General features: G+C 34.7%; 10 protein-coding genes across 24 annotated transcripts; 4 read left to right on the forward strand and 6 right to left on the reverse strand.

The window, feature by feature from the left end:
- Positions 1 to 32,064: 32,064 nt before the first annotated feature.
- LOC132295720 (uncharacterized) lies at positions 32,065 to 33,256 on the forward strand. The gene is made up of 2 exons (XM_059794012.1): positions 32,065 to 32,193; positions 32,357 to 33,256. The coding sequence occupies exons 1-2, from the start codon at positions 32,065 to 32,067 to the stop codon at positions 33,254 to 33,256; spliced, it is 1,029 nt and encodes a 342-aa protein (XP_059649995.1).
- A 491-nt stretch (positions 33,257 to 33,747) lies between these two features.
- Positions 33,748 to 41,868, forward strand: LOC132293936 (uncharacterized). 10 transcript variants are annotated; one of them, XR_009477932.1, is made up of 7 exons: positions 33,748 to 34,100; positions 34,345 to 34,406; positions 37,784 to 37,858; positions 39,921 to 40,034; positions 40,477 to 40,508; positions 40,622 to 40,743; positions 40,856 to 41,366. XR_009477932.1 is itself a non-coding variant. In XM_059791605.1 (7 exons), exons 3-7 carry the CDS (start codon positions 37,830 to 37,832, stop codon positions 41,790 to 41,792), a joined length of 621 nt encoding a protein of 206 aa, XP_059647588.1. In that variant the 5' UTR covers positions 33,762 to 34,100; positions 34,381 to 34,406; positions 37,784 to 37,829; the 3' UTR covers positions 41,793 to 41,868. The 10 variants fall into 10 exon arrangements, 9 of the variants coding, with proteins under 9 accessions (XP_059647588.1, XP_059647587.1, XP_059647589.1 ...); XM_059791605.1 differs by lacking the exon at positions 39,921 to 40,034 and adding an exon at positions 41,486 to 41,868 and having other exon boundaries at positions 33,762 to 34,100; positions 34,381 to 34,406; positions 40,872 to 41,002; XM_059791604.1 differs by lacking the exon at positions 39,921 to 40,034 and adding an exon at positions 41,486 to 41,867 and having other exon boundaries at positions 33,762 to 34,100; positions 40,872 to 41,002.
- A 22,029-nt stretch (positions 41,869 to 63,897) lies between these two features.
- On the reverse strand, positions 63,898 to 72,337 carry LOC132293935 (epimerase family protein SDR39U1 homolog, chloroplastic). The gene is made up of 13 exons (XM_059791600.1): positions 72,177 to 72,337; positions 71,988 to 72,056; positions 71,351 to 71,426; positions 69,491 to 69,550; positions 68,882 to 69,000; positions 67,994 to 68,038; positions 67,626 to 67,704; positions 66,205 to 66,266; positions 65,924 to 66,026; positions 65,769 to 65,829; positions 65,410 to 65,480; positions 64,384 to 64,523; positions 63,898 to 64,272 (listed from the first exon to the last, which is right to left on the reverse strand). The coding sequence occupies exons 1-13, from the start codon at positions 72,252 to 72,254 to the stop codon at positions 64,171 to 64,173; spliced, it is 1,065 nt and encodes a 354-aa protein (XP_059647583.1). The 5' UTR covers positions 72,255 to 72,337; the 3' UTR covers positions 63,898 to 64,170.
- Positions 72,338 to 78,058: 5,721 nt separating this feature from the next.
- Positions 78,059 to 86,099, reverse strand: LOC132293937 (NADH dehydrogenase [ubiquinone] 1 beta subcomplex subunit 9). Its single transcript, XM_059791611.1, has 6 exons — positions 85,908 to 86,099; positions 85,729 to 85,770; positions 83,851 to 83,932; positions 82,517 to 82,572; positions 79,703 to 79,776; positions 78,059 to 78,278 (listed from the first exon to the last, which is right to left on the reverse strand). Exons 1-5 carry the CDS (start codon positions 86,031 to 86,033, stop codon positions 79,735 to 79,737), a joined length of 348 nt encoding a protein of 115 aa, XP_059647594.1. The 5' UTR covers positions 86,034 to 86,099; the 3' UTR covers positions 78,059 to 78,278; positions 79,703 to 79,734.
- An 871-nt stretch (positions 86,100 to 86,970) lies between these two features.
- On the reverse strand, positions 86,971 to 95,865 carry LOC132293938 (kinesin-like protein KIN-7F). Of its 3 annotated transcripts, none has more exons than XM_059791612.1 (15): positions 95,657 to 95,865; positions 95,371 to 95,462; positions 94,588 to 95,019; positions 93,883 to 93,972; positions 93,692 to 93,792; positions 93,477 to 93,590; positions 93,322 to 93,403; positions 93,182 to 93,249; positions 93,013 to 93,078; positions 92,740 to 92,864; positions 91,800 to 92,133; positions 89,922 to 90,026; positions 88,872 to 89,843; positions 88,149 to 88,465; positions 86,971 to 87,744 (listed from the first exon to the last, which is right to left on the reverse strand). In XM_059791612.1, exons 3-15 carry the CDS (start codon positions 94,808 to 94,810, stop codon positions 87,423 to 87,425), a joined length of 2,919 nt encoding a protein of 972 aa, XP_059647595.1. In that variant the 5' UTR covers positions 94,811 to 95,019; positions 95,371 to 95,462; positions 95,657 to 95,865; the 3' UTR covers positions 86,971 to 87,422. The 3 variants fall into 3 exon arrangements, with proteins under 3 accessions (XP_059647595.1, XP_059647596.1, XP_059647597.1); XM_059791613.1 differs by having other exon boundaries at positions 94,588 to 95,025; XM_059791614.1 differs by lacking the exon at positions 95,657 to 95,865 and having other exon boundaries at positions 95,371 to 95,636.
- Positions 95,866 to 107,617: 11,752 nt separating this feature from the next.
- LOC132293942 (B-box zinc finger protein 19) lies at positions 107,618 to 111,367 on the forward strand. 2 transcript variants are annotated; one of them, XM_059791620.1, is made up of 6 exons: positions 107,618 to 108,028; positions 108,913 to 109,009; positions 109,133 to 109,248; positions 109,343 to 109,582; positions 109,703 to 109,838; positions 111,081 to 111,367. In XM_059791620.1, exons 1-5 carry the CDS (start codon positions 107,936 to 107,938, stop codon positions 109,763 to 109,765), a joined length of 609 nt encoding a protein of 202 aa, XP_059647603.1. In that variant the 5' UTR covers positions 107,618 to 107,935; the 3' UTR covers positions 109,766 to 109,838; positions 111,081 to 111,367. The 2 variants fall into 2 exon arrangements, with proteins under 2 accessions (XP_059647603.1, XP_059647602.1); XM_059791619.1 differs by having other exon boundaries at positions 107,639 to 108,028; positions 109,744 to 109,838.
- A 1,319-nt stretch (positions 111,368 to 112,686) lies between these two features.
- LOC132293940 (fructose-bisphosphate aldolase 1, chloroplastic) lies at positions 112,687 to 115,458 on the reverse strand. The gene is made up of 6 exons (XM_059791615.1): positions 115,148 to 115,458; positions 114,334 to 114,603; positions 113,942 to 114,051; positions 113,736 to 113,826; positions 113,298 to 113,567; positions 112,687 to 113,195 (listed from the first exon to the last, which is right to left on the reverse strand). The coding sequence occupies exons 1-6, from the start codon at positions 115,313 to 115,315 to the stop codon at positions 112,917 to 112,919; spliced, it is 1,188 nt and encodes a 395-aa protein (XP_059647598.1). The 5' UTR covers positions 115,316 to 115,458; the 3' UTR covers positions 112,687 to 112,916.
- Positions 115,369 to 119,968, reverse strand: LOC132293941 (uncharacterized). 3 transcript variants are annotated; one of them, XM_059791617.1, is made up of 3 exons: positions 119,872 to 119,968; positions 119,708 to 119,769; positions 115,369 to 117,252 (listed from the first exon to the last, which is right to left on the reverse strand). In XM_059791617.1, exon 3 carries the CDS (start codon positions 117,221 to 117,223, stop codon positions 116,315 to 116,317), a length of 909 nt encoding a protein of 302 aa, XP_059647600.1. In that variant the 5' UTR covers positions 117,224 to 117,252; positions 119,708 to 119,769; positions 119,872 to 119,968; the 3' UTR covers positions 115,369 to 116,314. The 3 variants fall into 3 exon arrangements, with proteins under 3 accessions (XP_059647600.1, XP_059647601.1, XP_059647599.1); XM_059791618.1 differs by having other exon boundaries at positions 119,708 to 119,744; positions 119,872 to 119,964; XM_059791616.1 differs by lacking the exon at positions 119,872 to 119,968 and having other exon boundaries at positions 119,708 to 119,859.
- A 9,482-nt stretch (positions 119,969 to 129,450) lies between these two features.
- On the forward strand, positions 129,451 to 139,659 carry LOC132293943 (zinc finger protein GIS2-like). The gene is made up of 4 exons (XM_059791621.1): positions 129,451 to 129,636; positions 136,745 to 136,938; positions 137,831 to 137,923; positions 138,913 to 139,659. The coding sequence occupies exons 2-4, from the start codon at positions 136,826 to 136,828 to the stop codon at positions 139,478 to 139,480; spliced, it is 774 nt and encodes a 257-aa protein (XP_059647604.1). The 5' UTR covers positions 129,451 to 129,636; positions 136,745 to 136,825; the 3' UTR covers positions 139,481 to 139,659.
- Positions 134,810 to 135,337, reverse strand: LOC132295721 (uncharacterized). The gene has a single exon (XM_059794013.1). The coding sequence runs from the start codon at positions 135,335 to 135,337 to the stop codon at positions 134,810 to 134,812; it is 528 nt and encodes a 175-aa protein (XP_059649996.1).
- Positions 139,660 to 141,157: the final 1,498 nt, after the last annotated feature.

Genomic DNA, 141,157 nt, shown 5'->3' on the forward strand with positions numbered 1-141,157 from the left:
GAGCCTGAGACGCAAGGCGAGGCGCGCACCCGACTGAAGCAAGGCGCACATTGAAAAAAAAAACAAACAAAACCCACCCAATAAAGTATTAAAGATGCAATAGTATATATAAAGATGCAAAAGTCAACTAAATGAATTACTTAAGTTAAATATTCAACATAAAGATGCCAAAACCAAGTAAATCAAGTACTTGAGTTAAACAGTGAATAATCAAACATATTAACATAAAGATACAAAAGTCAACTAAGAAGAATTATGAGATAAAACTAAAACAAACATAAACATCATTTGTTCCTAAGAAGACAACAACAACGAATCTAAATATCATCCTCATCATCAATAAGCATAACATCATTTTGATCGTCACTAAATGATTCATAATTCTCAGGATCCTCTTCTATCTCATCTGAATCATCCTCATCCTCATCCACAAGTCAAACTGAAGAACTTCCTGCTCCCTTTGTTGGTAACCGTGAACTAGAACTAGATTTTGATCTAGTAAACCGGTGCGGCCTGCTATCCTCTCCAATACCAGCAAAACTAGCAACATCACCCCATGTCAAGGAATCATCTTCAAAGACTAGATCATGTTCTGCATCAGAATCATCCATCCTCCCCGTCAACCACTCGTTGTTCTCATCAATGTCATCGAGTAAAATGGGATCAAGAGTGTTACGCATATTATATCGACGCCTCAATGCTCTATTATATTTGATGAACACTAAATCATTCAGAGTTGTTTGAGCGAGCCTATTTCTTTTCTTGTTATGAAGCTGTAATAAATTCAACTTTAACTAGTAAGTATAAAAAATTAAAATTTTGATTTTCAACAATTAAATTACAAACCTAGTTAGTAAATAGTATATACTTACATGCTCAAACATGCTCCAATTTCGTTCGCAACCATATGAACTGCAAGTAAGGCTTAAAACCTTTATAGCAAACTTTTGGAGAAGTTTTGTTGACTTGCCATAAGCTTCCCACCAATTAGCTATTAAAAAAAATTAGTAATGATGTTTAGCAACTTTAGCTTCACCTTTCTATCGACTCTACTGTCAAAATAATTTTAACACTTAGCTATACTAACTTAATATACTTTACCACTTTACCTGGTCCTCGTGTACTTCTCTGTCAAATAACAAAGGGATTACCAAAGATGCCTTCAGCTTTAGATATAAGGACAGCTCCTCAGTAATTTTGTCTTGGTCTTTGATATCCGGGACTAACCTTGCAATGCATGCATACAAACCCTTTGTAATGTCTTTATCTTCTTCAATTTTCGGATTTGAATAAAAGTATTCTGGGTTCAAATAATAACCTGCTGCATGCAAAGGGCGATGAAGTTGAACATTCCACCTCTTATCAATTATTTCAAAAATATCTGAGTATTTATCTTCTACTCCCCCAAATGATTTTGCAATGGCTTATTTAGCCCTATCCAGAGCCGCATAAATGTATCCCATGGGAGGCTTTTTCTCGCCATCAACTAATCTCAAAACTAGAATAAGAGGACCAGAAACTGTAAGGCTAAAGACAATGTTGTTCCAAAAGGAAGGCATCAAAACATAAGAAGCAACTATTTTACCGGCTTCCTCTTTCGCCCATTTACTACGATTCCATTCTTCTGAAGTAAACATCTTTCTCAAGTTATTCTTTTGCTTGTGAATACTTGATAATGTGATGAAACATGTAGCAAATTGAGTCTTAGCAGGCCTAAGTAACTCCTTTTTATGAGTAAAGTTCCTCATAATGTTCAACAACTTTGGACGCATATAAATATAACTATTCAACTCCACTGCCCTCTGCATTGTTCTAGAGATGGATGGTATTTTTCCAATGTCTTCCAACATCAAGTCTAAGCAATGAGCAGCACATGGTGTCCAATACAAATATGGGTGTTCTTTCTCTAACATCCTCCCTATTTGAAACCAAACAGAAAAAAGAAAAAATGATATAAAGAGAATGAGTAAATAAAAATTGATTTAAAATATATATTTGTAAAGAATGTAAACTCTAAAAGTTATAAACATTGAACATTTTTACCGGCATACTTATTGCTTGATTCACTATCTGTGACGACTTGGACGACATTTGTTACTCCAATGCGGTTCACAAATTTATTAAGTAAGTCAAACATCTTGTCACCATCCTTTGAAAAAGAAGAAGTATCTATCGATTCAATAAACATGGTTCCCCTTGGACTATTTACTAGGAAATTAAGCAATGTTCTCCTTCTGCCATTCATGAGCATCCAAATTTTGACCACTCCTCTCTATGGTCATTCATCAAAGCATTGGTATTATCCAATTTCTTCCTAAGCAAAGGAACTCTCATCTAATGATAACTAGGTGGTTTCATGCCAGGATCATATTATCCAATTGCTTCAACAACCTCGGCAAAGCTATCATACTTAACAACATTGAATGCAATTCCTGCATCATACATCCACCTTGCAAAAGCAGCACACGCTCTTCCTTTCAACTCTTTCTTGCATGCATCATTAATGGTTGTCTGTTTTTTCCCCTCTTTTCTTTTTTGTACCACAATTTCTGGTCTGGGAGTGAAATATAAATCAATCAGTCCCTTTTGCTTTTGCCTTTTTGAGGAATTGACACTAGCACTGCCACTACCTGCACTAACGGCCGTTTTTCCCCAATTGTTAACTTCTATAATGCCATCCTTATCTTCTCCATCAATGAAATTAATTTCATCACTAGGTAACAAATTCATTTGATTTTTTTTATTCATTTTTCTTACTCATGTACTCTTTGATTTCTTCTCTAACACTAGATGGGCATCTTGTGCATGCACTCACATTTCTATACCCTCCAGCTAAGTGTTGCTTAGCCCGATAAATACCTCATTTCGTAACTTTTGCACAAAAGTTATAAGTGACGGCATTTGTATCTTTCGTATTCTCCAAATGTGAGTAATTCCATGCCGGATCCTTTCTTGAACCATCACTAGGCATCTTTTAAAGTACACACTACAATCAAATTCAAGATAACAAAATAATAGCATCATATAATCAGTGTTTGCAACAACTCTGACAAAATAAATAAATAAATACAGAGCTTCAAAGCAATTAGCAATATTAACATTTTAATTTAAAAAAATAAATACAAAGCTTTGGCAAAATGCAAAAAGCAGAATATTATTTCATATGAAAAAACAGATGAATGGATGATGGATGTGCTATTATTATTTTTAAGTCAAATCAAATCTAATTATCATTACGCACGAATAAAACGTTTTTGCAAGCTGCAAACACCATGTTTGGATGCATTAAATAGAAATTATGAATTTATCTTGCGAAAACCACAAGGATGTGATATATTTTCAAATCAAATCAATTTAATTTTCTATAAGCACCATCATTGATTCTATTTTTCATTTTTGGGTGAGTGATTTAACAACTAAACATTCTTTCAATAATAGAACCTAATTATATGAAAATAATATAACAGTACATGAGTAATTATTTCATTTTAACAAAATTATTTCATTTTAACAATACATGAGCTATTTACAATTTGAGATTGTCTTCTTTAATTTATAGTACACTTAACTAATTATTTCATTTTAACAAAATTAGATTAAAATGCATTTCCTCAAACCAACAACATGTTAGAATGGAACAAATACAGTTGTTCACACAAATAAATAAATAAATAGTGAGAGTAATACATTGTAGTAATCTAATCTAAGGCTTCCAAGCAGCTAAATATAAAGTACCTCACACAAATATATATAAAAAAAAAAAAAAAAAAAAGAAGAAGAAAAATAAAAAATAAAAATCTGCCATTCTGCCAGGAGAGAGCCGAGAAAAGAAGAAGAATAAGAAAAGAAGAAAAAAAAATAAAAGAAAAAGAAGAATAAAACTGGAGAAAAAAATAAAAAGAAAAAGAAAAATAAAAACCAATCTGCCAGGAGAGAGCCGAGACTCGAGAGAAGAAGAAGAAAAGAAGAAGAAGAAAAAAAGAAGAAAAAAGAAAAAGAAAAATAAGAATAAAAAAAAAAAAAAACGCAAATGATATAAATTTGGAGAAAAAGAAATAAATAAAAAACGGACTGGAGAAAAAAGAAAAAAAGAAAAAGAAAAAGAAGAATAAACTGGAGAAAAATAAATAAAAAGAAAAAAATAAAAAGAAGAAAAAAAATAAAAATAAATGATATAAATCTGCCAGGACTAGGAGAGAGTCGAGACTCGAGAGAAGAAGAAAAAGAAAAGAAGAAGAAAAGAAGAAGAAAAAATCTGACCGATCTGGCAGATCTGAAAAGAGAAGGAAGAGAAAAGAATAAGAGAAGAAGGAGAGAAGAAGAAGAAGAACTTACCTGCTGAGTGCTGGCCAACGCAGATCCGACTCTGAGAGTCCGAGTGAGTACTGCCTTCGCTGCCTCTGTCTTCGACTCTTCTTCTTTCCTTTGCTTTGCTTCTCTTTTTTTTTTTCTTTTTTTTTTTTTATGTTGTAATCGGCTTTCAGCTTTGAGCTTTCTATTATATTAAGTAATAAAATAATAGAATACAAATAATAACAATAATATAACAATACACAAAGTCACAAACAATAAACAAACAAACAAAAAAAATAACGAAAAGAAGTAAAAAAAACCACAGTTTCAAGCAGGCGCGCCTTTATAGCGCCTGTAGCCTGGCGCCTTGGTAGTAAAGGCACGCGTCTTACGTAACAGAGTCGTCTTAAGTGTACTCAAGGCGACAACATGGCGCCTGGAGGTGCCTTGCGCCTCCGGCGCCTTTGACAACTATGATGGTGAGACGTTCTGGACATAATGACAATATGGTATGTTTATGGATTTCAAATGTTTCATGGTTGGATGATAATGGGTGCATTGCGTTAAAGAATGTACATTTTCTTTATAATGAGTATTCTTTGGTGGCAAGTTTGGAACAACTTGCCTCTAACTGTGTAATTGAAAGGCAGTTTCTATGGGAGAATCTAATTCACCATGCAGGCCTCTGCAATCCCTATCCTTGGCTATTAATAGGGGACTTCAATGTCATCCCCAATGTTAGAGAGACACATAAAGGTTCAACAAAGTGGAGCCCTACAATGATTGATTTCAAGGAGTGTTTGCAACATGCTGAACCAAAGGACCTCAAATACAATGGTATTCTATACTCTTAGTGCAACAAAAGCTTGGGTATTGCTTGTATTGCCAAGAAACTGGACAAAGCCCTTATCAACCAAATGTGGACCTCTACTTTCCCACTTTCTGAATGCACATTCCTCACACCTGGAATTTCATACCACAGTCCAATGTTAGTTAACATGGATTTTCATATTCCAAGGAGATGCATCCCATTAAGATTCTTCAATGCTTGGGCCATACCACAATTTCTCATCATCAATCCATAATGTATGGAGAACATTCATTAAAGGGACTGCAATGTTTCAGGTGGTCCAAAAGCTAAAGTTCCTCAAGCCAGTCCTCCAGGAAATATGCAGGAAAAACTTTTATGGATTAGATTCAAAGCTCCATGCAGTCAAACTTAAACTAGATGCATGCCAACTTGACCTTGATTGGTGCCCAGTGATGTCTCACTCAGAGAAATAGAGAGGTCCCTCATCTCAGAGTTTTCAAAACTTGTAAATCACCAAGTGGACATACTAAGACAAAAGTCTAGAATGACTTGGCTAAAGCTTGGAGACAGTAATTCAGCATACTTCCACAAGTCATTGTCCTTTAGAAATAACAAGAAGAAAATCATATCCATCATAATAGATTCTGGCCAAATCATTGACAGAAAAGATGAAATCATAACAAAAATTGTGGGACACTTCCAAAGGTTGTTAGGTACACCCCCTCCATCAATTCATATCCTTTCTAAACTATAACCATTTATCACTGCATAAGTTCCACCACTTCTAAAGCCCCTCTTAAATGAAATTCCATCCCCTTTGGACATTCAAACTTGCATGTTCAAGCTCAACAAGGACAAAACTCCAGGTCTTGATGGCTACAATGCAGCCTTCTTGTTGGAAACGAGGGCATTAAAAACATAAACTTTGGATGAGAATTAGAATAGATTCCGCTAAGAATTTTTTACGGATCTATAGACAAACATGTTCCTCTCCACAAGGAGATGAACATGGTATATTTACTTTCTCAAATCCGTTTCCAGGTGAATGAGAAATTAGCTCCAAAGTGAGGTGTTTAATAAACTTAAATGGAAAAAATGTTGAAACCAATTGAAGTTTAAATAAGTCCAGCTTGGGCTTAATTGTAAAGTTCGGTTATTCTTTTTGCTAAATGAAATTTTGAATTGGGCCTGTGTTTGGGCTGGGCTTATTTAAATGTGCGGTTGGTTTTTTAGGTGGTTGGTTTTTTTAATTTAAATTAAAAATCACTCTTTAGATTTTTCCAAAGGGTTACACCTTTTTTTGAACCATCATAACCCATGGTTGCACCCACCCGAAAAGGCACCTTACTACCTATCAATACCCCCATTTGGATCATTTGCAAAATACACCAAAATTCAGAGAATTCTTCTCTTTTTCTAAATTTTCTTCTTCCTCTTTCTCTCTTTAGTTTGTGGGTTTGAGCCTTAGTATTTGGGTTCGAGCCTTAGTCAGTCACTCCGAGTCCGAGTTCGAGTCAGAAAGTATGACACCAAGCTGGTTCGCCTATTCCTTTGGTTTGCATTGCTATTATCAAATGAAGATAAGTCGTTGTATTCTGGAAGATAGACACCACTGAGTCCGTTAGCACCATAATTGGGCGAATCTGTCTTATGGACATAGAATCAAATTCTAGCCTCGACTTTTAATCAGGTTCATTTATTTTATAGTTTTTATTTTATTATATTAAACTATATAATATAACAAATTATATTTTATAATAATAATTATATATATATATATATATATATATATATATATTTAAACATCATATTTTAACAAAATATTTAAATAAATAATACTATAATATGTGGTATAATTAGACCATATTTATGAACAACAATCTTAAGACAGATTTTGCTTATACTATAGTTTAATATTTAAATATTATTGTTATTATTTTATTTCTGTAAATTTGACTGTGGTCTGTATATTTAATATATATCAAGTGAATGGCAAGTATAAGTACTACTATGCCTAATGTTCCCGTCAGTCATGGGGAGAAGCCCGAAAAATTTAATGGGGCGAAGTTTAAAAGGTTGCAACAGAAAATGATGTTCTACCTTACAACTCTGAATCTAAGCAAATACCTAACTGAGACTGCCCCAGTGCTAGATAAGGGTGAGATTGACATTACCAAGTTAGGAGTTGTTGATGCATGGAAGTATGGAGACTTCCTATGCAATAACTACATCCTCAATGGATTGGACAACACTTTATATAATGTGTACAGTCCAATAAATACTGCTAAAGAGCTCTGGGAGTCACTAGACAAGAAGTATAAACAGAGGATGTTAGCTTAAAGAAGTTCGTGGTAGGACGATTTCTGAACTTCAAAATGATAGACTCCAAGACAGTCATGAGCCAAGTGCAGGAGCTCCAGCTGATCCTACATGAGATACATGCTAAATCATTTCAAGTAGCTTCAATCATTGAAAAGCTGCCACCTACTTAGAAAGATTTTAAAAACTACTTGAAGCATAAGCGCAAGGAAATGGGGATCGAAGACCTGATTGTCAGGCTAAGAATTGAAGAAGATAACCGTACATCTGAAAAGAAAGCCGGGAGTTCTTTAATGGTGTCAAAGGCGAATATAGTGGACGCTGGACAAAAGAATAAGAAGAGGAAGTACTCTGAAAAAGGTCCCAGCCAAGGAAACTATAAGAGGTTCACTGGGAAGTGCTTCATATGCGGCAAGCTAGGACACCGAGCTAAAGACTGTCGTAGCCGTGAAGCACAACATAACCCCAACACTGAGGTGCACATTATTGAGGAAGATAAGTTGATAGTTGATGTGTCATAGTTAAATCTTTCAACTGTGGTTTCTGAAATCAACATTGTGAGTAACAATAGAGAATGGTGGGTGAACACAGGAGTTACTCGTCATGTTTGCTCAGAGAAAATGATGTTCACTACCTATGAAGCTATAGATAATGAAGAACAACTCTACATAGGAAACTCTTCTATTGCAAAGGTTGAAGGACAAGGAAAGATCAAGCTACTAATGACATCGGGGAAATAGCTCACTCTTAATAATGTGCTGCATGTACTAAACATTGGGAAGAACTTGGTTTCTGGGTCACTCCTAAGCAAGAATGGGTTCAAGCTGGTCTTTGTATCTAACAAGTTTGTGTTGACTAAGAATGGGGTGTGTGTGGGCAAAGGGTATCTAAGTAATGGACTATTCAAGTTCAATGTAATGACTGTTGTACCCAAAGCTATTAATAATAATAATAAAACTAATGTTTCTTCTACTTATATAATTGAGTCATCTGATGTGTGGCATGGTAGGTTAAGACATGTTAATTATGATATGATTCGTAGATTAATTAATATGGATTCTATACCTAAATTTAGTATTAATTTAAATAAAAAATGTCAAACATGTGTAGAAGCAAAACTGACTAGAACCTCATTTCACTCTATAGAGTGAAGTACTAAACCTCTAACATTAATTCATAGTGATATCTGTAACTTCAAATCTGTGCCAACCAGAGGTGGCCATGGGAAAAAGTATTTTATTACTTTTATTGATGATTGCACAAAATACTGTTATGTATACTTGTTAAGAAGCAAATATGAAGCATTGGAAATATTTAAACATTACAAGAATGAGGTTGAGAATCAACTTGGTAAAAAGATAAAGGTGTTTAGAAGTGATAGATGTGGTGAATACGAAGCACCATTTGCTGACATTTGCTCAGAACATGGTATTATTCACCAAACTACCCCTCTTTATTCACCTCAACAGAATGGTGTTGCTGAACGCAAAGATCGTAAATCATAAATGCTATGTTGATAAGTTTTGGTTTAACCCAGAATTTGTGAGGAGATGCTTTACTTTCTGCTAATTATGTTCTCAACAAAATATTTCAAAAAAAAAAAAACAAAAAAACAAAAAAAAACAAATGTGACACCTTATGAATTATAAAAAAGTTAAAAACCTTCCTATAAATTATTAAAAGTGTGGGGGTGTCTAACTAAGATTGCGTTTCTACTCCTAAGAAAGTTAAGATAGGACCAAAAACCTTTGATGGTATTTTCATAGGCTATGCACAGAATAGTAGTGCATATCGTTTTTTTGTGCATAAATCAGACATTCTTGACATCCATGTCAATACAATTATTGAGTTAAGGAATGCTTGTTTCTTTGAGGATATATTTCCTTGTAAAAATCCTTTTAAAAGAAATCACGATGTTGTTAAAAGCAATATACAACAGAATATAGACCAAGAGTCTATAAATGATGAAAATAAGAAAGAACCTAGACGTAGTAAAAGAGCTAAAACGTCTAAGTCATTTGGTCCTAATTTTCTGACATATATATTGGAGAATGAGCCATAAAGTTATAAGGAAGTTATGTCTTCTCCTGAAACTACTTTATGGAAAGAACCCATAAATAGTGAAATTGAATCTATTATGCAAAATCATACTTGGGAGATGGTGGATCTTCCTCCTGGTACTAAATCTTTAGGGTATAAGTGGATTTTCCATAGGAAGATGAAACCTGATGGTTCAATTGATAAATATAAAGCCAGGCTTGTTGCTAAGGCATACAGGCAAAAAAAAGGCTTGGATTATTTTGATATATATTCACCAGTCACAAAAATAACATCCATTAGATTGTTACTTGCTATTGCGGCATTGCAAAATTTAGAAATACATCAAATGGATGTTAAGACTGCATTCTTGAATGGTGAATTAGAGGAGGAAATATATATGGAACAACCTGAAGGTTTATAGTTCCAGGGAAAGAAAAGAAAGTGTGCAAACTTGTAAAATCCTTATATGGATTAAAACAAGCACCTAAACAATAGCATGAAAAATTTGACAACATGATGTTGTCAAATGATTTTAAATTTAACGAGTATGATAAATGTGTTTATGTGATAAACACTCAAAATGGATATGTCATTGCATGCCTATATGTGGATGATTTGCTAAAGATTTAGGCATAGCTGATGTCATACTAGGAATCAAGATTTCTAGAACATCAGATGGTCTAGTATTATCTCAATCTCATTATATTGAGAAAATATTACAAAAGTTTAATAAAGAAGATAGTAGTCTTGTAAAGACTCCTGTTGATGTAAATCTTCATTTATCGAAAAATACTGGTCCTAACATATCACAACTTAAGTATTCTCGCATTATAGGAAGCTTAATATATTTGATGAATTGCACACGACCAAACATAGCATACTCAGTTAATAAATTGAGTAGATATACAAGTATTCCAGGAAAAAACCATTAGATTGCAATAATTAGGGTTATAAGGTATTTAAAATATACCATAAGTTATGGATTACATTATTCTAGATATCCAGCAGCACTTGAAGGTTACTATGATGCTAATTGGATATCAAATACGAAGGATTCTAAATCCACAAGTGGTTATGTCTTTACTATTAGAAGAGGTGCCATATCTTGGAAATCTTCAAAACAGACTTGTATTGCCAGATTCACTATGGAATCTGAATTTATTGCTTTGGATATAGTTGGTGAAGAAGTTGAGTGGCTTCGTAATTTCTTAGAAGATATTCCAAATTGGCCTAAACCTGTGCCCGCTATATGTATACATTGCGATAGTCAATCATGAATTGAAAGGGCACAAAGTAATATGTATAACGGTAAATCTCGACACATACGTCGACGACATAATACCGTTAGACAATTGCTCTCAAATGATATAATCTCAATAGATTATATCAGATCAAAAGATAATTTAGCGGATCCGTTTACAAAAGGTTTGATAAGAGAACAAGTGTATAGTTCATCGAGGGGAATGGGATTAAAGCCGAAAGCTAACAAGTCATCTTAATAGAAACGCAACCTAGTTGACTGGACATCCCAATATCTAGGTTCAAAAGGACAACAGAAATTTTGAATGGCTCACCAGAAGCACTAGGAAGATTTAATCTTTTACCCATTACTATGATGAGACAGTGCTACCTACAGCAATGAGTAGGATAAGCCATGCTTTTAATGACTCTTATACCTTAAAATTTCAAGTGGGGTATAGTAGGAACATCTTAATAAGAAGTCACCTATTTGAGTATAAAGTGGAGCCGATTCTATTAGAACTTTTAAGGCTAAGTTTTTTAGAGCACTCATGAAATACCAGGAGTTGTTCAGGGCCATATGAACATAACCGTGAGAACCAACTTTGTGCGGGAAGGAACTGTGTGTTTGTTATTGTCTTGGTTTACATCAACGGCTGAACAGTTCAAGACATCATGTTCACTGGTTAGCCAGTAAATCCGATAGTAATACACTAGGGAAGGTTCAAGACTAAAAACTATTTATCCCGATACAGTTACTTTATAATAGTACTCTCTCTAATGTCTGTATCTTCTTCATTTGCAATTTACGCAAATTTCCATTCATGTGGAGGATTGTTGGAAATGGGAGTATTAAAAACATAAACTTTAGATGAGAATTGGAATAGATTCTACTAAGAATTTTTTGCGGATCTATAGACGAGCGCATTCCTCTCCGCAAGGAGATGAATATGGTATATTTACTTTCTCAAATCCATTTCCAGGTGAATGAGAAATTAGCTCCAAAGTGAGGAATTTGATAAGCCTAAATGAAAAAAAAAAATGTTAAAACCAATTGCAGTTTAAATAAGTCAAGCTTGGGCTTGGTCTTGGGCTTGGGCTTAATTGTAAAGTCCTGTTATTCTTTTTACTAAATGGAATTTTAAATTGTGCCCGTGTTTGGGCTGGGCTTATTTAAATGTGTGGTTGGTTTTTGGTTTTTGGAATTTAAATAAAAAATCACTTTTTAATTTTTTCCAAAGGGTTGCACCTTTTCCGAACCATCATAACCCATGGTTGCACCCACCCAAAAAGGCACATTGCTACCTATAAATACCCCCCTTTGGATCATTTACAAAACATGTAATACCCCTAATTTTAAAAGGATCGTCTCGGCATTTTAATTGTTATTTTATTTTATTTTTGTATGATTATTTGCTTATGTGCTTAATTATTTAATTGTTTTATTATTTGGTTTGATTTAATTGTTAAATTATGTATTTAAATTGCATTACTTGATTAATTGTTGTATTTAATTGAATGGTTTACTTGATTAATTGTTTTATTTAATTGAATGGTTTATTTAATTGTATTTTGTGTTTTCTTTAAATGGATTGAGTTAGTATTAATTGTTTTAATTATTTAATTAGGGTTTTGCCTTTGGGTAGTCATGATTTATTTAGCCGCCTTAGATATAGAATGAATTGGTCGGTTCCTGTCACTAAACTAAATGTCTGCCAAGAGGTTTTTGGAACCCTATTCACGTACTGGAGGCAAAGTGAAACAGAGAAAGACTTGGGAGAAACAGAGGGGAAACCTAGGGTTTGGCAAAGGGGTGTTGTTCGTGGGTTGAACCAATGAAGAACAATAAGGAGTTAGAACAGTAAATGATCGCCGGAGAATTTAGGAAGACAATGTTGAGATTTTGAACTCAAATCTCAAAAGGCAAGTTCTAATCCTAACTCTCTCCCTTTGGCTCATGTTCTTTACATGTCTAACACAATTCTAGGAATAAATAAAGATTAAAATTAATCTGGTTGAATGTCTGAGATGCTTTAAACAGTACGTGTTAAAAGATTATTGTTGCTCGTCTTAATTTCTTTCTTGCATAATTCGTATTTTAATTGATGTCGATTAATGATTAAAGCATGTAATTAGTTCTGGAATACATTGGGAAGTATTAAACTTAATCTGGGTCGCATGTTTGATTTGCTTTAAACAGTATGAGTTCATGAATTGTTAATCGCTAGTTTTAAACTTTTCTTGCATGATTCATATTTAATTGATATCAATTGATGAATAAAGAATTTGATTAGTTCTGGAACACATTGGGACCTAGTTTAGACACCTAGGAACCTTAGGAATGGAGGACAGTTCATTAGAAAGTCACCGGACTTGAAAGAGGTGAGTGAACAAGAGGAGAGCCAGCTCCCATTTGAAGGGAGCAAGCTCCCCTAAGCAAAGAGCAGGCTCCCTCAAGGAGAGAGCTAGCTCTAGGGGCCTTGGAGGCAACTCCCTCAAGGAGGGAGCCGGCTCCATAAAGCTTGGAGGCGACTCCCTCATTGAGGGAGCCAACTCCCTTAATTTCTTTTATTTTTTTTGGTTTTCCAGCGACTATTTTGCTTCAGTGCTTGGAACGGGAAGGGTACAGGTTCAATTAGAACCTGTATTGAGGATATTCAGAGATATTTTAAGCCTTATTAAAACTTTCGAGAGCAGGTTAAAGCAACATAAATCAACTGATGTTTATACTTGAACAGTAGAAAGTTTTAAATAAATTAGTTTACTGTTCTTGGATGTAAAGGATTTTAAATTGCTAAATCTTATTATAGTAATTCTCAGTGATGGTTTTCCAGTTAATTATGTTTTAGTAATCTCAAATAAGCATGCAAATTTTACAGATCTCTATTATACTTATGGTGGATAAATTGATAGTTACATATACTGTTTGTGTTGTCAATTATTGGAGTTGGTTGGAAGAGACTTAAATTTAGCATGCTAGTATATATATTGTAATACCCCTAATTTCTAAAGGATAGTCCTGGTATTTAATTTATTGGTTAAATTATTTTTAATTGTTTAATTGCATTTTTATTTGTGTAATTGCTTATTTGCTTATTATTTAATTGTTTAATTTATTTGATTTAACTGTTTAATTATGTATTTAAATTATTTACTTGATTAATTGTTTTATTAAATTGAATTACGTACTTGTTAATTGTTTAATTACGTAGATGTTTATTTTTTTTTCTTTATCTGGAAGTTTGTTTTCCTTAGTTTAATTAGGGTTTGTAATTCGTAGTCACGTTTTTAGCCGTCTTAGACATAGATTGAATTAGCTGACTTTTGATTAGCTTGGGATTAGGATTAGGATTTTCATTAACACCTATAAATATATGTATTAAGGTTCTGCCTAGGGTTTTAGAATCCTATTCATGACTGTGGAGGCAGAGAGAGAACAGAGGAGGATTATAGCAGTCGGTATTCGCTGGAGAACTTAGGAAGACGACGGTGAAAGTTAAAGGCAAATTCTAATCCTAACTCTCTTCCTTTAGCTCATGTTCTTTACATGTCTAATGCAACTCCTGGATTAAATAAAGATTTAAAATTAAACTAGATTGCATGTTTGAATGCTTAAAAACTGGTTGTGTTTATAAGCTATGTATAGGCCGTTTAAAATTCTTTCTTGCGAAACTCCTGAAGTAATTCATGTAAACTAATGTAATAAGAGTTGAATTAGTCTGTAACACACTGGTAAGCATTAATATTAATCTGGTTCACATGGTTGATTTAGTTAGAACAGTATGTGTTCATGAGTCGGTAATTGCTTGTCTTAATTCGTTCTTGTATAATTCTTGTGTGATTGATGTCCATTAATGAATAATGTTTTTTAAAATCTCTAGAGCATACTGAAACCTAGTTCAGACACCTAGGAACCTTGACGATGGAGGACGGAAGTGATGGAAGTCGCCGGAGATGAAATCGGTGAAGGAAAACAAGTGAACTGGACAAACTGGGGAAGGAGGCGGCTCCCCACAAGGGTGGAGCAGGCTCCAATGGATATGGAGGTGGCTTCACAAGGTGTGGAGGTGGCTCCGCACAAGGGAGAGGCGGCTCCACCCCTTTTTGATGGATTTTTGGTGCATTGTTGTTTTTGGGGTTGTTTTCTGACCTTTCCGGGGTAATCAGAGGCTGCGCATGGGAAGTTTGATGGTACCTAAGGTCTTGTTAGAGCTCTAGAGAATAGGGTAATGGATAATGAACCACTTGGGGTTTACAGCTTAGAGTAGTATAAAGTTCTTACATAGTTTAGTGTACTGTTTTGGAGGTGGAGGATTTAAATTGCTTAACCTTGTTTGTAGCAATTTTTCTATAAATGGTTTATAATCTAAATCATGTTTAAGAGGTATCATTTAAGCATGCTAGTATATTTAATATTATGCTTATCACGGATTAAAGGATGTTTATACTTATTCTCTGTACTATAAATTATGCGAAAATCATGTAACAGTGGGATATGACAAGCATGCTAGTTTGCAAAATTCTATTATACTTTGTATGGAATTAATTGAAGAAAACATTTATTTATGTTCTATCAATTATATGGATTCTGTGGATTGGTGGGTAGTTACATTCATTATCTGTATTATCAACTACTAGATGTATGGATTGTATGCACCGGTATGGGACGGTGGCATACTAGGGATGGATTGGTTTTAAAATACTAAATCCTACCTATACGGAATAAGGGAATGGGTTATAAAACAAACCCTACTTATATTTAAGTCAAAGAAGCTGCACAAGCTGAATAACTAACTGGATTTATTATGGATGGATAGGACGGACTTTAAGTATATATAATTATTGTACCACGATCTTAGCTTGAGTCTCAGAGTCGTCGGTTAAGAAGCGTATATACAGTAGGATGCGTAGCTGGGTATGATAGGTCGAGGTATACACTGTTAGGCTTAGGTACTCATGCCCACTCTGGTGCATTTTACATGTTGCATTCTATTCAGGTTGAGACCCCCTGCATAGTCCAGTGAGAGTCCTGTAGTGTGAATATATATATAACTATTGATGAGTTGGTTAGAATGTATATGCATATCGAATCTTTGCTTGAATTGTAGTAGGATAAAACTTGTTCGTGGGCCTGACCCACTTCTATTTTTTAGGTGTTCGATAGTTCCAGTCGTAAGCGTGATTGTGCTGAGCAGAGACTATCACTTACTCTTCCGATGATGTAGGAATTCTCTCCGTGGTTTAGCTTTGGTTGTTCTTTCAATTGTTTACATTTCAGTTTGGATTTTTATTTGGGGTCTACTAGAAATGGATTCCCGAGTTATTTAAACTATTGGATGTTTTGGAAGGATTTGGATTTTAAGTATTTAATTTTAAAGGATTCTATTTTAGATTCTTCCAGCTATTAATTATTTATTTCTTATTCGGTTTTGTAATCTGTGTTCGATTTAAAATACTTTAATTGTTTGATATTCCCTCGGGTTTGGGCCTGGGCCTGATCAACCTGTGTCTCAGATCCGAGGGGTATCACAGTTGGTATCAGAGCACTCCAGGTTTAAGTGTTTCTACGGTGTTTAGTATTAAGACTTCCGCGTAGCGTTTTTTCTTGATTAAAGCTTAAGTTTGGGATTCATAGTATTCCTTTACAGTTCATTTAGAAAGTACTGATGTCAAGTTTATTCTATAATTTCAGAATATTTGGCACTAGGAAAAGGATGTGGTCTGCGATGAAAGCAAAGAAGGACCCAAGGAAGAATAAGGTTACTCCGACAATTCCCCTACGAAGGCTGACCAAGAAGGCAGAATTAGAGACCAAGGAATTGATTCCAATAGGTGTTGCTTCAGAGTATAAGTCAATGAAGGTTTCTGGTGTGCGAGATTGGCCACCATACTGTGGACCTAACACAACTTCGGTGGTGCTCGAAGCTGAGCCAAGTGGAGAGGAAGACCTCAAAGAAGATCCTGATGGAGAAGATATCGGAGCATCCAAGATGGAGAGTACCGGAGTTCAAGAATGAAGGCTCTTTTAAGAGTAATACGATTGTCATTACTGGTAGGAGTGGAAGTATTATTTAAAGAATAGTACTATTTTAAATTGCATACACTAGTATTTTAAAGAATATTTCATAATTATTCTTTTGGAGGTTTATGCTTTAAAGAAGTTTTAATAAAGTAAACTAGTGGTTTTGGCTATCTCTATTGTGTTTATGATAGTATTGTTGTGATGTATACATGAATGGTTTTATTAAACTATATTGGAATGTTTATGTTGCGATAATGAAAGAAAATCACAGTAGAGTGATTTATATTTGAGCAAGCAAACAAAGGTTTGCTTAGAGGTTCATTGTGTTGAGATGGGACGATTATCAACGAGTTATAAAAGAACTTGTGTAAATTATTATGGTAGGTTTGGTTTAGAAGGAGGAATTCCCAGGATAGAATAATAATCTAAAATGGGAAGATTTTGGAGTATTTTGTTTTACCTTATGTGTTTTGCTTTACAAAGTTTTCAGAAACATGGGATTTTTATAGATTGGTTGGTGACACATGTATACAATAGACCTCAGGATATTTCTACACCTTTAGGCAATACTGCCATTTTACATGAGAGTGATGGGCCTGTGACACTAGATATTGGTAGACTCAGATTTCTAGCCGATCTTTTGGTCTTGGATATGCACACTTATAACGTGATATATGGGATGGATTGGGTATCTCATTACCATGCCCAAGTTAATTGTTATGATAGGTTTATTTTTTTTACCATACCTGGTCAGAATATGTATGTTGTTGCTATGCCACTATAATACCCCTCAGATCCGAGACACGGGTTGATCAGGCCCAGCCCCAAACTCGAGGGAAATATCAAACAATTAATATGTTAAAACGAACACAGAATACAAAGTGAATAAAGAAATAATATAATGAGCTAAAAGAAACTAAAATATAAAATCCTTTAATATAAAATACTTAAAATCTCATATAATAATAATCCAACTCCAAAACCCCCAAGGGTACAACTCAGGAATCCATCATGTGGACCCCTAAAAAGAAAATCAAACTGAATTGAAAAACTAAAAGAAAACCATATGAATAGAGTTCCTACGTCGTCGGAAGAATGAGTGGTCGCCTCTGCTCAGCACGAACAAGCTTAAGACTGGAATTGACGTACACCTAAAAAATAGGAATGGGTTAGGCTCACGAACAAGTTCTATCCTACTACAATCCAAGCAGAGACTCGATACGCATATACACTCTAACCAACTCAACTATAACTATATAATCCGTGACTATACATATATTTATCCACACTATGGACTCTCACTGGACTATGATACGAGTCTCAACCTAAGTAGAAGGTAACATGCAAAACGCACCTGAGTGGGCATGACTACCTAAGCCTAACAGGGTACACCTTAACCAGCATAGCCAGTTACGCGTCCTATTGCATATACGCTCCCTAACCGTTGACTCTGAGACTCAAGCTCAAGTCACGGTACCATAATAATATATTTAAAATCTGTTCACTACCTAAGCCTAATAGGATACACCTCAACCAGCATAGCCAGTTACGCGTCCTATTGCATATACACTCCCTAACCGTTGACTCTGAGACTCAAGCTAAAGTCACGATACCATAATAATATATTTAAAATCCATTCACACTCATCCATAAGAAATTCAGTAAGTCGTTCATCTTATTCAACCGCACAAACTTAAGTCGTTTAGCTTATTCAACCGCACTGACTTATACATAAGGAGGATTCTATTTTTATAATCCATTCCCTTAATCCAAAGTAGCTAGGACTTAGCAATTCGAGCTAATCCAAACCTAGTATGTCACCGTCCCATACCGGTACATACAATCTAATCCATCCAACAGTTGATAGAATACATAATCAATGCACATAGCAACTGAACCATAATAAGCATAAATAAAAATATAGACTAACATGCTTACTCCAGTAACTGATAGATCAAAATAATAAGACATATCAATTAATTCCATGATGAACATAAATTAAATAGATAAGCATCATGTTCATCCCATATCTCCGTTACAAATTAACTTACTCTGAGCATGCAGATAATTTATTCTTCTCGTCCATTAAACCATGACAAGTCTAATAAAACTATATTAATTATCATGCTTGTCCACTATTAATAATATCATATTAATAAAATTTTCACTCACAGAGAATAAATAAATTAAGGTTCAGTAATTTAGAATTCCTCTGCATTGAAATAAAACACTTTCCGTCGAGACTTACCAGTGTTCAAGCTATAAAATCCTACTGGTTTATTAAGTATTAATCCACTCTCTCAAGTGTTAACTAGACTTAGAACATCTCAAAACACCCAAGGATAGCTTCTTACAGAATCTGAAAATCCCAAAATCTGAGTTCCGTAGCCCAAACTATCGCCAAAAACCCAAAACTGGAAAAATCTTGAAAAACCATGAAGGAGCCGCCTCCAAAGATGATGGAGCCGGATCCAACCTATTTGGAGCCACCTCCAAATCCTTTTAGAGTCGGCTCCATGATTCCATGGAGCCGCCTCTTCCCTCTCTCCTCCTCTCTGCTTGTTTTCGTCCCCTGTGTCTATTCCGGCGACGTCCAGTTTGTCTATCCTTCTAACCTAAGGTTCAAAAAGGTCTGAACTAAACTCTAAGGTGTTCTAGAGACCATTAACCTCTTTGTCTAATGACCAACAATGATTTAAACCCGAATTATACATTAAGGATTCAACACATACAATTTACAGTTTGTAAACGCTTATTGTTTAAACAATTCAAACACTGTAATCCAGATTACTTCTAATGGTCTCCAACAGGTTCCAGACTAATTAAACTCTTAAAACACTAATTGACATGAATTTAAAACAGAAGTTATACAAAGAAGAAAATTTAAACCAACAATACACATCTTGCAATCACGTCCAGTTTAAAATTTCAGACATGCATACCAGTTGAATTTTAAACTTTATATGATCCTAGAATTGTATTAGAGATACAAAGAACACGAGTCTAAAGAATAGAGATAGGATTAGAACTTGCTTTTGAGACTTTTATTCAAAATCTCTACGTCGTTTTCTAAGGTTCCCGCGATTCCGACTACAAAATCCCTCCTCTGTTCTCTCTCTGCCTCCACAGATGTGAATAGGTTTTATTTTCTTTTTATTTTACACCCTAAACAGACGTATCCTACATATTTATAGAGTTATACCAAACCCTAAATTAATTCAAGCCCCAAACTGAATCCCACTCAGCCCATAAAAACTTAACTAAAACCTACGTTGGCTACAACCGTGATTTCTTAAAGAACCCTAATCTAAATCATTAAATGAAAACAAGTAAGTAAATTAAAATAGTGATACAAAGAAATAAAAATTATGTCATATAAACAACTTACCAATTTAAAATTAAGTCAAATAACTCAACTAATTCACATAAGTCAAATAATTCAAGTAATTCAAATAAACAATTAAATAATTAAAATTTTAATTAAAATAATAAATTAAATACCAGGACTATCCTTTTGAAATTAGGGGTATTACAGCCACGTTCTAACGGGGTCACTAGCATTTATTTGTTTCATATGGAGGAGGAAGGGATTACTGTAGTATTGGATAGTATACCAATTGTACAGGACTTTCCGGATGTTTTTCAAGAGATTCCAGGGTTGCCACCTAGTCGAGAGATCGATTTTGTGATTAACTTAGCTCCAGGCACTACGCCTATTACTAGGGCACCGTACAGGATGGCACTAGTGGAGATGCGAGAGCTGAGGGATCAGATTCAGCAATTACTAAGCCAGGGTTTTATTCGCAGGAGTACTTCACCCTGAGGAGCACCAGTTTTGTTTGTGAAGAAGAATGATGGTTCACTTCGCCTGTGTATAGATTACAGAGAGTTGAACATGGTTAGTATTCGTAACAAGTACCATTTCCCCAGGATTGATGATCTTTTTGATCAGTTGAAGGGAGCTACGTACTTCTCTAAGATTGATCTGTGTTCTTGATATCATCAACTTTGGATTAGGGAGCAGGATGTTCCGAGGACAGCGTTTCTCACTAGATATGGATCTTATGAGTTTCGTGTGATGCCGTTTGGGTTGACTAACGCACCTACGGTTTTCATGGACTTAATTAATAGAGTCTTCAAGGCTTATTTAGATTAGTTTGTCATTGTCTTTATAGATGACATTTTGATTTATTCAAGTTCAGAGAACGATCATGCTAGACATCAACAGATAGTCTTGTAGACACTTCATGAGCATTAGTTATATGTCAAATTCGATAAATGTGAATTTTGGCAGCGAGAAATGAAGTTTCTGGGTCACGTAATGTCAGAAAGGGGAATAGCGGTAGATCCAGCCAAGGTTTCTGCAGTGGTTGAATGGGGACAGCCTATTTCACCTACCAAGATTCAGAGTTTCCTCGGATTGGCTGGATATTATCGTAGGTTCATCTAGGGGTTCTCCAAGATAGCGGGACCACTCATTCATCTGACTAAAAAGGGTGTACGGTTCGTATGGGATGAACATTGTCAGGAAGCTTTTGATGAGCTAAAGAATAAGTTGACCTTTGCACCAGTTTTGTCTACCCCACAGAGCGGGATAGAGTATCTTGTCTACACAGATGCTTCTTTGCAGGGTCTTGGATGTATTTTGATGTAGGAGGAGCGACCGATTTCGTATGGATCTCGTAAGCTTAAGCCTCATGAGCTTAATTATCCAACAAATGATTTGGAGTTGGCAGCTGTAGTTTTTGCCTTGTGTATTTGGAGGCATTATCTGTTGGGTGAGTCCTTTAGATTATTTAACGATTACAAGAGCTGCAGTATTTATTCACTTAGCGGGAGCTAAATATAAGACAGCGTAGATGGTTAGAGTTTGTGAAAGACTATCACTTCTCTATACAGTACCATCCAGGGAAAGCGAATGTAGTAGCGGATGCACTCAGTCGCCGACCTGTTGGTAGTCTTTTCGCTCTATTCACTACTGAGTGGAATGCATTGAAGAAGGTGGATGAATTGTCGGATGCTTTCATGGCTTGCATGGTAGTTACATCTACTATCATTTAGAAAGTTTTGAAAGCGCAACTCACGGATCAGCAGTGCATTGACAAAATTGCAAAGATAACTTCCGGTGAGGTCCCATTTTACTATGTTGGGACTGATGGAGGTTTGAGATACAAGGGACAGTTAGTGATACCTTCTGCTGATGATTTGAGAAAGGATGTGATGACTGAGACTCACCACTCTGAGTTCTCTGTTTATCCAGGAGGAGACAAGATGTATCAGGATATGAAGCGGCAGTTTTGGTGGGCAGGTATGAAAAAGGACATTGTTATTTTTGTCTTTTGATGTAGTACTTGTCAGATGGTTAAAATTGATCATCAGTGGTCGCCAGGAGCTCTACAGCCACTACCTATACCAAAGTGGAAATGGGAAAGCATTTCTATGGATTTTATGAAAGGATTGTCAAATTCTTTCAAGGATCACAATTCCATTTGGGTCATCGTGGACAGATTGACTAAATCAGCTCATTTCTTACCTATTCGCACTGACTTCACTTCGGAGCAGCTGACAAGACTTTACATTACAAAGATTGTAAAGCTGCATAGAATTCTATTGTCTATTATATCGAATAGGGATTCGAGCTTTGTGTCAGGATTTTGGAAGAGTTTTCAACAGGCTTTGGGTACAAAATTGAATCTTAGCACTGCTTATCATCCTCAGACTGATGGATAGACTGAGAGGGTGAATCAGATCGTGGAGGATATACTTCGATCGTGTGTTCTTAATTTCAACGGCCACTGGGAGGATTATTTGCCACTTATGAAATTTGCATATAATAATAGTTTCCAGAAGACTATTGGTATGGCACCATTTGAGGCATTGTACGGCCAACCGTGTCGATCACTTGTTTGTTGGATGGAGGTTGGCGAAAGCAAATTCTTGGGTCCAGAGTTCATCAAGGATACTTCTGAGAAGATCGCTCTTATTAGGGATCACATGCACACTGCCCAGAGTAGGCAGATGAGTTATGCAGATCGTTGCACTCGTGCTTTGGAGTTTCAGGTTGGGGGTCAGGTTCTACTCAAGGTGTCTCTTATGAAATGTGTAATGCTCTTTGGGAAGGAAGGGAAGTTGTCTCCGCAATTTGTCGGTCCATTCATGATTACAGATCGAGTTGGAGCTGTCGCTTATCGGTTGGCACTTCCGGATAATTTAGATCTCGTACACAATGTGTTTCATGTTTCTATGTTGCGAAAATATCTGCGAGATGAAGATCGGTATTAGCATATCGATGTTGGGGAGATTAAGTTGCAGCCGGATGTAACTTACTTGGAGCCACCGTGTTATATTGTCAACCGTCGGGATCAGATCCTTCGTAATAAGGTTATCCTTTTTAGTATGTGTTCAGTGGAGTCATCACAATGAGGCTGAGTCTACTTGGGAACGGGATAATGTCATGCGCTCGCAATTTCCTGGAATTTTAGAAGAAGGTAAGAGCGAATTCCAAGGACGGAATTCCTTTTGTTAGGGGGGAAGAATGTAATACCCTTAATTTCCAAAGGATAGTCCTGGTATTTAATTTATTAGTTAAATTGTTTTTAATTGTTTAATTGCATTTTTATTTGTGTAATTGTTTATTTGCTTATTATTTAATTATTTTATTTATTTGATTTAATTATTTAATTGCGTATTTAAATTATTTACTTGATTAATTGTTTTATTAAATTGAATTACGTACTTGTTAATTGTTTAATTGTGAAGGTTTTTATTTTTTTCTTTATCCAGAAATTGGTTTTCCTTAGTTTAATTAGCGTTTGTTATTCGTAGTCACGTTTTTAGCCGCCTTAGACATAGATTGAATTAGTCGACTTTTGATTAGCTTGGGATTAGGATTAGGGTTTTCATTAATGCCTATAAATATATTTATTAAGGTTCTGCCTAAGGTTTTAGAACCCTATTCACGATTGTGGAGGCAGAGAGAAAACAGAGGAGGATTACGGTAGTCGATATTCGTCGGAGAACTTAGGAAGACGACGGTGAAGGTCAAAGGCAAGTTCTAATCCTAACTCTCTTCCTTTGGCTCGTGTTCTTTACATGTCTAATGCAACCCAGGATTAAATAAAGATTTAAAATTAAACTGGATTGCATATTTAAATGCTTAAAAACTGGTTGTGTTTACAAGCTATGTATAGGCCATTTAAAATTCTTTCTTGCGAAACTCCTGAAGTAATTCATGTAAACTGATGTAATAAGAGTTGAATTAGTCCGTAACACACTAGTAAGCATTAATATTAAACTGGTTCGCATGGTTGATTTAGTTAGAACAGTATGTGTTCATGAGTCAGTAATTGTTTATCTTAATTCGTTCTTGCATAATTCTTGTGTGATTGATGTCGGTTAATGAATAATGTTTTTTAAAATCTCTGGAGTATATTGGAACCTAGTTTAGACACCTAGGAACCTTGACGATGGAGGACGGAAGTGATTGAAGTCGTCGGAGATAAAATCGGTGAAGGAAAACAAGTGAACTGTGTAAACTGAGGAAGGAGGCGGCTCCCCACAAGGGTGGAGCCGGCTCCAAGGGATGTGAAGGAAACTTTACAAGGTGTGGAGGTGGCTCCACATAAGGGGGAGGCGGCTCTACCCCTTTTTGATGGATTTTTGGTGCGCTGTTGCTTTTGGGTTGTTTTTTGACCTTTCCGGGGTAATCAAAGGCCGCGCATGGGAAGTTTGATGGTACCTAAGGTCTTGTTAGAGCTCTAGAGAGCAGGGTAATAGATAATGAACCACTTGGGGTTTACAGCTTAGAGTAGTATAAAGTTCTTACATAGTTTAGTGTACTGTTTTAAAGGTGGAGGATTTAAATTGCTTAACCTTATTTGTAACAATTTTTCTGTAAATGGTTTATAATCTAAATCATGTTTAAGAGGTATCATTTAAGCATGCTAATGTATTTAATATTATGCTTATCACGGATTAAAGGATGTTTATATTTATTCTCTGTGCTATAAATTATGCGAGAATCATGTAATAGTAGGATATGACAAGCATGCTAGTTTACAAAATTCTATTATGCTTTGTATGGAATTAATTAAAAAAAAAAAACATTTATTTATGTTCTATCAATTATATGGATTATGCGGATTGGTTTGTAGTTACATTCATTATCTGTATTATCAACTACTAGATGTATGGATTGTATGCACCAGTATAGGACGGTGGCATACTAGGGATGGATTGGTTTCAAAATACTAAATCCTACCTATACGGAATAAGGGAATGGGTTATAAAACAAACCTTACTTATATTTAAGTCAAAGAAGCTGCACAAGTTGAATAACTAACTTGATTTATTATGGATGGATAGGACGGACTTTAAGTATATATACTTATGGTACCGTGATCTGAGCTTGAGTCTCAGAGTCGTCAGTTAAGAAGCGTATATGTAGTAGGATGCGTAGCTGGATATGATAGGTCGAGGTATACCCTGTTAGACTTAGGTACTTATGCCCACTCAGGTGCGTTTTGTATGTTGCCTTCTATTCAGGTTGAGACCCCCTGCATAGTCCAGTAAGAGTCCTGTAGTGTGGATATATATATATATGGATTATATAGCTATTGATGAGTTGATTAAAATATATATGTGTATCAAGTCTCTGCTTGAATTGTAGTAGGATAGAACTTGTTCGTGGGCCTGACCCACTTCTATTTTTCAGGTGTTCGACAGTTCCAGTCGTAGGCATGATCGTGCTGAGCAGAGACTATCACTCACTCTTCCGACGATGTAGGACTTCTCTCCGTGGTTTAGCTTTGGATGTTCTTTCAGTTGTTTACATTTCAGTTTGGATTTTTATTAGGAGTCCACTAGAGATGGATTCCCAAATTGTTTAAACTGTTGGAGGTTTTGGAAAGATTTAGATTTTAAGTATTTAATTTTAAAGGATTCTATTTTAGATTCTTCCAGCTATTAATTATTTATTTCTTATTCGGTTTTGTAATCTGTGTTCGATTTAAAATACTTTAATTATTTGATATTTCCTCGGGTTTGGGCCTGGGTCTGATCAACCCGTGTCTCGGATCCGAGGGGTATCACATATATTTTCTCTATCATGCTTACTACGGAACAATTAGTGTTTATATTTAATATTTTTACTGTCAATTGTTGGATTTATGGTTGGGTTGATATTTATATTCACTGTCTGTATTATCAACTGCTGGATGTTGGAGTTGTATGCACCCGTATGGGACGGTGGCATACTAGGGATAGATTAGGTCGAAACGCTAAGTCCTACCTATACTGGAATAAGGGAATGGATTATAAAAATAAAATCCTCCTTATATATAAGTCTGTGCAGCTGAACAAGCTGAACGGCTAACTGGATTTATTATGGATGGACAGGATAGGACTTTAAATATATATTTATGATACCACGATATGAGCTTGAGTCTCTGAGTCAACGGTTAGGGAGCGTATATGTAGTAGGAGGCGTAGCTGGCTATATTGGTTAAGGTATACCCTGTTAGGTTTAGGTAGTCGTGCCCACTCAGATGCGTTTTGTATGTTGCCTTCTATTCAGGTTGAGACCCTCATCATAGTCCAGTAAGAGTCCCGTAGTGTGGATATATATATATATATATATGTACAGACTACATAATTATTGTTAAGTTGGTTAAGATATACAAGCGTATTGAGTCTCTGTTTGGATTGTAGTAGGATAGAACTTGTTCGTGGGCCTGACCCACTTTTATTTTTCAGGTATTCAACAGTTCCAGTCTTAGACTTGATCGTACTGAGCAGAGACTATCATTCACTCTTACAACGATGTAGGACTTCTCTCTGTAGTTTAATTTTGGACGTTCTTTTATATATTTACATTTCAGTTTGGATTTTCTTAATAGGGGTCCACTGGATGGATTTCCGAGTTGTTAAACTATTGGAGGTTTTGGATTTTAAGTATTTAATTTTTAAAGGTTATATTTTAGAATTCTTTCAGCTTTTAATTATTTATTTCTTAATTCATTTTGAATTCTGTGTTCGGTTATATATTAATTGTTTGATATTTCCTCGGGTTTAGGCTTGGGCTTAATCAACCCATGTCTCAGAGTCGAGAGGTATCACAAAACACACCAAAATTCAGAGAATTCTTCTCTTTTTTTGAATTTTCTTCTTCCTCCTTCTCTCTTTAGTTTGTGGGTTCGAGTCTTAGTATTTGGGTTCAAGCCTTAGTCAGTCACTTCGAGTCCGAGTTTGAGTCAGAGAGTACTACACCGAGCTGGTTCGCCTATTCCTTTGGTTTGCAGTGCTACTACTGAAGGAAGATAAGTCGTTGTATCCTAGGAGATAGACGCCATTGAGTCCGTTAGCACAATAGCGGGGTGAATCTGTTTTAAGGATATAGAATCAAATTCTAGACTCCACTTTTAATCAGGTTAATTTATTTTATAGTTTTTATTTTATTATATTAAACTATATAATGTAAAAAATTATATATATAGATTACTATTTTATAATAATTATTATATATATATATATATATATATATATATATATATATATATATATATAAACATCATATTTTAACAAGATATTTAAATAAATAATACTATAGTATATGGTATAATTAGACCATATTTATGAACAACACTTCTTTCAAAAAAGTTGGGGAATTATGGGTAGATCAATTACTAGAGCCATCATTGAGTTCTTCACAAATGGGAAACTACTCTCTGAAATAAACAACACTTACATCTCACTTGTCCCCAAATGCCAAAACCCATCATCCATACATGATTACAGACTAATTTCTTGTTGTAATACAGTGTATAAGTGCATTGCAAAGCTGCTTACAACCAAGCTTCAATCCAATCTACCTCATATCATTGACAGCTTTCAATCAGCCTTCATCCAAAGAAGGAAGTTCACTGATCTAATCCTTCTGGTTCATGAACAATTAAGTGGTTACCACAGAGACAATGGACTTGCCAAGTGTGCAATTAAGATTAACCTAAGGAAAGCCTTTGACTCTGTTAAGTGGGATTTCATCTTAAGTTATTTAACACTTCAACAATTCCCAAGTAAATTTATTTCTCTCATCCATGCCTGTATTTCCTCACCTTCTTTTACCATTGCAATTAATGGTGAATTCAATGGCTACTTCAAGGGCAAGAGAGGGTTGAGACAAGGAGACCCTATTTCCCCCCTTCTTTTTGTAATAGTGATGAATGCACTATCCTCTATCATTAACAATTTTGTGAGCACGGTTAGGGATTTCAAGTACCATTAAAGATGTGAAGACCTGAAGATTACTCACCTATCATATGCAGATGACCTCCTCCTCTTTTGCTATTGAGATATTACCTCAATGTTAGTGATTAAATCAGCATTGGGCTACTTCAACACAATGTCTGGTCTTAACATTAACACATCCAAAAACACAATTTTCTTCTCAGGAGTAAACCAACACACTCATCACTTAATCACTTCTTTACTTGGAATTGAAGCAGGCTTACTCCCATTTAAGTACTTAGGGGTACCACTGATTTCCACTAACCTCAATTCCTCTCACTAAAGCCTCTTAATTGAGAATATCACCAAAAGAGTATCACATTAGTCTTCTAGGTCACTTTCTTATGCTGGAAGGTTACAACTCATCAAGGCTGTCCTAGTTTCAACACAAATCCATCGGTCTAGCATTTTCATCCTACCTAAAGCAGTGATTAATGAACTCAACAAGATATTCAGATCATTTCTCTGGTCAAGACCTGAAATGAAATTCAGAGGAGTTAAAGTGTCTTAGGACAAGGTTTGTAGATCAAAAAAAGCTGGGGGTTTGGGGATTCCAAACTTAGAATTGTCAAATAAGGCTAGGATTGTGAAGTTCATTTAGGATTTACAAACTGACAACAATGACAGACTTTGCATGAAATGGTGCAACACTCATTTAATCAAATCAAAGAATCTGTTGGAAATTAATATCCCTCACTCTTGTTCTTGGAGCTGGAAGAAGCTGCTGCAACTTAGACATCTAGCAAGACTTCTCTTAAAGCATTCCATTAGTAATGGCTCAGACATTTCATTTTGGTTGGATAATTGGGCTCCAGGAGGACCATTATACACGAGGTTCCCTACATTAATCGTCTCACAAGCTGCTCTCACTTAATCTACTACTCTGGATAATTTCATTGTGGATTCCTTTTGGTAATTCCCTCTTTCTATCACATCCTCTATACCTGAGAAGCTCCACTTACACCCCCCAGTCCCATCTAGGAGAGGCAAGAAGAAATGGATTGCATCCTCAACAGGACTATTCAGCCTTAGTCACACAACTTCTTTCCTTGCAGGACACTACCCCTTAGTCCAATGGCACAATTTGGTGTGGTGATCGCCAATAATCCCTAGAATGAAGCTTAATCTATGGCTAACAGTGCAATCCAGATTGCCAACTCTTGACAGTAGATCAATGGGAAACCATACTAAGGTGTGTACCCTCTATCATGCTCACCCAGAGTCACATTATCACATCTTCTTCAAATGTTGTTTTACTTCCCCAATTTGGCGATTCATAAAAGATAAATGCCACTTTTACACATCAATCGCAAATAGGAAGGAGCTCATACATAGTATTAGTGTGAGATGGAAAACAAAATTAGTTCCAAACCTTTTTAGGAAAGTGTACTTCTCAGCCATGGTGTATCATACTTGGGAAGAAAGGAATGAAAGGATCTTTGAGAAGAAGAAATCATCTCAGAGGGTTGTCCTTGCTCGAATCTGTTCCACCATCACTGCAATTTTAAGGCTTGGTTTCCTTCAAGACTGCATTACATCCAGTAAAATTCTCTGAGACTAGAACATCTACCCCTCTCGCTGTAGACCCCATCCTTATCCGCTGGACTACTGAATCAATGCCCTAGAGCACTCACTAGATTGAACAGCCAATAACCACCATTAACAGCAGTTAAAGGCCGTTAATTTTGGTTTTTAGTTATTGCTTAATGTTAGGTTTCATTACATGGGCCTGGACCCTAATGTTTTGTCTTAAAGTGGGCTTGTACTCCCTTATAGGCTGTTTGGCCAAAAGGCCCATACTGTAATTACTATTACATTTATAATATATACTTGCTTAAAATTCCAAAAAAAAAAAAAAAAAAAAAGTTTGGAACAACGTGTCATGTTTTGGACAATAAAATCTGAAGCAATTTTTAAAAAAGAAAAGTTAAAATTGCTATCTAAATAGTGTCTACAATTTTTAAAAAGGAAAAGTTAAAATTTTGTTCTACTTTGGTTTATCATTTTTTTTTTTCCTTTCTTTTATGTCTTAGAATTTTGATCTAAAATGCTAAAAACTAAATCTTGCATCTCTTCATATCGATTATCCAATGTTGTTTGAGCTTTGCAATGCTGTTGTGGAACATTGTTCCATTGTGGGGTTTTAGAGTTCATTGCTAAAGAAGGCATAATATATATGCCTTATTAGGTAGGCATTTAATAATGTTATGAGTGCGCTTGAAATTGTGTGATTTTGATTAGGTCAGTTTAGCTGTTGAAAATAACTTAAGTTTTTGGATAAATAGACAAACACTACTGGTTACAATAAGTATATAAAAAGAATATGATATATTTTTTTGAAGTGAACAACTAATATAGGATAGAGGGAGTAATAGAGTTGAAAGGATCATACTCTTATGGGTTGACCTAGCCGCAGTTGGTTAGGGCCTTCAATTTGAAAGGGTCTTAAATTTAGGACCATGGTAAAAAAAAATAATAAAAAAAAAATGTTACACACAAATGTAAATGGCTCAAACATTTTGCATGTGTGAAACATCATGTATAAAGGACCTTCATTTGAAAATTCGCCAAAGGGCAACTTAAAATTTTTGAAATCTTTTTTTTAGTTGAATGTGATCTCCACTTATAGCCGGTGCAAGTGACTTTTGAAACTTTTTATTTTTTATTTTTTACGTTGATTGGGTAAGCTTTATATAAAATAAAGAAAAATGTGCATTGTCCAAAAAGAGGACACAGTAAGCCAATGGCAAAAAAATTTTGCTTTCTCATGAAATACTGCATTATCTTAAAAGTAAGCGTAAAGGGAAAAAGGCTTTCCTGGCCTTGAAGCTTGATATAAGTAAAGCCTATGATCGTATTGAATGGCCTTTTCTTATTGGCCATGCTTGAGAAATTGGGCTTTCACTCTCATTGGATTAAAATTATTAATGCTTGTATCTCAACGGTGTCTTATTCTATGGTGATTAATGGTCGCCCTGTGGGTTTGTTCTGACCTACACACGGGCTTAGACAAGGGGATCCATTGTCTCCATATTTATTTATTTTGTGTGCAGAAGCTCTCTCTATTTCTATGCAGGTTGCTCTTTAGCATAGAGTTCTATCTGGTATTTGTATTTGTCCCCATGCGCCAGCTATATCACATTTATTTTTTGCGGATGATTCGATTGTTTTTTGCCAGGCTTCCCATTCTGAAGTAGCCTTTCTCAAAAATCTTCTTAAGCGGTACGAGCGGGCTTCGGGACAACAGATTAATTTCTTTAAATCCGTTATTTTTTTCTCCAAAAATACCAGTAGTTAGGTACGACATACTTTATGTCAATTGTTGGAAATTCGAGAGGAAGGGCATAGTGCAAAATATTTGGGAATGCCGGCAATTATAGGAAGATCTAAGTGTGATGTTTTTCAATTCATTTCAGAGCGCGTGGAGAATCGACTAATAACTTGGAAATCCCTTTATTTGTCCCCGGCTAGTAAGGAAACCTTAATTAAATCAGTTTTGAGTGCATTACCTATATATGTGATGTCTGGTTTTAAGTTGCCTCGTAAATTGTGTAATGCCATTTTAACACATGTCCGGCGATTCTGGTGGGGTAAAAAATGAGACTTTCATAATATTCACTGGGTTAAATAGGATTTATTATATGCTACTAAAGAAGAAAGGGGTTTAGGTTTTCGCAATCTGGAGGCTTTTAATGATGCCTTGTTGGTTAAGCATGGTTGGAATTTTCTGGAAAATCAACAGGGTTTAGCTTTTGCGTTGTTTAAGGCTAAATATTTTCGCCAATGTTCCTTTTTGGATGCGCCGTTGGGGTCCAATCCATCTTGGGCTTGGCGGAGTATTTGGTCTACACAACATCTCATTATCGAGGGATCCAAGTGGGTTGTGGGGAATAGCCAATCTATTAATATATGGACTGATCATCGGGTTCCCGGTATCCCCGAAAAGCTGTCTAAGCTTCCTCGTTTAACAGGGCCAAATTTGGTAGCGGATTTATTTGATCCTATCAACACTCGCTAGAATGTGAAGTTGCTTTCTTCTTTATTTCCGTCGGTTACTATGGCTGCTATTCTTAGGTGTTCTTTCAGCATGTTTTCCAGACATGACAAGTTGGCATGGGATCTCAAGCCCACAAGGGCATTTACAGTGCGTTTGGCCTATCGTTTGGCTTATCGTCTTCAAAGTCAGGTTAGTGGTCGAGCTCAGGAGGACTCTCTGGTTGTTTTTTCTAATAAGTTGTTTTGGAATAGCATTTGGAAATGCCCAATTCAACCTAAAATTCAACATTTTTTGTGAAAGTGTTGTCAGAGGGCTCTTCTAGTTCATTGACTTCTTATTGCTCATGGTTTAGAGGCGAAGGTGGTATCCTAGGTGTGGCATAGATGAGGAATCCATTAAGCATTTGTTATTTCTATGCCCTCATTCCATCCACGTGTGGAAGATTTCTCTGCTTAGGTTGGATTTTGCGTCTGTTCCTCCTTCCTCCTTCTCTACTCGGTGGCTGCATTTAGTTAGAAAGTGGAAGGATCTGGATGGGGTACTGGATGGGTTGGGTCTGGTGGCCTATTTTTGTTGGGGAATTTGGAAGGCCAGAAATAAGTTTGTTTTTGAGGAGGTGAAATGGGATGCTCGCCAGGTTGCTTTGATGGCTTGTTTACAGTTTTGGGAATTTAAGACTGCTTCATCATCTTCTAGTGATTGCTTGTTTCCTGGGTTATCTGATTCTCGCTTTTTTTCGTATTCTTCTTTTTTTTCTACACGCTGGCTGCCTCCAGGAGAGGGTGTGCTTAAATGTAATGTGGATGCATCATTTTTGGCCTCTTCTTGGATTGGGGGTGGTGTAGCTGTTTTTCATGATTATTTGGGCACTATTGTGCAGGCCGTGGTGTTTTCTCCTTTTCCTGCGGCTAGTGTAACCTTAGCTGAGGCTATTTGTCTGCACAAAGCTATTCTTTGGGCAGGTTCCTGTTCAGTTTCTCAGGTTTCGTTTGAATGTGATTCTAAGGTTGTGGTTCAAGCAGTGATGGGTGATGCTCCTAGGCTGACAGAACTTCATTATATTGCCTTCGATATTCAAGTCGCGCTTCAGAGATTTTCATTCTCTCGTCTTAGCCATTTTAATCGAAATGGCAATGCCGTTGCTCACGCAATTGCAAAGTTGTCCAGAGATTTCCTTCCTCATGATCTGGCTCTTGTTTATTTCCCAGAAGATATTCTTGAGTTGGCAGTTAAGGATTGTCTATCTTGCTAGTTAATGTTGTTGTGGATGTTTGCACGGTTTCCAAATGTTGTGTGCCCACTTAGCTTTAATCCCTTGGCCAGGGTTAATGTTTTTGACACCTTGTCCTGTTTTGTCAAGACTGTGATCTAGACTATAAGGGATGTCAGTTCGTTTTTGTTGGATTTGTGTTTGTTGGTGTTATGTGTTGTTAGTTCTGTGTCTTTGCCTGTAGATATCGTATGGCGTTTGGCTTGTTTTCTTGTCAGGATTAAAAAATAATAATAAATAAATAAATAATAAATAAATTAATGGCAAGACGATTGATACAGAAGCACCTAAAATGGAACAAAAACAAGATACAACAAAAATGTCAAACAGAGAACCATCAACTTCAACAAGTAGTTATGGAAAACAGAACCCGGGGACCTTTGGTGTTGCTCGGTCAGGTTTTACTTGCAGGTTTTTATGTTTTGTCTAGTGGTAGTTATTTTTTACGAGATTTATAAGAGAGTCCTCGTAATTGTTAATTTACATATATTAGCAGGGCATTTCTCCAACTTTAAGGGCAAATGTTCCTCGTTGATAAAGTCTGAAGATTACGCAATTAAGGGATATTTTTTTATCCGTGAATAAGCAATAAAGCTTTCACCAAATTTTAACTCCTGCGCCAAATGAGTTGGCCACAATTAAAGTCCACTTTAAAAATATACATTGAAAAAAGAAAAGTTTAAAAAAAAAAAAAAAATACTCAAGCGCAGCGACACATACACACATTTCTCTGCAGTAGGGGAGCGACGAAGACCAGCAACCAGCTAGCAGCGAGCGAGTTCGAACATTGAAGTTGAATTCTACCAGCGATCGAGCATGGACGAAGGTACCTTGTTACAGTTGCCTTTCATTGTGATTTTCATCGTTGTATCTAAACCCTTTCTCTATGATTTTCATCATCGATAAGCCCCAATCTCCATCTATTAATAGGGCTTGCATTCTAAACTTTTTTTGCAAGTTTTTCTCTATATCTATACTTTTTTATGCACATATGGTTGTGTGTGTATATATATATATCTATGTGTTTTTGTGTATAAATGTGAGTTGATTCGTGATTTGTTTCATTTGAGGAATACATGATACATCTGATGCGATTTTGAGGTTAGAACTGGCCAGATGAGTTAAAGAACAGGTTAGGGTTTTCAATTTTCTTGATGTATTTATGAAATTAGAGGTAGTCTTTTACGTGTATTATGAAATTGTAACAACCCTCATCCAATATTGTCTGCATTTGGCTACCTCGGATGACTTTTCAGGAGGTCATCCATTCTGGTACTATTTCAGGTTAAGCACGCTTAATTCTGGAGTTCTGGTGGGGTCACGTCCATCACAGCTTTAAAACGTGTTATGTCGTAAAGAGTGTTGAATCTACATATAATACTTGCTCCCTCCACACCCAGACGATGTGGAATTGTGCACCTGTAAGTCGCCCAGCGTGGTAGCCTACTGGTGCCACTTGTTCACGCTCACACACACCCAAGCACAAGGTTGCCACAATCACACCCTATTTGGGGCCCAACGTCATCGTTGGTCACACTTCTGGTTGGTTAGGCTCTAATACCATTTGAGACCTTTTGGGGTAAAGTCCAAGAGTAAAACCGTGTGGGCTCAGGTCCAAAGCGAACAATATTATATCATATGGTGGAGTGGGTCGTTACAAAATTGGGGTTAGGGTTTTCAATTTATATCTGAATGAACACTTCCTAGATAGTTTTCAACTATTGGGCTTGCACTGGTGTTTCTGGGTTGGGTTCTTACCGTTCTGTCATCTGTTGCATTAGCAGAGTCACATTATATGATCAATATGGAATTGAGTTCATGATTTGGGATTTTGTAAGTACATTTATATTTGATTTATTTGATATTGGACATATATAATAAACATGATAAAGGGGTTGAATTGATTAAAATATAAGGAACTACATGGCTGGTCTTGAACAGCAAGAGAGTGGGATGTGTATACAGTAGGCTGTTGCTGATAGGTTTATGAACACCTCCATGAAGCGCATCAGAATCAGTAAAATTGAGTGATCTGATGATGCTAGTGATTGAGTTCAATCACAATAAATTGGTGATATATATGGGGTGATGAGAAAGAAATCATCTTTGTTACTTTTGGCATTATTCTTTTGAGGAACCTAGGATGAAGTTTTGTAAATGGGTTATTAGGCTTGGGCATTCCTTGGTCAATAGAGTTGGGTTCAAATTTTGGCATGTGGCCCAAAACTAGTCCAAAAATTTAGTCTGATGTACATGTTTCATTATGTTTATGTTGTTTAATTTTTCTTGCTTAATTTTTTAGTAGTTATTCTTGGGGTTCAAATCTGATTCAGCAATTAGGCGTGATTCACGTGCAGAAGAGTGGATGGGATTTCCTGTAAAATGGAAGAGAGGTCTTAACACCAATATGGTACTGCCAAATAATCTCGGATGCTTAAGTCGGTAAAAGCAACAGTGAATTCAAAGAGGAATAAATGTTTAATATTAACAGTGAATACTATCTAGGTGCAGGATTTTTTAACTTTGCCTTCTCTTTTCTTGGTTAAATTTGCTACCATCATTACCTGTACTTTTGGATGATTAAAATGCACACTTTATTTGACCTAAGTTGTGCTATTATTGCTTTTGAACTTTCTCTACTTCATTTTTCATAATATCGTATCTGTGATTGTAGTGTAACATACCCCTTACACTAGCGCCCCTACACGGTAAAGATAAGTTCTGCAAGACTCCATCCAAATTCGTCACTCGGTTGGTTGGAGTTCAATTCTTTTTATTAGGACTTCTTTCAATTCCATTATCTGTCTTCCTAGTCACAGCATTCGTACTCAACCCAACATACATTTTTGAGCGTCTTGTCTGGGCAAAAGGCGTGCCACAGTCCCACATATGACCAAGAGCCTTTGCCCTTCTTCGCTATGTAGACAGAAGGCCATAATAAGTGCCAGACTTGACTTCTATCATAGCAATAGAAGTAGCAGTAGGAGTGAGTGATACTGGCCATGAACAGAGTTCTCTTGCCTGTTACTTGTAAGTTGTAACTCCTCTTTCTTATAGATCCTAGAGTGAACCTGTTTATGACTCTTTTTCTTTAACGAAAGGTCTCTTAAAAGGAAGCATAATAGGTAGGATATGTAAGCTATCGTTACAAGGCTTTATAGACACCTTTCGTTTTTCTCTGTAATATTGAAATCATTTCATCCTTTTCTATTTATTGCCAAGTTCATAACCCTTCAATAACAACCTTCAAAAGTTGCTCTCATCAAACCCCTAAAATAAAATCTGGCCTTCAGTGTCACTCACACTCCAAACTTGGAATGTCAAATGGTACCTGGGAAAAAAATACCAGGCATAAACAATCCCTCTGAAGATATTGTTTTTTTACCTTCAAGATTTTCAAGCGCTAAGCTGTCATAGTAATATCACATTGAATAAGAATAAAAATTTATTGCATTGTGTTGTAACATAATTTGAAATCCAGTGAAATTCACAGTAGCAAAAGTGAATTTAATGCATTAAATTATAATTTGTTTCATCATTTACACTGTTTTCCCAATATATATTAGGCTTCAGTATTCTTTTTGTTTAGAGTATGTGGATAAATAATACTCTTAAGAAAAAAGATGCAGATATTTATCTGGTGACCTTTTTGTGCATCTTGCATGGATTAGATATTTGCATACAATTTTGGTTTTAGTTATTTAAACTGCTTTAGAATGGTGTTAGGAATTCCATATCCTCAAGAATAAGATTACTTTTGAAAATTTTGACTGCTTTAGTTAGGTATGAATTACATGTCCCAATAATTTCAAGAATTCTATGTAGCTTATTTTATCTCAAAATGGGAACCGACAAAACTGTTCTGAAGAAATCAAGAATTTGAATGTGACATAGCAATTCTTTTGCCCAAGGGCAAGAGGTTTCTAGTGAATCCTCTCTCATACATGTTTTTTAAAATATCGGAATGTATTAATTGGTCGACCAAAAGCTTTTCTTAGGACTCTATATATGTGCTTCAAGCCAGATTACAGAGATTTTTGTGCTATGTTGTAAAAGTCTCATTCCTGTAGTGGGCTTCTTGATGTTCATGTACTATTGGACCTGACATGGTAGTACTGGATCGGTTCTAATATTACTGGGTGAACTTCACACCCAAAAGGCTAGTTGCTTGTGGGTTCCTTCTACTTGACTGAAGAAGCTAAGGCCACTAAAGGACCCAGAAATCTCCACATCAAAGATAATATGGTCTTGCTAGTTGCTACCAATATGACTTATCACCTGAATCAGTGACTAGTAAACAATATGTCCTTTGTACCGAGCAGACCTAATTGGAAATATTTATCTTCGTGATGCTAACACAAGCACGGTTGTATGGCCTAAGAAATATGTGAAAGTTCTAGAGGTCAATTAGGCATTCACTACCCCTTTTTTTTTTAGTAGTCATTAACATACGATCTGATTTTTTATATATTTTTTGGTATTACATTTTTAAAATATTTTTTCTTACAGGATCCATTATCACCAGTTCATTAGGAGCAGAAGGATCAGAATCTCTATGGTTTATGGTTGCAGTCTACAGCAAAGGTCAATTGCCCCTCCTCCTTCTTCATTGTTACTTGATTGAAAATTAAGACTTACGTGTTTGGTTTGTTAGGAAAGTGAGAATGAAATGTAAAATAACTTAAGCTGCTTGATAAGATGTCTCTTTTCTTTTATCTTCACTGTCGTTTTTAATCCACAAGGTAGTCCATGACAATGCATTCTATGCTTAGAAAGTTGAAGATTATTTTCCCTTGCAAATTGTGTGTTATGAACTTGTATGTGTGGCTGCCTGGCTGGTTGTAGTGCAATGCATTCAATTCACGGGTTAATCTTTGTGAGAAAACTGCATTGGATGAATTTTAGAAGCTCATGAAAAGTTGCATCATTATAAACATAACCTCATCTTAACTTAAATGATCCCAGAAATGATAGAGAACTGTGTATAATTTCTTATATTACTTTAGAACTAAAAAATTTCTGAGTTTATTTTCTGGTTTTTTTAGTTAGGAAAATCTGATTAACAATGGAAATTTTGTCTGATATGCTTGTTAGATGCATGTTAAATCATGTATCATCCATGTCTTAGTGTTGTGTGTCCAACATGTGTACTTCAAACAGTTTTGAAAAGTGCATGTAACAAATATTGAAATATTGAGTTGCATGGTCATTCTGAGATTTCTAGAACTTTCCTGCATCAGTTTGGTACTAAAGCAAGTAATTGTGTACTGCATTTGTCCTACATCATTTATAAGTCGGGAAAATTTTGCACATGAGCAATCTGCCCTGTCAAACTGTAATGCAGCACGTCTTGTTCAAATGGTTGCCATACTTTGAGATCAAAGTTAAGATCTGAACAGAATTTTATGGTCAAAAAAATATTAATTAAGGCTTCTATAGTCTGATATTTAGATCTATAACAATTAATTGTCCTTCTAACTTCCAAGTCCTTGACTCCTAGTACTTGTTTTTGTCCATACTATACTCATCCATATACACACACAAGGCACAGCCCATGGTTTTGAATTTCAACCACCATCCATCTTTGAAACCTAGATCTTTAATTTTGGACCTGTCATATAATATATATGTACCTACAGTGCATTGACTGCACATTGACTAGGAATACAGTACGTGGACTTCCATACATTTATTAAATTTCTGAGCTTATGTATTTTACTTGGAATATAATTTTTTCATTGGCTCTTTCATGTGTTTACAAGGTTGAATGATCTTCTTATCAAGTTGAGGTGGAATTCTATTGCATTAACCCTCTGAAGTGAAGGATCTATAATAAAATTATGTTGCATTAACCCTCTGATGTGAAGGATTTATAATTAAATCAGTCAAGAATTAACTCCAAGTTCTTATCAATATACACTATACCATTACACTAAAATCAACAACTTTTTCTTTTTAATTATGCAATATGAGTAAAATTAAGTATGGAAATGTGACCAACTGATTGGGTATGCCTACACTTAACTGGCATATAGCTAAATGCTCCTACAAAAAGTGTAACATTGTAACAACTTTTAATATTTTCTCTTGTATATCAAATCATAAGAATGTAACGTTGTAACAACTTTCAATATTTTCTCTTGTATATTAAATCATGAGAATGCAAATGATAGTTCTAGAATTTCACTTTAGTGATCAGAGGTATAGATAGACTTATGGTACTAATAACTAATACATTTTATTTTTCACAGTTCTCTACTATTAACTACTTGATTTTTACAGTCCTCTTTCCTGGTCTCCATTATTTATTTATGACAATTAAAAGGTATAGTTTCATTTTTAAAAGCCCAAAGTAATATACATAAGAGAAAGGATAATATGTGCTAAACAAAGAATTACTCAAACATGAATCTCAGCTTCTTTCACCAAAACAATAAAAACTCATTTTGGCATTATCTATTGTCTATTTTTCTTAATCACCATAGATACCTATTGAGGCCGCAAGTCAATTCACAACTAATATGACAGTTTACAAGCAAACTAAAACTTCAATGAGCTCACCTTACACAGGAGATCATGTAGTTGATATAGATCACCAGGATGGACACTGGAAATTTTTTTTTAAATCCATTAACTTGCTCTACAGGTGGACATTTTTAGCAAAGAATTCCAATCCTATGCTATTTGGATCAGTCACTTTTTTTGTAGCGTGAGAAAGAGATGGCAGCTATGGAAATAGGAAAGATTTTTTCAGCACTTGGTATGATCAAAATTTGTCTTCTTTTTTTATTATTTTTTTTTGGTCCTCAACTGAGTCAAAGTTAGTGCTGATCAAATGTTTGTGAGCTTTACAAGGCCTAGATAATGTAGAACTTTGCAGAATGCATATGTTACAATTTTGTAACAAATTCAGACAGAATGCTAATTATGGTTTCATGGCATCTCCTGCTCTTTCTTGAGAAAAAAAAAAAAATGTCTTTCACCCTTTCCTCTGTTCATTTTCCTGTGCATAGCCTAGAAATTTTGAAATTTGTTTTACATTTCTCCATAATTCTGATTCCATCTTTTATTTTTTTTCCTGCAATCACAGGTAGAAAACATTGATAAAAGTTAGTCACAGTGACCTCAGACACTTGATATATATAACATACCTTCATTTTTGAATGAATATATTGATTTTGTTTTATTTTGTGATGTTTCAGTTATAATGTCTTCCTCAGCCCTTACCACCTAGGTTAGTTGACTTATTTAAATATGATTGTCATGGGATGTGTTCTACTTTATTTTTATTTTTTATTTTTATGTTTTGGAATGTTGATCTAAAATGCTAAAAACTTAATTATACAGCATCTCTTCATATTGATTATCCAATATTGTTTGAGCTTCGCAATGCTGCTGTTGAAAGAAGTTCTCATTGTCGGGTTTTGGTGTCCATTGCAGAAGAAGGCATAATATATATGCCTTACTGGGTAGGCATTCAATAATGTTATTTGTGCATGCTTGAAATTGTGTGATTTTGATTAGGTCAGTTTAGCTGTGGAAAACATCTTTGACGCCTTTTAATTTTTATGATTTACTTAGAATTGCTTTCTTGTAGATGCTGGAGAACCTACTCTTACAAGGAGGAGACATTGTGCGAGTGAAAAATGTGACTCTTCCAAAGGGGACACATGTTAAAAATCGACCCCACACGAAGAACTACTTGGATATTTCCAACCCAAAAGCTATGTCAGTTCATGATTCTCACGTTTATTTTCCAATTGGGTTATATGATATTTAGTCAGCCATTAGTCTGTGTTGCTTCAGCTTGGGAGGAAATCTTGATGGTAATTCATAATATGATGTTGTGCTGTGTATCATTTCACAATGCTCCCAGACAAACCGGTACTGGTGCATTAATAACTATGCTATAAGTTTTTTTTTTTTTTGAATAATAAAGCAAACACATACCCCCTTTTGCCCATGCCCAGGCTCGAACCCCTCCCCTCCTCTTTAATGCGACGTGTCCACTGGTAGTAGCGAGGATCACATTTAATACTTCTGCCGTATCAAGGTTTGTTTATATAATGAAGCTTTTAGGGGGTTTCATCAATTTATGGTATTGTCTTGTTTAAATTTATGAAATATTTGGTATAAGAATGAAATGTAGATCCCCAGTACGACTATTTTGATAGATCTCCTGATTTAATTTTTTGGTCTTTCCTCATGCAGCTTGGAGACAATACTGAGAAACTTTTCTTGCTTAACCACAGGAGATACTATTATGGTGGGATACAATAGTAAAAAACATTTTATAGACATCATTGAAACAGAGCCTTCCAATGCGATAAGTATCATTGAGACAGACTGCGAAGTGGACTTTGCACCACCCCTTGATTGCGAGCAACCTAAAAAACCTGTTGCATCTGCTCCTTTAAGCAAAGCACTTGCTGAAGATTACCATATTTCACTTGTATTACTTTATCTTCTCGGCTTTTATGGTATACATATCCTTTTTCCATTTTTAACCAAATCATAATGGTCCTGTTGCTGGATCATAGCTGAATAAGGATAGACTCAGCTGAAAATCCTATTAACATATATATTAGTAATTATATATATATATATATATATATAATATTATCAGTTCGGTTCTGGTTCCGACCGAATCGAAACTTGACAATTCCAAAAAATTTAGAATCGGACCAGTGAGGAACCAAAACTGAAGCACCGGTTCACTACGGTTTCGTAACGATAGATTCTCCAATTCTACCGATTCTTTGTGCACCCTTAGGTGTGAAGCATCCAGAATGAGCTTTTATATTAATAGTCGATGTTTAATGACTTCCTTTATCACTAGCATATAAACATGAAATATCAGATAAAACTTGATTCATCACTTATAAAAAAGTGGATCATACTAGGGCGTCGCACAATTGGTGTGAGTAAGGTGCACAGTTTACCGGGCCCAATCAAGTTTTTCTTGGATAGATAGATTATTCTTGAAGGTCACATGAATCATTCCTTTGTGTTCTTTCAACACTACAATTCTGGATTTTGAAACGAACGGATGGACAACAAATATTTATCCCCTTTTAAAATAACTTGCGAAATAATAAAACGGACACTAACATCTAAACGTTCACTTTATTCAATAAGAAGCGATCTTGTTGGAGAGTAATTCCAAAACTATTCCTTTGGAATGTATATTTAACCCTTGAGCAGCTAATAACAGTATAATTCATACTTAATCTGAATTTAAATACAACTATACTTAGTGTGAAGCTATAGCATTGGTTCATGACACCTGAATTACTTATCTCGTTTGTAGAAATTAAATCACTCCAGTCAAACTGCAAGCTTCATGCAATCGAAAATAAAATTTTATTTTTTTGTTAAATTATTACAGTACGAGTTTTTAACTTAAAAAAAGTATATATATGATATGTATCAAATGCTTACATATAAACAATATAAGAGAACTATACACTATATATATATTTTCAGGTTATCCACGGAAGCAAAATCAAATTGGGACGGACTCCACAATCCTATATGTGTATATTATATATTTTTATATATCATTTACAATAATAATCATATAGAACTATATATATATATTGTCATATTGTCTCATAGTGGACCACCTTCACTGTAATTTTGGAAGGGATTTCATCATCAGAGTCCCTGATATCACTGAAAGATTGCCGGCTGCCGATGGTGCACCACGGTCTGCTTCATTCGCCGAGCATTCGGGCGCCTGCACATTTTCTTGAGCAAACCTATAAGGAAACTTCTTGTTTTTATCTGGTCGAGGAAAAAAACATGAAAGAGAGAGAGTGAGAAAAAGTTGAAAAACCCATCTTCTCCGGCGACGGTATCTTCAATGACGACGGCGAGAGCTGGAAGTTTCAGAGACAAGTCTTGAGTCCATGCGTTTTCCACTTTTCCGATGGTGCATCTATGTTATTTTTCAACGCGATTTCGCGGTCGGATGCCATGAATAAGCATCCGAACATGTTCTGAATTAATCGACCGTTAACATATTTACCTCACACAATCGCTCGGCAGCGGCGAGGTTTACTTAACGGCAGCGGATGCGCAGTTCACGACGGCAACAACGAGGTTTAAGTGACGGAAACGGCAACGTGATTCAAGGGACCGATCTTGGAGAAGAAGTGCAGGGGCTTCGCTTCTACCGTCGTTGATGAGCTTCTCGGTTCGATTCCGGTACCGAGAAGAGGCCTACGTCTATAACCGACCGGTTCCCTACGAGGCTCAAATTGAGAGGGTGAATGAATAGAGAATTCGAGAGAAAAATGAGGGTATTTTAGTTTTTTCATTTAATTTACAAATTTTTTCAAATATCGCTATATAATTCGTGGGCAATATCGTAAAAGTACACATTTCCGTCAATCGAGTGGACAGCTATTAATAAGAGTGGGCGTAAGTGAAATATTAAAACTCAAAAGAAGTGTAAGTAAAATAAGATAAAAGGTAACGAGGTGTGGGTGAAATTAATCATTCTTTTAACTTTTAACTTGTAGTTAAAGCATAGGTAACTTGTCCTTTTAACGACGTATGGAAACACAAAATAAAAGAACCACTCTTTTGTACAGGTTATGGGTCAACATGTTAAAAAGTGTTACATCTATTTGTATAAAAAGTCACTTAATAATTAATATCTTTTAAAATTATGCTAATCTAGGTTTCATAACACGCAACATTTAAGTTCAGAGGGCGATTCGAAAGTGAAATCTCAAGGACTTACCTTCCGGATCTCTGTCAATTCCGTTATATCCTTCAGAACAAAAGTATATCAATCTTATAGTTATTATCTCTGTCAACTCCGTTATATCCTTCGGGACAAAAGTATATCAATCTTATAGTTATTAAAGGACATTAAACCCAATGATATATAACCATCACATTTAATATCAAAGAATTTCTAACGATTTGGGTGACTGGGTTGAGGGCACGTATCCTTAGAAGAATTTAGGGCGAAAAAATTATCCACGTCTACAAATATATACATTGTATTACACTTTATTTGATAATTTGGATATGTGTGGTCTATCTCATTAAGGTTGTGTTTGGCGGCATGAAATTTGAGTCTTGAAATTGAAATTAGAGAAAAATTTTGTTTCAATTTTCTTAGTTGTTTATTTATTTATTTATTAATTCCACCAATTTTAATTCACAAGCTTCAATTTCATATCTGTCAAACATAACAAATTCAAATGAATTTTGAAAATTGAATCTTTATTTTATTTCAATTTTTTGTTCACCTTATATGCATAGAAATAATTTATTTTCCAGAAGTTATAATATATATATATATATTTTTAATATAGTGTGACACAAATGAAATTTCCAATAGTAGTGTAATGTTGTGTTCTTGAAAGGAGAGTAATCATAGTAGCACCAATTACAGATCAGACCTATGAATAATAACATAATATAATACATAGACATTTATGAGTTACTACTTTTGTCGTACGACTCATACAGGCCTCTTCTCAAATACTGAAACACGCTTTTAATATAAAAAATATACTACCAAAATTTAATACTAAAATTTATTTCCTCTAAATTGTTTAAATAAATTTAACTTGGATATTTATGTTATATAAGACCTGTATTAGAGATAGACCTATGAATTTGATTTAAGAAGCATATCAAACATGAAAAATAATAATAATCATAATAATATAATAAAATAAAATTTCTAACTAAGCAAGCATAAAACACGAGTGCAAGAAGAAAATAAAAATATATATTGATACGGGATGTTTAACCGATTTCGAAGTACACGGGATATTTAACCGATTAAGAAGTACAAGCGACACAGGAGTCCTAATTTTTGGATAGACCACAAGTGGCAGAATTAACGACTACCTTTTTCCGAGGACTCTCCTACATCGTGATAGAAAAGGTCAAAGGAACTAGTTCACCAGGAGACTATCACCATTAATACTTCTATACAAGAAGTCATCCATCAACTTAAAAAAGGTACGCCATAAATTTTATATTTAATTCTTTATTATCGAGTGCAACCTGCCGGCACCAGGCCGGTCATCACCCCTCTTGTCTTGTAGCAATGACCCTCGGCTTTGGACAATGCAGATTTTTTGTATCAATAATTGGCACAGTCTGTGAAAACGTATGTAAATCTCTCCGTGAAATCATGGATCTCTTCTACCTCCGAGAAATGCAACGACCTTAGTACCCAGGAAGGCTAGGTTACAAAAAGCCGTTTTGACGCATCGTTTTTGTTTTTTTTTTACGGGGAGCACGAAAACACACCGTATATGGTCTCTCTAGTACTCTGTGTCCCGGCGCAAATTGACTTATGACTTGCATTGGGAAGCCGCCTCTTCATCATTGTTAAATCAACCCCAAGATGATGTAGATAAGTACGATGGCACTGCCTTCGCCTTCACCTCACCGTAGAAATAAAACTTGGATGATGCTTACAACAAATTTACATTCATAAGTGCACCTACCTGCTCAAAGATGAATTTCACTCTACTCTTCAACAAAAAAATCTTCGATTTTCTCAAGATCCTTCTTGAGCGTTGTCTTGATCTTGATGAAAAAGAACGTTTTGGATTGACGACTTTAATAGTTCGTCATGGTGACCCAGGCCAGTTCTTAACTTTCTGAGTATATGTATATATATATATTTATTAATTCAATAGTTTAGGTTGAAATATATGTCCATATAGAGTTAAACCAAACAACAATCTGACTCATTCTCCACACCGTCGTTTTCTCGTTGTTCTGATAATGAGAAATGGACCCCTAAATCTGGATGGAGGTTTTTGTGAGCATATCCTTCACATATATCTTTTGGAATCGTTAGAATTACTATCAATTATGCATAATCAAGGGTTGAATATCATATAGCCCACGATTGGGTCTTCCATGGTCTTGTTTCCGTTGGAGCCAATTTTTTTTTGGGAGGCTACAATAAGTTTGCCACAATGGTCTGTGTAATTTCAGCCTAGACTGAACTCATGTAATTTACTTTCCATCTTTTATATATATATAATCCTTATGAATTAACTTTTTATTGTTTGGCTTTGGCCAATATCTCTATTCCCTAACCAAAAAATCCATCCGGAAAAAGCTCTTCAAGAAATCTCAACTAGAGGTCACGTCCGAAAATTCGAAAATACTTAAAAACCGCTAAAATACCGGGACTCCAATGTTGTAGATTTAGGTTGAAAAACTAATTCTTGCTCTCAAAATTTACAACAACGTTGCCTAATACGGTGGTGGTGGTGCTTTTAAATATGAATTGATGTGGTTAATTAGACATACAGAATGTACTCTAACTTACTTATGCTCTTCAATGCATATTAATGTTGAAATTTCGATACATACTTGTGTGTGAATTTTGACAGGGAAAAAAGCCCAAAATTCTATTTGATACTTCTTGCGACAATGACCCTCGGTTTTGGACCATGCAGATTTTTTTCATCAACATATATAAATGAGAGAATTATGAAGGGAAAAAATTAAGATTTAATTAAAGAAAGGTAATGCAAATTTATTAGAGGAGAATAAAAAAAAAAAAATTGAATAAAAAGTAATGGAAAGACCAAGATAGTTTGTTAGAATGAGATAATTTTTTAATGTTTATGTTCTCTTTAGTTTGACTTTTTTTTTTTTTTTAATCAAAAAAAATTATTAGTTTTAATGGTCTTATATATTTACTCTGCTAAGGGCATGTGCAGCGGGCTAGCTAAAGTCCAATTTTCGCGAGAGAATAGCCCTTTGGCCTCACAGTGGGCAAGCTTAAAAATGTAGTGCCCATTTTGCCTCGCAAGCCGGCTCGCTGAATACCTCTAGACAGCCTGCGATCATTATATATATTTTTTTGTTCGTCGTTTTGCCGTTGCCTTTTTTTGTTTTTTTCTCAAACGGTCCTAAACAGAATTTTTTTAAGGCACTGTTTGGCATAATGTTTTTTTTTAAAAAAAAAAAAAAACCAAAACATAGGTTATTTTGAGCTCTTTTTTAAAAAAATAAAATAAAATAAAATTCATTAAATAAAAAATATATTGTTTAGGCACTGTTTGTCCAAAAAAAAAAAAAAATTTATTTACACCAAAAATAAATTAAAAAATCTTTTTTTTTTTGTTTTTTTAATAAAAAAATTGCTTTAAATTTTAAATGTGTACCACAAATAGTGTATTTGGCCGTTAAGGCACTGTTTGGCTGACACAAGCAGTGCCTTAACGGCTATAATTTTAAAAAAAAAGTTTAAATATTCAAATTTTTTTAACTTTATTAAAAAAAAAATTAATTAAAATTTTAAAAATCATTTCTCTTCTATAAATACCCCAACTCATACCATCATTCATCACATCTAACCTATCTCTATTATCTACCATTCAACTTATGTCTTCTTCTATTTTCTCAATCTTAACTATTATTTTCAAACTCATTTCGATTCCATGGATCCTCGACATCCATTTTATTACAACACCCAATTCAACCCATCAAACGATGAGTTTTTGCCATTCCCCGAAGATAATATCAATTTTTATAGAGGAGATTCTCAATTTTCTTCTCATCAACCATCCTAACCTTCTTATCAACCATCCCAAACATCTCATCAATATTGTGGTACTAGTGTTCCACAATCAAGTAACTCAAAACCCCCGCCAAAATAACCGGCCCAAAGAAATAATAATTGAACTAACGATGAAGATGAGACTTTATGTTGGGTGTGGATGTCCATTACCTCTGATTCGACTACGGGGACAAACCAAAGTAAGAAGTTATGGGAGCGAATCCTGGAACAATATGTAAAACATGTTGGTGTTCCTCCACTGAGCGAAATGATGGAGGTTTAATGAATCATTGGTCGGTGATCTAACAAAAAATCAACAAATTTTTCAGATGCATGACTACTATCGAAATGAATCGTCCCAGCAGCTTCAGCAATGATGATATTGTGAGTTATTTATTATTTAAATATAACTCATAAATATTTTAAATAGTTGGCTTTTAATTTTTTGTTAATTTTTTTGTGTAGATGATAGACTTATTTCGTAGCCAGGTGGTGAATTTAAGTTAGAAAGTTGCTGGGAGGTCTTGAAGCATAACAATAAATGGCATTTACATTGTGACGAATAGGTAGATAAAGGAAAAAAGAAAAAAAAACAGCTGAAGAAAAGGAGTGGATTTGACTTTGACATTAATAAGTTTGTTGGACACTCATTACCATCTACTCCATCAAGTCATGCAACCACGACAGATGGAGTTTCAACTTTAGAATCACCACACATGGAGGAAAATGGTTCACTCTATGTGGAAGAATATCAACAACTACAACGACCAGCAGGAAGAAAAGCGGCAAAGCAGCGCTGAGCAAAAATTAATTCAACATTTGAATTACAAAATTTATTCGTTTCCAATTTTAATGATATCAAATGCCGTTATGAGAGTCGTCAGGAGAAAATAAAGGATGCCCAAGTGGCACAAGAGGTAAGAAAAATGGAGAAAGAGAAGATGAGGCAGTTAAAGATTCTAGAGAAACAGAAAGCTGAAGAGAAGGAGATCGTGTTAACAAATCCAAATTCGGCACCAACAGAAGCGGGGAAAGTTTAGATTATTGCACGACAAAATGTGATATTGGCATCTTTGCATTCACGGTCCACCCCAAAGTTCCCCATAGGATTTTGTAATCCTTGGTCTATTTATTTTCTTATTCCAATTTAGGATATTGTATTGTTTAAGTTATTTTTTAATTGTTTTGTTTAATTTATTTTTTTATTTTTATTTTATTCCATAATGGATAATGTATTGTTTCAAGTTATAATATCAATCCCAGTTTTTTTAATAATTTGCAAAAATATTGTTTGATTGAAAAATATTGACGTTGAGAAAATATAGTGGTTATAAATATAACTGTTAGGAATATTGCGGTTAAAAATATAACTGTTAGGAAAATTTAGGAAAAAAAAAATTATATATATATTTTTTTAGAGCAAAAATTCGGAGAGCTTGATGGAGTGCATGTTTCTGAACAGCAAAAGCTGCTAATGTGGCTCTTGGAATTGCTGATATAGCTCTTGAAAAAACTGAAGTGGTATTTTTGGAGAGCCAAAATTCGGAGAGGCTGGTGCAGATGGCCTAATAGTTGCAGGAAATAGTACTCGTAATAGTTGGTATGTCATTGCCACAATTGTTTCATGCGCGCCCCTTCCCACTAAAATTGCACCCTTTTAGTTTTGACAATGAACAATTTTGAAATGTCGAGCATACCCTTTGGGTAAATAAAGCAATTAAGGCACATACGTGTAGAATAGATGCAAAAATTCGAGATAAAAGAAATAAATTCTTCTGAACCAATACAGAAATGGTTTATAACCACTACAAATTGGACAATCATAGATGCCATAGAATCATGCTCTCACGTTGATATAATTAAATTATTTTATAATGTACTAATTTAAATAAGAGTAGATGACAACTAATATGAGGAACACGGTACACCTTCACAGAAACACAAAATTACTTCTATCATATATGAATAGCGATAGTAAATAGTACTCGTAATGGAGTAGTTGGTATGTCATTGGCACAATTGTCTCATGCGCGCTCCTTCCCACTAAAATTGCACTTTTTTAGTTTTCGGCATACCCTTTTGGGTAAATAAAGTAATTAAGGCACACATATAAAATAGATGGTAAAAAGTTCTTCTGAACCAATACAGAGGTGACTCTTGGTTTATAACCACTACAAATTTATAAAGATAGTCGTAGAATCCATAGAATCGTGCTCTTATGTTGATATAATTAAATTATTTCATACTGTACTAATTTAAATGAGGTGGATGACAACTAATACGAGGTACACCATCACAGAAATACATAATAGTACTCGTATGTCATGGCCACAATTGTCTCATGCACGCGTTGCGCCCCTTTCCACTAAAATTGCACTTTTTCAATTTTGACCATTGATAAGTGCACAAAACTCATTATTTTATACTAAAAATATATATTGTATTAATATTTATACTATTTAAATAATATTAGATGTAGGTTTTATGTTTAAATGTATTAATTAGAGAATGCGAATAAAACCAAGTAAAAATAGATACCAAGTGAAAGAATTTTAGCTGCAGCGGAGAAAATTATATTTATTACTAAGCAAAAGAAAACACATGGGGGGTGATGTAGCAGAGATGGTAGTTTGTTCAATTTCCTTTCCAAAGACCTTATGTTTAAATCCTTTCAGCAACAAATTTTTGGTCCTCCACCCAATCCGCATGGATACACACACACACACACACACACTAGTATATAAAAGATGCAAAGAAGAAAAAAAATAAGTCAGCAAATGGAGTGTCGTGTTGGACAAAATCCATGATACCCGCACAGAGGCAAAATCAATTTTGGACTATTGTGTGTTGTCTGTTGTACAATCAGATATTAATACTACATATATAGTTAGATTGTCAGAATGAAAATTTTGGTTAGAGTGCTCATTTGTACTCGGCTATGATTTTAGGGGTAGTCATTCTCAAGGGAAGAACAGGGGATTGATTGATTTTTGTAAAGCTAAGGTTCTTCTAATTTGCCTTTCTAGTGATAGAGACAGAGGAGGGGAGTGAAGAAAGGGGCTAAAAGAAATATAAAATCCAATTTTCAACTATCCCATCTACAACTATCCAAAGCCAGGCATAATAGAACTACACACATTAGATTTTTGTGGATTAAGTTGCTCCATTGATATATATAACACGTGCGATGCACGTGATGAAAAGTTATTTTATAATTTTGACTTGAACCCTATACAGAGAAGTGGTGTTTTTATTTTTGTGTTTCTATCTGTTGATAAAAACACAAGTTACATGGACCTGTTAGTTCTGCGGACCAACTGAAGATTACACTAAAGCAGTCCGCTAGAAGGCAATTGAGAACTAAAATTAAAGAGGATATACATTAATAAAATTCTCATAATATATTTTTATAAAAAATAAAACCTAGCCAATACATACAAATTTGAAAAAGTATGTATATCAAAAAGTGGACCCTATCACAGGTGCATCGGCCGCATTACACTGAAGACAAATTTGCCATTGACTTTCAAATTTTGCTAAACACGTGATGAACTATGAAGACAGATTTGTCATTGGCATTCAAATTCTGCTAAGACACTATGAAAACTGTAGAGTAATTCTTCAATGACCGAAACCTTCTAGAAATGGTAACACATGCAGAGCACGTGAATGGAGACCTGCGCTCATAAACAAAAAGACCAAAATGCCCTTAATGGACTGTTATTCCATCCATAAAAAAATATAATAATAAAATAAAAATTAATAATACGAACTAAAACCCTATTACTGAGTCTACTGGTACACGTACCTTATCGCTACTTAAAATTTTACTAGTAGATACTAAAGCTAAAAGTAAGACGCTTGTAAAATAATAACGGTATATGGATAACATTAATTTTTGAGTATTTCTTTTTTTGCATGCATATAAAATCAAACTACTAAGGTCATAAACTTATATAATCTCCACCGAGGGATTTGAGTAAACATTCTCGAGTGAAGAATGTGTTGGATTAAAATGACTTCTTAGTGCATATCCAATGCTTTTTAAATGGGCTCTCAAACTCATAATATAGCAGGTAGATGAAAATAAGACACTCTAATTACCTCTCAAAAAACTTGTCATATTTTGAGATTCTCGAATTTAGCAGTTCTTAAATGGCCTCTTAAACTCAAAATATAGCAAGTGGATTAAAATAGGCACTCCGATGGACTCTCTCAGAAGACCTCTCATATTTTGATATTATAAAATGAAAATAAGACACTACAATGAGCTCTCAGAATATGGAATGGTTTTTGTGTCAAAAAACAGTATTTGGATGAAATGCACCATTTGGAGCAAAATTACAAAACACAGCATTTTGACACTGTAATTCCTCTCCAAATATAAATTTGATATGGAAATACAGTATTTTGCATTGGAGATCTTTATTTTTTATACATTTTTTTTTATGGAGAATTTGAATTGCATGACAACTCATATGATAGACCAAGTGACTACTTACAACTAACCATTTATAGCAGTCTTTTCAATATGTCATTAGTGTGAGGGAGGAGGAGTGTGCAGCACAAAGGTTGTATTCCACATTGGATGGGACCCAGAATATCAGTTGAAGGAAATTGACTCGAGTTTTCTTCTCGATTAGGGAGTGCCTTTTCTGGAAATAGGTATTTAAATCAGATATGTTTTATTCTCGTACAATGTGTTTGTAATCTGACAAGACATGCCAAGTTATTTTTCTGGTTCCAACTGGAATACATTGTTTACTTTAGAAAGTCTATAGCATAATTTAGTTGGTTTTCCATTACAGAATTAGTTCTTTGCAATTCGAAACGTAAAAATGTAATATATGAATGTTTGTTAGATAATTTTGAAAATTTTATTGATATTATAAACAATTTTATTTATTTTCTATCAGAAGCCTATATATGCGTTCAGGACTGCATTTATACTAAATTTGCATTCAGCTACTTCAGTTCAATTCCACTTGGTTATGCACTTGAGATAGGTTATTGAAAAATATTTGATTTATAAGATATTTAAAATATAACTAACATTATATTAATATACAATGAGATAATTAATAATATGTTAAAAAATAATTAATTAACTATGTAACTCGATATTTAATTAAATAAACAAAATAATACAATAAAATAATAATAATAACAAATAAAAAACTTGGATCGATAATAGCCTTAATTACTATATTCTTAAGCCAAAGTAAAAGGCCTAGGCCCACTTTTTACGTGTTAATCCACTCCTTTTTCTAATAATAATGGTATAGTAAAATCACTTGAACTGATTAATTTCTGATTTTGATTAAGTTTAATTACTACTAGTTGATGAAGCAAAAATGATGAAATGAAAATTCCTAAGACATTGAAAAGCTCACTAAATATATTGCCTGTATTTGAGATTTTGATCAAGTTTAATTATTGCTATTAATTTGATGAAGTAAAGTATAATGAATGAAAATTCCTAGGAAAATGATTATATAATCGAATCAACTTTCCTCTCATTCTAATTTTTAATAATTAATTACTCAGACATCAAATTAGATTTCTTGCCTCAAATACTCAAGAAAATGATGAAAAGATCCAAGAAAAAGATAAATAAGTTTCATACCAAAAAAAAACTTATCTCTCATTAGAGTTTTTGTCACTTAAATTTTTTATCCAATTTTAAGTAATGTTTATCTTTTTTTAATGATATTTAAATTGTATTATCAAACATACTGAATTAAAAACTGTTTAATCTATTATCTAAATTCCATTCGACGAACTTTTCTATATTTCTCTTCATTCGTTACTTTTAAAAACCGTTTAATCTATTATCTAAGTTCCATTTGGTAAACTTTTCTATATTTCTCTTCACTGGTCACTATTAATAGCAAAATTATGTTTGAAACAGACTTAGGATAAATAGCAAAGAGAGTTTCAATATCAAGTCTTACTCCAATTTTTATTACAACTTAGGCAGTGTCATTGGCTACTTCCAAAGTAATTTTAACACTGTATAATGCAATTCATTTACCAAATAACAAATAAAAAATTAAAATAGTAATGATAATAAAATAAAATAAAATAAAATAACTATTGTACAAGCCATATAATTGTTTTGCATAACAAATGTAGTTAATTTGTTGCTTGATCGATACATGTTTTTGCTTGATCAATACATGTTATACACGATTTTTTCTTTGATTTGATCTTGTGCGGGGTTTTGGGTGTTTTTCTCCCTATCAGAGCGTTTTGTGGTTGTAACTTTGGAACTACTGCCTTGATGATAGTCAGATCTTTGGGTAGCTCCTGTTGTTGCGTTTCTCTCTTGGTGGTTTCCGTTGCAGAGCTTTGACTCTCGTTTATTCACAAATCTGGAGCCTGTTATTCATTTTATTTATTATTATTTTTTTTTTTTGCTTCAAAATTTATATGTCTTTTCTGGCTTGACTCTTTTACCTCTGAAATGATTAAAAAAAAAATAAAAAAATTACTGTGTAGTTAAGTTATGTGTATTTTATGATTTAATACAAATACTAAATTTGATAATTATGATTAAGTTAAAATATTTATGTCTAATGATATTTAATGTAATTATATATGTAACAATATATCTAGTAATTATGATTTATAAGTACCACATCCATTATATTGCAACTAGTATGTCATTGCCACAATTGTCTCATGCGCGCGTCGCACCCCTTTCCACTAAAATTGCATTAAATAGATGCCAAGTGAAGGAATTTTAGTTGCAGCGGAGAAAATTATATTTATTACTAAGCAAAAGAAAACACACAGGGGGTGATGTAGCAAAGATAGTAGTTTGTTCAATTTCCTTTCCAAAGACCTTATGTTTAAATCATTTCAACAACAAATTTTTGGTCCTTCATCCAATCTGCATGGATACACACACACACACACTAGTATATAAAAGATACAAAGAAGAAAGAAAATAAGTCAACAAATGGAGTGTCGTGTTGGAGAAAGAAAAATTAAAGGCATGTGGGAGAGAGAAATAAGATAGGAGGCGAAGGTCCAAGTTAAGGCATGTGGGAGAGAGAAATAAGATATGGTACTCAGAGATCTTTAGTTATATGAGATACACTACCTCGTTTCGGGGGACAAGATCCCTGATACCCGCACAGAGGCAAAATCAATTTTGGACTATTGTGTGTTGTCTGTTGTTCAATCAGATATTAATACTATATATATAATTAGATTGTCAGAATGAAAATTTTGATTAAAGTGTTCATTTGTACTTGGCTGTGATTTTAGGGCTAGTCATTCTTGAGGGAAGAACAGGGGATTGATTGATTTCTGTAGAGCTAAAGTTCTTCTAATTTGCCTTTATAGTGATAGAGACAGAGGAGGGAAGTGAAGAAAAAGGCTGAAAGAAATATAAAATCTAATTTTCAACTATGCCATCTACAGCTATCCAAAGCCAGGCATAATAAAACTACATATATATATATATATATATATATATATATATAACACGTGCGATGCACGTGCAATGCATGTGATGAAAAATTATTTTATAATTTTGACTTAAACCTTATAATTTTGCATTATTTTGCATTGGAGATCTTTATTTTTTATACATTTTTTATGGAGAATTTGAACTGCATGACAATTCATATGATAGACCAGGCGACTACTTACAACTAACCATTTATAGCAGTCTTTTCAATACGTCATCAGCGTGAGGGAGGAGAAGTGTGCAACACAGAGGTTGTATTCCGCATTGGATAGGACCCAGAATATCAATTAAAGGAAATTGACTCGAGTTTTATTCTCAATCAGGGAGTGCCTTTTCCGGAAATAGGCATTCAAAATAGATATGTTTTATTTTCGTACAATGTGTTTGTAATTTGATAAAACATGCCAAGTTATTTTTCTGGTTCCAACTGGAATACACTGTTTACTTTAGAAAGCCTATTGCATAATTTAGTTGGTTTCCCATTACAGAATTAGTTCTTTGCAATTCGAAACGTAAAAATGTAATATATGAATGTTTGTTAGATAATTTTGAAAATTTTATTAATATTATAAACATTTTTATTTATTTTCTATCAAAAGCCTATATATGCGTTCAGGACTACATTTATACTAAATTTGCATTCAATTACTTCAGTTCAATTCCACTTGGTTATGCACTTGAGATAGATGATTGAAAAATATTTGATTCTTAAGATATTTAAAAATATAACTAACATTATATTAATATACAATGAGATAATTAATAATATGTTAAAAAATAATTAATTAATTATGTAACTCGATATTTAAGTAAATAAACAAAATAATACAATAAAATAATAATAATAACAAATAAAAAACTTGGACTGATAATAGTATTGAATACTATATTCTTAAGACAAAGTAAAAAGCCTAGGCCCACTTTTTACGTGTTGATCCACTCTTTTTTGTAATAATAATAATAATAAAGGTATAGTAAAATCACTTGAGCTGATTAATTTTTTATTTTGATTAAGTTTAATTACTACTAGTTGATGAAGTAAAAATGATGAAATAAAAATTCCTAAGACATTGAAAAGCTCACTAAATATATTGCATGTATTTAAGAAAAATAAAAGTGAAAAAAATATATATAATTAAATATACCTAGCTAGCCCATAGGCACTGCCATTTTCAAATCTGCAACTGTGTTTTCAGTATCCTCAGCAAATGGAGGAGGCAGTGCAGTTGGGTTTCTTTGTTGCCCCTCCTAAAAAAAAATGTAAAATAAGCACCATGAGCATGTTTTTGTAAGAATTGAACGAAAATTTAGAGATTGAAATATAGAACTACAAAATTAAAAACAAAAATTCTAAAATTAAAAAGAAATATATATACACAAATATACTAATAAAACATTAGCAAAAGGTATTGAATTCCAGCAATAATTCATTCTTTTATCATCTTTATGTGCAACCAATGGAAGATGACTTCACAGATTGTGTGTTTGATAAATATATCAGCTATTGCTCTAGCTTGGCCTCTAGGAGAAAAGAGAGAGATGTGAGACAAATAATAGTAACAACACTGGAAGTATTGGCTGTAACGACCATGATGCATCCGGATGAAAGGAAGGATAGAAGGAGAACACCCTTGAAGGCCAGTTTATAATACGAAAACCAACCGTTCTCATAGATGTTCCGAAGAATACCTCATACAGATCTGTTGTTCAACACCATAACATCAATCAAGGTTTTGACGGAGATATAGATGCCCAAAATAGCACATCCAGCTATAATAGTGGTTGATGAAATAAGATCCATCTTCAAAAGATCAGGAAGATGTTCCTCATTATATGAATATATTCCTCAGTATATGAAAATGTTTAATAAATTATTTTTAATTATATTAACTTTTTTTTTTTCATTGAACTTTGAAATTGTTTACAAAAAAGACAAATTTTGAAGTTCAAAAATCAACTTATAATTTTGATATAAAATAAATTTCACGCACGTGCAATGCACGTACACATTTCTAGTATATATATATTTGTTTTAGATTAACAAACAACTTCAACTAACCTCACTGTTGTTTACAAAAACTATCTACTAACCCCCTCAATTACATAAACTATCATATTACCCATTCATGTTTTTAAAAATATATCATATCACCCCCTCCTCGTTAGTTGACCGTTTAAAATTAACAGGATCTTGTCACGTGACCATCACGCGCACCATATACTGCATTATAATGACCAAAATACCCTTGTTCTCTTGAAATGACAAAATTACCATTCTAAGTATTTACTTCAGTTTTGTTATCTTCTCTTCTCTCTGTCGTTGAATTAGTATGGGGATTCCTCCATAGCATAACAACAATAACAGATCAAATGAACACCCCCCAATTGATGATTTGAAACCTTAATTGATAGATTGAATTCCCAATTGATGATTTAAAGCCCTAAATCGCAGCCAGTTTCAACCTTAAAAGGATTATTTGAAGCATGTCGCGAGTACATTAGCTGCAGATCGAACGGGCGGTGATCAAAGCCGGTCTATCAGCCCTAATCACCGTGACAACCTCGAGACCGGTCAAGAAAGAACTCGTCCGGTTCGAAATTGTACGAATTGTAGATTGTTCCGGTGATCGAGAAGGCACTAAAACTGTCGGAGATGGTGTCGACGTGTACGGAAGGCCGGACGACGATCTGCGACGACGAGACATGCGTGCCGGCGATCGTGCAGAGACTAATGAAGGCATCAACTGCGGCAACAGAGCACGAGATTGTGGTGCTTTGGAGCTATGCTATCTTTCCCGCGATTGGACGACGCATGACGCGGTGATGAAAATTGATATTTTTTCTAATTTTCCATTTTAGGACTGGTAGAGATGAGATTCAAACCAGAACCTAATTCATGGAGTATTTTGGTTGAATTGATATGAAGAGAAAGAAGGTTATTGCCTGCGTTTGATTTGTTCGATGAGTTAGCTACAACATAATTGCGAATTTGTTTATAATTACTATAATTATGTATAAAATTCCTATAATTACAATTATAATTATATATATACTCACCTGCTATATATGCACATTGGTGGTGCTCTTCAGCGCTATTATGGAAGTGATGGAATGCCGTGTGTGTGTGTGTGTGTGTGTGTGTCTATATATATATATATATATATATATATATATATGCTACATATATATCTTGGACGAAGGGGTGGGAAAAAAAAAAAAAAAAAGTTTGCCAAACAACTATGTTCATGAACCTTACAAAGGACATAATTGTCAATTAAAAAAAACATATTTAACTTTTAAATACATATTAATATACTATCAAGGGCATTTTTGTCATTTCACAAGCACTTAACTGTTCTGTAACGGAATGGGGGCAATGTAATAATTTATATTATATCAGGTGATTTTTTAATAAGAGGAGGTTATATGTAATTTTTGTAAACAATAGGGGGTTTTGTGATTTTAGCCCTTATTTTTAATTATATTAATCGTTTTTTTTTTTCCATTGAACTTTGAAATTATTTATAAAAAAAGGCAAATTTTGAAGTTTAAAAAATCAATTAATAATTTTGATATAAAATATATTTCACGCACGTGCAATGCACGTGCACATTTCTACTATATATGTATATATATATATTGGTTTTAGATTAACAAACAACTTCAACTAAAAGGAAATAACAAAATAACTAAATAACAGGTTATGAAAAAAAAAAAAATAGCAATTTCCCAGCAGAAAGTAACCATCCCAGTGTACAGTAAGCAACATGAGGATGTTTTTGTAAGGATTGAAAGAATATTAACAGATTGAAATATAGAACTATAAATAAAAAATAAAAAAAAATCCTAAATTAAAAAGAAATATACCAATAAAACATAATAAAAAATTATTAGAATTCCAATAATAATTCATTCTTTAATCAACTTTTTATTCAACAAATAGTAGCAAACTTCAAAACTTGAGTGTTCCATTAATATATCAACTATTACTCTAGCTTGGCCTCTGGGAGAAAAGAGAGCTGTGAGAAAAATAATAGCAATAACAGTGGAAGTATTAGCTATAACCACCATGATGCCTTATGGTAAAAGGAAGCATAATAGGAGGAGAACAACCTGGAAGGCCAGGTTATAGTACATAAACCAACCATTATCATACATTTTTTGAAGAATAACTCTCACAGATCTAGCCTTCAACACCAGAACATCAGTCATGGCTTTGAAGAAGATATAGAGGCCCCAAATAACACCTCCAGCTATAACAGTGGTTGATGAAGCAATAACCATCTTCAAAAGACCAAGAAGATGTTCCTCATCATATGAGGAAAGATAATTCGCACAAATCCCTACAGTAGCTGCAAAAAGAACCATGGTAATATAGAAGAAAATCACGAACCAGTTTGTGTTAGAGTGCTTCTTAAGTTCATCATAGTGCTTTATTTGAGATAGGGAATCTTCAGTTGAGGTGGAGTTATGTAGAGATCCTTATTCAAGGTAGAGCTATGGAGAAGCACGTGAAGATTGAATTTTGAGCCAAGGTGGAGATTGTTGGGTTTGTGGCTCAAAATTTGCGTATAGAAAATTAGTTTCTTTTTTTATTTTGGAAGCTGCGAGAAATAGTTTCCTAATTTGTTTTGGAATCTAGAAGACTTAGGGAAAGAGGCAAAAGATTTGGGAAATAAGTTATATCTATTATTTTAGAGTTGAAGATGGATATGGTAACTCCTTGTAGGTAAGTTGTACCTTGTCCAACAAGGAATTGGATTTGAGAAATACTTGTCCAATAAGGAATTGAGTTTTGAAGACTCTATAAATAGAGATGGGTATGAGGGGTTTAGAGAGGAGAGAAGAAAGAAAAGATGTAAGGGGTTTAAGGGTGAGTGTTGTAAGGAGAGGGGAGCGTATATGTAATTCCAGAGTGTATACATGTAACTTCAAAATAGATGATGAGTGAGTGAGTGGGGTTTTAACATGTGGTTGTATATCTCTTCATTGATTCATAATAGAGAAATCTCTCTCATGGATGTAACCCTAAAGTTGGGTGAACCATGTAAAATATTGTGTTGTGCATGAATGTGTATGATTGTTATCTTCATATATGCTTGTGTTGATGTGATGTGATGATGATTCCGCTGTGTGTGACGAAGGAGGGATTTAACTCTCAACAACAGCCGACCATTAAATGGGTTGGAAGGAGTTAATTATCCCCAACAACTGGTATCAGAGCCGATGGTGGGTCAGAGCCTGTGATTGGTCCTGAAGATCAATAGAAGAAGATTGTTACGAAGTTTGTCAGAGTAGAGGATGATAGTGAGGTGCTATGGAGATTCAATCAAAGTTGATGATGACACGAAGATATGTAGAAGGTGATAGAGGTGAAGCCCACGATGAACAAGTTTTAAGGACAAGTTAAGAGTGAGTGCTAGTTCTCAAGATGGGGCAAGGGGTGTGAAGAATGAAGAAGTTTGCTTTAAGCCCGATAAAAAAGCAAAGGGGAATATGAAGAGTGGAAAGGAGAGGTTTGTTGCTTTGTGCCAGAAAAGCAATTGATGAAGACTAGTTAAAAATTGGTAGATTGCCATGCATGAGCAATTGAACACCAATGAGATGGATAGAGAAGATAGAAGGAAAAAAGAAGAATGATGAAATTTGAGAAAAAATGGAGATTGTTAGAGTGTTTCTTAAGTTCATCATAGTGCTTTATTTGAGGTGGAGAAATCTTCAGTTGAGGTGGAGTTATGCAGAGATCCTTGTTCAAGGTGGAGCTATGGAGAAGCACGTGAAGATTGAATTTTGAGCCAAGGTGGAGATTGTTGGGTTTGTGGCTCAAAATTTGTGTGCAGAAAATTAGTTTCCTTTTTTATTTTGGAAGCTACGAGAAATAGTTTCCTAATTTGTTTTGGAATCCAGAAGACTTAGGGAAAAAGGCTAAAGATTTGGGAAAGAAGTTATATCTATTATTTTAGAGTTGAAGATAGATATGGTAACTCCTTGTAGGTAAATTATTCATTGTCCAACAAGACTTTGGATTTGAGGAATACTTGTCCAATAAGGAATTGAGTTTTGAAGACTCTATAAATAGAGATGGGTATGAGGGGTTTAGAGAGAGAGAAGAGAGAAAAGATGTAAGGTGTTTAAGGGTGAGTGTTGTGAGGAGAGGGGAGTGTATATATAATTCTCGAGTGTATACATATAACCTCAAAATAGATGATGATTGAGTGAATGGGGTTTCAACATGTGGTTGTATATTATTTTCCTTGATTTATAATAGAGAAATCTCCCTCTCCCATGGACGTAATCCTAGAGTTGGGTGAACCATGTAAAATATTGTGTTGTGCGTGGATGTGTATGATTGTTATCTCTGTATATGCTTGTGTTGATGTGATGTGATGATGGTTCGGCTGTGTGTGATGAAGGAAGGATTTAACTCTCAACAACAGTCGACCATTAAGTGGGTTGGAGTGAGTTAATTATCCCCAACAATTTGTAGAAGGAAAAACTCCATTAGGAAGTGGGGGATTGAAGATCAAGATCGAAATAGACTCAAAAAAAAAAAAATTCACTGTCCTCACTAAGACTCACTCTCTATCTATCTCTTTCTCTTTCTACCTTTTCTATGGTTTACGTGCTGCCGGGGGAGAAGGAGAAGGAGAGGAGAAGGAGGATAAGATGGATGGTTACAACTTTTCTGTCCCAGCCAGCTGTCCATAAGTCAGGGAAAAGGCTTGTAAATTAATCTATTTTTGCTGTAAAAAACAGTAGGCAGTGTCCATTTATTTAAATGCATAATCATAAAATGTATTTTACTTTTTTTGTGGTCAAGATCAACATTTTTTTACCTTTTTTTAGTAAATAAGATAATTATTTGTTGAACAATGTCAACTATAGTGTATATCATTACAATAAGGTTAGTACCTATACTATTGATATATTTTTGTCACATTGTACATTAATGCAATAAATGTTAAGTTAATTCTAGCTGAAAATAATTTAGAAATATATATATATTTTTATTTTTCATAGAACACGTGTATGGGCCCACAAACACAAGTACCATTCAAAATAATTTAAAAGCTTATTAATAAATGACCTTTTATACAAATATATATTAGGCATGATCGATCTCCTGGAGCTTTTGCTATTTTGGGTTGTTATGGCCATGGCCTATCTTGGGTTGCCTACATAGGCTTATTTGCCTTATTCTTGGGCCCTATCTTGGGTTCCCTACATAGGCTTTTTTGCCTTATTCTTGGGCTGTTCTGGCCCAAGAACTCTTTTGTAAATTTTAATTATTAATACATATTGCTTAATCTTTCCAAAAAAAAAAAAATCCGTTGAAACAAATTTCAGACATGAACCAATTTGGTTGCGGAAATTTTGGTTTTGACTTTCTTGGTACAACCCTTAAAAAGTCAAAATGTAACTTAACATGGCGCTATGGCCCACCAAGACACTTATCCACAAACATCAAATAAATAAATAAACATCTTTTTCACTATATATATATATATATATATATATATTGAGTGAAACATTGTTGAAGAGACGCAATTGGATACATATATAAGCGAAGTTTTGTGATTGAATGCCTTTTTGAGAGAGACGTAATTGGAGTTGTGAATAGACAGTTATTCATAATTAAAGACTTAACGAGGAACGTATCAACCATTACATAATAATATTTTTAATTTAATTAAAACGATGAGAAAATGTATTTAAAAAATAAAAATTCTACACACTTTATAAGTAGTGTAAATATTTTTGAACTATTTTCTTGTGAGCTCCTAAGCGCATGATCTGCAGGAGTACTTCTTTTGTTCATAAATCATATGGACTGCTACATCCAAAATAAATCTTAGGATATCTTCTACAATGTATTTTCTAGGAGACCATGTGATGTGGGCATGTATATTATTATTGTCACTTTATAGTCTTTATAAGATATTTCCTGAGTCATAAAAGCTGGCCACTTTTATTAATTAATTAGTTTTCTACTGTAAAAATTAAATTAAAAAATAATAGCACAATTAATAAATTGTTGTAGATAGATTCTTATAATAATAAAATGGATTTCATGATCATTGAAACCTGTCGTTGTACCGATGTATGATGCAAAATGTTCTACATCATGATATTATGGGTAAATAATTGTATTTTTTCTTTTTCTTTTTTTTTTTTTTTTTTTTGTTTTTTAATGCATTTGGCATAGGCTGGAAGTTCACGTGTTCATTGAGATATAACAACTGATAGCTTGTGGTTGGCAGCTACTTTTTTTTAATTTTATTTTAACTATTTTAGCTGAGACACAGCAGAAATTCAACCCTTTTATTATTATTATTATCCTGACAAACTACGGGAAAGGGGAACTCAAACATAGGCAGATTTGCTCGGGTACCAACTAGGCCACTAGATAATGCCCAAATTCAACCCATTCACACGAGCAGCAAAACGATTGGATGGGATACCTTTGGAGTACCAGCCTCATCAGTTAATCCCTGTGTGTCCAAAGCCAAACTCAGCATTGGATTTGGAAATTATTCAGCACATGGAGTAATCTCAAATTCTGGAATTCCAAGAGAAAACTGAAAGAAAAATACTTGTGCCCAGTTTCGTAACCCTTTGAAATGAGAAACTTAACTGTAGTATACTACATTGAGCTTTCCGGAATACTTTTCCAGAGGCAATTTGTAAGAGTAGCATGAAATTCATAACCTTTCAACTGAACAAACATTAACTAACCAATATACGAAAAATAAACAACATCAAAGCTTCTATCACACCGTGCTTTTGAGGTTTGGAGAAGCGGTACCTCTATGCCAAAAGAATAAAGAATGCGCATGTCATACTTTAACTTTTCTACGACAAAATAGCTTTCAGTGCATCTTTCACGTGGGGATATTTAAACCGGAAACCCAATTCCTTGGCTCTAGCAGGAAGTACCTTTTGTCCGTCCAAAACCTGCAATCGGTTCTTAACATTATGATTAAGAAAGAGCAAAATAAAAAATACACACACACACACACATTATATATATATATATATGATCAATAAGGAATAGAGAGCACTTACTACAGAAGCACCTTCACCAAGGACTGCTTTGAGTGCAAAGTCTGGCACTGGCAACCATGATGGTCGGCCCATGACAGATCCCAAGTGGTTACACATCTCTCCCAGTCGGACAGGATTTGGTGCAGTTCCATTTATTACTCCTATGTTTAGATTAAAGAATAGTCCAAAGTTCAGTAGATCCTAAAAGCCCAAGAGAAATCCAACAGAACAGTCCCTCCATCTGGACTCACTAGTCAGCAGTTCAGTATAAAATTATACAGTGCACAAAATAATTAAATTATCACCAATAAAACTGCCAATTTCAGTGAGGACAATTTTGGGGGAGAGAAGCAAAATCCAAAAGATAGTAAGCTGAGAAATGGAATTAGCAAATATGGTTCATAGGGCCATAAGGACTTGAGGAAACATCTCCAGATTTGCGGCTTGTATATCAGACGAATCAACTGTGTAACCACAATGGCAAACAGAAGCAAAAGGACTGAAATGGACACAGAAGCTTAAGTTCAGAAATGGAATTAGCAAAGATTGTTTATAGGGCCAAAGTACATTAGGAAATATCTGCAGATTTGCAGCTTCTTGAAATGTATATCGGAGGAATCAACAAGAGAAGTGAAAGGACTGAATTGGACACAGAAGCTTAACTTTGTATATTTCCCGCACTGAAATTTCATTAACATTTTAAATTATCCATATATACACACCAGACAAGAAAAGGGATCAATAAAGTGCTGGTTTTATAAAAGAAGGCTCACACCAAAGTTCCAGATTAAAAAAGTAATAATATATAGTCACCACTTACAGGATGGAATATTGTAACCAACAAAAGATAATGAGACAGTTTCAGAGAATTTTTCTTTACTTTTTATTTCTGCACACTTTCAAACTTGATTTCAGATTGGTGGTCATGGGGCAGTGGAACCATCAAACGGGTAATTTATTTCAGTTCCCATATTTGTACTATAAATGCACTGATTTTGATTCAGGAATCACATGAATATTTATATAAATCAGGGAAATGGTTTATACCTTTATAAGATGGATTAGATAAAGCTTCATACATCAGATTCACTATGTCATCCAGATGAATCCAGGAAAACCTACACAATCACAAGAAAAAATAGTTCTCTTGGATTATGGAAAAGAAATATTATATCAAAACAATGATCGGGTTAGTCTCAATGAATGTTATATAACATATAGATTTCAAATATGTAAAGCGAAAAATAAATGAAGCTTAAATTTAAACCCACAGCCTTTGGAAACACTTATCTTGTTTTCTAGGAGCAGATACTAAATCTAATTTTGCTTCAAAAATGGCGACTTCTAGTAGCAGACAAAAATTAAATAATTTCTTGTGCAAAACAGGAAAAAACTAAGTGCTGTACCATTGTTGCCCAGAGCCCAATGGTCCACCAGCAAACATCATGAAAAGTGGGACCATTTTAGCTGCAGATGATTAAAGAAATTAGTATGATTAAAACCAATAAACCAATTTCAAATCATAGAATATAGAAAAATAATTCAGAAAATCTAACTATACCTAAAGCACCACCATCTTTTCCAAGGACAACACCAATGCGAATGAGTGCCAATCTAACGTCCTTATTTACTTGAAGGGCTGTCCCTTCCCATTCTCTACAAACCTGGAAGGACATATTTTTGTCAACAGTAACAACAGTAATGATATTACAAAATAAAACATGGAAACTGAGAATAAAGTAACATCTCATGGATCTCAACATAAATATAAGTTCATACAACTCCAAAAAATAATTTCCTTTGCTCACTAAGAATAGAACAGAAATAATATATTTTGTTTACCTCAGCCAAATAATCATTTCCTGATGGACTTTGCTCATTAAATATTTTTGTTTCGCTAGGGCCTGAACATTTGAAAGAAAAATTATAGAACAAAACTGAATATACTACCATAGAGAGTTTTATTTAGTTTAATGGTAGCTTCACAAATCAAAATTCTCTATCCCCCAACAAACAAACACAACTAAGTTTAGCAATGGAAAGACTCAATTGGATTTTTGACTTCTTTATTTATAGTTATACTAGACTAAATTCAGTGCATGCTGCATTTTGCTGTTCTTTCGATACAAGCCTATAATTCATAACACATAAATCAGGCATATCACTTGTACTGTATAAGCAATATTGTGCAGCAAAAGTTAAAAATAGAATCAGCGTAGATGAATTATCATATAACCTTAGGCCATAGGGTTCTAAAGCATTAACACTACATCTCATCAATTTACATATGAGTATCATTCTTTTAGTATTAGTTATATACACTCAATTTTTTTGTTTAATGATTTATTTACACATCTTCATGAAAGAAAATATAGTAAATGACAATAAAGTAATAGAAATGAAGATAAGGAACAGAAATGAAGTTTTACCAACTCACATAGCTGCTGCAATCAGTGGAAGGAAAAACAAAATTGATTGAGAAATCATAATATGTTCATGTAATTAGATCTTCTTCTTTTTTAATTTCTTTCTGCAGAACTTAATGAAAATAAGGGGAACTTTATCATGTTTTGGAATTTTTGATGAGTTGTAGCTGAGTATCGATATAAATCTAGGAGGATACTCCATTTCCCGAAAACTATTCAAACAAGCCAATACTCAAATTTAAAAAGTCAAACCTATGTTACTAGAAATTTGTCTCACCACATATTCCTAATATGTCGAGTTATATTGACCAAGTAGCATGTGAAATTACACACACACACACAAGAAGAAGAAGAGCAGGAGGAGGAGGAGAAGTAGTTTTGAGAGCATTTTTCTGATTCTGAACAAACACAAACAAGGTTCCTACCCAATAAGCATGTTGAACAATCAAGAGTAGTTAATACACTGTTCTTTCTCCCAAGGAAAACTGTTTCTAATAGTTTAATATGAAGCATCTGACTAATTTTCCCAAAGCTAAAAAAATCATACCATATATTTCATCAAATTTCAAAAAGAGAAAGTACAATGCAAAAATAAAGTGAAACAAAAAGGAACAATGATAGCCCATGGGGCATCAAGTTCGTATTGGCACAAGATCTGATCGAAGAAAAAACAACGAACCACCATTCATGGCTTAATTATGCACATTTGAATTTATATCAATGTGATGTTAAATTTGCTTCCATAATTGAAAAATGCTAAAGTAGCAGAAGGATGAAAATCAAAACTTTTTTTAATGATTTAATATGATGGTAGAAAATGCTGCTTTAGATACACACCGTAATAACCAACTGCTGTTGCGCTAACCAAAACTTTAGGCCGAACTTCATCTTCTGAATCATTTATTAGATCAACAACCTTCAAAATCAGTGAAATTGTCCCATGAGCAACCAATAAAGACACAATGTAAGCTATCATCACTTTTCATATAAAAAGAAAAATTTTTGCACTATATAAAGACCTCTGTGGCCAGAGGTCATTCAATTTTTGGGGCATCAAAAACATCCACCCTAGATTAACTGATCCATGGTTTGTGCAAGATCTTTGGTATCTGAAAGGAATAGTCCCACTCCGGAAAGGTGTGCAGAAACCATCCATTATCCCCAAATATATATATATATATATATATATAAAGACATATTATGACCTTTGAGGTGACTCTAATCCTGCTTTGCTTGATCTCTTTCTTGATCTGCAGAACTATAGCAAGTTAATAAATATATCCAATTTTAATCCATCACACAAAATATCATCTACTGGAACTGAACAAATTTCACTCTCTGCAATGCCTCAAACTTGCTTAAAAATATAATAAATAAAATTGCACTAATCTTTCAGCATCACTAATTAACGTCAAAAATGAATATTTGTATCGCGTTCCATAAATCACTTGTATCTGTTAAAGAAAATGCCATAAATACTATTAAAAGCAAATACATGAAAAACTTTGATCAAAACAAGTTGTTCATTTATTTATTAAGTTTTGGATAGGATGTTGGTGGGGAAGAGGAGATGTTCATACGAGAGAGAGAGAGAGCCAATTTGCAGTAGCCTTTTTTTATATAAACAGCCCTATTCAGATCTGCAGAAGGTCAAAACTAATACACGCTAATACTCAAATCAACAGGTGTATAAATTTTATCCAACTGAGAACTTGCTATACGAGCAAAAAAAAAAAAACTTACTATACAAACTTTTACAGGTTAAATTCGTCATATAATATGTTATGGCACCAACCAATTTACATAACTCAAATTTATCACCATGAAGCATTCATCACATGCACTAGACCATCATATTATCACGTAATAAATTATCACCTTCACAGTCAAAAGTTAAACTTTGACTACTTATGAAATATCAACAACATGATTTAATCAAGACAGATACTGATCGCAGATCCTATTATATTGGATACAGATAAAAGCTGAAAACTGCTTCAAAAGCAAATGATAAGGTACGCAGATCCAGGCAACGTTAGTAGTTATCTAACTTTAAATGCAAAGTAGGCAGACTAAGAAGCATGTAAACCAACCTCGGGAGACCATCTTGTACTTATGGGCATTCCAGCCAAGTTTACAACAGCATTTGAACCCTGAATACAATCTTTCCACTGTGGCTCCTCTGCAATTACGATTCCTGGGAAGTCCCTGACTACAAATTTAAGGACACGGAAGGAAAAAAATTGAGAAAATAGCGAGAAAAAATACAAACATCAAAATTTATGATGTAACTAGAAAACCTAGAGATTGGAACTGGTCCCTCAAGAAGCATCAGGTCTAAGGTTCGAATCCTATTGGGTGCAAACAATCCCTTGAACGGGGGTCGTGGGGTTGAATCAACTAGGGAAAAATAAAAAAACTAGGAAACCTAGAGATCAAAACTTGAAAACTTTCTACATGATGGAAGTTGAGAATACGAAATTCAGATAATAATGAATAAACGCCCAAACAGGGTGAAAAAGAGAGGAAAGGTAGCACTGGATGTAATCTCCGATCACCAAATTTGATCATTATCTACTAGTTTTGACAAGTAAACAACACTCATCATACTAGAGTTAAAAAATGTCATACTTTTATCAATGGTAAAAGAAAATTTGAGAAATAAATTACTTATACAAACAATAAAATTATTACCTTCTTACCCGGAAAAATTAACTGAGCTTTGGATATAGACCGTGTCAAGACTCGAACACAATGATCATCTGCATTCAAAAGGTGATAAAGGAAAAGCACTTCACTGATTTGATCAATATGTCACTCAGAAGCTTAAAACCAAATGAAGTAGCAAAGATACTGAAGGGGTAAAAATTTATAGAACGAAACATGTGAGATTGATAATCAATAAGTAAATATAGTTAAGAGGCTAAATTAATAGAAAGATACGTGGGAGATGGAAAGTTGCAATATTTTATATAAAGTAAATGTCGGAGGCTAACATGGTTGAGTAGAAGTAACCTGATTCATTAACTGTGGACCAATTTTAGTTCCACTGTACATGCAGTTCACTTCAAACTACGTTGGAAAAATTAAAACCCATTGGTTCATATCTGTTGTGACCTTGGGTAAAGCAACCAAAAACAAGCACACGAATGTATAAGACAGCCCTACTTCACTGAATTACTGCACTATTTTGTTGCATCCACCTATACTTTTTTCCCACTCATGTGGTCAGTTATGTGAAGCCTTAATGCTTAAAATAATATGATACTGTTTCATTTTAACTAATAATCGGGGAAAGTATTGTGAATAAAATAAAATATTTAAAACCACGAAAAGGAAAAATTGGAAGAAGAGAATTCATGTGGCCAACCCCATTGATCAAGGCCATGATGATGACAATGATGACAACAATGAAGGAAAAGTGTGTTAGCCGTACCTTCCTTCTTTAGAACTTACCTCAACCTAGGACTTAAGTTTAATATGCACCTTGCCTTGTTCAAAGATAAGATGTAATACGAAATAAACTCAACTAGTTACAAGTGAAAAGATAAGAACTAACCCAAGCTAACCTAGTTTCAACTTGAAGCCAAACAAAACAAATTAAGCTGCACCCCTAGTAAACATATAGTGACCCAAAGCACATTTGTTTTCCCATAATTGGTACCTTATAGGTCCGATATACCGATAGCATCTGTTCAACCTATTGAATTTTGGAATAAAGAGCCATAAAAACCATTATCCAGTATTTCTCCAGCCAATGCAGGGTCCTTTGAGAGATGGATTGGATATAAACCTAATCTTTAGCAATATTTGTTGCGATGGTAGCTCTCAAACTCATAAAGATGTAATATGCCCCTACAAAATAACAATTGGGGTGGGGGACTTGTTAAAGTTGAATCTAAACAGACTAACCCAACTAAGTTGCACCCTAGTAAACATATTGGACAAAAGGTGTATAGTGACACAGAGCACATTAACATTCTCATAAATAGAAACTTGCAGGTCCAATTAATTGATGGCATCCATCCAGATGTTGAATTTTATAAAGCGAATTGTCATAAAGTCATCGCCCAACATTTATCCAGCCCATAGAAGATGATTGGACAGGTGGACCAAGTATAATTCTAATCCTTGGCTATATTTGCACAAAACGAGCTCTCAAACTCAGATCATCATTTTCATGTTTGATTGCCTACTTTTTACTTCTTCACCAAGGACAGCCCCCCTATAGAATCACAAGTTGGGGAATAAATTGACTAACATATAAAAATAAGAGAAGTCAACAGGTATACTGTTAGCATGATTTAAACAATCTAAAACTAGATATAAAATATCATTCTAATAAGACAAGCCAAAGCTCTTGTCCTCGACAGTGCAAATCTCATTCACTGTCATCTATGGTGCAAAACTTTTACAAAATGCAATACTCGACTATTCAAATTAAGAAAATCATATCCTTATTATGCGGAGAGAACTATGGAAATCATGTTCCCTTTCTCTCTCTCTCTCTTTCTTTCTTTTATTTTTTTATTTTTTATGATGCTAGATGAAGTGATCAGAACCTGCATACAGCCTTTGCACCAATCTTCTACCTATAAAACCTGTAGCACCTGTTACTGATACAGTCATCTGATTTGCCTGCACAAAATTGCAAAAAGTCAATGAAATCTCCAAGTAACCAACATCATCTTACACGAGTATGCCAAATGTGTGAACCAAATGACTAATTCTAGCCAAAATAGCCCAACAATTGATCATCCCAAATGATTGAGTCATAGTACAATAGCTACCAAGTGGTTACATCATAATTCATACAATTACTCTAGGAAAGGAAGGAAAATAACAGAGACAAAAGAACCTGCAGAATTCCAAATGGGAAGGAATTTGTACATGCCTGTATTTCAAGTGGTTTGATTCACGAATTTACGGCAAAATTTACTTCTGACTCAAATTTGAATTTAACAAGTGACTGATTCAATGGCAAAAGCATTCAAATTTTTCCTCAAATTTTCAACCAGAACAATACAAAATGCTAAAAACTCCATTACTTATATATTAAAAAAAAAAAATCACATTTCGAGTATTCACAAAACGAATGCATTGTACTAATGGTCACTGTTGGCGAAGAATATATCTACAACAAAAGAAGTGCGAAATAGATACCAAAATGAACAGTCAATCATTCGAACCAGAGTGTACCTTCTGAGACTGGGCAGAGACATTTTCATTGTTGACACAGCAAACCCTAAACCTCTTAGTTTCGCACATCTGAATGATGGACACATTCGCAATTCATGAGCAAATAAGTATTAAAAAATGCTACTATTGTGTACATGTGTGCGCGCGCGGATATAGAGAGAGAGGAGTTTTAGAGAGAGAAAGACTTACTGAGAAAGAGTGAGGGATGTAGAGAGACGGAGAAATGGAGTTTGTCCAAGCGAAGGCAGTAGAAGCGCAGAGCTCCATGGGTGTGGAAAATATGCTTGATTGTGCGAAAGCGAACACGAAAAATGACTGAGCAATTGCTAATGGTTTATAGGATGTGAGGTCTCTCCTCGTGTTTGATTTCGGGCCACACTCACAGCACACCAATTATCCACCAGCTCTAATCCTACAAACTTTTTTTGGTCTATTTTTATTTTTATTTAAATTAAGTTGAAATATATATATATATACATCCTAGCATTAAGAATGAAAGAGATAAAAATAAAAAATTTGAATGAAGGAGAATGGTAGATTTTTTTGTTATATCTTGGTTAATGTTCTCTTTCTTTACAGCATGAAACTCTCACTGCCCTTGTCTAAAAATTTAAAATAAAAATAAAAGGATTAAAAAAAAAAAAAAATTCATACTGTTCTTTTGCTACCTCCTAGTTGAATGAAATAATTATTTGGTTTCCTTCATATTTTCACACCTAAAAAATTATGAGTGATAATTCGTGTTGGCATGTCATGTTCGTATCAACAGGAACACGACACGATTATTAATCGTGTCTAAGACCTTTATTACGAACACGACACTTTTATTACACGTATAACCTGTTTAATAAATAGATCGAAACTTGACATGATAAGAAAAGATACGTTTAAGTCATTTTTTATACGAATACGATATTTTTATTTTACACGTTTAGTTAAATGGGTCATTTTTTTACACGAATACGTCACGTTTATATGACACGTTTACTTAATCTGGTTATTTGGGTCATATTCGTATTTATAGGGTTAAATACGAACACGACACGTTTAGTCAACGGGTTAATCCGTGTCGACATGATTATGACATGAACACGATTAGCCCAAATCCAAACTTAAACTCTCTTATCTCGTATCGTGTTAACATGCCGTATCAAAAAAAAAAAAAAAAAAAAAAAATCTTAAATGCCTAATGTATAATCCCATGTTGGTGCCATTTTTAACTTCTTCTTAGTGTACCATTTTGTTTTTTTAGATTGGTGAAAAGTTATTTATTCAAGTTTTTCTTTCTAAAATTATATGATCAACAAATAGTCAAACAGACTAGTATGTTAGGTTCATGGTAAATGCAAAAAGGCAATGGTCCGCTATCTCCTAATATAAACAGCTTTAGATTCACAGTAGTGGACTAGTCGGGTGTCTTTTAATATCGATTTTGGACGATTGATTATTCAAATTTTTCATATTATTGTGAATTTCATCTTCGATTAGTCGAATGTCTCACAAAATTTACAATATTTACCGACTAATTGAGTGTCTCACAAATTTATAACGACAAAGGTTTCACAATTTTATGGATCATTCCACAATATTATCTATTGTGTTTTACTACTAATCCGTTGTGATAAAGTTTTGTTTTCCCAATGTTTTTTCTTAATGTGAAATAATTATGTTAGTAATTCACTTTTGTTTCCTCCAATTAAATCTTGTGATGCTAGTTATAGCTCAATCACACGACTTCTTTTTCACATCAATCCAATTGGCGTCCATTTTATTATTAAAAATCGTCTATTATTCCTTAAAACAACTTATTAGTTGCTTTTCCAAGTAATAAACTCCATAGGAGGTCTTTGTCCCCTCCACACCTTTCAGTCACTTCATCATACAAATATATGTGTCTGGTATAACTATTATTAATCCAAACAGTTTTCCAAATACTTCTGTTTCAAATTATATATATATATATATTTATTGAAATTGCAATATAGTAATAACCCAAGTAGAAATTAAAAAAGATATATATACTAGTCTGTTAGAGCGACCTCAACGCGATACTAAATAGTATGTGCTTCTAAAAATTAAGAAAACTGCCAAATTCCTTCATCTGCTGCTGCTGCTGCTTAAGCTTCAACCGGCGGAGAGAGGGTAGTGCTAAGTCTGCGAGTATGGGTATCCCAATGAAGAAATAAACCAAACCAAAGGCAATACAGACAACTCCAATCGAGAGTATTAAGTGCTGATAATTGTCAACTCCTTCTGTTGCAAGCCTAAAACCAGTGTAAATGGCCCACAACACCATCAACATTGACATAACTGTTGCAAGAATTACAGCAATTTCTACGTGGATGGTCTTCGTCCCCCTTGCTGCACCATTTTCCATTCTAGTTAGTTTTTGTAGTGTGTGTGTGTGTGTGTGTGTATAAACACACATTAATAGCAAATGTAGAGAGTGCATGTTAAAGGAGAATACAATTTTAAGAGCTTACAAGCTCATTGTTATATATGAGCAGAACAAGCAAAGTGCATTTCTTGAAGGTAATACAATTGTACAACTTCGGGATAAGTATTTACACACTTTTGCCCACGTCTCAGCTCGAGCCCCTTTCCTCCTTTTTGAGGATGGAAAGGTTATCATTGATAATTTCTTGACCGAAAACTAAAACTATAATTAGCAAATGTTTGTTCTTCTTAGGATAAGTTGCCATGGTAAAAATAAATAAATAAAACTCCTTTTTTTTGAGTGCATAATGTGAATGAATATTTGGATGTCTTAGCCTCCTACTAGGATGGCAACAATAAAACAGGATACTATAATCCATTTATTTACCTTCTATAATTTTTGATAGATTCTTTGAGAAGATAGACCAAAACCAAAAAGGTAGAACGAGTGTTTGAGCCAGGTTAGAGCATTATTTTGGGTTTGTGTTAGAGCATTATTTCAGAGTTTGAGCCAGGTTAGAGCATTATTTCGGGTTTGTGGTAGAGTATTATTTCGGAATTGTGTGTGTTTGCTTAAACTTTCGAAAAAAAAAAAAAAAAAAACATGAAAAAGAATCATTACCTCGATGAATGCAATTTTTTTTCTCCTCCTTTTGCTGAAACCACACAGTAAAATTTACAGCCAAGCCTGCGAGTCCCATGATGACCAAAATCACGCCTAAGAGAATGGTGACAACTCCAAATGAGAAAGCAAAGTGCTTATATTTTGGATCTCTGTAACTGTAAGGGTAGGCAACAAATGCAAATCCAGTGTAGACAATAAAGAAAAGCGTGAAGATTGGGATCGCAGTGAGGGCAATTCGGGTAATGTCCTGACGGACTGTGTTTTGTTCCTTCTCTGTTTCATCATCATCATCATCATCATCCATTTTAAGATGGATATTGGGATTGAGGGTTGAAGAAAAGAATGAACATTTCATGTGGGACTTAGAGTCACTTCTCATTCTTTACGGTAGTGATTTGATGGGAAACATAAATCAATTCCCGTCCTTTTCACATGATAGTGCTGTGATTGGCTAGGGGTTCAAAGTTTTGGTTAAAATCAATTTCTTTCGGATTTGAAAAAAAGAATTGAATTGTAATTAAAATGGAATTCATTTGTGAGATTTAAATAAAATATAACGTGTCAAAAAGAATTAAAGGAAATAAATTTTGTACCATTTTAATATGAGAGAGAGACTTGAAAGAAGCTTGTAAAAGGGTAAAAATTAATGTGACGTATAAGTAGTTTAGTTACCAAATTTCTTCTAATTCTTTCAATTTTTTATCTCCCAATCTTAAAATGTTTCTTTTGGATAAAATGAATAATTATGGCTGCGTTTGGTAACGAGAAACGTTTCTTGTTTTCTATTGTTAACCTCTAAAAAGGCAAAACGAAAACAAAAATCGCGTTCAATAAAATGTTTTTGTTTTTCTATAACAAAAAACGTTTTCAATTTTTGTGAAAAAAAAAAAGAGGAAACATCAAAATGATGTTTCTTATGTTTTTTGCACTGTAGCGCAGAAACGTTTTCACTAATGTTACTACACAAGCACTATTCATTTCAAATAAAACTCATATTATTTGTGTTATATAATAAGTTGCATATTAAATGTTAATAAAAATATATATTTTTAATATCAAATATATTAAATATTGTATATTATTTTTTATTTGATAAAAATATATTTTAATATATAACATATTAAATAATAATGTAAATTATTTTTGTGACAAAATAATTTTTGATATAGAATATAATGTTATTAAATTATTAAGAGGTAGATATTTTATATTATTATATATCATATCTATATTATATTATATGTAAATATTAAATTATAATTAATTTACAATATTATAACACAATATATATTTTATTACATATACGATATATTATTTTATATTTTTTATTCATAATAAATTATCATATGCTAAATATATTATATATCGCATAACAAATGTATACATCATGCATATACATGTATTTATATACATAATTGGTGGGAATGTTTTTGCCTTGGTATATCTAATTTTGTACTTATGATGTATTGGGTATCTTTAAGATTTATAATTTTAAATTAGATTTTCTAGATTTATGGCTTTTTGATATTAATGGAAGTAAGTGTCGTGCCTGAGTGGTTGGGTTGCTCCTGGTGTTCGAGAGTTCATTTTCAAGTCATTTACCCTCCCCCTCACCCTCCCCTCTAATCACTAACTCCTAATTGCCATGAAAAAAATAAAAAATTTAAAGAATATTATGTACATTTTGTAACAAATATGTTGTATAGTACACAGTTATTGTTTTATGTTTTCAAATTTGTGGCAACAACGAGTGTTAATAAACATCATTTATGTTTTTTATTTTCACTCAAGAAAGCAAAATCATGTTTATGCTTTTTTGAGACTGCAAAAATATAAAACGAAAACGTTACTAAACGCACCCTAAGATTATTATATAGTCTTTAACAGTGATCAAGTTTACCTTTTCACTGTTTTAACATTAATGGTACTCGGGATTATGTGTTTTTATAAAAAAACTCAAGGTTAGGAAAGTAATACTTCCTAAGTCACAATTCTTCTAAACGGCCGACAGCACTTTCACTCCGTTCCCATTTTATATGAATTAGATTTTACCAACTTCGCACTCCCCACCTCGAACTCACTTTGGGTAGGTCTCATTTGCATAACATACATGATCCAACTACATTAGATCATATGATTTTCCTGTTCATGCGCATCAAGTGTTTTACCCAAAAAATTATGAAAACAACATTAACAAGTTCGCCATCACTTATCAATTTGAGGCATTTTTGTGGTGGTATCAACATTAAATTTCAATTGATCATTGTAATTTTCTTTAAGATTGAAACATCAAAGTCGCCATTATGCACTTTAAATAGCCTCTCCCACATTTATAACTCAAACAAACAGAAATTTTTTCTTATTTAATTAAAATTCAAGCAGTTTAATTTCTTTAAGGTTTCCAGTGGTCAATAATTCAGAAAATTTCAGATCAAAATACATATATACATATAAATTTAATATTATTTAGTAAAAAAAATTATAGCACTAAAATGCGGCCACTGACTCAACATTAGGTGAACATAGGATTCGGGGCAAAATGTAAAAATTTCGAAATTCAAATATTTCTGAAAAGCAAATTCAAGAAAGGAAAGAAGAACGCCAGAGCGTGGTATCATCAATAAAAGGTCAAAATAGGGAACTTGACTTGACATGTATATTTTGGATGAACTCAACACCAAGAAGCCTCCATCAATGAAATTTCCCATAGAACACTTGGTGGCTGCACTCAATCCCTATAATGAAAAGGGCTCTCTAGTTGGTTGAAAAAAAGGTTAGATCCCTGGTCCAGTTTCAAAAGGGCAGTCCAGTTCACGCAACCTTGCCTCCACATACGGAAAGGCTATTTCTGGCTCCGAACCGGCCACCTCCAAGTCCCAATGGAGCCTAACTGTTGCGCTAGGGCCCACCCTTCATCCCTGGTCAAGTTTCTAAAAGCTAATTGTGGCTACAGCATTAGGAGTGGGCAAATAATCCATAGTGCAAAAAAGGCAAATAAATTCGACACAAGTTTCTCAAAAAAAGATGAATGTATGACTTAACCCAGTTTTGCAGCAATTCATGCAAGAGGTTTTTATTATTGAGTCAAATTATGAAACTCAGCAGAAAACCAAATACACAGCAACTGAGAATCTCAAAAAGTGTTCAAGGCTAACAATTGTCTTCAACTTAACACAAACAAGAAGGACCAGAATCTTCTTCCCTCCCCCAGGCTGATACTGTCTCTCAATCTGCATCAATAAGAAGATCCAGAATATCACAAAAATCCAATGTTCCAAAAAAAAATGTGCTTGAGAGAGAGAGAGAGAGATCCACAATCAACCTTAGCGATACCAAATGAGTTTTTCAATATCCTAACATTCAACAACAATGATGACTGAACAACTCATTAATACATCATGTCATAAATATACACATATACACATTTACGTTATTGTTATAGACACGATTTTATCAAATGAACTTACAGCTGCAAGGTAGGGAAGGAGGGGAAGGGAAAGTGAGGTAGAGAAGCTTTTCTTCATTAGTACTAGGCAAGGGAAAAGTTAAAAGGAAAAAATGGGCAGAAATAGGAAGGAATAAAAAGAAAACATTTAGGGCAGTCTTATTTGAATTATTTCTATGTTTTGCCATTCAAACAACTAGGGCTGCAAGTTGGGCTGGCCCAACCTAGCCCAGTCCCAACCCAACCTCAACCCGAATCAGGTTGGGATGGGCCAGCCCGAATTGTACCAAACATGGGTTATGGTCAAAACCTAGCCCCGGATATTTTTGGGCTGGTTGGGTCGGGTTGAGTTTTTTATTTATTTATATATTTTCCCCAGAAATTTATATATATTATATATATTTGATTATATTATTATTAAAAAAAAAAAAAAAATTTTAGGACAAATCATTTCAGCCTCCCAATCGCCTCCATCTCTATTCTCGTTCTCAACTCTGAACTTGCCCTCTCTCTCTCTGCAACTGCAAACTACAAAATCTACAAGAATCAGATGTTCAAAACCCATATATTTCAGTTTATTTATCAGTCTACAAGAATCCAAAGTTCAAAACCCACATCGGCATATCATTTCAAATTGTTCAAAAAATCTAAACCCATATCTTTCAGTTTGCATCGCCCGCTGTTCCAGTTCGGGTTCGTTCGCAAGCTTCAGCCACTGTCTCTCAACTCTCAAGCTCCCCCCACCCCCCCCGCAACAGCTAACTTGTATGTATGGGTTTTGTTTTAATTTTTGGAAGTGACGGCGGCAGAGAGAGAGAAAGAGAAAGAGGAGAGGAGAGAGAGGCGAAAAAAATATTATTATTATGGGTTTCGGGTTGGGTTCGGGTTGAGCCAGATTTGTGAATTTTAAGCCCAAATTTCAAAATTTCTGGGTTGGGGTTGGGTTGGGCTGGATTAGCCCGCCCAAGTTGCAGCCCTACACACAACATCCTTGTCTTAATATATAAACGTAGAATGATAAATAAGCATGTAATTTTCTCTCTTTCTTTCCCTTCATCATATTTAAGCATGTAAACCAAGGTAAAGACAGTTTTCTTTTCCATCCCTCACCTTTCCATCCCTCCTAGTCCTTAAAATTTAATCCTTTCAACCAAATGAAGTATAGTGCGTCAAATAATAATGATGCCACATGACCAAAAAGAGACTAACCTTTATTATTGCCATGGAAAAGGATGATAGTTTCAGTCGTTATCTTCTCGACCAAAGTTATATACTATCTCAATCTGTATCAGCAATCATAAAAAAAGAACCAACTCATAAATATAAGCAGACTGTAAAGCCAGATTGGCATATATATCTTGAACAGGGAGGTAACAATACAGCATGAACAGGATGAACGAATACAGCAAGATCATTGGAAAGACTTCATGTCATCCTCCCATACAAATGGGGTTGGCCACATGAATTCTCTTTTTCATTTTTTTCATATTACAAGTCATTTTTCCTATTATATTTAAGGAAAAATTACACTACCTCCCTTGAGGTTTGGCCTAATTACACACGGCATCAAAATTACGGATTTTGTGGCAACGACCTCCCCTATGGTTTTCTCCCGTTATGACACATACCCCCTTTCGTGCAAAATTTGGACAGTGACTTCAAAATATTTGGTTGCAATGACCAAAATGCCCATCAACTAAGAGAAAAAGATGCTATTACCCTTAGATTGCCATCAAATTACACACAAGTCTTATTTTTATGGTAGAAGATACCCTTATTTCTCCTCGCCAGAACAAACCACCCCCCCCCCCCCCCCCCAAAAAAAAAAAAAAAACCTACCCTTATTAAAACGTATTAAAAATTTGAGGGGCAATAGATTAATTTGACATATTCAGATACTTTACCATTTTTAATAAATTAAATAATCAGGTAGTAGGGTAAAATCACAAAAATATCAACATCCATCAACCCCGAACCGTTATAGGGGATGTCATTGCAACAAAATACATAACTTTGATGTCGGTGTGTAACTAGGCCAAACCTCGGGAGAGGTTAATGTAATTTACCCTATATTTAATGTTTTAATCATTCTTCTATTAGAAAGACTTAAATTTTACAAAATGGTTCTCCATGTTATAATACAAATGTGTGGTCAGTATATACTCTTGAAAGTACATTTTATTTATTTTTTTTTATGAGTTATACTCTTGAAAGTAGCATAAAGGTCAAAACCTGGTAATTGCATTCTGAACTATAAAGCAAAGACGAGGTTAAATTTTCTAAAATCCACATATAATAGTTGTCCCTGCCGGTGCTATTACACATCTAGTGAATTGAGCATACTGAAGATGTTACAACTGACCTACAATGAATTCATACCTTCTGAAGATTTTACAGAAATTAAGAAAGTAAATTTCTGAGCTAAGCAGGGGCTACAAGTCTACAACTCCTGAGGAATTTAAAGTGTGTTTCTGTCTTCTTAGCATTTCACAATTTACTGAAATATGGATTATTTATCAAGGAACAAAAGTAATTGCCTTACTGAGAAAAAAGTAATAAAACTAAATAAAAGTAATTGCTAATAATGCAAACTCTTCCGGTTAAATCCTTAAAACTTCATCAAATCACATTGATTAACATCAATGTGAAATCCTGCATTACTATGAGAAGCCAAAGTTTACATAGAAAAATGTAAAATAATTGAGGTAACACAGAATACTACAGAGTCTGGAGACAAAACCAAAAACTTAATTTTATCTCAATCTAGATCCTATTTGACAGCTTAGAGAAAACTAGAGATACACATGCACAGACATTCACAAACACATGGTGAGATAGATAGATAGATGTAGATACACAGAGAGACTTGATTTGTCCCAAAATCAAAACAATTGAACAAAAAAGTGCTTTTTCAGAAAGCATTCAGCAGATTTACAAACACCCATAAAACTTCCATGAGCAGGATCGGTGACTGATGACAGATATTACACTAGCCGTATTAACATCTTTCCGAAATGTTTGGGTTTCTTATTTTTGCGTATCAAAGGTAATGCTTGGATTTAAATGAACTCAACTTAGTGGCCTGTCACTGCAGGGGAGGCAAAAAAACTGAAAACTTGGGACCATGCAATACTAATTCCTGTCTAAATAGTTACTAGGCTCCAATTTTTCTTCTCTTTCCCTGCATCTACTTGCCAAATATAGAGTGTGGGAAGCCCTCTAAGAAGTGATTACCAAGGGATGCATAACCAGATATACCAATAAAAGCAATTGAAGAAAAACATAGTAAGCTGTTGGGACAAACTCAGATTTGAAACAGCATACAATGCAAGTCTTACATAAGCAGCATACCCCCAGTCCGCCCACCTAAGAGGCTAAGACCCACCAAAGAGATGGAGATCTCCAAGGTTAAGAATCATCATGATCAGATGATATAACCATTAAGTTCACAGATCGTTTTTAAGTGTACCATTTGTAAACATCAACATTGGTAGTAAATAAACTGTTCAAGTGCTCCTTCATGCTGAATATCCTTTGCTAGGCAACTGAGATATTACATCTCCGGGACAAATGATGCATTCATAAAGCATATGATACATCACATGTAAAATTTGACGAGGGTTATTCTCCTTAGTTCTGAATATCCTTCAAATGAAGGAAGAAAGAACAAATTAAGCCCAACATAAGGACATTAAGCCCAACCTAAGAGGACCAAATCATATAGATATATGCATAATGTAAGAACCTTGAGCTACAAATCAAGAAATGAATATTTGTGTAAGAACCTTGAGCTACAAATCAAGATATGAATATATGTACTTAAAATTAGTTTATTTAGGTATACAACAATGGGAAAAAAAGGATGCATGCCCAAAAGTTTATACAAGGATGCAAAATATACATGTCACAACCATGAAATGAATGAAGTGAATAAGCAGAATAAAAAATTAGAACAAAAAGATGAACTATAAATTACATAAATTAAACAAAATGAACCAAGTAATAAGTTGTTAAATAAATTACCCCTTTAGGAGGTGCTGGGTTTCGATTAAACTTGCTGCCACCGGGAGCCCATGGAACTGTTCAAAGAAGATGCAAGTGATCTTTCAAGCTACGTGGGTAGAATTAAACTCATAATGTGACAATGGGCTAGAGTAATAAGCACCACTAGAACTAAATTTGCTATGCATCACATTCACATAATCACATCAGTCCATCTAAGAGAAAGCATCACATTCACATAATTACGCCAATCCATGTAAGGGCATGCACGGAGTTCAAGAATACTGATACATTTCAGTCTTTGCAAAGCATGACCAAATTATATAACTTCTAAAACTCACACACTAAATGATTTTTGAATCACAAAGAAATGTGTAACAGAAGTAAAACGAAAACTATCAGATTACTTTAATAACAGTAAGAGTTACTTTCTTTTCATGCAAGTTGGTTCTTTCACAAATTAGTGCTATAAGAACTTGTAACTTAGTTTCATATATTGCCATATAGGTATATTGTTCAGGAACTCTGACTTAGTCTCATGTACAGGTCCGAGATCTTGTCTAGTACTCTCATGTACTCGCACAATTCCACATAGGACGTATACTGAATTGCGGCACTTTTAGCTTATTCCATTGTTCTTATATATTCTAATTACATCTTTTTTGTAACTTTCTGCATATTACTTTGTGTTTGACTGTATATAGACCAATATTTAGTCCCATCACCAACAAAAAGTCATACTGAGGCCTACCCAATCTGCAACTCATAACAATAACCAAAGCCAAGCCTTCAGCACCAACTCCTACTCCTGGGTACGCTGAGAAGTATAGCCTCTGTAGTTACAATACACAGGCTCTCTTCTAGTAACAGAATGTGAATTTGACACACACTGAGTTGCCTTGACAGCAAAGAACCCCAATAAATTTCTATCTGATAAAAGTCTATGGTGGCTTGGCACTCCCACTTAACCTTTTTACATAAGATTCTAGAACATTGTCGTGCCAGGGCAGAAATCATGTCATTTAAGATACAGATGAGCTTTGTCTTCATTAAGAAAATTTTAATCAAGAAAGCAGCTGACACTTTAAGATCCCATGTTTACTGAACCACAAAAAATCCAGTCTGTATTTGATCCTCAAATAAAGGAATAAACCAAGCATCCTTTTTTTTCTCAAAGCAGATATAACTAGCAAGATCAGAACAAGATAAATTTGTTGAACATCAGGCATTTCTTCGAAATGCACAAAGAGTTGTGTTCTCTTCTTTACACTGTTTTATTCTTTCAGTGCTTTTTTCAAACGGTTAAAATCACAGCTTTACTCAAAGGAATTAGGCTTCTATTATTTAGTACTTACTAGTATAAGGATCAGGATGTCGAAATTTATTGTAGGTTGCTTCACCATCAGATATCATTCTATCAATTGTCTCAAGATCTTCCTGGGAATCAACCAAATAAAACAACATGATATCAGATATAATAGTCGTATCAAGAAACAGAATACAATGAATGTATAGTTCAATTAGTCGAGTCCAAAACGTTTAACAGTTTACTGCATCTAGCCTTATTTATCTAGATAAAAAGTAAAACAATAAAGGTGCCACGCAACACAACCCATGTACACATAATGACGCATAAAAGAAAACAAAACAAACCCCTGGATTACATATCAGGAGACGAGAAATAAAAAAGAAAAAGACTGAACCCGCCCCAAGAAGTAGAAGACGAGCAAGAGGCACTATAACAAAACAATCCTACACCTTTCCTCCCACCTACAACCCTACAGATCTAGCGAACTCCCTACCACCTACACTTCAAGAAGCCCCGTATCACTTTACACCTTCGCCCTCATAGTTAACTGAACAACACAATTTATTTAACTATGATTTCATGTCTTGAACTAGATACCACTCTGCTCTTTAACTATTCAGCCACCTTCAATCTCTGCCTAGCAAACCACATAGCTTTGTCCTCAAACCCCTCATACAAACTCCAATAAAATTAATAAAGGCCCCAAAATTATTCATTACCCATACTGATGACACACCTAAATCCTCTTTCCTGCCACCTACCAGGTACACACGTGCTCTAGCAGGCTAAGAACTGGTAGAGGGCATGCACCATTGTGTAACTAAGATCCTGATCACCCACATCCTCCCCTAATTCGAGCCTTACTTCCAGAAAGGAGCAACATCCCATCCTCCCATCACTGATCTAAGAGTAGCCCCATCCAGTTGTAATTATTACGATGATTGTAGTCATCGTAATTATAATGTAATTGAAATAGTTATAGTCATTACCATCATCATTAATGGCTACCTAAGTGTAAAGCAGGGTGGTAAATTATTCAAAAGCTATAAACCTATTAGATCATTAGCTGGATAAATCAGACTTATAACAACTTCTTTTAAAACATAATTCCATTAATATTGTTATTCCATGTTCTGCCTTATGTAGTAGCAAGACCATTAGAAATGGAATACCACTTTATATGAGATGAATAAACCGAAAATGTAAAGTATAATGCACCCATTTCGCATCGTCCATCCAGCTAAGCAACATGATTACTTGTAGCAAACAGAATAATCATGTCAAATCATTACAATTCTCCCGTTTACACTTTGGTTCAAAACCTACATCATAATTGCAACGCTAAGGTATAAAATCATGCCCAATAAGCAAACTATTGTGCTTTTTGAATTGAAATTTCAAACTGCCAAAAGAAGGCAAGGGCCTTACATCACATAGCATATCCGTAAACCACTTAAAATATAGATGTGCCACCAGATGCCAACAGATAAAGGTCTCCTTTATCTTGACAGAGCAACTCAAGAACATTGCCAGTTTAAATTCCATATATGCTCACAAATTTTTTCAGGGATTCAAAGGTGATGAATTAATGTAACCATGATCATAAAATGTGCCCAAAATTAAATAGATGAGCTCAACTCTTCATGTTCAGGTGCTCATGAAGGCAAACCATGTTCAGAAAAATTTTCACTCTTACCCTACATGGAACGGCATAGAACCAAAAGATTTGAGCACAAAACAGTGATGAGCGAGATTAATTTTTTTTTTTTTTTTTTTTTTTTTTTTTTTACTTCTGACATTTTTTCAGCAACTATCATTTGGCCCGTCAAGATGCAAATTGCAAGAAAAAGAAAAGAAGTGGCTAATATTCATATGATTATAGGAAATTAAGCGAAAAACTTAAAGAGTGTTTGTGAGAACAAACCACATGCTTGTTGACCTCAAATTTCTCTCGGAGGACATCTGCCTGGAACAATCAATAGTTTTGGGTATTAGAAGCTAAAGTATACATATATAGAGAGAGAAATGTCAAGATCGTGTAATTGAAGATGTGGAATGAACCCTAAGAGAAGAGTAGAGAGATGGGAATGACATTTGACATACATCTTGATAGAAGAGATGGCGATGAACGGCCCAACTGAGAGTATCTTTAAGGGCTCTCCTGTAGAGGATCCTCACTCTTTCCTTCTGTGCTGCCCTTCGAGCAAGGTACGACGCCGATGCACTCATCTCTGATCTCTCTCTTCTTTCTCCACTCTCCTCTCTCTCTACGCTGTTTTTTTGACAGACGGGCTCCATTCGCTAGGCCCAGTTTTGTAATTGGGCAATGGTACCACATGACACGACGTCGTCCCTATTGATCATACTTAGATTTTTTATTTTTTTTTTTATATTTTCTTACAAATAATAATAATAATAATAATATTTGAGAGAACAAATCACGTGTAACAGTTCCTATAAAAATTAGAAACCTCATCTTTTATTTTGAGAAGTATAGCATAAAGATGGATAAAGCATTACTGAACAGTCTAAACTACAGGTTTAGTATGGAACTGGAAATGAAAATCATATCATCTTTAATTTTCAATTAGTTTTTCCTTCTCTCTTTTTCAGTCCCATTTAAATGGCATCTCATGCTACTAAAAATAACAATAATTTTTATTTAAAAAATTCAAAAAAAAAATGTTACTCCTTCCAATTCATATTAGTTTATATTATAAGGTTATCTCTTTTTAAAATTGTCTTGTTGTCCTTTAAACTTAAAAAGATGTATAACTGTATATTACCAGATTGGGAGATATTTGAAAACCTAAAAGATAATTATGAAAAATTAGTATTTTTATGCTTTAACTCGTCAAATGGAATAACTAATTTGAGACACTTAAAATAGAATTGTAGACAACTTACATGGAAGAGAGGAAGTATTAATTTATCAAACTAGACTTGCATGTGTCACATTCTGAATGGCTTAACCATTTTTATTTTTATTTTTTGCAGGTCAAAAGTACCAAACATAGAAGTGCGCAAATATCTCAACAGTGTGTTTGTTGTATGAAATATCTGCTCGAAAGCAGGAAGTAAGAAGAGAATTTAAAAGAAGGAAGTTTTTTCAATCCCAGTGCATAAAACAGTGCGTCTTTGGAATTAATCCAGTTCTCCGACACTCTAAATCAAAAGAGATCATAGAATAATAACGGTCTTATTCAAGCATACTAAAAAAAAAAAAAAAAAAACTTCATATAATGATACAATCATAAAAGCAGAAACTCCACAAATTACAGGACCCAAAAAAAAAAAAAAAAAAATGGATTACCACTCATAAATCAGCTGTGTATAAATAACCTCAGGTGATGCACTGTCTGAGAGGAACCTTCTTGGCTGTGACCATTGTCTAGTGCTTGCTTCTTGCAGCAGTTTAAGAAAGTAACCGAGATCTGATATACTGCAAAAGCTGATTGCCTCAATCGAGTAGTTGTACAAGGCAAGTGCTCCACAAAAATCTCACCAACAAATCAAGCACCAGCATTGTCAAAATTTAATCATAATGAATGTTATCTGGTCAATCTCATTTCTACCAAATCGCCTCTAGAGTTGTCTATACATGAACATACTACAAGCTTAGAAAAGGGATGCCATGCTGTGTTTCCAAACAAGGGATCTCCGGCTCATTCGTGGAGGAGTGAAGCTAAGTCCAAACATCTCCTTCATGGCCTGTCCATGCTCCGAGAACCTGATCAACTTTGAAACAATAGCAGCACTCTCCCTAATGTGGTTCATATCCTTTGTGTCACTCCACAAGTAATGCACCAGTTGCAGCCTCCTCCGCTTTGAGTCCAAATGGATACCCCACTTCTGGTAGAGTCCATTTCTCTCCACTCCTGAGAATCTCTTGTACATTAGTCTGCTTAACATCTCTCTCTCGCGGCGAAGAGCCTTCATGCTGTCAAGTCAGAAAGGATATTATGCGCGTGTTGGTGAAATTCTAAGTAGATATGATGCAAAATGGGCTTATTGCTTTGTGCACCTGAAATAAGATCTATGATGCAACACAATAAAGTTTGTAAAAGCTAGTGGCCATTTATAAATTCTTTCAAAGCAAGGAGCACCTATTTTGGGATTGTTGTCTTCTTAACTGAACCCGTCCAGTTCCAGGTCTGACCCTTCTTAACTGAACCCTTCCAGGTCTGACCCTTATAACTTCCAACCCCATTTTTCTTTTTGAATATATTCACTTTGCATATATGCAAGAAATGAATACAGTATTCCAAGATACCAGTTCTAAAGTACCTACACGTGTACATGCATGCGTGCAAGAGAGAGAGAGAGAGAGAGAGAGGGAGGGACCTTGAAGCTAATGTGACAGTGCAGCCATCTTCCACAGCCTGATTTCCCCCAGAAAATGCTTCCTTGAGGAAGGAAAGTCTCCTGAGCTCTACCTCCATGTAGATGGAGTCTGTCGGGTGACCATTAAAGAGTAGGAAGAAATACGTCCTATGGACCAATGAAACATTGCAAGCGTGCCAAAGTTCAAGTATCACTTTCTGCTTCCTCTCAAATTCAAGGGGCCAATTTTCAGGTGTTCCCACTTCATGCATTGGATCTAATCCGACATCTCTGACTTTCTTCCCAGACTCTTCAACCTCTGGCTCCATTTCCTGAACCTAGGATTACACAGGAAACCATCTTATAGTGAGCAAGTTTCATGTAAAAGGAATGATTTACTGTAGCTATAGCACAATGCAGTAAATGGTTAATGATATAGAAATGCACGATTTACTTCCGCTGCATGTGACATGACATGTCAACATAGTAAATAGTTATAAGAGCAACAATATGAAAAGGATTAAAATGATTTCTCTGTAAACAGATGTACAATGATTTTATGTATATTTTCACAAAGAAACTATTTACACATCTATAGTCAATATTTTATCACAGAATGAGTGAATAATAAAACCAAATGACCACTCACTAATTGGAATCAAATTCTGAAAAAGAAAAACAGTAACACACAAATATGAAACATTAAACAAGGACGCACCAGCAAAACTATAGGTACATTATTACCTGCCCATCAAGAATTTGTTCTCCATACTGAAGCTTGGTCATTTCCTTCAGCCCAGCAACAAAAGTGTGAATGCTAGGAACATCCTCATCTAAGGAAGCCTTGTTGTTCTGAGATTTTAGCCCATCTGGTAAAGCACTTCCAATAGACGATAGAGAATCATTTCTTGACAACCCTATAAGGTTGGTACCATAATTATACGGAGGAAGCATCCTTTCAAAGCCTTCTGGTCTTCCAGGAAAGCTTCTCTCAAACCCATTAGGCGGGGTGTTCTGACTTTGTCCTGTCATATCAAAGCATGGCGAAGATGAGCCTGTCATGAGACTTGCTCTACAACTCCTGCTCCTAGTTAACTTCAGGCTTCTAGAACTTGACATATCTGCTGCCAGGGCCCAAGGAGATGGTTCATCAGGGTAAAGACTGACAAGAGAATCAATGGTCTTTTCTTCATCCTGGATTTTCTGCTCCATTACCCCATAAGTTAAATCATTTTGGATCCGACTTTCTCTAGGTGAGGTTGATACCATTTCCTCATCTGCCAAATTGCCCATCCTAGACAATGTCAACGTCAATATTCTATTCTCACGGGCTGGTATGGCAAGAGAATCAGATATCTTGTCCTTGCTGTACTCATCTATCTCAATACATCGAACTTCCTTGCAGATATCCTCAGGATCCTCTCTGGTTTCCATTGAGAACTCCTTCCGACGATGACATGGCCAGGATCTGACAGACTTACCACCATATGACAGTGGTTTAGAAGCACAATTAGACAGAGACTTGTCTTCATCATTCCCTGAAAGCTTCAAGTAGGGTTCTTCGGGATTACTCCTATAATCTATGTTAGTAGAATTAATTTTTTTTGCACTTGTGTCCAAACAATGAGGATCAGCCACACCAGATGACTCTGATTCAGAACACTCATCTTCCCATTTATCCCCTACATGCCATTTAGGATGATGACTAATTCCATCCTGTACAAAGAGAAGAAATAAAAAGTTAGCAACTGGAGAAGAAACAGGTGTTACAAAACTCTGATAATATATGTGTACCTGTTGCCTTGAAGCTTGATCATTTCCTACCAATCGTAGTAAATCCTCAACCCGAGACTGAGCAAGATCCCGTTGCTTAGTTAGCTCTTTCACCTCTTTCTCTAACTGCATGATAGAAAACCAGGGAATCAACACAAGCCAATAAGCAACAAACTGCCTACCCTATGGGCGTATCTTGTAGGGTCAAATCCAGGTATAATCTCATCAAGTATGTCTTGATTTACAATATAAAAAAAGTTAGTCCACTAAGTTAAAAATGTATGCATGATTTCAGACCTTTACAGGTAAAAGGACAAACAAATGTTCTAGGCCTAGGCCAAAGGAAGTCTGACACCCAGCCACCCACAAATTGTTAACAGGTTGCCAAGTATTATCAGATTAATTTGTTGGACATTCATTTTTGGCAAGTTTGTACATAGCAGTATGGCACGTTCACATAGAGAGAGAATGGGATATCTTTAAGGTGAGAAACTCACCAATCTACTTCACCAATTTTAGCTTACCCAACTCAAGCTCCAGTAAGTTGATCCTTATGAGGTTTACATCCTCAGTTACAAGGTTTATTTCCTGGATTTATGAGGGGCAAAATTTTGCAGTATGCCTTTAAGTATCGTCATTCAGTAATCACAAGTGAAGGGACATTCATTCCATAATAGAACTGGAGACAAATTTTTTTTTTTTTTTTTTTTTTTTTTTTTTTGCTGATGATGGTGTCGGGCCCCTTAGAGCACCCCCATAATCTACCACCAGACACATGCAGTCTCCCCATCCCACGTGCACTGGGCAATTACCGGGAAAAGGAAATGTGCAGGAAGATGCCTCTGGGTATCTTGCCACAACTCACGAGTATCCCTGTCGGCAACCTGCAGGACACATCTGAATTGAATATTTATGTGGTTCACATCCACAGCTACAAGGCTCATGTCCCAAATTTACCGAGGCATAAACCTCTGAAATCCACCAGTAAGAATCATTGTTTAGTAATTACAGGTGTAGGGAAGCTCACTAATAGAATTGTAGTTTCCTATAAAGCTCCCAAGTGCTCTCTGGTAGAAGTGGAAATGCACTAGGGAAATTCACACGAAGATGCATGTGAGTATTAGTCCCACCACACCGCATCTTTCAGATGGCAGCCTGCAGCACATCTCTCTAACTTGCCACAGGCCCACACCATCACCAAGACAATTCATGTGTACTCTATGTTGCTCAAGGCAGCACCTTCCAAATAATTCTCTATTCTCAGACAAATACATGGACATCTCCATAGAAGTATGGCCCTCCAAGATTTGCAATGTGTGCCAAAATTCCATGTCGCACTGGTACATAGTACATACATTTCCTATCATCCTCAGACACATTCTCTTGTATAAAAGGAGTGACCTTTACCCCATTTCTCAATGTTATAAAAAAATAACTCACAGACATGATATATTCTGACTCCATTTTCAAAATAGAACATATTTTCATTCTATACACCAACTACTGGGATTTTCATCGTTCTATGTATAATAACTACAACTCCATAATAAGAACCCAAACCCAATTCCTCCCAATGCCTACAAATCTCATGGAGAGTCTATTATTTCCAGATATGATTCAATGCCATTCCTCCACTCATTCCCTCAACATTTGCTACACAATTCCACTGTATTTCAACTAAAAATCCCACCATCCCAGGAATAGCTCAACTAGAGAGAAGAAAGCAAGGGATTACCACCACCATATTTGACATTTTACAAGTCTCTTACCATTTTCATATCTCATAGCTTTTTCACAAATCGTCTCCCCCCAAGGCAATCTAGTTTATAATACCACCAGTTCCAGTGAATTTAAGTATGATAACATGTATACATGTATTTGACGAGGAAAACAAATCACCTTTTCAATCTGAAGATCTTTCTTTCTCAGTATTGCTGCATAATCACAAGTGGAAGTAGGGGCTGGAGTTCTTAACTCGGTCTCCAATCGAGCCAACTCTTTTTGCAAATGTTTCACCAAGGCCTTATCAGACATGACAACATTGACCTTTGCATTTGTGTTCACTTCTTTTGCACAACTGGCAAACAAGAGAGTATTTCTAGATTGCTCAACATGGCTTCGTGCAGGGCTCAAAGTGCAAATGATAGCAGTTCTGGCATTGCCTCCCAAGCAGGGATGTAGTATGCGTGTTAGCTTTGAATCTCTGTAATTGACGTGTCCTTGTCTTCCCTTGCTGCACCCAATTATAGCACTAAATTGATGAACTCAAAATTATATCACTTCACTTATCTATATCTAGAAAAGGAAGAAAGAGAACAAAATAGAAAAGAAAAGAAAAGAAAAACAGTGAGAGAGAGAGAGAATAAATTCAACAAAAAATAATAGGCCAACAAGAATATAATTAGTTCACTTAAGGATGTCTGACTTGGATTCGCAGCATATTTGAAATGACTGACAAGTAAGATTATAGCTGGGAATATATTTAACAAGCAATATACCACTTATTTCTAAAATACTTATATTATGCATGTGAAGCAAATCCAATATCATCTTCAAATGGCATACCAAAGAAACTAACTTCCAACACCATTCGGAGTTCCTTCTTTAGCCCATCAAAAAGAAAGAAAAAAACATGGTGGGTTCATCCTCGATAAGGGTGTCATGGTTTAGAAAACCAAAGCTCTGATAGGAAATGGTAAATAAATTTAGACAATCTAGTAAGAGTAAAACACCAAAGAGTTATGCCCGCAACCTTTAGCCAAGATATATTTAATAATTTTTAAAGCTGCCAGTTGTAGTTGAGAGAATAACATGGTCAATAGAGGAATAATTAATCAACCTTAGCTTGCGAATAACAGTTCCTAGAGTCAGTAAACTACGATTGATGTGACAGCCTTCTTTCAGTCTTGTCCCGACTGATAATGCCTGAGACGCCCGCTCACTCCCTGCCAGATCAACGAAATTCTGCCAGCAAAAACCAAATTAAGTAACCATGTCCTGCCACTTGTTATAACTTACATTTACCTTTTTCAGAGTTAGACTCATCTATTAAGATCCCTAGGCAATAATCTATTAAAATTCAACCCATTAAAGAAAGTTAATTGATCTATACCACACTGGCTGCAAGGGTTGTTGAATTGTCCTTGCCCAAAAACTCACGAGCAGAACTTTCAATTGTCTGCAGCAACCAAATACAAAAGGTGTAAGGACTCTGAAGTACTGCATGGAATACTACAGCGAAATTTATCTAACAAGGAAAGGGAGTGAAGAGAGGGGATCACCAATCTAAGAATTTGATGAGATCTAGAGCTTGTTTCATTAAGCAATGTCTCCCCTATCTGTCTTTGAGCTGCAACAATGCAATAACACACATATAGGTATGGCATCATTTCATAGTATCATTGTTATAGAATGTCATTACCTTCACAAATGGATAGGAGATCCTTGAGATGACCCCAATCCCTAAGAGTTTCCTCTGTGAGTTTCTCAACGATAGTCCCTTTCTAGAAAAATAAGAATTCATTAGAAAAATACATACAATCACTTGATGCCACCGAAAATGAAAATAGCATTCACCTCTGGATCATCTAGGAGCCTAAGTGGAGTATTGTCTGTGCTAAGAAGATCTCTGACAGCTTCATTGTAGATCTCCATTGCAGAAAACTTTAAAACAAATGCTCTTTCTTCATGCTAAAGAAAAGAAAAAGAAGACAGCTAAATAAGTTAAAGAAACAAGAATGAGATGAAATATAATATTGAACAAAATTGACATCAAATTAGCATTTCTCTACCCTTTGTATATAGTCATATATATCTGCAACCGTATACTCTGTTATTCCAGTCATTGTATATGTCTTTCCACTGCTTGTTTGCCCATATGCAAAAATACTCGCTGAATGAACAGAGATGAAAATCATTCTCTTGTGAAGTAATAACTGTGGTTATGACAACTAGAAAGCAGCTACTTGAACATTATACTTACAGTTAATACCACTGACAACAGAAAGAGCAATCTCCTTTGCTCCTTCGTCATATACCTGCCTTGTCGAGCAGTCACCTCTAAATACTCTGTCTATCCAAAAACATGAAACAACAAAAATGAGGGCAAGATCAGAAAATTTTCATACATCTTCAAATAGACCGTATCAAGTTCTGAAGGGAAAACAAAAAATCCATCTGGAAAAATTGTCAATAAATTCAAACCCCATAATAAATTTGGTTTCCCAAAGCTAATATTAAAGATATTTTCAACTAGTTCCGAACTTGCTATTGCTATTTCATCACAATTCATAATCACTTCCGCTTGCATATAGACAGAAAAAAATAATAATAAATAAATAAAAATAAAAAGCAACAGGGATGTCCATACAAAGGTCCTAGGTAATCTGCCAAGCATTGCAAGTTAATGGAGAACAAAAGTGACATGCTCCAAGTTAAACACAAAGTAAATTGGGAAACAAAATATTGTAATTGCAATGGACTCCAGGGCCACCTAATCCAAGTCCAGCAAGTCTTCATGAAATTGTTTTGGTTACTATACTGCAAAATGCTCCAGATCACACCCAAACACCATAAAGGCCTCATCCAGAACCGACAAAGGCCTCACCTATATTGCCTTTAAACCCACAACAAGATTTGAATCTTCAAGAATAACAAATTTAAATGTACTTTCGAACATTTTTCTTACCAAAAGTGTAGGCGGTTGGAAACCCGGACCGCTCTTGAAGACTGTTCCGGAACAAGATGGCAGTCTCATTGATGCATTCCCAGTCTGAAACTTCATTCCTCGCAATCTCCTTCTCACTCAAAGGCCTCAATCTGACCAATACAAGAATTTTCTCCTCCCGTGCACTTGCTTCCCCTTGCATCTTCTCCCACTTCATCAACTCCTCCCCACCAATTGCCCCCATTTCTCACCCTCCTCTTTTTTTAGTCACAAACCCACCTCCACTAAACCAATAATTTAATACCCATAATTTAAAAATCCCCCAAAAACACTTGCTCATTGTAATTTCCCCATGTAAAATGCAGAGAGAGACAGTTACAATGTTAAAAACAGGGTTGCTGACTTGTTGTGCTTGCCAAGAAACAGTAAGCTGTACTTATCATAACCGTTTATCTGCAACTACAAGCTATATAATTAAAGATAGTATTCAACAACTAACGAAATAAACAAAAAGGGTTAATCATGGTTTTACTTGTGATTAAGATCTTTGCTTAAATTTTTGTAAAGTTTCACTGCAAATCTATTGAGTGTAAGAACTAATAAGAGCTAGTACTACTACGCTTGCAGACGAAGTAACTGTGTCTAATGGAATTTTCAAAGGCCGGTGAAGATTGAAAAGTTTCAGAAATAGTGGTCCACAACTATATTGGGTATTTGTGAGAGACACACATATATATTCTTTGTTTTACATGGCAGAAAAAAAAAAATTTTAAATTGTTAATAATAATTAAGAGAGTTTTTCACCTTATCTGTCGTTTTCACAACGGGAGTGAACTCTGACTTGAGATAAGGTCTCCGATTGAACGGTGGGAAGCTTCTGTTCTTCAAATTTGGTGCTGTGAATTGAAAGAATCCAAATGAAAGAATCCAAATGTAACTGTCAAAAATTCCAATGCAAACTTAAAACAGTAAAGAAACTATAAACATTTTCAGGTATATATTTGATCCGATTTTTACGCATTAAAACGTTGATGTTATCGACAAACGATCTATAACAGTTAAAATTGCAGAGATTCATTAGAAATCTTACTAAATGCCCTAGGAACAAATTTATTTACTTCTTTTTAACTCCGAAAACAAAATGTCTCGAATTTGTTTCGATATTTAGCTCACAAAGATGACGAAAATTTACAAGTAAAAACTGTAAAACCCTAGGATAAAATTTTCTCTCTCTAGTTTCTCTCTCCTCTCACTCCCTCTCTAGAAGACGGGGGGTGATGGTCCTGCAAACCGGCCAAATGGTTGCTGGAGCGTCAACGTCCTCCAGAGTAGCTGAGCTTCTCAGAGAATTAACGTAAATGACGATTCTGCCCTTGCTTTATTAAGAAAATCTGGGTGCTAGTCACGTGACGCCGAAATTGTTGGTTTATTAATACAAACCATGTAAAGCGTCACCTGACCGTCAGATCATAATAAAATCACGGTTTGACCGTGAGTTACTGGAGAGGAGGCAGATGGCATGACAGGACGGTAATCTAGGTTTGATCAGTACGATGAACGGTCAGGATGGTCCAACTCGCGGGTTGTCAGTGGGCAGCGCGTGAAGTTTGTTATCGGTGAGAGATAGCCTCACTGTCTGGTGAAGGTTCGAAGGCAACTATTGGCTTTTGTGAACGACATCTGTCCAATTCTAAGGTGGGATCTAACTCGCCTAAAGCGTGAAAAAAGAGCGACAGCGAATTCTAAAATTGAAGTTTAAATTACAATAAAATTAAGAGAGAATTAGAATAATTTCAAGTTTTACATAAAACATAAGAACGTTAAATATGCCCCAATTAAAACGTTCAAAAAAAAGTAAAATATACCATTATGTTTAAGTGCGCTCCCATATTTCTTTTTTTTTAAAATACTCAAATCTTTTTATCATGTAAATTCAGTATTACGTGAACAAATATATAGTACCACGTCAATAATCACCTGGTAGTACAGTTTTTATGTCATTATCCAATTCAATACCATGTAATGTTTAATTAAAACCAATTAATTATTTTTCATCTTTTAGCTCTTCGTATCACAATTTACTAACAATTATAGCCATTTGATTGATAATATAGCAGTTAATACTATAAAATGGGTATTTTATACATAATATGCTTATAATCCGCACACATAAATGATCATTGAGAAAATCCTTGATTGCTACAATCAACTCCTAATAATACTAGTATTTTCTAATAAATAATGCGATTTCATTTCTCTACAATAATTATTATTGTGTTATGATACTTTTGCTAATAATTATACATAGATAATTGTTCAAAATCATAATCTCTCAATATATACCAGGGTGTTGTATGATACATCATAATCAACAATTGTCTCCGTTTTATTAAATGATTACCATCAATTGATTAGGAAACTTTGTCTTTATATTTGTTTTTGAAATTTTAAAGAAGCATTATTCGCACTCTACTCTCTTTTTTTTACGTTTGTATTATAATCTTATATAAAATGACAATAATATCTTTAATTTTACAAATTAATAATTATTACTTTTTTAAATGACACAATTGTCCATTCAAATATTCTCTCCTTATCTCTAATATTTAATATAAAAAAATAAAAATAAAAAATTGAATAATATTTTGTTTCCACAACCAAAAAAAAAAATTATATTGAATAAATTCTCCTTTGACCGGGCCAAAAAATAATAATAATAATAATATATTTCTTTGTACAGAAAAATAAAGGAAAAAAGAAAAAATTTATTTGAAGAAATGATCACAAAAAAAAAAAAGAAAAAAAGAAAAAAAAAAAAAAAAAAAAAGAAGAAGAAGAAGTTGCTCAAGACAATTGTTGAGGTTAAACAAAATAAAAATCACTAAAGTTCATAACTGTTATGATTGGTTGAAAATTAATCACTAAAAGAATATAAAAGTATAAAAACTACATTTGTAGAAAAGAATTGTATAACTTATCCTAACCACTACAACTAATACTCATTGAAAAAACAAAGTAAATTGTTTTGAAGTTTTAAATTCACAAAACTAATTAATTGACTCTAGATACGCAAATGATACTAATAAAATTGGGTTAAAATTCTCTTGACAAGCTATCACGTCTGAATGCATGACAAATACCCTCCAACAACCGTGCCTACTTCATTAGATGATTATTCAATTAATATGAATCCTAATATATTTCTTTAGTCGTTAAATTTTGTACTAGCATGAGGAACATTGAGCACTTCATCCAAATTTCATACTTGAAGTTACAAAAATGCCCTCCTCCATTTGATTAGTTGGGTCACAGATAGCTTTTCAATTGCGGTCCCAAAAAAGAATAAAAGTGGTAATGAGTGCACGTGCATCAACTTCCAAGGATTGCGGTGAGAGGCACGAATTGCCAAACCAGATCTTCCGCCACTGGGGTCATGAATCATGATTAATTACTTCTTGTGCCAATGGGGTCACGTATTACTTCTTGTGCTATTTCAGTCATTATTACGTTGTTTATCATTAAATTATTTATGCAATAATTTTACCATGCTTGTACAATAATTATATAACATTGATTATGCAATAATATTAACTATTTTTATAATATGGTGCGTTGTACTACCGATCTACAAAGTATGTGCTTCAGCACAAATCTCCCCTCCGAATGAAGGGATTTTAATTTTGAGTGCAGTCCGAATAACATCAAAAGTCTATAATTCGGCACTCGAATATACTGAGATCGTAATAATTCCATTCATTCATGATTAATTGTTGTTTTTTTATTAAAAAATAATGAAAATTTGTCCTACCAAATTATTTCATGAGATAAACAAATTAATTTCCTATTTTTTTTTATAAAAAAAAAATGTCACCGAAGCATAACATTCTTCATCATTAGCAATTTCAAAACTAATGTCCCAATCTAGCTTTGATGATCAGTCACTAATTTAATCATCCCTAATTAAACAAAGTCCATAAGAAAAACAATTCATCATATTTAGATTAATGTCACAGGTGAGTAAAAAGCCACCCATAAGCTTCCAAAATTCTGTTTTTTTTTTGGGTGAGTTTGTTCTTTCCCTTCAAGGTCTTCGATCTCTCTTTGGGTTTAGATAGCTAATTTATTAATCCTAATCGAATAAAGCCCATAAGAAAAACAACTCGTCATCCGTAGATTAATAATTCAAGTGAGTAAAGAACCACTCATAAGCTTCCAAAATTCTGATTTTTTATATGATTAGTTTGTTCTTTCCCTTCAACTTCCAAAATTTGAATAACAAACTTACCGTTGATTTGATCTCCTGTCTTGCCCTAGACATTAGATGGGCCATTAACAAATTAGTTCAGTGCAAATGCCACATGCAAATTGAGCTTTTTGTGAAGATTTCATGGAAAAGGTCAGATGGTTGAATTATTAGCATGTCTATATTGCCCCCATTAGTATTGTAGCATTGATAATGGTGATTACATGAGAAGAAAGAGTCTTAACTACATGAGTATTTTAAGATTAGACAAACAATAAGTCAAAGACAGAACCTTTTTTGGTTCTAGGTTGTAGGAGGACATGTTATGCACATTCATGGGAAAATACGATGAATGCTATTCCACAAAAGTTTTGTTGGTTCTATTTAACTTCGTTGAGAAAAATTTATATTGTGCTTGTTGTATTGTGAAATGAGTGTATTTGGACCGTTTGTGTAATATATATATATCCACGCTTGTATTACAAACATTGATAATAAATGGTTGAATGCGGCCGTTATACGGTGCAACGGGCACAATAAAGTTTTTCTCGGCTTCGTGGGTTAGGCTCTCCTAAAATCATGGACAGGACAATTGCCTCCCTTGATTTTTTTTTTTTTTTTTTAGTAATATACCCTTATAATTTGTTCATTTTCAGTTATATACCTATAACATATTACCATTGCCCTATGAAATTTTGGGTTCGTCCCTGCCTAAAATAGGAGAAAATTTTAATTATTTCAGTTGTAGTGATGACATGATATGACTAGCTTATTAAATACTGACATATAATAATTTGACCTATTAAAATAAAACAATTTTACTTATGTAATTGTATACAATTAGTTAATGGCACGTATAATGAAATATTAAAGGTAGAGGGAAGCCTTTCTCCTAAAACAGATATCCATCTACTTATTTTCATAATGAAAAGTACATTAGTATTACTTGATTGTACAACATTGGACATGACAGATCCCATCTTAGACGTGCAAGTGTTGGGATACGTCAATATGATACAACATGTGTGATGTTCTACTGTTGTACATGACAGATCCCATCTCAGACGTAGAAGTATTGAAATCTATCATATGCGATAGATCATAAGTGATGTTTTACTTAGGATGTCAACACGTCGATTAGAAGGTTTATCATGCCGTGTGTTAGAATGGTCATTTGTCTCACATCGGATCCGGATGGAAAAGTGATTGGGTATAAATAGGTGGATATGCAGCACTACCCAATAATTGGAGCTTTTGGGTAAATGGACAAGCGTCCACCTGTTACAGTTAGTATCAGAGCCAGACACAATCCTTAATCCGGTGCCACGCTAAGAGTATGACCCGGAATGCGTCCGAGTGAGCCACCCCCTGATAGGCAAGATGGCCTGACTGCAACGAGGGTGTTACGAGTTCAGGTGGGAGAAAATGTTACAAGGGTCATTTGTCCCACATCAGATCCAGATGAAAAAGTGATTGGGTATAAATGGGTGGGTATGTAACACTACTCAATAGTTGAGCTTTTAGATAAATGGACAAGTGCGTTACACCGTGGTACTAACCATCACAATTGGTTGGTATACGACACTTTTCGGATGGATGAGAGAAATCTAATTTATTGAAAAATACTTTTGATGCTAATCTACAAGTCTTGTGGACCTTGTGGTCTTGCTACATTGCCATGGTTCACAGAAACCTTTCGTATTCATGAGGCTGCCCTTAAATACATGGATCCACCCAGTCTGCACAATGGAAGCATGGTAGATTAGATGGTTTCATTACATTAAAAACATGGTAAGAGGTGTTTTCATTATCAAAGCAATGCATATGTATTTGGTGTGTTCGGTGCATCCGCCATATATGACAGTCATTCGTGTTGTACTATGGACGTGTGTTACACAGGCGTGAATACAAACGCACGTGTGAATACGAACGATGTACCGAGTACAAAGTATATTTTTTCCAAAGCAATGATGAATGCTTATGTGTAATTGGATAGTAGTCATTGAAACAAAAAGTAATATATTTAGAACCTTTTATTTTTGTAATTATAGAAAGACCTTTCACAATGTTCTTTAAAAAAAAAAAAAAAATCGAATCTCCAATCTTATAGTTTTTAAATAATTTAGAAAAGATACTACTAAATCATAGATCTTAAACCTGTATTACTACTTTTGACAATTCATAATTCACACTTAATTAGTAACTTACATTAACAACCTGCAATTATACTCCCTATGAATTTCTCTTTCTCTGAAATAGAATACAAATATAATTTTGGTTGGATTTGATATTTTCAATGCAGTGTTAATTGAAATAATTACCAAACTAAACTAGCAGTTGTTTCAAGGGTTTCAAGATTCCTTATATATATGAAACAAGACATTCTGAAAATGGAGGAGTGGAATCATAGTCAATACATCTTACCTACCACGCGGATGGTGGTGGTGGGGGTTGGGCTAATTAAACCAATTTATACATTGGAATGATTATGGCTTTACAAGTCTTTTGACTTTTCATTCTGTGATGTTGAACAAATATCATTTATTTAACATCAAAGGATTCGTTCACTCTAGGTATCACTTTTAAGTATATAGGTATCATTTTTTTTGTGTAATACAAAAAGTGATACATGACAAAAAGTAGTATCAACATGTACAAAAAGTGATACCTCTGCGAGAATAAACAGTGTTTTTCCATCTTTTCACTTTTTCAAAATTATGAAATTTTGACTCTATTAAATAATAAATATTAATCATTAACACCATTTATATATAATAATTCCTTTAGAATACACATTACAACAGTTCTTCAAGTCAATGAATTGAAAACTCAGAGGTTGGCCAGAATTAACTCCTCCCAATGCCATTGCAATTGATGTCGCAAAGTCTCTTATTATACATAACTTAAATCAACCTTAATACTTGATGATTAAAAAGAGCCATAGATTAATTATTTATAGTATTTACATATGGGATGATATTAATTGAACCTTGAGAATTTAAGATACACAATTAACTCAGAAATTGATTTACCTTTTTTTATTATTATTACTTTTATTTTGAATGGAAGTGTATAAATTTGGAGTGCCATTATCAAATTCCTTGAAAATATTTTAACATTCTTTGAACTATAAAAGACTAAAAAGAAATGAAACCTATATTTATTAAGGAGTTCCAAAACAATTTTAGCAACAATTTTTTTGTTGGGTAAGTATATTTTTAAAAGACTTTTCAATTTACATTTCCCCTACTGTCCATCATTCATCTAAAATTGTTCCATTTATTTGTTGAAGGGGAATGATTGAAAATGCTCGGCTAAACAAACCTTATCCGTTGAATGCAATAGAGAGGGACCCTTCTTTCAATTGTGTTATAAGACGCTCCAAAGTTTGATCGATTAGGGTTTTATTTCTCTTTGGGTGTTTTTATGTCAAAACGATTGGCAGATGGAGTTAGAAATTTGGACCCTTCATGCAAATCCTACCATATGCAGCTTGAATCAAGGTTGGTTTTTCTACCTTCAATTCTCGAAAGTCTTCTAGAGTAAGAATTGTAAATTATTGGAGGATTTTAAAAAGATGTAGTAGTGTGTAAGATAGTGAACATTAGATCTATATATTTTAGAAGAATGTCATTATTATCATACTTACCTTTTATCACATGTGTATATATTTTAAAAGAGTATTCTAGTAGTAAATCCTAACTATGGATTGTAAAGCATTCTAGATTAAGAAGAAAATGCCTATAAATAGAGAGTCAATCTAGTCTTAAAATGATAGTAGAGATAAAAGCAGAATGCTTTTGTTGTATCAAGAACTCCTATTACAAAGACGCACAAAGAAGAGGGAAGAGGCTTTAATACTAGGGAGGAGGTGTGCTTTAATATTTTTGATTAATATGTTAGGTTTTGAAATTTATATTTTTGATTAATATGTTAGGTTTTGAAATTTAGATGAGTGAGTTTCGTGATTTAGGTTTAGTATTTAATTAAAATGTTTGTTTTGAGTTTCATTTTGGTTTAATATTAAAGTATTTGAAAATGTTTTGATACATTTAAACCTTAATATCTTTTTCTTTCTTATTTTTTTTTTTTTAACTAATCACATGCACACAACCATTGATATAATGGAAAATCTTAAAATTGAAGAAAAATATTTAAAATTTTATAAACTAATTCATAATAAATTAAATTTTGAAACAATTAATACACAATAAATCAAGATTCAATAAAAGACAGTTATATGAAAATAATAAACAACCTTTTTATAATTGAGTTTTCATAAACAGTTTTCAGAAAATTGAACCAAATAAAATTTTTTATACAGTTTCTCACTATTTTTGTGTTAGGCTTAATTTTTTCCCTTCGTTTTAGTTTTGGGAATATTAGAAATGACAACTTTTTAGCAAAGTGTTCCCTTACACAACTCGTTGCCGCTGCACCAAAATTCTACTATGTAGTTTAAAATATACGACGTAGTAAAAAATATAGAAAGTTAGAGATGAACTATGAGGTAATTATTGACTATTATTGCATTAGTAACATATGGAGTGACATGGTATAATTATTCGTCATTAATTGTTGGTCCAACCTCCTGAACCATTGAAGAAAATAATGATCACCAGCACGTCTCTCTCTCTCTCTCTCACATTCATTTGCTTCACCTGCTGCTATTCAAACAATTGGTTCTGTAACATTATGAGAAGGAGCTGAGTTTCTGCTAATGGTGACGATTATACATTATAATTAAATAATGATTTTTCTCAAATCATAAGTTATATGTGAGCACATACCATTTTGTTAACACTAAAATATATTCTAAACGATTGATTTTGCAAAATTAAAGAACCACACACATGTGCCAAATACTTGAGTTAAAGTGTCTTTTTTATTATTATCAATAAAGTATGTAATTTGTGCATGTAAATTGATGTAATTTTTTCTAATATATATTCCTAATTCTAATATCTATTGAATCGATTTTTTTTGAAGTACGAGCTATTAAGTAATGTGAAAGCAATGTCGTTCCTCAAAACGTTCAATTATTAGAGGTTATGAATTTAAGTATCATTAGTTGAAATATATAAAACACCAACCATATGAATGCAAATTTGAATGAGAGACTAATCATTTATGTAATTAATGTGGGAGTTCAGACGTGTATTTTTAGTTGTTCTCTCTACATACACTAATTACGAAAACAGAGTTATTGTTTTAGGAAAATATCATATGAGCTCATGTTAGAGGCGCAAGACAATTCAAAGACAGGGAGAGACCATCTATAAAAGGGAATCGTCGTCCCATTTTAAATTCAATATTTCTCAATGCGTTTAAATTAATAACACAATACATTTAACGTCTTTCGTTCAATTTTAAATTCAATATCTTTCAATTCGTTTAAATTAATAACACAATAGATTTAAATCGATAGTGAATAATTATGTAAAAATGTTAAATTATCGATTTAATGAGTGTTACAACACGATGTAATGCATTACTTGTATAAGTTTTTAGTCATGGCAGTGTTAGAGGTAGATCTCAATCTGGTTGAACTTGGGTTACCGAGGCCCAATTGTTTTTTCAGTCCAAGAGGCCCAATTAAGTATATAATTTAAAAACATGAAATGAATCAATCTAGTTGAATTTGGGTTACCAAGGCCCAATTAAGTATATAACTTACAAACAAGGAAATGCTAAAATTCACTTATATATAAAAGGATAAATTCAGAACAGCCCATTTTTCACGCCACAAACGATAAAATTCGGTCCGTATTAGATGGGCCTTTTACTAATTGGCTGGATCGAGGCCATTTGAATCCGTTTCAACAATCTGAAGATTATTTTGTTCCTCCAACTAATTAGTTATTAATCAGAATTACCACTAGGCTTGTGGTTTAGTAGAATTAAATTTTTTTTTTCATAATAAAAAACAAAGGGTTAGAGTGAAGAAGAGGGTGAAAAAAAAAAACCTGAATCTGAAAATTGAATATTAGACTAACAAATACATCAATTCCAATAAGATTTAACTAACAAAATATTAAAAAAGAATTTAATGTTATTTGATAGCCCACAAATAGGGATGGCAATGGGTGGAGTTGGCTAAATTCTATTCCACTTTATTAAAAAATTTATCATACCAACTTAGCTTCTATTTCGGAACGGATTTGTAATTGTTATATTATCTCTGTCCTTAGTAAACAAAATACCGACTCCGCCCCATATATTCCGTTTAATTACGGGGTGCGACAAGGGCAGACGGGATTATGCAACCTTTATTATGTAGTTAAAAAAAAAAATGTACATATATAATTGAGGAGGGGTCATCACTAAATCCGCCCCTACCCTAAACCTGCTTCGATTTTTCAATTATTTTATCATATTTATCCCAAACTCATTTAGTGGCCACTAAATTCACTCCATTAGGGGTAAGGGCGGGATGGAAACCCGCCAAATCAAAGAAAATTGCCATCCCTACTCACAAAGGATACCACTTAAAACAAGTGGCAGGTAGAATAAGAGAAAATTTTAGGCGGGAAAGATTTTAGACAAATAATTAAACTCAAACAAAAGAATTAACAAATTTCAATATATGATTAGTTCTTAAAATTAATACTCTTTTAGATTGTAAATCTTAAAATTTTCAATAATTAATTTTTAATTTTACTGAGCAATATCTTAATATAAGCAATATCTCCTGTTGAAAATAGAAGGCTGAAATTTCAATTCCAAATAAGATAAATGAATAATTTATCTATTGAAAAGATAAAAAAACTCTAACTTAGTTCAAATTGCATATCCGCTCCTTTCAATCAAGAATTCAAATCTTTAGTGGTATAATTGAAAGTTGAATGAATTTTTTTTTGAATGATTTTGAGTCGATTTCTACTTTTATTTGAAGTTCCTATTATTCCAATCAGATCTGTGTATCAACGTATTACTTATATCAAATTAATTTAAGAAAATCAAATAATTTTTGTTTCTTAATGATAACTAGAGTCACTTCAATTATAAGCAAAACAAACCAAATTATTTCTTAATTCCATGAAAAAAAAAAAAAAAAAAAAAAAAAAAAAAAAAAAAAAAAAAAAAAGCATCATGACTGTTTGGATAAAGAGGGAAGAAAAGAAAAAAAATAGAAAAAACATGGGTGGGACAGCACAGATGTGTGATTGGTGGGTGAGAATGGACAATGGATCTCTCACAATGTACCTCTCTGAAAGCTTGTGGCTGTGAATGTGCGGTCGCACTTGTACAAGACTTGATAGAATACTCCGCCTAAAGTTGGCTTCTTTATTCTGGTCTTTGTTTGTGGGCCCATTTCACAAAAGCCAAGCCATCAAACCTTCTCGAATCTCTGTGGACCCCATTATTTTCCGCTGTTTTCTCACATCTCACGTGGTCACTTCTCTATTCCCCTCGTTGCCTCGTGCAACAAATTGACCAAAAAAAAAAAAAAAGGAAAGTTCCTAACATGAGATTTGGAAGTGAATGAATTACTATTTTTTTCATATGTTTGATTTCAGTAAAGTAAATTCCAAAAAACAAAAATTATTTGCAATTATTTGTCTAATTTGTTCTTATTCAACGAACAATCTTTTAAGGTTAATGTTTCTTTTATATAGAAAATAAAAATGATTCAAAACTCAATATCATTTAGAAAATAAAAATTACGAAATATTTGACATTAAAAAGTGATGCATGTTAAACATTTACACTTTTTCTTGTGGATATCAAGAAACACTTTTTTTTTGGATAAATAAAATTTTATTTTCTTGCAACTTTTACAAATTTGAATTATTCTCCATTTTTAGCACTTTTCACTATCTCAAACTAAATTCCCAACATTTAAAAAAAAAAAAAATCATAAATGTTTCTTACATTTGTATAGCTAAGTTTACCATGCAATTTAATTGTGAGGATTGTGTTTTACCTTGTTTGCTTACTAAAAAACAAAAAAGAGGCTCGGAGAGATTCTACTTTCATTCGTAGTTGAATTGTATCTTATATTATGCGTGCAATGTAAAATAAAATAGAAGTAAAAGAAAATTTTAAGAGATTGAAACTTAATTTATTTAAACTCCATTCATATGGAATTAAAGTAAAGATCATGAAAAAGTTCATAGAAATAACAAATAAACACCATAAATTAGTATCTCATGTCTGCTTTTGCATAAATTCAAGAAATTAAAGGAGGTTCCCCCAAACAACCCCTAACACCTTTGCATGATTTGGTGTTCAAAGTCCCCCATGGCCCATCTATACTTAATGTCACCATCTCCCACTATTTGAACGAAGAAAATGGTATTATAAGAAAACTTTATGTCATGTATCATTTGTTATCGTACCTCCGGTTCGTACATACAAAACCCTAGCCCTAGCTCAATATTAGAATCAACCAACATTTCACAAAAAATTCTACAATTCCTATTATGGATGTTTTATTTTGGAACTTGAATTTTGCTTACCCAAAAAGAAAGAAAAGAAAAGCATCTTATTTCTTTTGTCGAGTATAAATGAAAAATAAATAAATAATGAAGGAAGAAATTAGTGTGATTTGAACATTTTATCATTGATAATAAATTTTTACAAAGGATAAAACTTTTTACTTCCCACTTTTATTATAAAATTATGAAAATTCCAAAACTAAGTGATTCTCCTCCTCCCTTTCACTTCCTCCCCTTTCTTCCTTCCAAACAAAGCAATATAGGAGTATTCATCATTATCCATTTTCCTTTCTCCTCCAACTTCCTTCTGTCTCGCTCCTACCAAACAGGTTGTCAATTTTTTATTTCTTTTCACGCACTAAACAGTTTATTAAACAAACTTCAATGATGTCCCAAATAGAAAAAACAAAAATTAACCTTCAATTACCAAAATGCCCGTTGAATTATAAGTTAATGTGCACCAGCGAGCAAGCTTTCCTTTCTTTCTCCAGCTTTCTCATAGGGCCTTTCTTCACTACTCTTCGTCGCCATTTATAAGAAAACCTCAAGCCCCAACTATTTCCCTCTCTACTCTCTTTCTCTCTCTAAACCGATAATACCTTCTGATTTTTGAATCTTCTTCATCGGACGGTGAAGGATGGGCTTGTTGAAGAGTCGAAAATGAGAAGATAGAAAAGAAGGAATTATGCGAACACTTTGCGACGTTTGTGAGAGTGCCGCTGCGATCCTTTTCTGCGCCGCAGACGAGGCTGCTCTTTGCCGTCCTTGCGACGAAAAGGTATCCATATCATCCATTCAATTCTTTCATATATAAACACATGCATATGCATATATACATGTATTATATATACACACACGTGTATCTATGCTCTTGTTCTATTATATATATATATATATATATATATGTTCGGAAGTCTATTTTGTAGGTTTCTTGAATCTTTATTATTGACAATTAATTATTAGAATGGATCTGGTTATTGTTAATCTGTAATTGTATATCAAAAGTGTTTTTTGGTTTATTTATTTATTTATTTGTTTTCATTAATGCTGGATAAATTAGAATTGATTAAATAGTCAATAAGTGCTATACAAAATCTGGGAATGAGTTGAAATGTGAGTTGTTCATTTCCAAATGAGAAAGCTTATGATACCAATTTTTTTGTGGTAAAGAATGAGATGTACATGGGGCTGCTCCTGAATTAGGTTGGAGTATTTTTGGGTGAAGGATGACTAAATGAACGTATCGAATTGAGAGCTAATAACTAGGAAGTTTGGCCACTCTTTGTGATTTTTAGATTGGGAATTCGGTTGAATAAGGCATATATATTGCCAGTTATGTTGAGCATAAATCTGTATTATGCGTATGAACTAGTGCCGAGTTAATTCCTATGAAGGGAAGGCAATTCCGATGTGTTGGTCTGACCTGCACAAGGTGTTGAGAGGAAAAGACTGGAGATTAAGCTAACCCTTTCGACATTATTTTGCACAATGTTACTGCTTTCGGACTCAAATCCACATGGTCACATTTTGTTATTTGTTTAATTAAATATTTCATAAGATGCAGTGCCCTTGTGATTTACACTAATAATCAGTTGTTGTTTTTGCATCGTATTAAAACGTTTATTGCTGTTTTCCTTGGCATTTTGTAAATTGGCGTGGCAGGTCCACATGTGTAACAAGCTTGCTAGTCGGCATGTACGGGTTGGGCTTGCTGACCCTAGTGAGGTCCCCCGTTGTGATATATGTGAAAATGCACCTGGTATGCATTATTTTTGTTTCTCTCCCTTTTTCATTTTACTTTCGCTTGGTTTTCTTCTTGTACTTCAGTAGATTCATTACCGAGGTATGAAATTTTCTTCTCCCCTTGAATTCGTGTATGCAGCTTTCTTTTACTGTGAGATCGATGGGAGTTCCCTTTGCCTGCAATGCGATATGATTGTACATGTTGGAGGTAAAAGAACACATGGAAGATATCTCCTTCTGAGGCAAAGAATTGAGGTCTGTAATTTAGCACTAGAGAGCTCTAGTTCAGGTTTATTTATCTGTTATACAAATGACCACCTAAAATTTTCTCCCTCTTTGTGTTCGGTAGTTTCCAGGGGATAAAATTGGCCTTTTTGATGAGGTAGGTTCGCAACCTGTTGTTCCAGGTGAAATAAGGAGAGAACAAAATCAGCCATCTAAGACTACAACAAGAGAGAGACCGCAAAATCACAGGACATCTGTTCCAGTGCCGCACACCAATACTGATGGTTGTGGCAAGATGGGCAATAATATGATTGATCTTAATTCCAGGCCCCAACGTATACATGGGCAGTCTTCAAATCACCAGGTAGGCTTTTTTTAGTCTCCAACTATGTATCTATTTCTTAAGTAGGGTTCTATTTTGTAATTTTTACCCTTATATCGGAGTTCTATTTACAAATTGAGAACTATAGTTATGATGTCACAGTTAAGTAACTCGATAAGAATTGTGCCTGCTGTTGTATTAAGGAACATGGAATGGATGTTCTGAGCGGGACTAATTATGAATCTGCAAGCGTGGTTCCCGTTAGATCTCTAGAAAGAGATTTTGAAAAGTAATTAAGGTACATTCTACATCGCTACTGCTGGTTCACTTAGCTTTTATTTTTCTCATTTCTTGTTTTATAAAGGGCTTCTTATGGTCTTATTAATTTCTGGAAACATTATTGTTACTCCTGAACAATTTGAGTTTAATATTTTCACATCATCCATATTTCCATAATCCCGCTGTACATTATAAATGTGAATGCAAGTAAAGGTGCTTCCTTTAAATTATATGCATTGCTTCATGTTGTATTGTTAAGTGACTGCTTAACAGCAAAGTCATTGATAGAAGTGTTGGAGATGTTTCTAAAGTTAGCAGTTTGTGTTATCCAAGTTGGCACAAGGATATATAATGAATAAAGGGTAGTTGCAGGGGTTCTCACGTCATCAAAAAAAAAAAAAAAAGAGCATACGAATTTAAGCATAATGATGGAACACAAGGTTATTCACCATGAAGGAAATGTGGTTTCTCAAAACATTATTATTTAATAGAGATTATATATATATTTTAAAATATTGATTATTAAGATGGTCAATAGTATGTGCTTGAGTATACACGTATCTCTGAATTATTCAAATTTATCATAAATCATGTTTAGGAGGAAAAAATTGGAAGGAAATAGAGAATATAAGTGGGGAAGGGAAATAACTATCTCTTGTTTGGGAATCTCTATGGGAGAGAAAAGAAAAGATATGGGAGGACAATGAGATCCCTTCAGGCAGCTCCCCCCTCCCTTTTTTGCTCTCCCTCTCAAAAGGTGTGAAGAAATGGAACAAAAGGAAAAAGAGTTGGTGATTATCCATTTTGTTTCTTGCTTTCCTACTAACAAAATAAAACAGAATCTGCACATACACGTAATGTTGTTGGCTAGCCATGAAATTACTTTTTCAGCATGTATATAAATGAGATATACACAAATAAAAAATGTTTTGTTCTTATGATTGCCTTTGATGTTCTAGTTTGCTGATGCCTTCTTTTTGATATCCATGCCTTGCTGCTGTTGTGACAGAGGTTTTTGATGTATATAAATCCAGATTTTGACTTATGCTTTGTAAATTAGTTTAAGAATAGACCCAAAAGAAAAAAAATTAGAGCTATGATGCTGTTCAATTAGTTTGTTTATCCTGCATAAGCTGTCTGGCAATTGTTTCCCTTTCCCTAGAAAACTTTGTATGGTTGATTTTATGGGACGGACATTTTAACCAAGTGCTAGTATAAAAATAATCTGAAAATATTTCTTCTCTTCACTCTGTGGCTGCAGATCTTGTGGAAAAGTTTCTTTCATGCTTGTTGACTGAACAAGGGTCTCTGCTCTTCCGATTGGGTTAGATGACGAGAATTTGTATTTTTATCAACTAAACTTCGTATTGTTCTCGGAACGAATTAGAATTGTAATTGTTAGTGGTACCCGTTGCATAACTTCAGATTCTTTTTGCTTTGTTTTTTGGAAAATTTCAATGTTTGTGTAGTTGAACTGAGAAATTATGTAATGAGGTGACATATCCAGTTTAAGTTAAGAAAAGTAAATGAATCTATAATTTAACTTTACTTATGAATATTACCACCCAAAAATTAGCAACTATTCATCTTGGGTACAAAGCATCCATGTCCTGAATGACATGAAGCAGGAGTAGTTGTACATAGATTAATACTCAATGTTTAGTGAATAATTAAAGCATATATTAGTGACGAAGAAATAGACTCGGGTGATTTGGAGAGAGATTTCAGGTGACGAAGAGGCACGAAACTAGCATGGGGGCTTAGAATTTTGTTTCAATTAGTCTTTTTTTCACTCACATTTTCTCGCATTCCCAGTAATGTTGCAGTGGCTATGGCTTTCTCATTCTTCCTTTGTCTCTTGCACATTTACTCATTTCCTTTGCCTGTGGCAATAATTATTTTTTGAAGTTCTGAATTTGTAATGGTTGACTGCCCACTTTTTTCAGGTTTTTTTATATTTGTTTGTGAATCGCATAAGATGATAAATAGATCATCTTTCAGTGATTTTACTTGTTATCAAAGATTAATATAATTTCTTACATTTTGTGGTCCAAACTTTTACCATAGGTGCTTCGTATCGATACCTAAACTGTCATTCTTTTTCAAGGATGCATAGAGATGTGGACCTCGAGGGGACTATTACTGCGACGCCGATATTGCTTTTGTATTATTTTTGAAAGCAAAGCAGCCATTCATGTAGTAATTGTTTGCGTCTTACACAGGATGCAATGTATCTACCAAGTAATGAATTTATCGCGATTGTCATGACTAAATACCAACTTTTTTGTTAGCATGGCACTCGAATTATTGAACCAAAAAAGAGAACATTTCCATCTCAAATCCAAAAGACTGAACGAAAAATGAAAACTTTTCCATTCAAATCCAAGAGATTGTAGAGAAATCATGAGCACTATAACTAGACCGGCAGGACATTCGTTTTTGTATATACACACGCAATATATTGTCTCGAGCGGTGTTCAAACACTCAGCCTCCCTTATGAGAGGAGAGATCATACCATCTGAGTTAATGGCCGTAGGTGAGACTACTGTAAGTCAACAGAAAGGAATACCCTCACAACTTGTTAAAACACTGCTTTCAAATTCGATTGATCAACTATACAACCCAAAAGGATTTTCTGCAGATCATTTATTAAGTTGACGATGAAGTTTTCAAGTGCTTATGAGAAAAAAAAAAAAAAAGGCCATTATCAATGTGACTAATTGTTGAGCGATGATGCAGGGAGGGACATTGTGGATAAAGATATAACCTTCAACAGTATTTTTATGCTTATCAGCACAATTTTTTTTTTTTACCATTTCACGAAGGATTAACCATGAATGAAATTGTGCTGTTAAAACCACATGAATATTTGAAGAAGTTCAAACTCCAACTTCGAACTGTTTTAGTATACAATGCGTTAATCACACTAACAGTCTCATCAGCAGGTAGATTATTAAATGGCTAAAAGTACACATGTAATGAACAAAAATAGTCTCCATGGCTATAACCAACACACTGGGAGAGAGAATTTCATCCCTGTGGCTTCTTCTTCTTCTTCATCGTCTTCTTCTTCACCTATAGACTTGGAGAAACAGCTTAGTACACGTAGCCCTTGACGAACATTCCTTTCTTGGCTTCTTCAGATTCTCCCTCACCGGTGTACTTGCCGAGCTGAGCAAGAGAGTTGGCCTTGGCCCGGATGAGCAAAGCCTCCTGAGCATCCTTCACGCTCTCCGGACGCCCTCCCCACGTCTTCAGGCAGGTGTTCTGGAGAGCTCTAGCATAAGAGAACGACACATGCCACGGGTGGGGAGATTGGTTCATCGCGTTCAAGTTCAGGGTTGCCTCAACTTCAGATTGCCCACCAGACAAGAACTGCTCAAAACCAACATTGTGAAGACATTAGTATATAATTTAGTATAATTGGTATATTTTGTGTGTGTGTGTGTGTGTGTTTAGGGAGTTAGTGAAACTTGCCATGATTCCGGGAACTGCAGGGGGGATTCTCCTTTGGAGGAGCTTGAGAGTGTAGTCAGCAACCTTTTCAGGGGTAGCCCTCTCCTTGCATTCAGCTCCAGGTGTGACCATGCTGGGCTTGAGGAGGATCCCTTCAAACATGACGTTGTTCTCAGCGAGGTAGAAGAAAACCTCAGCCCAGACCTTCTGAGCCACCTCAAAAGTCCTGTCGATTCCATGCTCACCATCAAGCAAGATCTCTGGCTCCACAATTGGGACCAACCCATTGTCCTGCAAAGTCAATTAGCAAATTTTTCTCAATCACAGATTACTCCAAGGTTCCTAATGATAACACCTTTTTTGTGTGTTTTTCTTCAACCCTGTTTGATAATCTTATTCAGCGCTTAAAACTTAACAGTCGTGTGCCAGTTAACAAAGTTCTTATACTTGTTTTCTTACCTGAGAGATGGCGGCATAGCGGGCAAGACCCCAAGCGGCTTCTTTCACAGCCAAGGCAGAGGGGCCATTGGGAATGCTCACAACAGTACGCCTGGAAATTGATCACATATGGTGTAAATATGTTATTTACTTGTAAGAATTGACATATATGAGTTGTTATTATATATGTCAAATATGTGATAATATATGTATGTATGTATATATACCATTTGGCGAAACGAGCTCCCTGTTGGTAGTAGGCAGCAGTGCGGGAAGCAAGGCCATCAAGACCTTGGCACCATGACTCATCGTTGGAACCAGCCAAAGGCACCAAACCCTGTTGTGCTTATTGTCCAGCGTACATGTTAGTCTTATTCCCCCACAATACAAAAAAACAAATATATCTGTATTGGACAATGCTATTCAGACCTAATAGTCTAGTCGAGAATTTCTTGTCCATTAGATTCATGGGATAAGATCAAAAATGAATAAGAAACTCTCGACTAGCCTTCTTGGTAGACAATTATTAGCCCTAAAATTCATTATCCATATGCATATACAGTCACATATTTAAATTGTACATTAATTGTGTGTGTGTTTAGTTTAGACAGTGGCTAACCTTGTCGACTTTGATACCAGGGACAATGTTTTGCTCTTTTAGGACATCAACCATCTTCTTGCCCTCAGTGGTGGATTGGTAGAGTGTCTCCTCAAAGAGGATAGCACCAGAGATGTATTGGCCAAGGCCGGGAACTGACACGAGGAGGGTCCGGTAAGCTTGGCGGTTCGCCTCTGTGTTCTCCAGCCCAATTGAGGCCAGACGCTTTCCACAGGTAGCGTTAGACTCATCCATGGCCAAAATACCACGCCCCGGTGATGCAACTATTTTCTGTGTATACACACAAGTACAGACTTAGTATAACATGTACTTCAGAGTTTTTTTCTAATTTCTTAAACAACAACTGTTTTCTGTGTATACCCACACAATTAAGTAAGCACCACAAACCATATATCTATGTAATAAACTCCCAAGTTAATGAGAATGTTGATTGTAAATACTAATGATTTTAAATTGTAATTATAAAGCTTAAAAATCACCATTCATTTTAATGCATTCCAAATCTAACTATTAACTTGAAATTCAACCCCTTTTATGAAATTTTCATCAAGTAATAACTGATTTAACACTATAAAATTAAGCTTACTAGATAAATCATGAAAATTTCAGCTTTAAACATCTAAAGGGTAACCAAACAAGACTCTATTGATGTTTAGCGTGTTATACACAAAGATAGCCAAAGGCAAAAAAGTAACAATTCACGTATACTAACTTCTAATTTTGTTACGGGAATGCTAAGTTCAGTGCTTTAACACAGCTCTTTTATTTTTTATATATACATAAAGAGTGTATATGAAGTGTATATATAACATACCGCTGTCTTGATAAGCTCATCAGCATAACTAGCTCGGACGGTGAGAGCCGATGGGGCGGTGGGGAGGCAGCGGACAACTGAAACTGGGGTTTGGCGGAGGGTCTGGCCCTTCACCCATTCGGACTTGTCAAGAACTGGAGATGAGTTAAGGAGAGATGCTGAGGCCATTGTATGTAGTTAATGCTCAACTCAAGAGGGTTGTGTGTTGTGAGTCTTTGTGACCTCTAAATCTATAATACGCAGATAGCAAAATTGCCTAAGCTTCTATGCAATCTTATCTCCTCTCACAAAGCTATCTGCGTCTCTTTACCACACATGCATGTTCTCTCACTCCCTCTATTTATATTTGTCTAGTGAACCCAAGGATGTCTCATTTGAGGCTGTCATGCATCGACCAATCCTGGCTCGCCACGTGGATGATAATTTGTCTACTTCGCATGTGGCAGAAGTGGATGGAATTACGCCCACCTTGTAAAAATTAAGAATTTAATATATATATATATATATATTTTTTCTTTTCTTTTCTTTTCTTATGTTTGGAGGAACAGATAGACAAATGTATCATTTGAAGTAAGTTGAGGCTGTGAAGTGTGATTTCTCTTCTTTGTTTTCTACTTCCTATTGATTAATGGCTGAGTTTTAATCATAGGGTTTGATGTAATTGTTATATTCATGTCAACGGTGAACAGCTTGCCAAGTCAGCTACTTCACTGTCATCATTCCATGGCAAGTGGGTATGGTGTTTGAATGACTGGTGTAAAAAACCCTAGCATGTGGTTTAGATTCTCCATGATTGTGTCATGTTAGAGCCCATTTGTGGATTCACCTGGATCTGTTAGTCAATTGCTAGTGCCACACTCGGACGGTGCACCGTGAAAGAGAGAATTTGGTCAACACATCAAGCACAACCGTATATCTAACGATCTCGCATTGATCTCGTGCACTGTATAGCCCTTTATATCACAAATGTACATTAAATCTTCCATTTTGATCAATACGACCCACAGTTGGGCATGCCCAAGTTAGCCTAGATTAAATTTCTATTCATAGAAGATTCAATTTTTCTAAATAGAAGGCCAGATGATACTTGAAATGGCACATGTAAGATAACTAAGCAGCCAAGCTAGCCAGACATGCACTATATATGGTTCTAAGACTAAACAATTTTCAACCAGAATTTTTCAAAGACAGTTCAGCAATGCCAGAAATGAGATCATCAAGTGACTCCTCTTTCGCCCCAGAATCATCAAAAGTTGAAAGTGTTGGTTGCAAGGGGATTCCTGCAAGGGCTTTGTTCAGCTCTTTTATAAATTCATCTTCCTCATCTGGAAAGTCCAGGTCCCAGACCCTAAAGATATCATCAGTTGATGGCTCCTTCTCAGATAACCGGAAAACAAAATCCACCCCATCATCGGTAATTTCAGTTTTTTTCAGGTCCTCGTTGTATCTCGGCAGAAAAGCATTCACCAAATTAGTTCTTTCCCTTAATGCATCAATCTTCTCATGGATTATGTGATCATTGTTGCTTTTTTCTACTTCATTGATAGGAACAATATCAGTAACTGACTCCATCTCAGATACCTGGAAATCCAAAGCCACCTCATAATCGGTATTCTCAAAGAAATTCAGGTCCTCATTGTATGTCGGCAGAAAACTATTCACCAAATCTGTTCTCTCACTCAATGCATCAGTCTTCTCGTGCATTATGTGATCCTTGTTGCTTTCTTCTTCTTCATTGATGGGAACAATATCAGAGACATTTCTTTCTAGATACTGTGAAGATTCTGCCTCTTCATTCATGGAAAGAATTTCCATGTCGGTTTGTGCAGGAAAAGCATCTATTTCAACTCCAGAAAAGGCAACTGAATCAGGTAGGGAACTGAGAGTTTCCAGTAAAGCATCTGCAAGAGAATTCCAGTTACTGTGTGATATTTCAGGATCTTTGATAAGGCAGGAGTCTGCCCAGGCTACATCTTCTGGGGACAGCACATCTCCACTCTGCTTGGACTCCACAGAACCGAGAACAGGAGAGGAAACAGATCCTTCCATCGGGTCATCTCCCTCAGCCATGGCCATAGAAGTGTAATATAGGACAAAGTTAACCCCTGGCAATGACATACGATAGCACATATAAGTCCTGCCTAGGAGATCTAGGCAAAATTGCACCGTCTGTCATAGTATCAAATCAGCAGAAATTTTCTGATTTTTCACCATATAAGCTAACTTTCACCCATTCTTAATTGCCAACATAAAGGTTCTAACAAAATTAAAATTTTGATAAAGCAAATGCAAAATGTAAAAGAATTTGAAAGATTTGAAAGCATAGTGTCACGGACCTGGCCCAACTGCAGGGCGCGACAATATGCTAAGTTACTATACTCATCATTGGTTGCACAATGTGCATAATAAGACTGACCAATACTGACAAAAATAAAAAGAACAAAGAACATAGTAGTATAAAGTTTAGAAAATCCATTACCAGGCTATTTTTAATAATTAGCAAACCCAACATTACCCCATAAGAACAACAAAAGGTGAAAAGACAGACATCAAAAACAAAAGTTTACTAAAATTTCACATTCTATATTAACTCACTGGCTTCATTTCTTTTAGGGCATTGTGTCACAGTGAGTGGGGTAACCTTGGCCTTTTAACAATTCCATCTACAAATGTTGAAGATCCAATCTAGCAAGCTTCGTTGGAACAGAAACATGCCCTTTCTCCTTATTTCAAACTTTAATAGCTTTCTTAACCTCCCTAAGCTTGAATTGTAAATGATGAATAGGATTACCAGCCACTGCTATCTTTTTATGATGTTTCCAACAATAGACCTATATACAATGAAGTTAAACCACTTGACATGGCTACAGTGAAACACAATATCGCAAAACTAGGTCAGACAACTTATGTTCAAGAGAGTAAGAAAAAAGTCAGTTCTGGTGTCGTGTCCTTCACCACGACTTCTGTTCTGCTTGCACCAATGGGAAACACATTTTCATGACATGAGTTTGGAACATTAAAAGCGCATCAGAAGGGTTGCCATACCAATTGCCAACCAGTAGGTCTCTACTCTGAAGGTATCCTATTAGCACTAAAGATGATACCTAGACACCTCAGAACTTGAAAAGAGAGGATGATTCTTTATGATTGACAGAGGGAACATAATGAAACTGGATTGTCAATGCTCAACTAAAGAAGTACAGTATGATTCTATAGATACTTGATAGTTCAATGCTGATGGTTTGGACACCCCACAAGATTCTCATTTTACATTAGACATATGATATATCTAATATGCACAGAAACCCAAACAAGGATAAAATCAAAAACCCCTTTAACCTTGAGGCAAAGCAAAGCAATGGTAAGTCATCAGATCAAAAGGTATGTCCGCCACCTTTTGGTGGTTTTTGGTCAGAAAATGGATTTTGATAGTGTGCATAAAGAAAAAAAAAAAAAAATTAAATTTTTTTTTGAGTTGCATCAACAATTTCCACTTTACTTGTGGTATTTTAAATAATTAAAAGGCTGGCTTACTTAGCTCCAAATATTCATGGGAAAAACTTTGTTGACTTTGTAAACAACCATTGCTCAAGCATTAGACTCGGAAGAGAATTTTGGAGTTTTGACCATCTTGGGGATGGGGGAAGGATTTGAACAAGGAATGGCTGTGGGAAGATAATACCCCTCGCTGTAATTAAGTTCCTGAAAGAGTAAATGACTGTCACCTTACAGGATATCTTAATGTTGTGCTTAGTACAGAGACCAAAATCGGACCATGTTTATCAGCGAGGAGGTAAGGCTCTATCATGCATTCAAAAATGAACTATGAGTTCTAGCAAGAAACTATAAAGAAACCCAGACGATGCTGTTCAAAACTTCAAATTTACTTCACCATATCAACCATTTTCACTTTTCAACTCAATTTTGGCACCAGGGTCTAAGACCATAGTGATTGATATATATATATAATATCAAATATCAAATATAAAAAATCAGCAATCTTCCTATATGCCAACCAGTTAAATTGTGGCTTAGCAAACCATTTCAAGTTCAGAAAAATTACAAGAGCCACCGTTTTTATGGGTCAGTCTCCAACCATTGTTCTAATCATCAATCACGTTCATAATCCACCTCAATTTTACAATACAGCAACTAGTCCCACCTAGCTAACCAAATTCAGTTTCAGATCAAGTCCCACTTTCTAATTAGAGTTAAATCTTCGACCCTAACGAATTCTCGCACAAAATCTAACACTTGGTCACGACTCTTCTCACACAAAAATTAACTCGAACATAAGAATAGCCATGTTAATATTAATTCAAAATATTGGAAAAACTCGACAGATGTTTGAAATATATTGTCATATATAGTTTTTCATCGTAAGCTCCTAAAACATTATTTTAGGGCTCTATCAGAATCATCAGATAAAACTATACAATTGAAGCAACCTTTTACAGTACAACAGTAAATAAATATATATGTGTATGTATGTATGTGTGTGTGTGTGTGTATCAGTGCATGTATATATATATATATGACGAACAGAAGGAAGTAGCGCACCTGGCTTCGCCTTTGCAGAGCGCTCGCAGTGGAAACCCTAATTTTTCTCAACAAATTGAAATCTAATAAGCAGAGGTAAAAGCAATTACTGTAGGAATTTTAAACCAATACGAGAAAAATGAAGCTACTAGAGGATAGCGGTTGGTCGAAGAGAGACGTGATACCTTCACGGCGTATCCGCAAAGACGTTAATTTTCTCAACAGGTTAATTTTGGGTAAAGTACAATGACGCTGCGCAAGATCAGTCACATACCAGTTCGACTCAAATTTTATAAAAGATTAATTTTACTAAGATTTTTATAGATTTGGTCAATTATCAACTTCAAATATTTTTTTAAAAACAACAACCAGTCGTTCCATTTTTCACTTATACCCCAACCCAACAGTTAGTTAAACAATTATGACATTACGTAAAATGACTTAAACACCCTTTAATTTTGTCAAAACAACTATTTAACATAAATAATTATATTAAAATACTAAAACATCCCTCAAATTATTATAAATTTACAAATTATATATATATATATATATAATATATGCACGGACATATATATATATATATATATATATATATATATTTCGCCGAGAGGGTCTAAATCAAAGCCTAAACTACTTAGTTGATTAACGAACTAGGGAAGAGGTTCAAGCATCAGATCGAGCGCCTTGCGTTGGAATTGTAAAAATACCAGATTAATGCTAGGATATCCATGGGGTCGAAGAAATCGAAGCAATTTCAGCGAAGAAAGTGAGCCGAAATTGGCTCAGTTGAGTTATGGCTCGGTGGTGGGTTTTGAGTTCGACAAGCTCGACCTGGAGAACTCGCTGGCTGGGTTTCTAGACCATGTGCCACTGAGTTTGAGAAGATGGGCTTGTTATCCCATGCTATTGGGTCGAGCTCGTAAAAATTTCAAGCACGTGATTTTGGTGGAGGTGAAAGAAATGTTAGTACTCGATGACCCACTCGACCGAGTCAGGAATCGGAGTCTCGAGTCAGTGTATTTGTCAACAGTGTCCGAGACTACTTATAATATGCATGGAATAAATAACTCAATGAAGACTCGATCCCACAATCAAGAACTGGTTAACCCGGCAATCATAGTGGGCGGAACTCAGGGAGTACGACGATTATCGAACGCAATGCTAACGGAGATAGTTCGAGTCATGACTTAACACAAACGAAAGAACTCGGTTTCGAACTCGGGAGTCTTTAATAAACTCGTGGGTGATGGGTCGATATTGAAGAATGTAACATTGATATCGTCAATCCCGGACACAAGCCACCATCTGTTATCATAACTGTTACAGTGAATTCCACCCAATTCCACTAACTGGGTTGAACTTGAGCTCAGGTTTTCTTTTTGACTTGATGAAATTACTATATATTTATATGTATGATATATATATATATGTATGTATGATTCTCATTCTGGAGAATCCATTCGTTAGGTAACGAAATGTCATTCCAGGCAATTGTTTTCTTTATTTGTATATTAGCATCAGAAGTGCTACTTTGAATCAATAAAGTGTGACCTTTCATATCTTTTTGAATTACCTTAACATTAAGATTTGTTTTAATTGTTTGATAATAAATCCTATATATCAAACCTAAAGGTTGTGATTCGGGAAGCATAGGGTAACCGGATATTTTAACATTGAGAGTAAGGGCTTTGTTGGGTTTTATCTCCTATCCAGGCACTCATCCACTTTGATCTGTTAATTCAATTAAAAGACATAGGGACCGCGGATATAATTATATCTATAATTGTAAATTTGTAGTGTATTTAAAGGTATTGTAGTCTTTTTATTTAATTTTTAGGTTAGAGAGCACTTTTGATCAAGTCAAAGGGTCTTTAAGGGCAAAATTGTCTTTTATATATTTTTAACGGAAACTGTGACGGAAAAGTGAACATGAACCTAAATGATAGTTATTTTCGAAAGATGTTTGAGGATAATTTTTGATCAAACCTGAGGAAGTGTCGGTGAAATTAACTCTTTATAAAATAGATAAAGACACCATAACAATTGTGAATTGACTTTATTACCTTTTATATAAAATTGACATATATAACTCTCTTTTATTGACTCAAATACCATTGGTTCCGGGTACAACCCATATGAGAAACCCAAATTTTCTCTTTCCTCGTTATCTTCTTCTATTTTCCCTCTCAAACCCTAACGAGTCAAAAGAAATGAATGACAGAACCATCTTTCTCTTTTTCTCTGTATGTATATATATATATAGACACACGTATAGGTACAGATTGAGAGAGAAGCTTAAGCTTAAACGGAAAAAAATCCTCTCCAGTTATTCTTTTATTGGACGACATTCAGTAAGCATCTAACGATGGTGATTAATGTCGCTTTTTAACATAGATTTTTCATCGCCAAGTCAGCAATAGGCCAGCAAGTTAATAAATTTATTCATCTATATTTTATTTTACCAAATATACGAATATCACTCTATACGTTATACTTTATATGGATAATAATATATTATTATACAATTTAACTTTACCTTTTTATTGAAATTAAAATACATTTTTTTTACTTATTCTCTTCTGTATCGGGAAAGAAATCGTTTACCTCTGGTTCGCCGAAAAAAATTATCTTCGTTGTTATGTTCTTCCCTATATGTGGTAAATCGTCTATTCTTTTTCCAAAATAGTTCTGATTTTGTTTGTTTGAGAAGAAAGATCATTAATCGCAAAGCATTACCTTGTGGATTTATTTTACGTTTAGTCTGGTTTTGCTTATTTTATACTTAATTTTGATGAGAGAGTTTTCATTTCATTTGATGGAAAGATGACTTCGTTATTTGTCTTTGAGACTCATAAAGTAAAAGTTAAATTCATTAAATAATGCAATATATATATATATATATATATATATATATATATATATATATATATATTGAAAGCTTAGTAAATATGACTCAATTGCAAAGTCAGCTATTTTACCCCTCACTAGACCAATCCAGTGAGAGAGTAACTGGAGAGGATTTTTATCAAGCCCAAATAGATTGAGAGAGGGAAGCTTCAAGCCTAAGCTCACACCGGCAACACTTCATACAACAAAAGTGTGAGCTTCGTGTTGCATCGTCTATAAAAGCCAGTGAGCTCTAAGTTTAAACCAGAGGGACTCGGACGGAACGACGAGGAGATCCTTTTTGTGATTGACGATGTGGGCCCTCATGCTGTCGCCAAAGGCATTGTTGATTTGGGCGATAAAGCGTGGGCAATCAGAGCGCTCTTCGACGGCAACGTCGGCGTCGGATAAGAATGGTGACGGTATTGTACACACAAATTTTGTAGTCTACAATGAAAACAAAATTGGGAGTAAATAGAATATTTTATTAATTTATAAAGATAGAATACAATCCTCTGTAATAATATTCCAAAGAATAAGGTCCTCTAATTCGATCTCCTTTTTGGTTGGTTGGATCCAAGGGTTGCACGAGATTGATCTTGAATCACCGTGGAATTTGAATGAATAACGGCACATCTTTAGTTGTGCTTATTGTTGATCACCGTGGAATTCGGATGAAGAACGGCACGATTTGATGTATTTGTTGTTCTTCGTCTTCAGAGAGGATTTGTTGAATTTAGTGAAGAACGGCACGACTTTGGATGTGCTTGGTGTTCTTTGCCTTCAAGTTTGCCCTCTGGATTTTTTATTCCCTCAATTTCTAGACCTTCTAGATTTCTGGACTCTGAATGTCTGAGTCTCTAGATTTTTTGACTCTTAATTTGTGTTCCTTCTTTCTTCCCCCAGGCCTCTATTTATAGGCTTCTTGGGTTGATAGAATGATGGCACACGTCATCTCCTGATAAGGATAAAATTATAACTAGGCCAGGCCAGTTATATTATGATAATTATCCTTAAAAATAATTATTCCAAATATATTTTTATTAGGAATAATTATCTGTTTATTTAACCATATGGGTTGGGCTAATTAAATAATTTAAGTGGATCAAGCTTAGGCCAATTAAATAACTTCACTAAACATTAGTCCCATATTTAATGGGTCCATTTGTCAAAACCAAAGCCCACTAAAATTTTAGTGTCTACAAATTGCCCCTATTTCAAGTCCCAAGTTTGACAGGACTTGTTTCCTTTTTCAAATGGGGCTTGAAATATCCAACTTTCCTTTTTTTTTTTTTTTGTTCCCTTTCCTATCCAACTTTGGATTGTAAGATTTCCTTTTTTGCTTTTCTATCCAACTTTGGATTGGAATTTTACTTTCCTATTTGAACTGAATTATACAAATCCCAGTACAAATAGGAGATGTTTTGTTGCCTATATATACCACCAATGTTATAGATTTTGTCATCAATTCTAAAGTCTCTGACTTGTTAGATTATGATCTCTGCTTGAATAATCGGTATGATGTTTTTTTCCTCTCCTTTTTTTTTTTTTTCCTTTCCTTTTTCTCTCTTTTTTTTTTTCACGTAATTTTTCTCTCTTTTTGTATTTTTTTTTTCTCTTTTTTTTTTTCTTCTCTCTCTCTCTCTTTTTTTTTTTTTTTTTTTTCTTCTCCTTTTTTTTTTTTTCTTTCTTTTTCTCTCTTTTTTTACACACAATTTTTTTTTCTTCGTTTTTTTTCTTTCCTGTTTTTTTTTTTTTTTTTTTTTTTTTTTTTTTTTCAGCGTCGTACTAAACTTAAAATAAAATTCTAAGCTGCCTACTTATCCTCAAAAGAGAGATTAAGTCATCACGTAATTCAATAGAGACATGAGTTTTTCTGAAAAAGTTTATACTTGTGTCAAAAATTTTTATTTTTTCAAACAGTTTATACTCGTATCAAAGAGTTTTTGATTTTTTTTCCAGGTAGACAATTTAAGCTCGTGTCAAGGAGTGCCTAATTTTTTTTTTCTTCAAGTAAACAGTTTAAACTCGTGTCAAGGAGTGCCATTTTTTGTTTGGGAGACAGTTTAAACTCGTATCAAAGAGTTATTGATTTTTGTTTTCCTTCAGGTAGACAGTTTAAACTCGTGTCAAGGAGTGTCATTTTTTGTTTGAGAGACAGTTTAAACTCGTATCAAGGAGTTCTTGATTTAGGTAGACAGTTTAAACTCGTGTCAAGGAGTGTCATCGACAGTTTAGGCTCGTATCTGGGAGCACTTTAACTTTAATAATTTTCTTCAACTTTGCAAGAATCAGACGACAATCCACGCTTATACTGGAAGGCACGGACTATCTCGTCGTCACTTAGAGGATTTTCTTCTTGGTTTCCTTGACTTAATGCCCCCTGTGATTTTGCACTTTCGGTTGAAGTCATTGTTGTAACATGGTGCGTTTCTTGATGCAAGTCTTTCAAGATGATATTTGTAATGAAAGATGAAACTGTTTCGTCATCCGAGTTAGGATGTCTTCTTCTTCGGACTCACTTCTCTCATCTTCTTGAAGGTTGTCAGATATATCAGGAACATCTTCTCTAGCACCATGATTTTCCATGCTAAGCTCTATGTTGTGGGCTCGAGTAGCAAGCTCTTCAAATGTGTGCGGCTTAATCCCTTATAGGATATAAAGAAGCTCCCAGCGCATGCCTTGCATACATACTTCAACTGTAGAAATTTCAGACAAACAATCCTTGCAGTCAAGACTTAGAGCTCGCCAATGGTTGATGTAGTTAACCACGGGTTCACTCTTTATTTGTTTTGTATTTGTAAGCTTCAGCATACTAACAGTACGACGAGTGTTGTAGAAACGGTTGAGAAATTCTCGTTCCATCTGTTCCCAACTGTCAATACCTCAAACTTTGAGGTCTGTGTACCAATCAAATGCATTCCCTTTGAGGGAACGAACGAATTGCTTGACAATGAGATCTCCGTTTGTACCAACATTGCCGCAAGTCTCTACAAAGTGTGCAACATATTGTTTGGGATTGCCTTTTCCATCAAACTGTTGAAGCTTTGAAGGTTGATACCCAATCGACATTTTTAAGATGTCAATTCTTTCTGTGCAAGGCTTTAAGTACATGTGAGCACTTCGAGGGACGCCATTGTATTGTTCTCTTATGCAATTCACTATCATGTCTTGAAGTTGTTGGACAGAAAGTAAGGTGACAGAGGCAGCATCAATTGTTGGATTGGCGTACACTTCATTTTGATTATCAATTGAAGTGTTCTCTGGCATGGAATTAGAATGAGGAATTCGGCCTTTGCTTAACTCAACATTGTCATCACGTAATTTTAACTTTTCTGTCAGCGAGACAATTTTCAGATCTTACTCCTTGAGAGAGTGTTGTAATCTTTCAATTGCACGGGCCATAGTCATTAATTGCTCTTCGTACAAGGTAGTACTCGTCATCATGACTGGCATAGTGACGGAGTCAGAAAAAATCTTTGGCCTTGGGTGGACCAGCCTTGAACTTAAACTTGTGACTAGAGCAACCTTTGAGGTTGTAGGAACCTTTCTCTTTGCCCCCAGTGAGGTGAAGGCGATATGAGTTTGAGTTGTTACTTTGGCAGATTTGGCAAAATTGACTCTCATCGCATTGTGATGTCTTTTGGCAAGAACGGATGATTTGACCATGCTCCACATCATTAAACTTGCAAAGGTGTTTGTACCACTTGACGAAGTTGCAACTTTTTTCCACCTTTTGTGATGGTATTGATGTTAGCCGTCATGACCACTATGTCTTTGGTAGTATTCTTGCTCTTCATCTGAATCTTATTGGAAGTCATAGAATCTAACGATGAATTTGTTGATGATTTGATGTAGGGGAAAGAGATGAGAGGCAGATGATGTCCCACTGGGCGTGCCAGAAATTTGTACACATAAATTTTGTAGTCTGCAATAAAAACAAAATTGGGAGCAAATAGAATATTTTATTAATTTATAAAGATGGAGTACAATCATCTGTAATAATATTCCAAAGAATAAAGTCCTTTGATTCGATCTCCTTTTTGGTTGGTTGGATCAAAGGGTTGTACGAGCTTGATTTTGAATCACCGTGAAATTTGGATGAAGAACAGCATGTCTTTGGCTGTGCTTGTTGTTGATCACCATGGAATTTAGATGAAGAAGGGCACGATTTGATGTGCTTGTTGTTCTTCATCTTCAAAGAGGATTTGTTGAATTTGGTGAAGAACGGTACGACTTTTAATGTGTTTGGTGTTCTTCGCTTTCAAGTTTGCTCTCGGGATTTCTGGGCCTCTGGATTTCTAATTTCCTCAATTATTGGACCTTCTGGATTTCTGAGTCTCTGGATTTCGACTCTAAATTTCTGAGTCTCTAGATTATTTGACTCCGAATTTATGTCCCTTCCTTCTTCCTCCAGGCCTTTATTTATAGACTTCTAGGGTTGATAGGATGATGACACGTGTCATCTCCTGATAAGGAAAGATAAAATTATAACTGGACCGGGCCGGTTATATTATGATAATTATCCTTAAAAATAATTATTCCAAATATATTTTATTATGAATAATTATCTGTTTATTTAACCATCTGGGCTGGGCTAATTAAATAATTTAAGTGGACCAAGTTTGGGCCAATTAAATAACTTAATTAAACATTAGGCCCATATTTAATGGGTCCATTTGTCAAAACCAAAGCCCACTAAAATTTTAGTGTCTACAGGTATTAACTGGCGCGAGGTCATAACGGATCTGCTAACAGCGTCGTTTTGATTTCTATGTCTCGGAAGCGAGGGACTATTTTTAAACCCTTGGATTTTGCCTCGGCATCAACGTCGCTTCTGCTCGATTGTGGTGGTGGTGGCCACTTCTGATCGACGGTGGTGGTGGTCGCTTCTGATTCATCTGGTTGTGTTATTAGAATCGCCAATTGCAAATAGCTCTACGGATCGATCCCTACCCCTCACTACTTCACATTCTCCGGCGTTATTGTAAAGAGCTCCGCGGTGGCGCGTGCAGTGGGTGTAGGGAAGACAATATAGACGAGGAAAATGATTGCCGTTGTGTGCTCGGTTCATTCTTGGAGTAGTTATATTCCTCTGACTTCGGTTGCCATCGTGGCGGTGGTGGTGGAGCATAGTAATCCGATTCACCTCTTATATGGGAGTTGTGGTAGCGTGGGTCAATTGGTGGGTTCGTTTTGGGCGTAATAAGAAAGCAGAAGTGGTAGTGGCTTGTTTTGGGCGCATTAGGAAGGTGGTAGTGGTGGTGGGTGATCCAAGTCAGGCGGTGGTGGTGGTTGGAAGGTGTGAAGGTGGATGTTTGGAGTTTGGGTGTATGGTGGTTTGGGGTCTACAGTAATACATATACATATAGATATATACATATGCATATATATATATATATATATATATATATATATGTGTAATGAGTGTATAAGGGTAAATATGTCATTTAAGGATTTTGATATTTTATAACTTAAATTAATAAAATATTAAAAGGCAATTTTCACTTTTTACAATTTTTAAGGGTCTGTTTGGATCCAATTTATAAGAAAGGGATGTTATTTACAAAAATAGGTCAACTTGTATATAGAGTTGGTGTTGTATTTTACCCTTAAAATTTTTACCAAATATGTTTTCTCATTGTAGTGGTCAATAAACATATAGTTAAGGTGCATGAATTGCGAAAGTGAAGCATGTATTCCTCTCTTTCTTCTTCTTTTTATTTTTTATATTATTCAAATTATTTATTTATTTTTGTTTGTTATGTAAATGGTAAATTTAGAAAAACCTAGAGAGACATCAACAATAAAATTATGTATGAAATGTTATTGTCGTTCATTTATAATTAATTTTGGGAGGTAATATTGGCACTCTACACTCCAATTTTATATAATTATTTTTTTCAAATACCACAACTACCTTTTTAGATATATATGGAACTATATATATATTTTTTCTCCCTCTCTAATCTTTAATGTTTTCAGTTTCCTGCATTTTCATAATCTCCGTATTTAGCTTCCTTCAATATTAATGGTGATGGTAATTTTATTTTTTTTGTGTTGCAAGCTTTGAGTTTGGATTTTTTTCTTCTTCTTCTATAACTTTTAAATTCTTAAATTTCATCTGATGATAAATAATCTATCTGTTTTGGCAATAAAATCAGAAAAATGATTTTGTTAAAAAAACAAATAAATAAATAAATACAAAATTGTTCATTGCATTCAATAATAAGGATATAGAATGAACCGAATATACAGGAAAACTTTGTTCATCAGTTGTAGACTTGTAAGTTAACTTTGATTATATTTATCAGTAAAAAGGAGGAAATTTACGTCCTAATCATGGCTAGATTTATAACTTTACTTGATTCTGTTCTATATTATCTAATGAAGGGTTTTTTTTTAATAGGGGAATGTAGGATTTTACAAAAATAGAAAATTAATTTTTATAAAATTTAATAATATGAAATTGATATGAAAATTGTTATTTTACATTTTAAAAATATTTTATGGTATTTTTTGTCATTTCATATAAGATTATTGAGATCTTTTAACACAAGAATATGATAACTTAATAAATTTTTTTTAATATTTATTAACGACAGGGGTGTGGTTACAAAGAAGGTTTAAGTAATAAAAGTTAATGTGTAATTTGTCCAAATTTCAAATAAGGTCAATATAACTTACTCAAAATTTTTTAAATTTATAATTTAAATTTATATAATATCTAATTATATATATTTAGTAGAAAAAGTATACAAAATATTAGTAGTAAATTATAAAAAATCACATTTTTTCTATAAAAAGACTTTTGTGGCGAAACTACTGAAATTAATAAAATAAGGCTATAATTAATACAGTATTGTTATCCTAATTTATTTTGAGGAAAAAAGCAGGTGGACCGGGGCGGTTCCAGATAAAGGATTCAGCGGTTTTCCTCTATCTGTCTCTCTATATAATCTCTCTCTAACCCTATCCCTGACAGATCCGTTCGTACTATAGTTTCTTTTCAAAAGCATCAACACAAGCCCGAGGACGACCGTTATTGCGCCGTCCGGCAGGTTTCTTCCTCTAACTATATCTATGGAATAATCTCTCACTTTGCTTCGGATTTATTAGGGTTGTTTCATATCCATTTAAAAGTTCATGCAAGTTTATGAATATGTTAAGTTATTACTTATTAGTATTCTTCTGGCGATTAATTTTACTCGTAATTAGGGTTTCTCTTCTCGGTCATTTATGATTTATTTTATTTTAATTTTTTTGAGTTTTTCGTGAGGAATTGATATCGAAGTTTATTGATGGTGGGGTTTAGCTTTTCTCGCATTTTTGGTCCATACATGTATATATTTTGGTTCGTGGTGATTATTCCGTACTTATATTTTGTGGCTCTAAATTTGTATAGACACAGTAGTGTTGTGACTTTTCGTGTGTACTTATTTTATGGGGTCATGTGGCATGCGCAGCTCTTAAGCATGCATTATTGTATTGTACTTCTAAAAGTCGTACTAGGAAATATAAATTTTCATAAATAACATTGGCTGGGTTTTAATGAATAGTACACGTAAAAATATCTGGAAATAAATTATTTTAGACAACTAAGTTTCATATTTCGTGCAGGATGCAAAGACACCACACTACATGTTCTAGGCATAATGTACAAGCAAGACTGGTTGCTTGCATACCTAGACTAGAAAAACTGAATAAAATAAGTGAAAAGTTTTGGGGTTATCAAGACCAGAATGTAGTAACAGAATTGGAAATTTATTTATTTATTTTTTATAAAAAAACTAGTCAAAAGTATGTCTATTGAATCTTCTAAACCTGGATCAAATAGTTGTAGGAGGCACTGTTGGTACCATGAAGCAGAGGAGTTTCTTTCCTACTATAATCCAAAATTCCAAAGGACCAAGATGATTCAATAAATGCAAGAAAGTTATTACGTGCTTTGTTTGGAACCAATTTTTTTGGAATTTGGAATTGGAAATGGAAAAGGAATTGGATTGAAATTAAAAAGGAATTTCTTTGTGTGTTTGGAATAAAATGAAATTTGAATGAAATGAATTGAAAAGGAAATAAATTTCTGTACCATTTTAGCCCTAAAGAAGAAGAGGTTTGTAAAGGAGCAAGATTGGTAAGTTAAAAAATTGTCTTTTAAGATAAGGAAGTTATTTCCCAAATTCCATAAAATCCTCTCAAATTTCCGGGACTTGTTTAGCTTTCAAACTTTCCTTTGAAATTCCATCAAATCCCATTCCTTTAGGCATGTTTGGAACAAATTGGATTAGGAGGGAAAGGAATTCCTTTTTTTAGTTTGGATGTAAAAAGGAATTTGGAATGAAAATAAAATTATACCATCTTTGCCTTTATTAAAAATAAATAGAATATTGGTTTTAAAATATAATTATATAGAAAATCATAGTTTACTGACCAACCTGGATATGCTTAGGAGTACCTAACCAAGACAAACCATTTACTGACCAACCTGAATATGCTCTGGACTCATGGTTGGATATTTCACTAACTAACCTGGATATTATGCTTTAGGACTCTAATGGTTGGAGGATGATAAAAAAAAATGAATTAAAAGTAGAATATTCACAGACTCAAAGGAATATACATATACGTATATATATATTTAGATTGGAGGAATGATGTTATATAGGGGATATACAGAGACGAGAGAGTAGGAAGACGCTTGTTAAATAAGATTTATAGAGACGATAGAGTAGGAAGACATCAGAGATAGGGAGACAGTGGAGATATTTAATAGGGTTAAATAAGGAATATTATAAATAAATGTCATGTGTGTTTCAAATCCCGTCAAATCCTGCCTTTTTGGATGGGATTGGATATAAGTAAAAATTGGTATTTGAAATCTTATGGATTCCAAGTCTAATTTTCAATTCCATGATTCCAAACAGTACAAATTCTCAAGCATCTTGTTTCCAAATCCAAATCCCATCAAATTCCATGGTTCCAAACACAACGTTAATGTGTTGTTTGGAATCACGAAATTGGAAATGGGATTTGGAATCCATGAATTTCATATACCATTTTTTACCTGTTTCAAATTCCGTCCAAAAAGGCAGAATTTGTTGACATCCATTTGGTTATTTTGGTACGTATCTGAACAGCTTCCAACCATTTGATTCCTAAGAAGGTTGGTCTTTAAACTGATTCTGCATATTCTAGTTTTAATGATATTATAGAATGTGTATAAATTAGCGAAGGTTTTGGGTCTGTGGTGCATCTAAGAGGCAGTAAACTTCAAGCATTTGTAGTTGGGTATTTCAGAATGCTAGTTGCTCTAGTCATCATGGAGGAAATGGTTTATGAGAAAATTTTGAAGGAATGAAGGCCTACTAGCACATCTAACTACAAGAGTCCTTCCACATCAAACGTTTCTTTTTGCCAGTGAATTGGATTTTATGTTTACGTACTTGAATCAAGTAAATATGCTCAGTTTAGCCTTATAAGTCAATGTGGGTGAAGTGTGCACATGCATTGGAGTCCTCTGAAATAGGGGGGTGTAACCAGTTATAAGGTGGCTAATAATGGCTGTAGCAGCAAAACTTTTGGTTGCTATCTAAATGCTTTACTGGGTTTGGTTATTAAGATTGGGAAGGCTTCAAGAACTTCCATAACAATCCGGATCAACTTGATGGAGTTGACATTGTTTCCTTCCACTTCTCTAGGGATTGCTACTTTTGGTTTCTTCCAACAACATTGGAAGCGTACGCATTTGTGCTTAGTTCCACACCGTGCTTTTTATTTACATCAAGACCAAAAGGTTAGAAAGGGTCTGGATTTTTTGTCATTCATGATTTCTCAAAATACAGTTGATTGATTGGCCTAGGTTACCCCAGAAGTAGCCATCAAGATACTGGCCTTTTTAGGTTAAGCACTTAAAACTGTATATAAGAAAGTAAGTCAACATATGTATGGTGGATTAATAAAATTGGCGGAATTAATTACCGAATTTCAGTGCTTGGTACTTATTGTCATATCTGGACATGTCAAAATTTGTATGGCTTATGCCCAAAATATGATACTTGCTATTAGCTTATAGTTTCTCCCTTACCATGATGAGTGGTAGGTAATCTTGGGAGATGGAGTTAAATCTATATTAACTGTCATTTGTGTTTTAGCTTCCTGTATGTTCCAACAATTGGTGGATTTGCTTGAAATGACAATTACTTGTTAGGGATTTTTTGGAAGCAACATTGCTTATGGTTGTAGTGGATGGATGCATGAATACGGATATGATGAGGAAGATGCATCCCTTGGTTTATCGTGTTTACTACCAGTATACACGTCTCTGATACCATAAGGGAAAATAATTTGGTTATGGTTTGTGGCATGTGCCATGCACACACGCTCCTTACTAGAGACTATCAAGGTTCAAAGATCAACCGGTACCAGTTTAACCTGGCTAAGTCAAGACTGCATTGAAGGGCCTCGATTGGATATCATGACAACAGATATGCGAATAGCAATTTAGCATTGTTATATCAATGATACGTGTGTCATATTTCAAGACAACTTGGAGTCGTCTCGCTTATATTTGGCCGTCTGCCAATTTGAGCATCAGAATGAACATAACTCTTCTCCAAACATACCATCTTCTTCTAAGCACATCATAGGTTTCATGGATCAAGTGTTTGGGAAATTTTGGTTAAACGGAGTATTTGTTTTTAAACTAAACAAAAGATGTGCTGGAGATTATGAATCAATTATTACAACGATGATGATAATGATTAATTTGTATTGATTATATATATAATTGATATCTATTGATCTACTGCTATATCATATTGTTGTAGAATCGTGGAATAATATGCCTGAAGCAATTGTTTTGACAACATTGAATGTGGTCGATGCTGTTTTTTGTTTATTATTTGAATCATTTGTTTTTATTATTTCAGAAACTTTTAATGATTTTGTATATTCTTGTGAGCATCATCTGTAGTGTATTTTGTGTATTGTTTTTTTTTGATAAGTAAGAAAATTTTATAAAAGCGCTCAAAAGGGGAGCGAAGCCCTGGAGATATACACAAGGCCACCAAGGACCTTTAAGCCTTCAAAGAGGCCAAAAAATCGACAATTTCCTCTAAAGATCTAGGACATCTCCCAGAAACCCAACAAAAAAGGGTAGAAATAATAGAGAATTTAAGAGTAGAAATCGACAACTCTTTCCCATCAAAATATCTTCTATTCCTCTCGAGCTAAATACACCACCACACACAAAGAGGCGTAGCCCTCCAAGCATCCAGAATGTGAGGCCCCACATGGCAACCTCTCTAAGCCTCAATCAACCCTCTAACGGATCCAGGCATAACCCAAAGAATCCTAAACAAGCCAAACATCAAATTCTAGCAATCTCTAACCATGGTGCAATGGAGGAGAAGGTGATCCACAGTTTCCTCATCCCGAAGACACAAATAGCAACGATTGACCACCACCTGATTTCGCCTTCTCAAATTATCCTGGGTTAAGATCCTTCCCAAAACAGTAGTCCAAGCAAAAAAACCCACCTTGAGAGGAGCCTTAGAGTGCCAAACAGCCTTCCAAGGGAAGCGAGCTCTTTAGTAACATCCGTGAGGCATCTGAAAAATGATCTAACCTCAAAGCGCCCATGAGAGGTTGCAACCCAGGACCAACAATCAGAAACCCCATCCACAATCCTCTGGCGATACAACAACTCCAAAAAACGAATGGCCTCCTCAATCTCCCAATCCTGAAACAACTGCCTGAATCGAAAATCCCAAACAAGAGTCCCACTATGAAGATGATAACAGTTTTCCACCATGGCGTGCCTATCCGTAGCAATCCTAAAAAGATGAGGAAAAGAGATGGCGAGAGGAGAATCCCCACACCACATATCCTCCCAAAAACTAATCCTCCTACCATCCCTGATGCGAAAACGAACGTGTTTGGAAAACTCATCCCATCCCTTCCGAATGACTTTCCAAACTCCCACACCCTGAGGGCCACGCACCTCCATAGAACACCACCCTCCTCTAGACTCCCCAAAACGACAAGCAACGACCCTCCTCCAAAGCCAATGCCTCTCCACCCCAAATCTCCACAACTATTTACCAAGAAGAGCCTTATTGAAAGGCACCAGTCTTCTAAGACCCAAACCACCAAAACGAATTGGCCTACACACCTGATCCCAACAAACCAGATGAAACTTAAACTCTTCGCCTCTACCCCCCACAGAAAATTACGTTACAATCTCTCAATCCTTTCTGCAGCTGAAGAGGGAATCTGAAACACAGAGATAAAATAAGTAGGAAGGCAAGAAAGCGTGCTCGTAATCAGAGTGACCCGACCTCCCTTGGAGAGATACTGCTTCTTCCAACCCGCCAACCTCTTCTCAAATCTATCCACCACAGGATCCCAAACCCCAACACATCTTGATGGGGCCCCCAAAGGCATCCCTAAGTAAGAAATGGGAAAAGAGCCAGTACGACAACCAAGAATATCAGCAAAAAACTCAATCTCAGGAACCTCTCCCACCGGCACCAAAATGCTTTTACCCACATTCACCTTAAGGGCAGAAACAACTTGGAACCAGATCAGGACACACCTCAGATAACGAAGCTGGGATACATTCGCATTACAAAGAACCAAAGTATCATCGGCAAACATCAAATGAGAGACCTCCAACTGGGGAGCAACATCCCTGCCCACCTGAGAGCCTCTCAAAGACCCCAACTTAGTAGCCTTGCTCATCAATCTGCTTAGGGCCTCCATCACAAACAGGAACAAGAAAGGAGAAAGCGGATCCCCTTGTCTCAAACCCCTCGAGCTAGAGAAAAAACTGGTAGGAGCACCATTGACATGCGACGCCACAAGTTTGTTGTCTTAGTGCCATCCGAAAGAGTGACCGAGACTGTGAGCGTGAACAATGCTCGTTGGGGGTCGGTGGAGGATAGAAATTTTGTAGAAGTTTGAACTTACATTTGTTCTTTTCAATAGATGGAATGCCCCATGGGCAGTTTTGGAAGAGACAGTTTCGGAAGAGAATTAGATTTCTTGACAACTTATGCTTTCAAAGTTTAGATCTGGTCCTAACAAGTCTTTTTGGGCTTCAATTTGAATATGGATGATCAATCTATAATTTGAAGAGTAAACAAGAATTACTTATGGTTTTGATTTAAGTTGGTTTTTAATTCCAAATTCAAGTGGATCAATTTTTTATTCATTTCCTTATTTCTTGATTAAAATTTTGAATTATTCAGAGAGCACACAGGTTTCTACTTTCTAGAAAAGAATAGCTCTGCAATGGTCTATGCTGCACTTGGATGTGTATTTTGTTTTAGATTTGTGGATGTCAATGAGGGATCATGTAGGTGTAGCTTAGATCATTGGATCAATTTTTTATTCATTTCCTCATGTCGTGATTAAAATTTTGAATTATTCAGAGAGCACGCAGGTTTCTAGAAAAGAATAGCTCTGCAATGGTCTATGCTGCAGTTGGATGTGTATTTTGTTTTAGATTTGTGGATGGCAATGAGGGATAATGTAGGTGAACCAAGTAGCTTGGATCAAGTCTTGTTGATTGCGTTGTGTGGGGGTTGTGAATGCAATCACTTACCAGAGGAACCATTTTATTTGCAAGTTTTGCTATCTTTCCTGCTGTGCTATACCGCTATCTTCAATTAACTGTGTGTCTGAAGAGATCTATTGTTAAAAAATTAATCTTGTCATGATAATAAGAAAGTTCTTATTATGTGTTGATTGGGTTATAATTTCTATTTTGTTACTTAATTTCTTCCATTTATTTATTTTATTTTTTATTTTTTAAATGAAACTGATGGTGCCGGTTTTTTTATGGATTCTTTCTCAGAACTTCTAAATCTCAAAATGTTGTAACTGAAAGTCTTTCCATACGTTGGATGGTATGCTGTGAAGTTAGGAGTTTGGGTATACCATATTTTCAAAGTATTAGGTTTTTAGGACTAACTTTGAATAATAGATTTTATAGAATTTCTTACCAAGGATGGAATTGAAGAACTGGGGTCTTCATAGACCCGCACTCTCTTGAAATATATATGTTTTGTATTGTTGGGTTTGGTGTTTTATGTCATGAAGGGGAAAGTAGGGATTTGAATTGGACTCATGGATATAGTCTTCGGTGTGTGGTTGTAATGTGGACAGGGAGGAGGCAGCGGCTGTGGTGGTGGAGGTGGTGGTGTTCCTGATCAGTGGTGGTTGGTGTTGATAGGGATAGTTTTGAATATGAGCTTAGACAGCAGGAGCAGGAGCAGGAGCCCGCTGGATCGCAAAGTCCGTACTGAACGTTATTCCCATCGTGTTGCACCTTACAAGAGGGAGTCACGTCAGGGTTTCAGGTTGTTTGGTTTTTAATCATTTATTTGTTGTTTCCTTTTTCATTTTTAGCATTTGTACAACGCCATGCTGGTTGTGAAGCAAGGATCTCTAATTTGTGAGTTCTGTTAGTGATTGAATGATTGTTAAGCTACAGTTAATATCTCTCAGTATGAATGTGTCTGGGAGTCTTTGAAGTTGAACTCTCCTAAATTGCTTATTGTTATTCGCATAGTATTAGTTCGTTGTTATAATTGTTTCCTATATTTTAAGTAGATAGCAGAGTAAAACTTGCATTACTGTTAAAAGTGTTGCATTGAAAGGTTATTTGAAATTTTTATTAGGCAAGTGTGAATTTGGTACATGATCTGGTTGACATGTTATGTAGTCTGTAACTTTATCTGGGCCACAGAATTTTTTTTTCCCTTTTTATCTTATTTTATTTTTTTTTTTTTTAAAGGAGAGAAGAAAGTATAGTGCTAACACGTGTATTACTGTATTATGTGTGCTTGATAGTTGGGGAATATCCATATAAATGTTTCATGCTCAATGGAATATGAGTGAATATCTTTACATTCTCAATGTTGTTGATTGACAGTTTTTATGTATTCGTTTCTTTGTTTTCTTGCAAGAACTTAGCACCTCTCCGTCCCTTCCCCTTGGTGGTATTTCTTTTTATCTTTTTTATTTGTGGTGGGTTTGGGGTAGTTGTTACAGGATTGTTTTACTGATATTTTGGCATCCTTTCTTTTTGCCAATATTTCTTTTATTGTTTTGCTGCTGTTATGCTGTGTTTCACCTGAAGCATCTCGAGGAATCAAGCAACTGGTTTTCCAAAGCTTGTGTTTTGGATGGAAAAGATTTTACTGTGTTATTTTTTCTGCCGAGACATAATTTTGATCTGTTTTCTTTCAGCCAGAGCAATCTTTGCAAGAACTGCAAACGGCCGGGTCATTATGCTAGAGAATGCCCTAATGTGGCAATCTGTCACAATTGTGGGCTTCCCGGGTATGGATCGTTGTCATGCACTTTTGCAAATTGAATACTTGCATCCTCTGGTTTTTGCAAATTCTAGGCACGATACTTCATTTCTAGGCATGTGCAAGTCATTTAATTAAACAAATTTACCCACCAAATGATTCCCTTAGCTTTCATTGGTGAAGTTTGCACTGCTTTTCCTTTCTAGGAAGTGGTTATTAAAATTTCCTATTTTCTATGATTGCACAAGATCTTTCCGGTTTTCTGATGCCCATATAGGGGCATAATCCAACTGCTCCTACTCATTTAGGCCATTTCATTAATGTCTAGAATGCCACTTAACTGTCACTGTTTTGGAACAAATGTGCACTGTCATTCAATTGCTTGAATTTGCTTATGGAATATTTTGAAGTGAAGGAAAATGTGGCCTTTCTTGAATTGTTTCATTTTTTTTAAGGGAAGAACATTATTGGACAGTTTTTTAGAGTTGTTCTCCCCCAATTTCTCCAACTGATATTGTAATGCTATTTCTACTGTGAGAATGCAACCTGTTGCAACCAAATTATTTATATCATTTACTAAATCATCCTTACATATTACTTTATATCATTTACTAAATCATCCTTACATATTACTTTAAAATTCTAATGATTCAATGGGTAAATTCCACTAAATTTCTATTGAGGTCTTAGGCAGTTACAGTGACCCAAGATCTTCAAAAACCAAAAATAATAATTAGTTTACCACTCTAATCGACATAGAGTGCATGTTCATCTGGATTCGGTTCCACTTCAATGAGAGTGAAATGGGCAAATTTTTTGAACTTTTTTTTATTGTGATGTTACCGACAAGCAATCTTGATGACAATAAGTAGACTGGGGAAGCTTGAAACAATAAGATAGGTCTTTGTAATAGGTTAAGTTACCATTATTATTATTATTTTTAAATTTTATTTATTTATTTATTCATATTATTACTTAAATTTTTGTCTCTACCATGCTTTAAAAAATATAAACCAGGCACATTGCGGCAGAATGCACCACGAAATCTCTTTGTTGGAACTGTCGAGAACCTGGTCACATGGCTGGAAACTGTCCAAACGAGGGCATTTGCCACACTTGTGGTAAGGCAGGACACCGTGCTAGAGAATGCACGGCTCCTCCACTGTCACCTGGTGACCTGAGGTTGTGCAATAACTGCTTCAAGCAAGGTCATATGGCAGCTGACTGTACAAATGACAAGGCATGCAAGAACTGTAGGAGGACAGGTCACCTGGCACGAGATTGTCAAAATGATCCCGTCTGCAACTCGTGTAATATTTCGGGGCATGTGATTAGAGATTGCCCGAAGACGAATGTTGTAGAAGAGAGGGGTTTTGGGATTCGCAGTGGTGGTGGTTATCGAGAGATTATATGTCGAAACTGCCAGCAGCCAGGTCATATGAGCCGGGATTGTATGCAGCCAGGCTATATGAGCCGGGATTTTATGGCCCCCTTGCTGATCTGTCACAACTGTGGGGGAAGAGGACACCTGCAATTTGAGTGCCCCTCAGGTAGGTTTATGGATCGCTTTCCCAGGAGGTACTGAAGGATGGATCTGTTGGTTTTTATTATATATTGAGTGATTGGTATTGTTAGCTTTCCATGCAGTTCCTTGGATGAAAGTTTACGTTTTTAGCTAGAACAATTGAAGTTTGAGACTTTTTTGAGTGTTTAATTGTTACTTTGAAACTTCTTTTAAGTTATATTATTGTTGAATTAAATTAAGATCATTCGTGATAAAATAAATAAATTAAGATCATTCAATATTTGAAATTTGATATGGTATGAATGTGCTAGTACTAGGACAAAATTGATTATTCGTAATTCTTGGGGAACAATATTTCGCGAGGAACCTCCATATGTAGATTTGATATAGTTGTACCCCACTTAAAAAGGAAGACCATATATATATATATATATATATGTGTACCTGATGGGCAGTAATCCTCTCCATGGCACCTCTCAGTGGAGGGTGTCCATGGCAGATCCAATGGTTAGGATGAAGTCATTTCAATTTACTTTGCCATGTCAGTGATGACGAAGCGCCAAGTCAGCAGTAACTTTTAAACCTTACTTTTTTTTATCAGGTACGAATACTACCGACAATATACATACTTACCATATACAAATACAGTATACCAAAACCATCCTCACCACCGGTCCTCCTCCACCACCACCGCAACGGCCGGCAACACCACTGTTCATATATTCTGTATCTCTTCTGAATCCTCATCCAATTCTCGAGCTTATCAGTGTACCTACCTTCCTTCCATTTCTCTACATCGATCACCATCACTCCGGTGTTGAAATAGCACGGATTCCGATCTCTGAAAGCGGTTTTGCAAGTTCTTGTCTTTTGCTTTGTTTCTGTGAACTTTCAGATCTGTTTTAGCTTCAGATCATTTTCTCTTTCAGAAAGAGAGTGTTCTTTCTATTTTTCCCTTTTTATTTTCTTCTCTCTCTATCAAAACCTTTTCGATTACTTCTTTTCGTATTTTTTGACAATTCTTCAGATTTGAAGATGTTCAAAATCTTTTGTCTATATATATATATATATCTGTATGTATGTATAATTACTCAAACCAAGCTTCATTAATGGCGGATTTGAGCTTTTTCTTAGCTATTTTTCAGATTCGAAGATGCTCAAAACCTCTCTCTCTTTCTATAAAAAAAATCGTAAGTGTCTATATATATATATATATATGAGTATATATTTATATGTATAATTTCTCAAATTAAGCTTTGTTAATGGCGGATTTGAGCTTCTGCTTTTTCTCTCTTTCTATCTATAAACACATATTACTAAAGTTTATCTTCTGAGTAATTAAACACTCTCATTTTCTAAAATCTCCAAGAGAATCTCGAATTTCATTCCTTATTGATCAGATCTGAGACTTGATCATTCATAGTTCGACAAATGATGCGAGAGAAGGCAATAAGAGAACTTTTTGAGACCGAGTTGACTCGGCAGCGATGCAGAGCCACGGCTGAACTCGGAAATTCCGGCGGGTTGACGGGAAGAGAAGAGAGAACAGCCGACGACGAAATCGAACACCTTTCTTCCTCGGCAAATCTAGGGTTTCGACGAGCGTGATACCGCCGGTGGTGCCCGAACCGTAGAGAATCAAGTAGGGCGGGCAGATCTCTGTACAATTTCTGGAACTGGGTTCGCAACCTTGGCAACCAATTGAAATCACTGCCAGTGTCCATCAGAAAAGGGATG

The sequence above is a fragment of the Cornus florida genome, unplaced genomic scaffold (assembly GCF_030987335.1).
Source record: "Cornus florida cultivar Cherokee Brave unplaced genomic scaffold, ASM3098733v1 CherokeeBrave_3.0.0_Hap2_Chr02, whole genome shotgun sequence".
NCBI classification, from domain to species: Eukaryota; Viridiplantae; Streptophyta; class Magnoliopsida; order Cornales; family Cornaceae; genus Cornus; species Cornus florida.

Bases quoted from the DNA above. Each gene is read 5' to 3' on its own strand.
- LOC132295720 (XM_059794012.1), top strand. From the start codon at position 32,065: ATGGCTGCTATTCTTAGGTGTTCTTTCAGCATGTTTTCCAGACATGAC. The intron at 32,194-32,356 runs GTTAGTGGTCGA...CTCATGGTTTAG, and splicing joins CTTATCGTCTTCAAAGTCAG to AGGCGAAGGTGGTATCCTAG.
- LOC132293936 (XM_059791601.1), top strand. The intron at 40,744-40,871 runs GTAGGCATTCAA...GCTTTCTTGTAG, and splicing joins TAATATATATGCCTTACTGG to ATGCTGGAGAACCTACTCTT. The intron at 41,003-41,485 runs GTCAGTTCATGA...TTCCTCATGCAG, and splicing joins ATTTCCAACCCAAAAGCTAT to CTTGGAGACAATACTGAGAA.
- LOC132293935 (XM_059791600.1), bottom strand. From the start codon at position 72,254: ATGGAGCTCTGCGCTTCTACTGCCTTCGCTTGGACAAACTCCATTTCT. The intron at 64,524-65,409 runs GTATAAACCATT...ATCTAAACATAG, and splicing joins ATCTAATCCATCTTATAAAG to GAGTAATAAATGGAACTGCA. The intron at 64,273-64,383 runs GTAAGTGCTCTC...AACCGATTGCAG, and splicing joins TTGGTGAAGGTGCTTCTGTA to GTTTTGGACGGACAAAAGGT.
- LOC132293937 (XM_059791611.1), bottom strand. From the start codon at position 86,033: ATGAGTGCATCGGCGTCGTACCTTGCTCGAAGGGCAGCACAGAAGGAA. The intron at 85,771-85,907 runs GTATGTCAAATG...TGATTGTTCCAG, and splicing joins GCCATCTCTTCTATCAAGAT to GCAGATGTCCTCCGAGAGAA. The intron at 79,777-82,516 runs GTAATTTATTTA...TTGCTGATACAG, and splicing joins ACCCAGCACCTCCTAAAGGG to ATTGAGATAGTATATAACTT.
- LOC132293938 (XM_059791612.1), bottom strand. From the start codon at position 94,810: ATGGGGGCAATTGGTGGGGAGGAGTTGATGAAGTGGGAGAAGATGCAA. The intron at 93,973-94,587 runs GTAAGAAAAATG...GTTTTTGGATAG, and splicing joins TCCAACCGCCTACACTTTTG to ACAGAGTATTTAGAGGTGAC. The intron at 87,745-88,148 runs GTCCCTCCCTCT...CTGACTTGACAG, and splicing joins ACTGTCACATTAGCTTCAAG to CATGAAGGCTCTTCGCCGCG.
- LOC132293942 (XM_059791619.1), top strand. From the start codon at position 107,936: ATGCGAACACTTTGCGACGTTTGTGAGAGTGCCGCTGCGATCCTTTTC. The intron at 108,029-108,912 runs GTATCCATATCA...TTGGCGTGGCAG, and splicing joins GCCGTCCTTGCGACGAAAAG to GTCCACATGTGTAACAAGCT. The intron at 109,583-109,743 runs GTAGGCTTTTTT...TGTTGTATTAAG, and splicing joins GGCAGTCTTCAAATCACCAG to GAACATGGAATGGATGTTCT.
- LOC132293940 (XM_059791615.1), bottom strand. From the start codon at position 115,315: ATGGCCTCAGCATCTCTCCTTAACTCATCTCCAGTTCTTGACAAGTCC. The intron at 114,604-115,147 runs GTATGTTATATA...GTGTATACACAG, and splicing joins ATGAGCTTATCAAGACAGCG to AAAATAGTTGCATCACCGGG. The intron at 114,052-114,333 runs GTTAGCCACTGT...TAAGCACAACAG, and splicing joins CTGGTATCAAAGTCGACAAG to GGTTTGGTGCCTTTGGCTGG.
- LOC132293941 (XM_059791617.1), bottom strand. From the start codon at position 117,223: ATGGCCATGGCTGAGGGAGATGACCCGATGGAAGGATCTGTTTCCTCT.
- LOC132295721 (XM_059794013.1), bottom strand. From the start codon at position 135,337: ATGGAGGCCCTAAGCAGATTGATGAGCAAGGCTACTAAGTTGGGGTCT.
- LOC132293943 (XM_059791621.1), top strand. From the start codon at position 136,826: ATGAGCTTAGACAGCAGGAGCAGGAGCAGGAGCCCGCTGGATCGCAAA. The intron at 136,939-137,830 runs GTTGTTTGGTTT...GTTTTCTTTCAG, and splicing joins GAGTCACGTCAGGGTTTCAG to CCAGAGCAATCTTTGCAAGA. The intron at 137,924-138,912 runs GTATGGATCGTT...AATATAAACCAG, and splicing joins CACAATTGTGGGCTTCCCGG to GCACATTGCGGCAGAATGCA.